The sequence below is a fragment of the Oncorhynchus gorbuscha genome, linkage group LG17, assembly GCF_021184085.1.
Source record: "Oncorhynchus gorbuscha isolate QuinsamMale2020 ecotype Even-year linkage group LG17, OgorEven_v1.0, whole genome shotgun sequence".
NCBI lineage: Eukaryota > Metazoa > Chordata > Actinopteri > Salmoniformes > Salmonidae > Oncorhynchus > Oncorhynchus gorbuscha.
In genome coordinates this window covers 1,558,902-1,703,080 of record NC_060189.1, presented here as the reverse complement: position 1 = coordinate 1,703,080, position 144,179 = coordinate 1,558,902, and the positions used below count along the sequence as shown (strand labels likewise).

The 144,179-nt window shown below is 44.4% G+C and overlaps 3 protein-coding genes across 4 annotated transcripts; 2 read left to right on the top strand and 1 right to left on the bottom strand.

Moving 5' to 3' along the window:
• The first annotated feature begins 25,517 nt into the window (after nt 1–25,517).
• On the top strand, nt 25,518–29,025 carry ccdc177 (coiled-coil domain containing 177). The gene has a single exon (XM_046309173.1). It carries the CDS (start codon nt 25,526–25,528, stop codon nt 28,232–28,234), a length of 2,709 nt encoding a protein of 902 aa, XP_046165129.1. The 5' UTR covers nt 25,518–25,525; the 3' UTR covers nt 28,235–29,025.
• A 22,147-nt stretch (nt 29,026–51,172) lies between these two features.
• Nucleotides 51,173–87,647, bottom strand: slc39a9 (solute carrier family 39 member 9). Of its 2 annotated transcripts, XM_046307848.1 has the most exons (8): nt 86,978–87,647; nt 84,088–84,196; nt 78,380–78,580; nt 77,542–77,610; nt 77,332–77,417; nt 73,533–73,667; nt 73,032–73,302; nt 51,173–51,972 (listed from the first exon to the last, which is right to left on the bottom strand). In XM_046307848.1, exons 1-7 carry the CDS (start codon nt 87,077–87,079, stop codon nt 73,066–73,068), a joined length of 939 nt encoding a protein of 312 aa, XP_046163804.1. In that variant the 5' UTR covers nt 87,080–87,647; the 3' UTR covers nt 51,173–51,972; nt 73,032–73,065. The 2 variants fall into 2 exon arrangements, with proteins under 2 accessions (XP_046163804.1, XP_046163802.1); XM_046307846.1 differs by lacking the exon at nt 51,173–51,972 and having other exon boundaries at nt 72,548–73,302.
• Nucleotides 87,648–104,124: 16,477 nt separating this feature from the next.
• On the top strand, nt 104,125–112,325 carry LOC124002271 (M1-specific T cell receptor beta chain-like). Its single transcript, XM_046309646.1, has 7 exons — nt 104,125–104,173; nt 104,254–104,552; nt 107,879–107,963; nt 109,893–110,243; nt 110,450–110,473; nt 110,662–110,768; nt 112,217–112,325. Exons 1-7 carry the CDS (start codon nt 104,125–104,127, stop codon nt 112,238–112,240), a joined length of 939 nt encoding a protein of 312 aa, XP_046165602.1. The 3' UTR covers nt 112,241–112,325.
• The last annotated feature ends 31,854 nt before the right edge of the window (nt 112,326–144,179 follow it).

The window sequence follows — 144,179 nt, the reverse complement described above, 5'->3', positions numbered from 1 at the left end:
TCTACTGGCTGTGCCTATGAGGGGGCCAGTCTTCTACTGGCTGTGCCGGTAGAGAGGAACCAGGCTATGAGGGGTGGCCAATCTTCTACTGGTGTGCCGGGAAGACCAGGAGGGACCCAGGCTATGAGGGGTGGCCAGTCTTCTACTGGCTGTGCCGGGTAGAGAGGAACCAGGCTATGAGGGGTGGCCAGTCTTCTACTGGCTGTGCCGGGTAGAGAGGAACCAGGCTATGAGGGGTGGCCAGTCTTCTACTGGCTGTGCCGGGTAGAGAGGAACCAGGCTATGAGGGGTGGCCAGTCTTCTACTGGCTGTGCCGGGTAGAGAGGAACCAGGCTATGAGGGGTGGCCAGTCTTCTACTGGCTGTGCCGGGTAGAGAGGAACCAGGCTATGAGGGGTGGCCAGTCTTCTACTGGCTGTGCCGGGTAGAGAGGAACCAGGCTATGAGGGGTGGCCAGTCTTCTACTGGCTGTGCCGGGTAGAGAGGAACCAGGCTATGAGGGGTGGCCAGTCTTCTACTGGCTGTGCCGTAGGTAGAGAGGAACCAGGCTATGAGGGGTGGCCAGTCTTCTACTGGCTGTGCCGGGTAGAGAGGAACCAGGCTATGAGGGGCTATGAGGGCCAGTGGCCAGTCTTCTACTGGCTGTGCCGGGTAGAGAGGAACCAGGCTATGAGGGGTGGCCAGTCTTCTACTGGCTGTGCCGGGTAGTCTTCTAGAGGAACCAGGCTATGAGGGGTGGCCAGTCTTCTACTGGCTGTGCCGGGTAGAGAGGAAGAGGAACCAGGCTATGAGGGGTGGCCAGTCTTCTACTGGCTGTGCCGGGTAGGAACCAGGCTATGAGGGGTGGCCAGTCTTCTACTGGCTGTGCCGGGTAGAGAGGAACCAGGCTATGAGGGGTGGCCAGTCTTCTACTGGCTGTGCCGGGTAGAGAGGAACCAGGCTATGAGGGGTGGCCAGTCTTCTACTGGCTGTGCCGGGTAGAGAGGAACCAGGCTATGAGGGGTGGCCAGTCTTCTACTGGCTGTGCCGGGTAGAGAGGAACCAGGCTATGAGGGGTGGCCAGTCTTCTACTGGCTGTGCCGGGTAGAGAGGAACCAGACTATGAGGGGTGGCCAGTCTTCTACTGGCTGTGCCGGGTAGGAACCAGGCTATGAGGGGTGGCCAGTCTTCTACTGGCTGTGCCGCGTAGAGAGGAACCAGGCTATGAGGGGTGGCCAGTCTTCTACTGGCTGTGCCGGGTAGGAACCAGGCTATGATGGGTGGCCAGTCTTCTACTGGCTGTGCCGGGTAGAGAGGAACCAGGTTATGAGGGGTGGCCAGTCTTCTACTGGCTGTGCCGGGTAGAGAGGAACCAGGCTATGAGGGGTGGCCAGTCTTCTACTGGCTGTGCCGGGTAGAGAGGAACCAGACTATGAGGGGTGGCCAGTCTTCTACTGGCTGTGCCGGGTAGGAACCAGGCTATGAGGGGTGGCCAGTCTTCTACTGGCTGTGCCGGGTAGAGAGGAACCAGGCTATGAGGGGTGGCCAGTCTTCTACTGGCTGTGCCGGGTAGAGAGGAACCAGGCTATGAGGGGTGGCCAGTCTTCTACTGGCTGTGCCGGGTAGAGAGGAACCAGGCTATGAGGGGTGGCCAGTCTTCTACTGGCTGTGCCGGGTAGAGAGGAACCAGGCTATGAGGGGTGGCCAGTCTTCTACTGGCTGTGCCGGGTAGAGAGGAACCAGGCTATGAGGGGTGGCCAGTCTTCTACTGGCTGTGCCGGGTAGGAACCAGGCTATGAGGGGTGGCCAGTCTTCTACTGGCTGTGCCGGGTAGGAACCAGGCTATGAGGGGTGGCCAGTCTTCTACTGGCTGTGCCGGGTAGGAACCAGGCTATGATGGGTGGCCAGTCTTCTACTGGCTGTGCCGGGTAGAGAGGAACCAGACTATGAGGGGTGGCCAGTCTTCTACTGGCTGTGCCGGGTAGGAACCAGGCTATGAGGGGTGTCCAGTCTTCTACTGGCTGTGCCGGGTAGAGAGGAACCAGGCTATGAGGGGTGGCCAGTCTTCTACTGGCTGTGCCGGGTAGAGAGGAACCAGGCTATGAGGGGTGGCCAGTCTTCTACTGGCTGTGCCGGGTAGAGAGGAACCAGGCTATGAGGGGTGGCCAGTCTTCTACTGGCTGTGCCGGGTAGAGAGGAACCAGGCTATGAGGGGTGGCCAGTCTTCTACTGGCTGTGCCGGGTAGAGAGGAACCAGGCTATGAGGGGTGGCCAGTCTTCTACTGGCTGTGCCGGGTAGGAACCAGGCTATGAGGGGTGGCCAGTCTTCTACTGGCTGTGCCGGGTAGAGAGGAACCAGGCTATGAGGGGTGGCCAGTCTTCTACTGGCTGTGCCGGGTAGGAACCAGGCTATGATGGGTGGCCAGTCTTCTACTGGCTGTGCCGGGTAGAGAGGAACCAGGTTATGAGGGGTGGCCAGTCTTCTACTGGCTGTGCCGGGTAGAGAGGAACCAGACTATGAGGGGTGGCCAGTCTTCTACTGGCTGTGCCGGGTAGAGAGGAACCAGGCTATGAGGGGTGGCCAGTCTTCTACTGGCTGTGCCGGGTGCCGGGCAGAGAGGAACCAGGCTATGAGGGGTGGCCAGTCTTCTACTGGCTGTGCCGGTAGGAACCAGGCTAGGGAGGAACCAGGCTATGAGGGGTGGCCAGTCTTCTACTGGCTGTGCCGGGTAGGAACCAGGCTATGAGGGGTGTCCAGTCTTCTACTGGCTGTGCCGGGTAGAGAGGAACCAGGCTATGAGGGGTGGCCAGTCTTCTACTGGCTGTGCCGGGTAGAGAGGAACCAGGCTATGAGGGGTGGCCAGTCTTCTACTGGCTGTGCCGGGTAGAGAGGAACCAGGCTATGAGGGGTGGCCAGTCTTCTACTGGCTGTGCCGGGTAGAGAGGAACCAGGCTATGAGGGGTGGCCAGTCTTCTACTGGCTGTGCCGGGAACCAGGAGAGGAACCAGGCTATGAGGGGTGGCCAGTCTTCTACTGGCTGTGCCGGGTAGGAACCAGGCTATGAGGGGTGGCCAGTCTTCTACTGGCTGTGCCGGGTAGAGGAACCAGGCTATGAGGGGTGGCCAGTCTTCTACTGGCTGTGCCTATGAGGGGGTAGAGGAACCAGGCTATGAGGGGTGGCCAGTCTTCTACTGGCTGTGCCGGGTAGAGAGGAACCAGGCTATGAGGGGTGGCCAGTCTTCTACTGGCTGTGCCGGGTAGGAACCAGGCTATGAGGGGTGGCCAGTCTTCTACTGGCTGTGCCGGGTAGAGAGGAACCAGGCTATGAGGGGTGGCCAGTCTTCTACTGGCTGTGCCGGGTAGAGAGGAACCAGACTATGAGGGGTGGCCAGTCTTCTACTGGCTGTGCCGGGTAGAGAGGAACCAGGCTATGAGGGGTGGCCAGTCTTCTACTGGCTGTGCCGGGTAGAGAGGAACCAGGCTATGAGGGGTGGCCAGTCTTCTACTGGCTGTGCCGGGTAGAGAGGAACCAGGCTATGAGGGGTGGCCAGTCTTCTACTGGCTGTGCCGGGTAGGAACCAGGCTATGAGGGGTGGCCAGTCTTCTACTGGCTGTGCCGGGTAGGAACCAGGCTATGAGGGGTGGCCAGTCTTCTACTGGCTGTGCCGGGTAGGAACCAGGCTATGAGGGGTGGCCAGTCTTCTACTGGCTGTGCCGGGTAGAGAGGAACCAGGCTATGAGGGGTGGCCAGTCTTCTACTGGCTGTGCCGGGTAGAGAGGAACCAGGCTATGAGGGGTGGCCAGTCTTCTACTGGCTGTGCCGGGTAGAGAGGAACCAGGCTATGAGGGGTGGCCAGTCTTCTACTGGCTGTGCCGGGTAGAGAGGAACCAGGCTATGAGGGGTGGCCAGTCTTCTACTGGCTGTGCCGGGTAGAGAGGAACCAGGCTATGAGGGGTGGCCAGTCTTCTACTGGCTGTGCCGGGTAGAGAGGAACCAGGCTATGAGGGGTGGCCAGTCTTCTACTGGCTGTGCCGGGTAGAGAGGAACCAGGCTATGAGGGGTGGCCAGTCTTCTACTGGCTGTGCCGGGTAGAGAGGAACCAGGCTATGAGGGGTGGCCAGTCTTCTACTGGCTGTGCCGGGTAGGAACCAGGCTATGAGGGGTGGCCAGTCTTCTACTGGCTGTGCCGGGTAGAGAGGAACCAGGCTATGAGGGGTGGCCAGTCTTCTACTGGCTGTGCCGGGTAGAGAGGAACCAGGCTATGAGGGGTGGCCAGTCTTCTACTGGCTGTGCCGGGTAGAGAGGAACCAGGCTATGAGGGGTGGCCAGTCTTCTACTGGCTGTGCCGGGTAGAGAGGAACCAGGCTATGAGGGGTGGCCAGTCTTCTACTGGCTGTGCCGGGTAGAGAGGAACCAGGCTATGAGGGGTGGCCAGTCTTCTACTGGCTGTGCCAGGGTAGAGAGGAACCAGGCTATGAGGGGTGGCCAGTCTTCTACTGGCTGTGCCGGGTAGAGAGGAACCAGGCTATGAGGGGTGGCCAGTCTTCTACTGGCTGTGCCGGGTAGAGAGGAACCAGGCTATGAGGGGTGGCCAGTCTTCTACTGGCTGTGCCGGGTAGGAACCAGGCTATGAGGGGTGGGTGGCCAGTCTTCACTGGCTGTGCCGGGTAGAGAGGAACCAGGCTATGAGGGTGGGGTGGCCAGTCTTCTACTGGCTGTGCCGGGTAGAGAGGAACCAGGCTATGAGGGGTGGCCAGTCTTCTACTGGCTGTGCCGGGTAGAGAGGAACCAGGCTATGAGGGGTGGCCAGTCTTCTACTGGCTGTGCCGGGTAGGAACCAGGCTATGAGGGGTGGCCAGTCTTCTACTGGCTGTGCCGGGTGGCCAGTCTTCTAGAGGAACCAGGCTATGAGGGGTGGCCAGTCTTCTACTGGCTGTGCCGGGTAGAGAGGAACCAGGCTATGAGGGGTGGCCAGTCTTCTACTGGCTGTGCCGGGTAGAGAGGAACCAGGCTATGAGGGGTGGCCAGTCTTCTACTGGCTGTGCCGGGTAGAGAGGAACCAGGCTATGAGGGGTGGCCAGTCTTCTACTGGCTGTGCCGGGTAGAGAGGAACCAGGCTATGAGGGGTGGCCAGTCCTCTACCGGTTGGAGATTATACACTTTTAGAAAGAAGGGTTCCAAAGGGGTTCCTCGGCTGTCCCCATAGAGATTTGGTTCCAGGTATAATTATTTATTTATGTTTCTTTAACCATTATTTAATTAGAACAAATGATTAATTACAATGACGGCCTACCGGGGAACAGTGGGTTAACTGCCTTGCTCAGGGTGCAGAATGGCCCATTTTTACCTTGTCAGCTCAGGGATTCAAACCCATTTTGGTTCCAGGTAAAACACTCTGGCGAAAGGGTCCTACATGGAACCCAATTGGGTTCTACCTAGAACCAAAAGGGTTCAACATGGAACCCAAGTGGGTTCTACCTAGAACCAAAAGGGTTCAACATGGAACCCAAGTGGGTTCTACATGGAACCAAAAGCGTTCTACATGGAACCCAATTGGGTTCTACCTAGAACCAAAAGCATTCTACATGCAACCAAAAAAGGGTTCTAATCAAATCAAATGTTATTTGTAACGTACACAAATTTAGCAGATGTTATTGCGGGTGTAGCGAAATGCTTGTGTTCCTAGCTCCAACAGTGCAGTAATATCTAACAATTTACAACAATACACACAAATCTAAAGTAAATGCATGGAGTTAAGAAATATATAAATATTAGGACGAGCAATGTTGGAGTGAAATTGACTACAAGACAGTTAAATAGAATACAGTGTAAACATATGAGATGAGTAAATGTAACGGCCTTCTTCCTGGGAAGGAGAGGAGGACCAAAATGCAGCGTGGTTAAAGTTTGTGGTTCTTTAATAAGAAAAACTATACATGAACAGAATACAAAAAAAGTACATGTGGAAAACCTGAAACAGTCCTAACTGGTGCAGAAAACACAAAGACAGGAAACAATCACCCACAAAATACCCAAAGAATATGGCTGCCTAAAAATGGTTCCCAATCAGAGACAACGATAGACAGCTGCCTCTAATTGAGAACCAATCTAAGCAACCATAGACATACAATTACCTAGAACGGACACAGCCCCATAAATTTACAAAACCCCTAGATAAGACAAAACACATAAATCCCCCATGTCAAACCATGACCTAACCAAAATAATAAAGAAAAGAAAGATAACTAAGGCCAGGGCGTGACAGTACACCCCCCCCAAAGGTGCGGACTCCCGGCGCACACCTAAATCAATAGGGGAGGGTCTGGGTGGGCGACTGTCCACGGTGGCGGCTCTGGCGCGGGACGTCGACCCCACTCCACCTTAGTCTTTGTCCGCTTTAGTCTCCTCCTAGGAATGGCGACCCTCGCCGCCGACCTAGGATTGGCGACCCTACTAAATGACCCCACTGGACTGAGGGGCAGCTCCGGACTGAGGGGTAGCTCAGGCCTGAGGGGTAGCTCAGGACTGAGAGGTAGCTCAGGACTGAGAGGTAGCTCAGGCTGGTTGATGGCTCTGGCAGCTTCTGGCTGACTGACGGCTCTGGCAGCTTCTGGCTGACTGACGGCTCTGGCGGATCCTGGCTGAATGGCGGCTCTGGCGGATCCTGGCTGAATGGCGGCTCTGGCGGATCCTGACTGAATGGCGGCTCTGGCTGCTCCTTGCAGACTGGCGGCTCTGGCGGCTCCTTGCAGACTGCCGGCTCTGGCGGGAGACTCTAGCAGCTCTGGACAGGCGGGAGACTCTGGCAGCTCTGGACAGGCGGGAGACTCTGGCAGCTCTGGACAGGCGGGTGACTCTGGCAGCTGTGGACAGGCGGGAGACTCTGGCAGCTCTGGAAAGGCGGGATACTCTAGCGGCACTGGAGAGGCGAGGCGCACTGTAGGCCTGGTACGTGGTGCCGGCGCTGGTGGTACTGGGCCGAGGACACACACCTCAGGGCGAGTGCGTGGAGGAGGAACAGGGAGTACTGGGCTCTGGACACACACAGGAAGCCTGGTGCGGGGAGCTGCCATAGGAAGCCTGGTGCGGGGAGCTGCCACATGAAGCCTGGTGCGGGGAGCTGCCACAGGAAGCCTGGTGCGTGGAGCTGCCACCGGAGGGCTGGTGTGTGGAGGTGGCACTGGATAGACCGGACCATGCAAGTTCCAAGCTGTTTAAAGGCACAGTCAACTTAGTGTATGTAAACTTCTGGAATTGTGATACAGTGAATTATAAGTGAAATACTGTCTGTAAACAATTGTTGGAAAAATGACTTGTGTCATGCACAAAGGAGATGTCCTAACCGACTTGACAAAGCTATAGTTAGTTAACAAGAATTTGTGGAGTGGTTGAAAAACAAGGTTTAATGACTCCAACCTAAGAGTATGTACACTTCCGACTTCAACTGTGTATAGGGCAGCGGCCTCTAAGGTGCAGGGTTGCGTAACCGGGTAGTTGTCAGCTAGTGATGGCTATTTAACAGTCTGATGGCCTTGAGATAGAAGCTGTTTTTCAGTCTCTCGGTCTAAGCTGTGATGCACCTGTACTGACCTCGCCTTTTGGATGATAGCGGGTTGAACAGGCAGTGGGCTCAGGTGGTTGTTGTCCTTGATGATCTTTATGGCCTTCCTGTAACATCGGGTGGTGTCCTGGAGGGCAGGTAGTTTGCCTGAAATGTCTGGGGTCAGTAAGTACGCCGTCTGGACAGGATCCTCTCGATTGTGCATCTGTACAAGATTTTGAGGGTTTTAGGTGACAAGACAAATTTTTTCAGCCTCCTGAGGTTGAAGAGGCACTGTTGAGCCTTCTTCACCACACTGTCTGTGTGGGTGGACCATTTCAGATCGTCGGTGATGTGTATGTCGAGGAACTTGAAGCTTTTCACCTTCTCCACTGCAGTCACGTCGATGTGGACAGGGGCAAGCTCGCTCTGCTGTTTCCTTCACGTTCAGCTTCTTCGTTTTATTGATGTTGAGGGAAGAGGTTATTTTCCTGGAACCACTCTGCCAGGGCCCTCGCCTCCTCCTTGTAGGCTTACCAACAATGACCTCCTCATCTTTGTTGGTAATCAGGCCTACAACTGTTGTATCGTCTGCAAACTTGGTGATTGAGTTGGAGGCGCGCGTGGCCACACAGTCATGGGTGAACAGGGAGTACAGGAGGGAGCTGAGAACACATGCTTGTAGGGCCCCAGTGTTGAGGATCAGTGAAGTGGAGGTGATGTTTCCTACCTTCACCACCTGGGGGCGACCTGTCAGGAAGTCTATAACCGAGTTGTTAATGATGAGCTTGGAGGGTACTTTGGTGTTGAATGCTGAGCTATAATCAATGAACAGCATTCTTCCATAGGTATTCCTCTTGTCCAGATGGGATAGGGCAGTGTGCAGTGCGATGGCGATATGCACATTGAAGTGAGTCTAGGGTGACAGGTAAGGTGGAGGTGATGTGATTCTTGAATAGTCTCTCAAAGCACTTCATGTTGACAGAAGTGAGTGCTACGGGGCGATAGTAATTTACTTCAGTTACCTTTGCTTTCTTAGGTACGGGAATAATGGTAGTAATCTTGCAGCATGTGGGGACAGCAGACTGGGATAGTGAAGATTGAATATGTCCGTAAATGTTATGCGGGTGAATGAGGACCCAAAAGCGACTTGGCGAAAACAGAGTCTTTATTCCAGTAAAGGAAATATGCAATACTCCTAGACAAATCGGAGCGGTAAACAAAGCATAAAAAACTAATTCCACTCGTAGTGACGAGGACAGACTGGAGACTCGACCATAAACTGTAGGTTGCCTCGGGAAGGCACCGACCGTAGCAGACTCAGACACCTGCTCACACGCAGCATCTGAGGGAAACACGACATGACAGGGCGAGATAAAGACACAGCACGGTGAACCATATACAAGGATCCGACAGGACAGAAACGGAAGACAAGGGGAGAAATAGGGACTCTAATCAGAGGGCAAGATACGGAACAGGTGTGAAAGGAATAGAAGATTGATTAGGGGAATAGGATCAGCTGGGAGCAGGAACGGAACGATAGAGAGAAGAGAGAGAGGGAGGGAGAGAGAAAAAAGGGAACGAACCTAAAAAGACCAGCAGGGGGAAAACGAACAGAAGGGAAAGCAAAATGACAAGACAATATAAGACAAAACATGACAGTACCCCCCACTCACTGAGTAGGCCACCCAAAACCGCTGGCTAGAAGCGCCTCCTGGCGCTCTCGAGGAGGCATAGATCACAAACGGTCCAGCCTCCTGGCGCTCTCGAGGAGGAACACTGGCGGCAACGGAGGAAATCATAGATCACAAACGGTCCAGCACGTCCCGAGAAAGAACCCAACTCCTCTCCTCAGGACCGTAACGGAAAACGATAAAAAGGGAAACTAGGGTACTACTAAAAAAAAAAAAAAAATGAGACACGGGTAGAGAACTGAAAGCTTTAGAGCAAACAGGACCAAACCGGCCAGGAGAGTAACAACTAGGGACAGACTGAGACACAGCAAGGGCAGGAACAAGACCAGGAGAGATGCGGTGGCAGGGAACAGACTGAGACCCAGCAAGACCAGGAGCAGAAGCAAAAAAAATTACCAGACTTATTCTGCGCGCAGTCCGAACAAGCAGCCACGAAACGGCGCGTGTCACGCTCCTGAGTAGGCCACCAAAACCGCTGGCGAATAGAAGCAAGCGCCCCGAACGCCGGGGTGGCCAGCTAACTTGGCAGAGTGAGCCCACTGAAGAACAGCCAGCGAGTAGAAACAGGAACGCAAAGAAGGTTACTAGGACAAGCGCGCGGCGACGCAGTGTGCGTGAGTGCTTGCTTAACCTGTCTCTCAATTCCCAGACAGTCAACCCGACAACACGCCCAACAGGAAGGATCCCTGACTGATTTGGGAACAGTAGAAGCCACAGAAGAACTAAAGAGACGGGATAAAGCATGAGGCTTGGTGTTCTTAGTACCCGAAATGGCAATAAGAAATAACGAACATCTGGAGAGAGAGGGGAGAAAGAGGTCAGAGCAAACGAGCGGTGTCGTTTGCTTAGAAAAACGGAACACCCAACGAGCATGACAGGAGGGAGGAGAAGGTGGCGCATTCAGTCGTTTGGCAGAACGGATGTAGGATGCCTCAAGGTTCCTTTGGTCAGTCCAAACGACTGGAGGATAGGGGAAAAGGAACGGTCGAATCCCTCCAACCACTGTCGCCATTTGCCTAGGGCTAAACGGATGGCGAGCAGTTCACGGTTAGCCACATCATAGTTACGTTCCGACGGTGACAGGCGATGAGAAAATACGCGCAAGGGTGGACCCCATCGTCAGTATCGGAGCGCTGGGACAGAATGGCTCCCACGCCCACCCCGACGCGTCAACCTCGACGATAAACTGTTTAGTGACGTCAGGTGCAACAAGGATAGGAGCGGATGCAAAACGCTTCTTGAGGAGATCAGAACAACAATCATACGACCGGTGAGGAGGAAGGGAGTTGGTTCTGGACCGACTGAAGACCGTGCGCAGACCATGATATTCCTCCGGCACTCCTGTCAAATCACCAGGTTCCTCCTGTGAAGAGGGAGCAGAACAAACAGGAGAAATAGCAGACATTAAACACTTCACATGACAAGAAACGTTCCAGGAAAGGATAGAATTACTAGACCAATCAAAAGAAGGATTATGACACACAAGCCAGGGATGACCCAAAACAACAGGTGTAAAAGGTGAACAAAAAATCAAAAAAGAAATGGTCTCACTATGGTTACCAGATACAGTGAGGGTTAAAGGTAGTGTTTCACATAATATACTGGGGAGAGGACTACCATCCAAGGCAAACATGACCGTGGGCTCCCTAACTGTCTGAGAGGAATGTCATGTTCCCGAGCCCAGGCTTCGTCCATAAAACAGCCCTCCGCCCCAGAGTCTATTAATGCACTGCAGGAAGCTGCCGATCCGGTCCAGCGTAGATGGACCGGTAAGGTAGTACAGGTACTTGACGGAGAGGACCGTCTAGTAGCGCTTATCAGTCGCCCTCCGCTTACTGATGAGCTCTGGCCTTTAACTGGACATGAAATGACAAAATGACCAGCGGAACCGCAATAGAGACAGAGGCGGTTGGTGATTCTCCGTTCCCTCTCCTTAGTCGAAATGCGAATACCCCCAGCTGCATGGGCTCAACACCTGAGTCAGTGGGGAAAGATGGTAGTGTCGGAGAGAGGGGAGACACAGTTAACGCGAGCTCTCTTCTATGAGCTCGGTGACGAAGATCTACCCGTCGTTCAATGCGAATAGCGAGTTCAATCAAAGAATCCACGCTGGATGGAACCTCCCGAGAGAGAATCTCATCCTTAACCTTAGCGTGAGCGTGGAGTCCCTCCAGAAAACGAGCGAGCAACGCCTGCTCGTTCCAGTTACTGGAGGCAGCAAGAGTGCGAAACTCTATAGAGTAATCCGTTATGGATCGATTACCTTGACATAGGGAAGACAGGGACCAGGAAGCTTCTTTCCCAAAAACTGAACGATCAAAAACCCTTATCATCTCCTCTTTAAAGTTCAGATAATTGTTAGTACACTCAGCGCTTGCCTCCCAGATAGCTGTGCCCCACTGCCGAGCCCGACCAGTAAGGAGTGATATGACGTAGGCAATCCGAGCTCTCTCTCTTGAGTATGTGTTGGGTTGGAGAGAGAACACTATATCACACTGGGTGAGAAAGGAGCGGCACTCAGTGGGCTGCCCAGAATAACATGGTGGGTTATTAACCCTAGGTTCCGGAGGCTCGGAAGACCCGGAAGTAGCTGGTGGCACGAGACGAAGACTCTGATACTGTCCTGAGAGGTCGGAGACCTGAGCGGCCAGGGTCTCAACGGCATGCCGAGCAGCAGACAATTCCTGCTCGTGTCTGCCGAGCATCGCTCCCTGGAACTCGAGAGTAGAGTAGAGAGAATCCATAGTCGCTGGGTCCATTCTTGGTCGGATCCTTCTGTTATGCGGGTGAATGAGGACCCAAAAGCGACTTGGCGAAAACAGAGTCTTTATTCCAGTAAAGGAAATATGCAATACTCCTAGACAAATCGGAGCGGTAAACAAAGCATAAAAAACTAATTCCACTCGTAGTGACGAGGACAGACTGGAGACTCGACCATAAACTGTAGGTTGCCTCGGGAAGGCACCGAACGTAGCAGACTCAGACACCTGCTCACACGCAGCATCTGAGGGAAACACGACACGACAGGGCGAGATAAAGACACAGCACGGTGAACCATATACAAGGATCCGACAGGACAGAAACGGAAGACAAGGGGAGAAATAGGGACTCTAATCAGAGGGCAAGATACGGAACAGGTGTGAAAGGAATAGAAGATTGATTAGGGGAATAGGATCAGCTGGGAGCAGGAACGGAACGATAGAGAGAAGAGAGAGAGGGAGGGAGAGAGAAAAAAGGGAACGAACCTAAAAAGACCAGCAGGGGGAAAACGAACAGAAGGGAAAGCAAAATGACAAGACAATATAAGACAAAACATGACAGTAAACACTTCAGCCAGCTGCTCTGCGCATGTGGCACCGGAATCCGTAAGGTCCCTTAGTCGAGCAGTGAATTTCAAACACAGATTTATTGAATATCCCTTTTAGCATGGTGAAGTTATTAATTACACATTGAATGGTGTATCAATAAACCCAGTCACTACAAAGATAAAGAAGTCCTTCCTAACTCAGTTGCCAGAGAGGAAGGAAACTGCTCAGGGATTTCACCAGGAGGCCAATTATGAATTTAAAACAGTTACAGAGTTTATTGGCTGTGATAGGAGACAACTGAGGATGGATCAACAACATTGTAGTTACTCCACAATACCAACCTAAATGACAGAGTTTAATGGCTGTGATCTGCTAAATGACTTAAATGTAAATGTAAATGTAATAGGAGAAAACGGAGGATTGATCAACAACATTGTAGTTACGCCTCAATACTAACCTAAATGACAGAGTTTAATGGCTGTGATGGGAGAAAACTGAGGATGGATCAACAACATTGTAGTTACTCCACAATACTAACCTAAATGACAGAGTGAAAAGAAGGAAGCCTGTACAGAAACAAAATATTCCAAAACATGCATCCTGTTTGTAATAAGGCACTAAAGTAATATTGTAAAAAATGTGTCAAAGCAATTCACTTTTTTTTTTTATCCTGAACACAAAGTGTTATGTTTGGGGCAAATCCATGTTTTCAAGCATAGTGGTTGTTATGTTATGGGTATGCTTGCAATCGTTAAGGACTGGGGAGTTTTTCCAGGATACAACATTCACAGAATGGGGGAAAAATCCTAGAGGCAAACCTGTTTCAAGCTGCTTTCTACCAGACACTGAGAGATTGATTTAGCTTTCAGCAGCGCAATAACCTTAAACGCAAGGCCAAATCTACACTGGAGAAGACAGTGAATGTTCCTGAGTGGCTAAGTTACAGTTTTGACTTAAATCTACGTGAAAACCTATGACAAGACCTAAAAATGGTTGTCTAGCTATGATCAACAACCAATTTGACAGAGCTTGAAGAATTTTGAAATTAATAATGGGCAAATGTTGCACAATTGATTGATTGATTTAATTTTAAAATACCAATAGGAAAAGGGCCCTCCAGCTGGTGAAAATCATCAAGGATAACACGATAAAGTTAACAACGTATTTCCATTGTGGTCCTTTTGAAGAGGGAAGAGGAGAGAGGGAATGGGAAAGAGGGAAGGGGGAAGGAGGAATAGGGAAGGAGGAATGGGGAAGATGGAATGGGGGGAAGGAGGAATGGGGAAGATGGAAGGGGGAAGGAGGAATGGGGAAGATGGAAGGGGGAAGGAGGAATGGGGAAGATGGAAGGGGGAAGGAGGAATGGTGAAGATGGAATGGGGGGGAAGGAGGAATGGGGAAGATGGAAGATGGAAGGAGGAATGGGGAAGATGGAAGGGGAAGGAGGAATGGGGAAGATGGAAGGGGAAGGAGGAATGGGGAAGATGGAAGGGGAAGGAGGAATGGGGAAGATGGAAGGAGGAATGGGAAGATGGAAGGGGGAAGGAGGAATGGGGAAGATGGAAGGGGGGGGAAGGAGGAATGGGGAAGATGGAAGGGGGAAGGAGGAATGGGGAAGGGGAAGGAGGAATGGGAAGATGGAAGGGGGAAGGAGGAATGGGGAAGATGGAAGGGGGGATGGAAGGAGGAATGGTGAAGATGGAAGGGGAATGGGGAAGATGGAAGGGGGAAGGAGGAATGAAGGGAAAGGAATGGAAGATGGAAGGGGGAAGGAGGAATGGTGAAGATGGAAGGGGGAAGGAGGAATGGGGAAGGGAAGGAGGAATGGGGAAGATGGAAGGGGGAAGGAGGAATGGGGAAGATGGAAGGGGGAAGGAGGAAGGAATGGTGAAGATGGAAGGGGGAAGGAGGAATGGGGAAGATGGAAGGGGGAAGGAGGAATGGGGAAGATGGAAGGGGGAAGGAGGAATGGGGAAGATGGAAGGGGGAAGGAGGAATGGAAGGGGGAAGGAGGGATGGAAGGGGAAGGAGGAAGGGGGAAGATGGAAAGGAAGGAATGGGAAGATGGGGGGAAGGAGGAATGGGGAAGATGGAAGGGGGAAGGAGGAATGGGGAAGAGGAATGGAAGATGGAAGGGGGAAGGAGGAATGGGGAAGATGGAAGGGGGAATGGTGAAGGAATGGGAAGATGGAAGGGGGAAGGAAGGAGGAATGGGGAAGATGGAAGGGGGAAGGAGGAATGGGGAAGATGGAAGGAAGGATGGGAAGATGGAAGGGGGAAGGAGGAATGTGGGAATGGAATGGAAGGAGGAATGGGGAAATGGATGGATGGAGGAGGGGAAGGAGGAATTGAAGGGAGGATGGAATTGGGAAGATGGAAGAGGGAAGGAGGAATGGGGAAGATGGAAGGAGGAATGGTGAAGATGGAAGGGGGAAGGAGGAATGGGGAAGATGGAAGGAGGAATGGTGAAGATGGAAGGAGGAATGGTGAAGATGGAAGGGGGAAGGAGGAATGGGGAAGATGGAAGGAGGAATGGGAAGATGGAAGGGGAAGGAGGAATGGTGAAGATGGAAGGGGGAAGGAGGAATGAAGATGGAAGATGGGAAGGGGAAGGAGGAATGGGAAGATGGAAGGGGGAAGGAGGAATGGTGAAGATGGAAGGGGGAAGGAGGAATGGGGAAGATGGAAGGGGAAGGAGGAATGGAAGGAGGAATGGGAAGATGGAAGGGGGAAGGAAGGAATGAATGGTGAAGATGGAAGGGGGAAGGAGGAATGGGAAGATGGAAGGGGGAAGGAGGAATGGTGAAGATGGAATGGTGGGGAAGGAGGAATGGGGAAGATGGAAGGGGGAAGATGGAAGGGGAAGGAGGAAGATGGGGAAGATGGAAGGGGGAAGGGAATGGTGAAGATGGAAGGGGGAAGGAGGAATGGGGAAGATGGAGATGGGGGAAGGAGGAATGGAAGATGGAAGGAGGAATGGTGAAGGGGGAAGGAGGAATGGGAAGATGGAAGGGGAAGGAGGAATGGTGAAGATGGAATGGAAGGGGAAGGAGGAATGGGGAAGATGGAAGGGGGAAGGAGGAATGGGGAAGATGGAAGGGGGAAGATGGAAGATGGAAGGGGGAAGGAGGAATGGGGAAGATGGAAGGGGGAAGGAGGAATGGGGAAGATGGAAGGGGGAAGGAGGAATGGGGGATGAAGATGGAAGAATGGGGAAGGAGGAATGGGGAAGATGGAAGGGGGAAGGAGGAATGGGGAAGATGGAAGGAGGAATGGTGAAGATGGAAGGGGGAAGGAGGAATGGGGAAGATGGAAGGAGGAATGGTGAAGATGGAAGGGGGAAGGAGGAATGGGGAAGATGGAAGGGGGAAGGAGGAATGGGGAAGGAATGGAATGGGGAAGATGGGGAAGGAGGAATGGGGAAGATGGAAGGGGGAAGGAGGAATGGGGAAGATGGAAGGGGAAGGGAAGAATGGGGAAGATGGAAGGGGAAGGAGGAATGGGAAGATGGAAGGGGAAGGAGGAATGGGGAAGATGGAAGGGGAAGAAGATGGAATGGGGAAGAATGAAGATGGGAAGAAGGGGAAGGAGGAATGGTGAAGATGGAAGGGGGAAGGAGGAATGGGGAAGATGGAAGGGGGAAGGAGGAATGGTGAAGATGGAAGGGGGAAGGAGGAATGGTGAAGATGGAAGGGGGAAGGAGGAATGGTGAAGATGGAAGGGGGAAGGAGGAATGGGGAAGATGGAAGGGGGAAGGAGGAATGAAGATGGAAGGGGGAAGAATGGAAGGGGGAAGGAGGAATGGGGAAGATGGAAGGAGGAATGGTGAAGATGGAAGGGGGAAGGGAGGAATGGGGAAGATGGAAGGGGGAAGGAGGAATGGGGAAGATGGAAGGGGAAGGAGGAATGGGGAAGATGGAAGGGGGAAGGAGGAGGAATGGAAGGAGGAATGGGAAGGGAAGGAGGAATGGATGGAAGGAGGAATGGGAAGATGGAAGGGGAATGGTGAAGGAATGGAAGGGGGAAGAGGAATGGGAAGGGGGAAGGAGGAATGGTGAGAGAAGGGGGAAGGAGGAATGGGGAAGATGGAAGGGGGAAGGAGGAATGGGAAGGGGAAGGAGGAATGGTGAAGATGGGGGAAGGAGGAATGGGGAAGATGGAAGGGGGAAGGAGGAATGGGGAAGATGGAAGGAGGAATGGTGAAGATGGAAGATGGAATGGGGAAGATGGAAGGGGGGGGAAGGAGGAATGGGGAAGATGGAAGGGGGAAGGAGGAATGGGGAAGATGGAAGGGGGAAGGAGGAATGGGGAAGATGGAAGGAAGATGGAAGGAGGAATGGTGAAGATGGAAGGGGGAAGGAGAATGGTGAAGATGGAAGGGGGAAGGAGGAATGGGGAAGATGGAAGGAGGAATGGGAAGATGGAAGGGGGAAGGAGGAATGGTGAAGATGGAATGGGGGGAAGGGAAGGAGGAATGGTGAAGATGGAATGGGGAAGGGAAGGAGGAATGGTGAAGATGGAAGGGGGAAGGAGGAATGGGGAAGATGGAAGGAAGGAGGAATGGGGAAGATGGAAGGAGGAATGGTGAAGGGAAGGAGGAATGGAAGGAAGATGGAAGGAGGAATGAAGATGGAAAGAATGGTGAAGATGGGAAGGAGGAATGAAGATGGAAGGGGGGAAGATGGAAGATGGAAGGGGGAAGGAGGAATGGGAAGATGGAAGGGGGAAGGGGAAGATGGAAGGAGGAATGGTGAAGATGGAAGGAGGAATGGAGGAAGATGGAAGGGGGAAGGAGGAATGGTGAAGAAGATGGAGATGGGGGGAATGAGGAAGATGGAATGGGGGGAAGGAGGAATGGGAAGATGGAAGGGGAATGGGGAAGATGGAATGAATGGGAAGATGGAAGGGGGAAGGAGGAATGGTGAAGATGGAATGGGGGGAAGGAGGAATGGGGAAGATGGAAGGGGGAAGGAGGAATGGTGAAGATGGAAGGGGGAAGGAGGAATGGGGAAGATGGAAGGGGAAGGAGGAATGGGGAAGATGGAAGGGGGAAGGAGGAATGGTGAAGATGGAAGGGGAAGGAGGAATGGGGAAGATGGAAGGGGGAAGGAGGAATGGGGAAGATGGAAGGGGGAAGGAGGAATGGGAAGATGGGGAAGATGGAAGGAGGAATGGTGAAGATGGAAGGGGGAAGGAGGAATGGGGAAGATGGAAGGGGGAAGGAGGAATGGGGAAGATGGAAGGGGGAAGGAAGGAATGAATGGGAAGATGGAAGGGGGAAGGAGGAATGGGGAAGATGGAAGGGGGAAGGAGGAATGGTGAAGATGGATGGAAGGGGAAGATGGAAGGGGAAGGAGGAATGGGGAAGATGGAAGGGGAAGGAGGAATGGGGAAGATGGAAGGGGGAAGATGGAAGATGGAAGGGGGAAGGAGGAATGGAAGGGGAAAGAATGGAAGGGGAAGGAGGAATGGGGAAGATGGAAGGGGGAAGGAGGAATGGGGAAGATGGATGGAAGGAATGGTGAAGATAGAAGATGGAAGGAGGAATGGGAAGATGGAAGGGGGAAGGAGGAATGGTGAAGATGGAAGGGGGAAGGAGGAATGAATGGGAAGATGGAAGGGGGAAGGAGGAATGGTGAAGATGGAATGGGGGGGAAGGAGGAATGGTGAAGATGGAAGGAATGGTGAAGATGGAAGGGGGAAGGAGGAATGGGGAAGATGGAAGGGGAAGGAGGAATGAAGATGGAAGATGGAAGGGGGAGGAATGGTGAAGATGGAAGGGGAAGGGGAAGATGGAAGATGGGGAAGGAGGAATGGGGAAGATGGAAGGGGGAAGGAGGAATGGGAAGATGGAAGGGGAAGGAGGAATGGGGAAGATGGAAGGGGGAAGGAGGAATGGGGAAGATGGAAGGGGGAAGGAAGGAATGGGGAAGATGGAAGGAGGAATGGTGAAGATGGGGGGAAGGAAGATGGGGGAATGGAATGGGGGGAAGGAGGAATGGGAAGATGGAAGGGGAAGGAGGAAGATGGGGGGAAGATGGAAGGGGGAAGGAGGAATGGGGAAGATGGAAGGGGGAAGGAGGAATGGGGAAGATGGAAGGGGGAAGGAGGAATGGGGAAGATGGAAGGGGGAAGGAAGGAAGATGGGGAAGATGGAAGATGGGGGAAGGAGGAATGGGGAAGATGGAAGGGGGAAGGAGGAAATGGGGAAGATGGAAGGGGAAGGAGGAAATGGGGAAGATGGAAGGGGAAGGAGGAATGGGAAGATGGAAGGGGAAGGAGGAAGATGAATGGGGAAGATGGAAGGAAGGAGGAATGGTGAAGATGGAAGGGGGAAGGAGGAATGGGGAAGATGGAAGGGGGAAGGAAGGGGGAAATGAAGGAAGGATGGAAGGGAAGGAAGGAGGAATGGGGAAGATGGAAGGGGGAAGGAGGAATGGGAAGATGGAAGGGGGAAGGAGGGGGAATGGGAAGATGGAAGGGGAAGGAGGAATGGGGAAGATGGAAGGGGGAAGGAGGAATGGTGAAGATGGAAGGGGAAGGAGGAATGGGAAGATGGAAGGGGGAAGGGGGAAGGAAGAGGGAAGGAATGAAGATGGAAGGGGAGGAATGGGGAAGATGGGAATGGGGAAGGAGGAATGGGGAAGGGGAAGGGGGAAGGAGGGAGGAATGGGGGATGGGGGATGGAAATGGGGGGAAGGAGGAATGGGGAAGATGGAAGGGGAAAGGAGGAATGAGGAAGAAGATGGGGGAAGGGGAATGGGGAATGGAAGGGGAAGAAGATGGAAGGGGAAGGAGGAATGGGAAGATGGGGAAGGGGGAAGAGGGAAGATGGAAGGGGGAAGGAGGAATGGGAAGATGGAAGGGGGAAGGAGGAATGGGGAAGATGGAAGGGGAAGGAGGAATGGGAAGATGGAAGGAGGAATGGTGAAGATGGAAGGGGGAAGGAGGAATGGTGAAGATGGAAGGGGGAAGGAGGAATGGTGAAGATGGAAGGGGGAAGGAGGAATGGTGAAGATGGAAGGAGGAATGGTGAAGATGGAAGGGGAAGGAGGAATGGGGAAGATGGAAGGGGGAAGGAGGAATGGTGAAGATGGAAGGGGGAAGGAGGAATGGGGAAGATGGAAGGAGGAATGGTGAAGATGGAAGGGGGAAGGAGGAATGGGGAAGATGGAAGGGGAAGGAGGAATGGTGAAGATGGAAGGGGAAGGAGGAATGGGGAAGATGGAAGATGGGGGGAAGGAGGAATGGTGAAGATGGAAGGGGAAGGAGGAATGGGAAGATGGAAGGAGGAGGAATGGGGAAATGGTGAAGATGAAGATGGAAGGGGAAGGAGGAATGGGGAAGATGGAAGGGGGAATGGTGAAGATGGAAGGGGGGGGATGGAAGGAGGAATGGTGAAGATGGAAGGGGGAAGGAGGAATGAATGGGAAGATGGAAGGGGGAAGGAGGAATGAATGGGAAGATGGAAGGGGGATGGGGAAGATGGAAGGGGAAGGAGGAGGAAGATGGAAGGGGGAAGGAGGAATGGGGAAGATGGAATGGGGGGAAGGAGGAATGGTGAAGATGGAAGGGGGAAGGAGGAATGGGGAAGATGGAAGGGGGAAGGAGGAAGGGGAGGGGGAAGATGGAAGGGGGAAGGAGGAATGGTGAAGATGGAAGGGGAAGGAGGAATGGGGAAGATGGAAGGGGGAAGGAGGAATGAAGATGGAAGGGGGAAGGAGGAATGGGGAAGATGGAATGGGGGGAAGGAGGAATGGGGAAGATGGAAGGGGGAAGGAGGAATGGGGAAGATGGAATGGGGAAGGGAAGGAGGAATGGGGAAGATGGAATGGGGGGAAGGAGGAATGGGGAAGATGGAAGGGGAAGGGGGAAGGAGGAATGGGGAAGATGGAAGGGGGAAGGAGGAATGGTGAAGATGGAAGGGGGAAGGAGGAATGGGGAAGATGGAAGGGAGGAATGGTGAAGATGGAAGGGGAAGGAAGGAGGAATGGTGAAGATGGAAGGGGAAGGAGGAAGGAATGGGGAAGATGGAAGGGAGGAATGGTGAAGATGGAAGGGGGAAGGGGAATGGGGAAGATGGAAGGGGAATGGTGATGGAAGGGAAGGGGGAGGAATGGGGAAGATGGAATGGAAGGGGAAGGAGGAATGGGAAGATGGAAGGGGGAAGGAGGAATGGGAAGATGGAAGGAAGGGAAGGGGGGAAGGGAAGGGGGAAGGAGGGGGAATGGAAGGGGAAGGGAATGGGGAAGATGGAAGGAGGAATGGGAAGATGGAAGGGGAAGGAGGAATGGTGAAGATGGAAGGGGGAAGAGGAAGAGGGAAGATGGAATGGGGGAAGGGGGAATGAGATGGAAGGGGAATGGGGAAGGGGGAAGGAGGAATGGGAAGATGGAAGGAGGGGAAGGGGGAAGATGGAAGGAGGGGGAAGATGGAAGGGGGAAGGAGGAATGGGGAAGATGGAAGGAGGAATGGTGAAGATGGAAGGGGGAAGGAGGAATGGGAAGATGGAAGGGGGAAGGAGGAATGAATGGGAAGATGGAAGGGGAAGGAGGAATGGGGAAGATGGAAGGGGGAAGGAGGAATGGTGAAGATGGAAGGGGGAAGGAGGAATGGGGAAGATGGAAGGGGGAATGGTGAAGATGGGAAGGAGGGGGAAGGAGGAATGGGGAAGATGGAAGGGGGAAGGAGGAATGGGGAAGATGGAAGGGGGAAGGAGGAATGGGGGATGAAGATGGAAGGGGGAAGGAGGAATGGAAGAAGATGGAAGGAGGAATGGTGAAATGGAAGGGGGAAGGAGGAATGGGGAAGATGGAAGGGGGAAGGAGGAATGGGGAAGATGGAAGGGGAAGGAGGAATGGGGAAGATGGAAGGGGGAAGGAGGAATGGGGAAGATGGAAGGGGGAAGGAGGAATGGGGAAGATGGAAGGGGGAAGATGGAAGGGGAAGGGAAGATGGAAGGGGGAAGGAGGAATGGGGAAGATGGAAGGGGGAAGGAGGAATGGGAAGATGGAAGGGGAAGGAGGAATGGGAAAGAGGGAAGGGGAAGGGGGAATAGGGAAGGAGGAATGGGGAAGGGGAAGGAGGAAGGAATGGGAAGGGGGAAGAGGGAATGGGGAATGGGGGGAAGAGGGAAGAGGGGAGGGAGAGAAGGGGGAAGGGGGAATGGGGAATGGGGAAGGGGGAAGGGGAAATGGGAAGAGGGAAGGGGGAAGAGGGAAGAGGGGAAGGGGAAGAGGGAAGAGGGAAGGGGAAGGGGAAGAGGGAAGGGGAAGGGGGAAAGGGGAAGAGGGAAGAGGGAAGGGGGAAGAGGGAAGAGGGGAAGAGGGAAGAGGAAGAGGGAAGAGGGAAGAGGGAAGAGGGAAGGGGGAAGGAAGAGGGAAGGGGAGGGGGAAGGGGGAAGAGGGAAGAGGGAAGGGGAAGAGGGAAGAGGGAAGGGGGAAGAGGGAAGAGGGAAGGGGGAAGAGGGAAAGGGAAGAGGGAAGGGGGAAGGGGGAAGGGGGAAGAGAGAAGTGGGAAGAGGGAAGAGGGAAGGGGGAAGAGGGAATGGGGAAGGGGGAATGGGGAATGGGAAGAGGGAAGGGGGAAGAGGGAAGAGCGAAGTGGGAGGCGAGGTTCGGCAGGTTATCAGTAATAGTAGCAGCAACAGACAATGACAGACAAAATGGTTGTTTGTTTGATAACATGAGATAATTAGTACAATTCCCTTTCCTAATAAACAACTACGGACAGGTACAGTACATTTCCCTTGTCTCACATACCCTTAATATATAAAGCAATCAATCCCTAATATATCACAATATGATAGACAACAGGTACCAAAAGGCAGACCATATGCTATCTCGGCCATTTCCTTCTCAGCCACAATCCAGGTGTGGAAAGCTCTTAGAGACTTACCCAGAAAGACTCACAGCTGTAATCACTGTCAAAGGTGCTTCTACAAACAATTGACTCAGGGGTGTGAATATTTATGCAAATAAGATTTGCATAAATGTCCCAAAATACTTTGTTCACTTTGTCATTATGGGGTATTGTGTGTAGATGGGTGATTTAATCCATTTTGAATTCAGGTTGTAACGTAACAAAATGTGGAATAAATCGAGGGGTATTAATTATTTCTGAAGGCACAAAATTACAGCGCTGTAAAGCTCATACAATGAGCTTACAGCATCCCCTAGTGGCTATATGCGTTCATTGCAGTCTTGGCCACCCCCACCGAGGCCCCCGGGCAGATATATACTGTCTATGGCAGATGGCTAGCTGCAGATGGATGAAATAACACAGAATTAGAACGTTGAACACAGCATCCTGTCTATTAATAGCTTGAATAATAAACATGTATTTTTTGGAAGCTTTCGGGATCTTTAATAAGGTAAGCGAGTTACTGAGTAACTACTGTTTTCGATTTGTTTTCTGCTAAAGCCTAGGAAATGTGACATTGTATAAAAATCCTAGTGGTCAATCGTTTACAATTATAGGCTTCATATGGCCTAGATAGGCCTTAGGTATATTGCTGCAAAATAGATAAGAAATGCAATACTGCTATATTTTGGAAATAATCTAAAATTATAATCCAATATTATTCTATTGTTGCAGTAATATAATATTGTCGTTTTATAATGTAAGATGAGCAGACAAAGGGAGAAGGGGAGATTGTATTGCAGTGCCATTGCACAATATATTTTTATCATATTGTCAACCACCAGCAGCAGGCGGGGGCTGTAGTACCGGATGAAGAGATGAGATGGAGGGATGGAGAGATGAGATGGAGGGATGGAGAGATGAGATGGAGGGATGGAGAGATGAGATGGAGGGGTGGAGAGATGAGATGGAGGGATGGAGAGATGAGATGGAGGGATGGAGAGATGAGATGGAGGGATGGAGCGATGCGGGATAGAACAGAACAGCAGGTGAAGACTGAGCACGCCAGCCTAGCACAGAGACTAAAACCGACCCCACAGAACATAGCCTAGCTATTTGCGGTTTAAAAAAATATAATAATAATAATTATTATTATTATTATTATAATAGAAGCTGCAGATAAATGTAAACACGGAGAGTTGAAAGACATGCATCGACTCGTGTCATCAAGAACGGCCCTGTGTAACAGAGGGAGAAAGACGGCGTCTGTGTCGCGTCGCTCAGAGGTCGCGGTGACGTCTGTGATCTTCCATCGCTGGGTCTGTCAGCGCACAGAGTAATTCCTCCGTCACCTGGTAGTATGCAGGGTGTGGAGGGGACTAAAAACGCACTCATTTGGAACTAGATAGCATCGGTTTAGGAAACAATCGTTAAAGTGGCAGGTTAGTGACGGTTTTGTTTCAGTCAGTTGGTTATAGCCTATACATATTAATGATCATTGTTTTAATCTGGGGGGGGGGGGGGACTATCTCGGTTTGGGGTGAGATGTGTCATCTGTGTTGATTATCTGTTGATGCGATGTGACAGGAGTTGTTTTGGTAGACGTAGGCCTACAGACATAGCCTAATATATCAGCTTTAACATGGTAATACACTATGTTTGATGTGTGTAGGCCTATGAATGACTTATTAATAAGTAATAAAATAGTATTATTTTAAATATCTTTAATTTAAAAAAACATATATATATATATATATATACTGCTCTATTCTATTCTCTGTAATGCACATTTAATTGGAATGTGGAAAAAATTGCCTGTAATGAGGGGTCCGTCTGTTAGGCTGTGTGTTCGCCCTGAGTAGCATATGCGCGTGGCAGCAGGCATCCTGTGCTTGTTCATAGCCATGTAAAAGAATTCATATCAATGAATAGGTTCCTCCGTCATCGTAGGATAATGCCATTACTTCTTGTTTTTGTCGGTTAATGAAAGTCCCCTGAAGATAGAAGGGCCTCAACAGGAACATAATCAGCGAATGTGAATCATGTGTGAATGTCTACAGCAGAAGCATCGTCTGTCGCAAGTCAAATATGTGCTAGATATTCCCTCACCCACACAGACAGACATACAGACAGATTAAGCCCTGGACAGAGTAGGACAGAGATTGCCTGATATAATCCCGCTGCTTAAATTTCTGTCTTCTATTCACCCCATTCCTCTACATTAATTCCCTCCTCCCCTCCTCCCTCTCTTGTTCTAATATTAGCCAGCTATGGTTGACCCGTCTGAGCCAGAGGACCAGACCAAGGGGAAACAGATGGATGCTTTGCCGGTGGCCTCTCCACCCACCAGACTACCAGACCAGGCCTCTCCACCCACCAGACTACCAGACCAGGCCTCTGCACCCACCAGACTACCAGACCAGGCCTCTCCACCCACCAGACTACCAGACCAGGCCTCTGCACCCACCAGACTACCAGACCAGGCCTCTCCACCCACCAGACTACCAGACCAGGCCTCTGCACCCACCAGACTACCAGACCAGGCCTCTCCACCCACCAGACTACCAGACCAGGCCTCTCCACCCACCAGACTACCAGACCAGGCCTCTGCACCCACCAGACTACCAGACCAGGCCTCTCCACCCACCAGACTACCAGACCAGGCCTCTGCACCCACCAGACTACCAGACCAGGCCTCTCCACCCACCAGACTACCAGACCAGGCCTCTCCACCCACCAGACTACCAGACCAGGCCTCTGCACCCACCAGACTACCAGACCAGGCCTCTGCACCCACCAAACTACCAGACCAGGCCTCTCCACCCACCAGACTACCAGACCAGGCCTCTCCACCCACCAGACTACCAGACCAGGCCTCTCCACCCACCAGACTACCAGACCAGGCCTCTGCACCCACCAGACTACCAGATCAGGCCTCTCCACCCTCCAGACTACCAGATCAGGCCTCTCCACCCACCAGACTACCAGACCAGGCCTCTCCACCCACCAGACTACCAGACCAGGCCTCTCCACCCACCAGACTACCAGACCAGGCTGATGGGAAAGCAACAGAGGAGAGCGAGGATGGGGTGGCAATGATGCAGAGACCACACCCATACACTCTACTGGGCTGGGGGAGAGGATGGTAGCTCCTCCCCCTGTTGCACAGGAGGCCAGTCCTCCCAGTCCAAACACCCAGCCCCAGCTTCAGGGCCCTCAGGACAGGCAGCTTCATTCTCCAAGCCCTCCAGACTTCCAGCCTCCCAGTCCACACACCCAGCTCCAGCTTCAGGGCCCTCCAGACTTCCAGCCTCCCAGTCCAAACACCCAGCCCCAGCTTCAGGGCCCTCCGGAGAGGCAGCTTCAGCTTCCTCACCTTGCCCCTCCAGACTTCCAGCCTTCCACTCCACATACCCAGCTACAGAGCCCTCAGGTCAGTCTGGAGGCAGCAACCCCCCTGTCGAACAGCAGCCAAGCTCTGAACCCTCTACCTCAAGACCTCCAGCCTCCAAGCAGCGACCCAGAGCCCAGAGAACCATGCCCCAAGCTGCACCTGGACCTATATAACTTCGACACCCCGGTGGCAGAGGGAAGCCGTTATGTCCTGACCAGCCCCCGCTCCTTGGAGGCCTGCGCCCGCTGCGGGGTCAAACCCGTGGAGATCTTGTCGCGCCCGTTGTCAGACTTCGCCCGTGAGGCCCCGGGACGGTCCATGCGCGTGGCGACGGGCATGTTTGAGGTGTATGAGAAGGACAGGCACGCCAAGCTGAGAGCATGCCGGGAGGAGAGAGAGAGGATCATACGGGAAGATAAGAGGAGAATCCTTCAGGCTGCATCATCAACAGAGGAACAGCACAGAGCACCAGTCACATCCAGCTTAACGCCGCTATCTAAACCAGGCCCTGTGGCCTCTAGTCCTACTAAATCTAAACCTTCCCCCAGTAGTATAGGACAGGCCTCTAGAGCTGCTTCTACAACACCAGGTCCAAGCATTAATAAAACTAGTACAAATCTTCTAGCTAAAAGTAGCTCTCTGCAGTCTTCTAAGACCAGCTCATTCAGCTCTGCGTCCTCATCATCTAGAGGTCTGGACTGTGGTTTTGGTTCAGCTAAACATCCTAAGTCCTCAGAACTAACCAAGGCACCCCGCCCTGTCTCAGGTCCACCTCCAGTGGTCAGAAAGATCCCCAGCAGCAGCAGCACCACCACCACTCCGAAAGCCTCCAACACCTTCCCCAGATCAGCCTCCAAACCTTCCTCTTTCCCCAGAACAACCACCTCCATGACATCCACCATCTTCAAGAGTTCCGTGCAGAGCCCAGTCACCCCGACTACAGCAGCTCTCAATGGCATCACAGGGGGTCTCGGAGGGCCGTTCCCTCACCACAACGGCCACCCTGTGTCCACTCCAAAGGGCAGAGGGAAGAGCCACTCCCTTGAGTCCCTACAAAGAAGGATGGATACAATCTCCACCTCTACCACCACCTCCACCACCACCTGCACCTCCTCTGGAGAGGAGTCCGGCGCCTCCTCCTCCTACAGCTGGGATGGACCCAGAGACCCCTGGGCCAAGTCCTCCTCCCCCCGTGCCCGCACCCTGGCCACCTTCAACTCCTTGATGGGGAGGAGCCTTAGCCTTGGGGACCTCAGCCACTCCCTCCAGACCACCCAGAAGGTGGAGCGTATCGTTAAGGAGGTGCGGCGGCGGGGGCTGAAGGCGGTTCCAGAGCGGGACAGGAAGATCGCTGCTCTGATGCTGGCTCGGTACCAGGAGGAGGACATCATGAGCCAGACGCGCTACGTGGCTCACCTGCAGTGGGACAGCGAGAAGCGCCTGGGGGACCTACAGCGGGAACAGGAGGACCGGGAGAAGCAACGGGCGGTGCTGCAGTGCCAGCGGGCGTGGCAGTCGCAGGTGTCCCACCGCCAGCGTCGGCTCAGCCAGCAGGAGAGAGAGTCGTCGGCCGCTAAGCTGCGTCAGGTGGCGGAGAGCGAGGAGCGGTGGAGGGAGCTGGCAGAGCTACAAGAACGCAATAGGCAGCAGAGGCTCCAGCAGGCTGCCAGGGAGGAGAAACAGAAGAAGGAACAGCAGGAGCAGAACCTCAAGGCTCTAGAGGAGGACAGGGCTGCAGTGCTGGAGCAGGAGCAGCTACTCCTCAAGGAGAAACTTACCATTGCTGAGCTGAAGAAACAGGAGAAGGAGCACCAGGCCCACGAGGAGCGCCGGGGACTGAACCGGGCCGAGAGGAGGCGCCACGCAGCCCTGATCAGGGAGATCGCCCGGAGAGAGGAGGAGGAGCGGGAGGATGCACGGAAGGCTGCTGAGGAGAAGCTGAGCCGTTCCCTGGAGAACTATGAACAGATCGTAGAGAGGAGAGACAAAGAGCTGAAGGAGAAGGCTAAGAGGGAGGAGCAGCAGATTCAGAAGGCAAGGAGGTCTGCGGAGAAGAGGGAGAAACAGCAGCAACAGCAGGTGGAGGCCCGGGCCAAGGAAGCAGAGAGACGGGCCCAGCAGGCAGCTCTGGTGGCAGAGGAGAGGGCCAAGGAGAAATCCCAGAGAGCAGTACAGAGCAGGCAGGAGAAGGAGAGACTACAACGACTCAACAGACAGCGTGTGGAAGGGGAAGAGCTAGCCAGGAGGATGGAGCTCCTCCAGTCCATCGAGAGGAAGCTGGAGAAGAGTGAGCAGATCTTCAGGGAGAAGAGAGCCGTGCTGGAGAGCGCTCGCTCTACCGCCCGCGCCTCCTTCCACGTACGGGACCGGGTCAGGGAGGAGACCAACATGAGGACCTTTGATAAGATGGATCTAGAGGCCCAGTTCCAGTTCAAAGCCAGCCTGGATGACAAGTGATGAGGCACACCGTCATGCTACTGGTGAACTACTGGTTACTGGTAACTACTGGTTACTGGTAACTACTTGTTACTACTAGTTAATACCCTGGACTACTGGTAACTACTGGTTACTACCCGGGACTACTGGTAACTACTGGTTACTACTAGTTAATACCCTGGACTACTGGTAACTACTGGTTACTACCCATGACTACTGGTTCCTGGTAACTACTGACTACCCTGGACTACTGATTCCTGGTAACTACTGGTTACTACCCTGGACTACTGGTAACTACTGGTTACTACCCTGGACTACTGGTTCCTGGTAACTACTGACTACTCTAGACTACTGGTAACTACTGGTTACTACCCTGGACTACTGGTAACTACTGGTTACTACCCGGGACTACTGGTAACTACTGGTTACTACCCATGACTACTGGTTCCTGGTAACTACTGACTACCCTGGACTACTGGTTCCTGGTAACTACTGACTACCCTGGACTACTGGTAACTACTGGTTACTACCCGGGACAACTGGTTCCTGGTAACTACTGACTACCCTGGACTACTGGTATCTACTGGTTACTACCCGGGACTACTGGTTCCTGGTAACTACTGACTACCCTGGACTACTGGTAACTACTGACTAGCCTGGACTACTGGTAACTACTGGTTACTACCCGGGACTACTGGTAACTACTGGTTACTACCCTGGACTACTGGTTCCTGGTAACTACTGGTTACTACCCAGGACTACTGGTTCCTGGTAACTACTGACTACCCTGTACTACTGGTTCCTGGTAACTACTGGTTACTACCCTGGACTACTGGTAACTACTGACTACTCTAGACTACTGGTAACTACTGGTTACTACCCTGGACTACTGGTAACTACTGGTTACTACCCGGGACTACTGGTTCCTGGTAACTACTGACTACCCTGGACTACTGGTAACTACTGGTTACTACCCTGGACTACTGGTAACTATTGGTTACTACCCTGGACTACACCAACCAGAAAGGACTTCTCTTAAATCTGACAAATACATTTTTACTCATATACTTTAATCTTTCTAGATTAGTACTAGCTGTCGTTATGGGTTTGCCCAACACTAAGTTAATGACTAGCTGTAAAACAACAACTTTACTACATGATAGATTGTACAGGCTGTGTAGAAATAGTTTGGTTAACAATTATTGTGCTATAGTGGTTCTGGTTTAATGGTGAGACTAAGAACTAGTGTTTTTGAAACCTCTGTTACCTACAGTGTTGCAGTTGGTTACTACCCAGGACTACTGGTTCCTGGTAACTACTGACTACCCTCGACTACTGGTAACTACTGGTTACTACCCGGGACTACTGGTTCCTGGTAACTACTGACTACCCTGGACTACTGGTAACTACTGGTTACTACCCGGGACTACTGGTTCCTGGTAACTACTGACTACCCTGGACTACTGGTAACTACTGGTTACTACCCGGGACTACTGGTTCCTGGTAACTACTGACTACCCTTGACTAATGGTAACTACTGGTTACTACCCGGGACTACTGGTTCCTGGTAACTACTGACTAACCTGGACTACTGGTAACTACTGGTTACTACCCGGGACTACTGGTTAGTGGTAACTACTGACTACCCTGGACTACTGGTAACTACTGGTTACTACCCATGACTACTGATTCCTGGTAACTACTGACTACCCTGGACTACTGGTTCCTGGTAACTACTGACTACCCTGGACTACTGGTAACTACTGGTTACTACCCGGGACAACTGGTTCCTGGTAACTACTGACTACCCTTGACTACTGGTATCTACTGGTTACTAGTTACTGCTGTTAACTACTGGTTACTACCCTGGATTACTGGTTACTACTGGTTACCATGTGCTTGGCTATAGCCAGGGTTGGACAGGTTACTTTGTAAATGTAATTCGTTACAGTTGCTAGCTACCTGTGCAAAATCAACTTTTGGATTACCCAAACTCAGTAACGTAATCTGATTCTTTTTTAAATTTTCCCTTAAGGCATTAGAAGAGGTCTAAAAGGATCCATCCAACACATTTGGTGTGTCATCATAGTGCTCTCTGATTGGTGGTCATCATTTGGTGTGTCATCGTAGTGCTCTCTGATTGGTGGTCATCATTTGGTGTGTCATCATAGTGCTCTCTGATTGGTGGTCATCATTTGGTGTGTCATCATAGTGCTCTCTGATTGGTGGTCATCATTTGGTGTGTCATCATAATGGTGTCTGATTGGTGGTCATCATTTGGTGTGTCATCATAGTGCTCTCTGATTGGTGGTCATCATTTGGTGTGTCATCATAATGGTGTCTGATTGGTGGTCATCATTTGGTGTGTCATCATAGTGCTCTCTGATTGGTGGTCATCATTTGGTGTGTCATCATAATGGTGTCTGATTGGTGGTCATCATTTGGTGTGTCATCATAGTGCTCTCTGATTGGTGGTCATCATTTGGTGTGTCATCATAGTGCTCTCTGATTGGTGGTCATCATTTGGTGTGTCATCATAATGGTGTCTGATTGGTGTTCATCATTTGGTGTGTCATCATAGTGCTCTCTGATTGGTGGTCATCATTTCTCTGATTGTGTCATCATAATGGTGTCTGATTGGTGGTCATCATTTGGTGTGTCATCATAGTGCTCTCTGATTGGTGGTCATCATTTGGTGTGTCATCATAATGGTGTCTGATTGGTGGTCATCATTTGGTGTGTCATCATAGTGCTCTCTGATTGGTGGTCATCATTTGGTGTGTCATCATAGTGCTCTCTGATTGGTGGTCATCATTTGGTGTGTCATCATAATGGTGTCTGATTGGTGGTCATCATTTGGTGTGTCATCATAGTGCTCTCTGATTGGTGGTCATCATTTGGTGTGTCATCATAGTGCTCTCTGATTGGTGGTCATCATTTGGTGTGTCATCATAGTGCTCTCTGATTGGTGGTCATCATTTGGTGTGTCATCATAATGGTGTCTGATTGGTGGTCATCATTTGGTGTGTCATCATAATGGTGTCTGATTGGTGGTCATCATTTGGTGTGTCATCATAGTGCTCTCTGATTGGTGGTCATCATTTGGTGTGTCATCATAGTGCTCTCTGATTGGTGGTCATCATTTGGTGTGTCATCATAATGGTGTCTGATTGGTGGTCATCATTTGGTGTGTCATCATAATGGTGTCTGATTGGTGGTCATCATTTGGTGTGTCATCATAGTGCTCTCTGATTGGTGGTCATCATTTGGTGTGTCATCATAATGGTGTCTGATTGGTCATCATTTGGTGTGTCATCATAGTGCTCTCTGATTGGTGGTCATCATTTGGTGTCATCATAGTGCTCTCTGACTGCTTATAGCCTCCTAACTAGCTTCAATGCTGCACAGCTTTAAAACATGTGTCTCTCATGAGGAATGGTGTTTCCTGTCCTATGATGACCCTTTCCTCTTTACACCTCACCCATTTATTTGGTGAAATCAGAAGCATTCCTTTGTATTGTTTAGACATATTATCTCAAATCCAAAAGTACACTTTATAATATGCAAATCAATGAAGAAGAAAAATAAATAAAATAAAATAGTGTATGCAGGTTGACTTGGACAAAGATCTGCTCTTGGGGATTCTAAACCAACAGTTTGGGACATAATATTCCAATTTGTAAGTCGCTCTGGATAAGAGCGTCTGCTAAATGACTTAAATGTAAATGTAAATGATAGTATATTATGTGGATCAGAGTGTTCCACCTAGTAACACAGCCCCCTCCATGATCCCTCTTTATCAGATCTACCCAACTGAGAGCTGTGCTATTGGAATGAAAAGAACCATTGTTGCCCCGGGAAGCACAACTCCATGACAACTAGCCACATTGGCTGCTTTTAACGGAGCCCTTCTCTTTCTGTAGGGGGAGAGAGAATCAGATTGAAAGGGGAAAGGGAAGCACAAGTGAGTGGTCTGAGAGCCCTAAAGCAGACCAGGGACTCTTTTGTGTGTTGTGATGCAGATGGAGAAAACTGTGTGTTGTACACTCTTAGAAAAAAAGGTGCTATCTAGAATCTACAAGGGTTCTTCGGCTGTCCCCATAGGAGAACCCTTTGAAGAACCCTGTTTGGGTTCCATGTAGAACCCTTTCCAGAGAGGGTTCGACATGGAATCAAAAGAGTTTTACCCGGAACCGAAAAGGGTTCTCCTATGGGGACAGCCGAATAACCCGTTTGGAAGTCGTTTTTCTAAGTGTGAAGTGTGTCTACACCTCATCAGCAGACTGTCTGTACTGTGCTGTTTCTGAGCCCTTGGCTGTACTCTCCTCCTGTCTTCACCGTGCGGCCGAGCCGACCGACCAACCGCTGACGAAGCAGCTGTGGCAGAGCAACGTGACATCACTCAGAGTGATGTCAGCTCAACACAACCCAGCCAGCTGCTGATGAGGCATCAGAGAGATCCCTGATTCTACTGCAGTATAGAATCTACCTGGCCCCTGATTCTACTGTAGAATATAATCTACCTGGCCCCTGATTCTACTGTAGTATAGAATCTACCTGGCCCCTGATTCTACTGCAGTATAGAATCTACCTGGCCCCTGATTCTACTGTAGTATAGAATCTACCTGGCCCCTGATTCTACCTGGCCCCTGATTCTACAGTATAGAATCTACCTGGCCCCTGATTCTACTGTAGTATATAATCTACCTGGCCCCTGATTCTACTGTAGTATAGAATCTACCTGGCCCCTGATTCTACTGTAGATTCTATAGAATCTACCTGGCCCCTGATTCTACTGCAGTATAGAATCTACCTGGCCCCTGATTCTACTGTAGTATATAATCTACCTGGCCCCTGATTCTACTGTAGTATAGAATCTACCTGGCCCCTGATTCTACTGTAGTATAGAATCTACCTGGCCCCTGATTCTACTGCAGTATAGAATCTACCTGGCCCCTGATTCTACTGTAGTATATAATCTACCTGGCCCCTGATTCTACTGTAGTATATAATCTACCTGGCCCCTGATTCTACTGTAGTATATAATCTACCTGGCCCCTGATTCTACTGTAGTATATAATCTTCCTGGCCCCTGATTCTACTGTAGTATATAATCTACCTGGCCCCTGATTCTACTGTAGAATATAATCTACCTGGCCCCTGATTTTACTGTAGAATATAATCTACCTGGCCCCTGATTCTACTGTAGAATATAATCTACCTGGCCCCTGATTTTACTGTAGAATATAATCTACCTGGCCCCTGATTCTACTGTAGAATATAATCTACCTGGCCCCTGATTCTACTGTAGAATATAATCTACCTGGAACCTGATTTACCGTAGAGGTGTTCTATAGTATAGAGACCGGTATGTTCTATAAACACTCCTGGACTGTCCTCCAGGATCCTATGCCTGTTTCTCCTCATGTCATATAACAGGAAACATCAGAGCCTTGGTTGTGCAGTGGAGTATAGAATATAATCTATACCTTCCTAGTTTTGCTGCAGAGGTTTTCTATACCCTCCTAGACACTCTCTCCTGTTCCATCCCCTCTGCTGCTATTATGGATTCTATACCCTCCTGGTTCTGCAGTGGAGGACATTATATACCCCCCATGGTTCTGCAGTGGAGGACATTATATACCCTCCTGGTTCTGCAGAGGACATTCTATACATTACATTACATTTAAGTCATTTACCCTCCTGGTTCTGGACTATAATGGAGGACATTATATACCCTCCTGGTTCTACAGTGGGGGACATTCTATACCCCCCATGGTTCTGCAGTGGAGGACATTATATACCCTCCTGGTTCTACAGTGGAGGACATTCTATACCCTCCTGGTTCTGCAGTGGAGGACATTCTATATCCTCCTGGTTCTACAGTGGAGGACATTCTATAACCCCTATGGTTCTGCAGTGGAGGACATTCTATACCCTCCTCTATACCCTCCTGGTTCTGCAGTGGAGGGCATTCTGTACCCCCCCTGGTTCTGCAGTGGAGGACAATCTAGACCCTCTTGGTTCTACAGTGGAGGACATTCTATACCCTTCTGGTTCTGCAGTGGAGGACATTCTATACCCCCCATGGTTCTGCAGTGGAGGACATTATATACCCTCCTGGTTCTACAGTGGAGGACATTCTATACCCTCCTGGTTCTGCAGTGGAGGACATTCTATACCCTCCTGGTTCTACAGTGGAGGACATTCTATACCCCCCATGGTTCTGCAGTGGAGGACATTCTATACCCTCCTGGTTCTGCAGTGGAGGACATTCTATACCCCCCCTGGTTCTGCAGTGGAGGACAATCTAGACCCTCTTGGTTCTGCAGTGGAGGACATTCTATACCCCCCTTGGTTCTGCAGTGGAGGACAATCTAGACCCTCTTGGTTCTGCAGTGGAGGACATTCTATACCCCCCCCCTGGTTCTGCAGTGGAGGACAATCTAGACCCTCTTGGTTCTACAGTGGAGGACATTCTATACCCTCCTGGTTCTGCAGTGGAGGACATTCTATACCCTCCTGGTTCTGCAGTGGAGGACATTCTATACCCCCCATGGTTCTGCAGTGGAGGACATTATATACCCTCCTGGTTCTACAGTGGAGACATTCTATACCCTCCTGGTTCTGCAGTGGAGGACATTCTATACCCTCCTGGATCTACAGTGGAGGACATTCTATACCCCCCATGGTGACTTAAATGTAATGTAATGTAATGTTCTGCAGTGGAGGACATTCTATACCCTCCTGGTTCTGCAGTGGAGGACATTCTATACCCCCCCCCCTGGTTCTGCAGTGGAGGACAATCTAGACCCTCTTGGTTCTGCAGTGGAGGACATTCTATACCCCCCTGGTTCTGCAGTGGAGGACAATCTAGACCCTCTTGGTTCTACAGTGGAGGACATTCTATACCCTCCTGGTTCTGCAGTGGAGGACATTCTATACCCCCCATGGTTCTGCAGTGGAGGACATTCTATACCCCCCATGGTTCTGCAGTGGAGGACCCCCATGGTTCTGCAGTGGAGGACATTCTATACCCCCCATGGTTCTGCAGTGGAGGACATTCTATAACCCCCATGGTTCTGCAGTGGAGGACATTCTATACCCCCATGGTTCTGCAGTGGAGGACATTCTATACCCTCCTGGTTCTGCATTGGAGGACATTCTATACCCCCCTGGTTCTGCAGTGAAGGACATTCTATACCCCCCATGGTTCTGCAGTGGAGGACATTCTATACCATAGAGATTAGATATCGCTATGTTTTATACCCTCCTAGATCCTCCTCCTGTCTCTCCTCAAGTCTCTGCTCCAGTCTCTCCTCCTGGACCTTCCTCGTGTCACGTGACTTAACAGGAAAGTGCTGTGTTCTAGCCAGAGACCTTCTATCCCCAGCAACCATCCAGTTTGCCTCTCTGTGTGAAGTTTAACAGGTATGTACAAGCTTTTTACGATGTTATCCAATTAAGTGTTGGTTTTACTTGTCATATGTATCGTGTTCAGTATTTGTGTTATTCCTCCTTACTACATCCGTGACCAAACACACGCAACACACACACACACACACACACACACACATGCACAACCCGCCATCGTAGCCAACAAGCTTTAGAGGCCAGTGTCTCTCTGATTAAAGCAGAAAGAGAAATACACACGGCGGTGATTTGGCCTCCGATGTAAGAGTTACCATGGTAACAGCACCAGGGGATGGGGCGGAGCTGAGGGGTGGCAGAAGTTAGAGCTGAGACAGAGAGGGCAGGGGTACGTGGGAACGTGAGGGACTGTCTGTGTTGGTGCTGGTTGGAGAAGGGGAGGGGTGCTGGTTGGAGAAGGGGAGGGGCTGTCAGTGTTGGTGCTAATTGGAGAAGGGGAGGGGCTGTCAGTGTTGGTGCTAATTGGAGAAGGGGAGGGGCTGTCAGTGTTGGTGCTAATTGGAGAAGGGGAGGGGATGTCATAAGGTGAATGCACCAATTTGTAAGTCGCTCTGGATAAGAGCGTCTGCTAAATGACTTAAATGTAAATGTAAATGTTGGTGCTAATTGGAGAAGGGGAGGGGCTGTCAGTGTTGGTGCTGGTTGGAGAAGGGGAGGGGCTGTCAGTGTTGGTGCTGGTTGGAGAAGGGGAGGGGCTGTCAGTGTTGGTGCTGGTTGGAGAAGGGGAGGGGCTGTCAGTGTTGGTGCTGGTTGGAGAAAGGGAGGGGCTGTCAGTGTTGGTGCTGGTTGGAGAAGGGGAGGGGCTGTCAGTGTTGGTGCTAATTGGAGAAGGGGAGGGGCTGTCAGTGTTGGTGCTAATTGGAGAAGGGTAGGGGCTGTCAGTGTTGGTGCTGGTTGGAGAAGGGGAGGGGTGATAGTTGGAGAAGGGGAGGGGTGCTAGTTGGAGAAGGGGAGGGGTGCTGGTTGGAGAAGGGGAGGGGCTGTCAGTGTTGGTGCTGGTTGGAGAAGGGGAGGGGTGCTAGTTGGAGAAGGGGAGGGGTGCTGGTTGGAGAAGGGGAGGGGCTGTCAGTGTTGGTGCTGGTTGGAGAAGGGGAGGGGCTGTCAGTGTTGGTGCTGGTTGGAGAAGGGGAGGGGCTGTCAGTGTTGGTGCTGGTTGGAGAAGGGAGGGGTACTGGCAGGCTGGAGAGAGGAGGGAGAGGAGGGGAATGGTGCTGGCAGGAGAAGAGGCGGTTGAAGGGGAGGGGAAGAGAAGGAGAGGGAGCTGGCAGGCTGGAAAGAAGGGGGGAGAAGAGGAGGGGAGGGCTGCTGACAGGCTGCAGGCTGGAGAGAAGGGGGGGGGGGGGGCAAACGCCTCCAGCTTTTCATTCCTGCACACAGCAGAAAGTGTCTCTCAACTGACTTACAGTTGCAGATTTCTCTCATCTAGAAAGTAGATTCCTAAAGGACATTTATTGGAGACATAATAACATTGACGACTGTGTGGAACAGGGAGGGACATTACTGCAGAGCTTTCTGCTCATTCCCGAACAGGGTTCAGTGTGGGAAAGGAATCCCTTAAAGGAAAACTGGTATTTGTTCATTATTCGATCATACCTGCCAGATTGCTATATTTTGAAAGTTACATATCTTGAAAACTTGATTGCTGATAAGCAAAACATGTTGGGACTGTGTCAACAATAGACTAATGAAACAAACACAAAAATACCTAGTCAGTTTGCCTCTGCCTCTCTCGGTCTCTCTGTCTCTGTCTCTGTCTCTCTCTCTCTGTCTCTCTGTCTCTCTCTCTCTCTGTCTCTCTCTCGCTCTCTGCACAGATTCTCCCTCCCTCTGCACAGATTCCTCCCTCCCTCTGCACAGATCCTCTCTCTCTCTCTCTCCATCTGCACAGATCCCTCTCTCTCTCCATCTGCACAGATCTCTCTCTCTCTCCATCTGCACAGATCTCTCTCTCTCTCCATCTGCACAGATCTCTCTCTCTCTCTCTCTGCACATATCTCTCTCTCTCTCTCTCTCTCTGCACAGATTCCTCCCTCCCTCTGCACAGATTCCTCCCTCCCTCTGCACAGATCCCTCTCTCTCTCCATCTGCACAGATCCCTCTCTTTCTCCATCTGCACAGATCTCTCTCTCTCCCTCTGCACAGATCTCTCTCTCTCTCTCCCTCTGCACAGATCTCTCTCTCCCTCTGCACAGATCCCTCTCTCTCTCCATCTGCACAGATCCCTCTCTCTCTCCATCTGCACAGATCTCTCTCTCTCTCCATCTGCACAGATCTCTCTCTCTCTCTCCATCTGCACAGATCCCTCTCTCTCCATCTGCACAGATCCTCTCTCTCTCCATCTGCACAGATCCCTCCCTCTCTCTCCATCTGCTCAGATATCTCTCTCTCTCTCCATTTCCTCTCTCTCTCCATCTGCACAGATCCCTCCCTCTCTCTCCATCTGCTCAGATATCTCTCTCTCTCTCCATCTGCACAGATCCCTCTCTCTCCCTTCCTCTCTCTCTCCATCTGCACAGATCCCTCTCTCTTAGACTGGCACCTGTCCAGTATTATTTTTGCTTTTAACAGACTAGAAAATCTGCCAACATCCATCTAGATTCTAAATGATGAGATGAAATATAAAGGCTGAAATATATTAGAGCTGTTCCCTGTCGCATTAGTCCGGTCTGGCAGAGAGGAGTATGTTAGGCCTACTATACTGACTGCAGACCTCTGCCTGCATCTCCTCTGCCTGTACCCTATTCCCTATTTAGTGCACTACTTTTGACCATGGGCTTTGGTTAAAAGTAGTGTACTAAATAGGGAATAGGGTGCCATTTGGGATGTAAATTGTGTGTGTCCTTCAGCTAGCCAGAGGGGAGGTGAACTGGAGTCAGCTGGCAGAATTACAAACATGGGCTTTTTATCTGCCTGTAAGGAAAAATATACAGTGGGGCAAAAAAGTATTTAGTCAGCCACCAATTGTGCAAGTTCTCCCACTTAAAAAGATGAGAGAGGCCTGTAATTTTCATCATAGGTCCACTTCAACTGACAGACAAAATGAGAAGAAAAAAATCCAGAAAATCACATTGTAGGATTTTTTATTTATTTATTTGCAAATTATGGTGGAAAATAAGTATTTAAAGGGAACATCTTTATCTTAACTTCAATATTAAATGTCATAATGGATTATATATGTTATATGTGTTATATAGTGTTATATGTGTTATATAGTGTTTTATAGTGTTATATAGTGTTATATGTGTTATATAGTGTTATATAGTGTTATATGTTTTATATAGTGTTATATGTTTTATATAGTGTTATATGTGTTATATAGTGTTATATGTGTTATATAGTGTTGTGTGTTATATAGTGTTATATGTGTTATATAGTGTTATATGTGTTATATAGTGTTATATGTGTTATATAGTGTTATATAGTGTTATATGTGTTATATAGTGTTTTATATGTGTTATATAGTGTTATGTTTTATATAGTGTTATCTGTGTTATATAGTGTTATATAGTGTTATGTGTTATATAGTGTTATATAGAGTTATATAGTGTTATATAGAGTTATATGTGTTATATAGTGTAATATAGAGTTATATAGTGTTATGTGTGTTATATAGAGTTATATAGTGTTATGTGCGTTATATAGAGTTATATGGTGTTATATGGTGTTGTGTTATATAGAGTTATATAGTGTTATATAGTGTTATGTGTGTTATATAGTGTAATATATGTTATATAGTGTTATATGTGTTATATAGTGTTATATGTGTTATATAGTGTAATATATGTTATATAGTGTTATATGTGTTATATAGTGTTATATGTGTTATATAGTGTTGTGTGTTATATAGAGTTATATATTGTTATGTGCGTTATATAGTGTAATATATGTTATATAGTGTTATATGTGTTATATAGTGTTATATAGTGTTATATGTGTTATATAGTGTTATATGTGTTATATAGTGTTGTGTGTTATATAGAGTTATATAGTGTTATGTGTGTTATATAGTGTAATATATGTTATATAGTGTTATATGTGTTATATAGTGTTATATAGTGTTATATGTGTTATATAGTGTTGTGTGTTATATAGAGTTATATATTGTTATGTGCGTTATATAGTTATATGGTGTTATATAGTGTTATATAGTGTAATATATGTTATATAGTGTTATATAGTGTAATATATGTTATATAGTGTTATATGTGTTATATAGTGTTATATAGTGTTATATGTGTTATATAGTGTTATATAGTGTTATATGTGTTATGTGCGTTATAACATATAGTGTTATATAAGTGTTATATACACTATATAACATATATGTTATATAGTGTTATATAGTGTTATATAGTGTTATATAGTGTTATGTGTGTTATGTGTGTTGTATAGTGTTGTATAGTGTTGTATAGTGTTGTATGTGTTGTATGTGTTGTAAAGTGTTGTATAGTGTTGTATAGTGTTATATGTGTTATATGTGTTATATAGTGTTATATAGTGTTATATAGTGTTATATAGAGTTATATGTGTTATATAGTGTAATATAGAGTTATATAGAGTTATATAGTGTAATATAGAGTTATATAGAGTTATATAGTGTAATATAGAGTTATATAGTGTTATATAGTGTAATATAGAGTTATATAGAGTTATATAGTGTTATATGTGTTATATAGTGTAATATAGAGTTATATAGTGTTATGTGTGTTATATGTGTTATATGTGTTATATGTGTTGTATAGTGTTATATAGAGTTATATGTGTTATATAGAGTTATATAGTGTTGTGTGTTATATAGTGTTATAGGTGTTATATAGTGTTATATAGTGTTATATAGTGTTATATAGTGTTATATAGAGTTATATGTGTTATATAGAGTTATATAGTGTTGTGTGTTATATAGAGTTATATAGTGTTATGTGTGTTATATAGAGTTATATGGTGTTATATGGTGTTATATAGTGTTATATAGTGTAATATAGTGTTATATGTGTTATATAGTGTTATATGTGTTATATAGTGTTATATGTTTTATATAGAGTTATATACTGTTATGTGCGTTATATAGAGTTATATGGTGTTATATAGTGTTATATAGTGTAATATATGTTATATAGTGTTATATGTGTTATATAGTGTTACATAGTGTTATATGTGTTATATAGTGTTGTGTGTTATATAGTGTTATATAGAGTTATATAGTATTATGTGCGTTATATAGAGTTATATGGTGTTATGTGTCATATAGTGTTATATAGAGTTATATAGTGTTATATAGTGTTATGTTTTATATGTGTTATATGTGTTATATAGTGTTATGTGTGTTATATAGTGTTATGTGTGTTATATAGTGTTATATAGTGTTATGTGGTGTTATATGCGTTATACAGTGTTATATGTGTTATATAGTGTTATATGTGTTATAGTGTTGTGTGTTATATAGTGTTATATAGTGTTGTGTGTGTTATATAGTGTTATATAGTGTTATATAGAGTTATATAGTGTTATATGCGTTATGTGTGTTATATAGAGTTATATGGTGTTATATGGTGTTATATAGTGTTATATAGTGTAATTATATATGTGTTATATAGTGTTATATGTGTTATATAGTGTTATATGTGTTATATAGTGTTATATACTGTGTGCTTTATATAGAGTTATATGGTGTTATATAGTGTTATATAGTGTAATATATGTTATATAGTGTTATATGTGTTATATAGTGTTACATAGTGTTATATGTGTTATATAGTGTTGTGTGTTATATAGTGTTATATAGAGTTATATAGTATTATGTGCGTTATATAGAGTTATATGGTGTTATGTGTTATATAGTGTTATATAGAGTTATATAGTGTTATATAGTGTTATATAGTGTTATGTTTTATATGTGTTATATGTGTTATATAGTGTTATGTGTGTTATATAGTGTTATGTGTGTTATATAGTGTTATATAGTGTTGTGTGTTATATAGTGTTATATAGTGTTATATAGTGTTATATAGTGTTATATAGTGTTATATAGTGTTATGTGCGTTATATAGAGTTATATGGTGTTATGTGTTATATAGTGTTATATAGAGTTATATGGTGTTGTGTTATATAGTGTTATATAGAGTTATATGGTGTTATATAGTGTTATATAGAGTTATATGGTGTTATATGTTATATGTGTTATATAGTGTTATATGCGTTATACAGTGTTATATGTGTTATATAGTGTTATATGTGTTATAGTGTTGTGTGTTATATAGTGTTATATAGTGTTGTGTGTGTTATATAGTGTTATATAGTGTTATATAGTGTTATATAGTGTAATATAGTGTTATATAGTGTAATATAGTGTTATATAGTGTTATATGGTGTTATATAGTGTTATATAGTGTCATATATGTTATATAGTGTTATATGTGTTATATAGAGTTATATAGTGTTATATGTGTTATATGTGTTATATAGAGTTATATAGTGTTATATAGTGTTATATGTGTTATATAGTGTTATATAGTGTCATATATGTTATAGTGTTATATAGTGTTATATAGAGTTATATAGTGTTATATAGAGTTATATAGTGTTATATGTGTTATATGTGTTATATAGTGTTATATAGTGTTATATAGTGTTATATAGTGTTATAGGTGTTATATAGTGTTATATAGTGTTATATGTGTTATATAGTGTTATATAGTGGTATATGTGTTATATAGTGTTATATAGTGTTATGTGTGTTATATAGTGTTATATAGTGTTATGTGCGTTATATAGAGTTATATGGTGTTATATGGTGTTATATGTTATATGTGTTATATAGTGTTATATGCGTTATACAGTGTTATATGTGTTATATAGTGTTATATGTGTTATAGTGTTGTGTGTTATATAGTGTTATATAGTGTTGTGTGTGTTATATAGTGTTATATAGTGTTATATAGTGTTATATAGAGTTATATGGTGTTATATGGTGTTATGTGTTATATAGTGTAATATAGAGTTATATAGAGTTATATAGTGTTATATGTGTTATATAGTGTAATATAGAGTTATATAGTGTTATGTGTGTTATATGTGTTATATGTGTTATATGTGTTGTATAGTGTTATATGTGTTATATAGTGTTATATAGAGTTATATGTGTTATATAGAGTTATATAGTGTTGTGTGTTATATAGAGTTATATAGTGTTATGTGTGTTATATAGAGTTATATGGTGTTATATGGTGTTATATAGTGTTATATAGTGTAATATAGTGTTATATGTGTTATATAGTGTTATATGTGTTATATAGTGTTATATGTTTTATATAGAGTTATATACTGTTATGTGCGTTATATAGAGTTATATGGTGTTATATAGTGTTATATAGTGTTATATAGTTATAGTGTATAGTTATATAGTGTTGTGTGTTATATAGAGTTATATAGTGTTATGTGTGTTATATAGAGTTATATGGTGTTATATGGTGTTATATAGTGTTATATAGTGTAATATAGTGTTATATGTGTTATATAGTGTTATATGTGTTATATAGTGTTACATAGTGTTATATGTGTTATATAGTGTTGTGTGTTATATAGTGTTATATAGAGTTATATAGTATTGTGCGTTATATAGAGTTATATGGTGTTATGTGTCATATAGTGTTATATAGAGTTATATAGTGTTATATAGTGTTATGTTTTATATGTGTTATATGTGTTATATAGTGTTATGTGTGTTATATAGTGTTATGTGTGTTATATAGTGTTATATAGTGTTATGTGTGTTATATAGTGTTATATAGTGTTATATAGTGTTATATAGTGTTATGTGCGTTATATAGAGTTATATGGTGTTATGTGTTATATAGTGTTATATAGAGTTATATGGTGTTATGTGTTATATAGTGTTATATAGTGTTATGTGTTATATAGTGTTATATAGAGTTATATGGTGTTATATGCGTTATACAGTGTTATATGTGTTATATAGTGTTATATGTGTTATATGTTATATAGTGTTATATGTGTTATATGTTATATAGTGTTATATAGTGTTGTGTGTGTTATATAGTGTTATATAGTGTTATATAGAGTTATATAGTGTTATATGCGTTATGTGTGTTATATAGAGTTATATGGTGTTATATGGTGTTATATAGTGTTATATAGTGTAATATAGTGTTATATGTGTTATATAGTGTTATATGTGTTATATAGTGTTATATGTTTTATATAGAGTTATATACTGTTATGTGCGTTATATAGAGTTATATGGTGTTATATAGTGTTATATAGTGTAATATATGTTATATAGTGTTATATGTGTTATATAGTGTTACATAGTGTTATATGTGTTATATAGTGTTGTGTGTTATATAGTGTTATATAGAGTTATATAGTATTATGTGCGTTATATAGAGTTATATGGTGTTATGTGTTATATAGTGTTATGTTTTATATGTGTTATATAGTGTTATGTGTGTTATATAGTGTTATGTGTGTTATATAGTGTTATATAGTGTTATGTGTGTTATATAGTGTTATATAGTGTTATATAGTGTTATATAGTGTTATGTGCGTTATATAGAGTTATATGGTGTTATGTGTTATATAGTGTTATATAGAGTTATATGGTGTTATGTGTTATATAGTGTTATATAGTGTTATGTGTTATATAGTGTTATATAGAGTTATATGGTGTTATATGCGTTATACAGTGTTATATGTGTTATATAGTGTTATATGTGTTATAGTGTTGTGTGTTATATAGTGTTATATAGTGTTGTGTGTGTTATATAGTGTTATATAGTGTTATATAGAGTTATATAGTGTTATATGCGTTATGTGTGTTATATAGAGTTATATGGTGTTATATGGTGTTATATAGTGTTATATAGTGTAATATAGTGTTATATGTGTTATATAGTGTTATATGTGTTATATAGTGTTATATGTTTTATATAGAGTTATATACTGTTATGTGCGTTATATAGAGTTATATGGTGTTATATAGTGTTATATAGTGTAATATATGTTATATAGTGTTATATGTGTTATATAGTGTTACATAGTGTTATATGTGTTATATAGTGTTGTGTGTTATATAGTGTTATATAGAGTTATATAGTATTATGTGCGTTATATAGAGTTATATGGTGTTATGTGTTATATAGTGTTATATAGAGTTATATAGTGTTATATAGTGTTATATAGTGTTATGTTTTATATGTGTTATATGTGTTATATAGTGTTATGTGTGTTATATAGTGTTATGTGTGTTATATAGTGTTATATAGTGTTGTGTGTTATATAGTGTTATATAGTGTTATATAGTGTTATATAGTGTTATATAGTGTTATGTGCGTTATATAGAGTTATATGGTGTTATGTGTTATATAGTGTTATATAGAGTTATATGGTGTTGTGTTATATAGTGTTATGTGTTATATAGTGTTATATAGAGTTATATGGTGTTATATGTTATATGTGTTATATAGTGTTATATGCGTTATACAGTGTTATATGTGTTATATAGTGTTATATGTGTTATAGTGTTGTGTGTTATATAGTGTTATATAGTGTTGTGTGTGTTATATAGTGTTATATAGTGTTATATAGAGTTATATAGTGTTATATGCGTTATACAGTGTTATATGTGTTATATAGTGTTATATGTGTTATAGTGTTGTGTGTTATATAGTGTTATATAGTGTTGTGTGTGTTATATAGTGTTATATAGTGTTATATAGTGTTATATAGTGTTATATAGTGTAATATAGTGTTATATAGTGTTATATGGTGTTATATAGTGTTATATAGTGTCATATATGTTATATAGTGTTATATGTGTTATATAGAGTTATATAGTGTTATATGTGTTATATAGTGTTATATGTGTTATATAGTGTTATATAGTGTTATATGTGTTATATAGTGTTATATAGTGTCATATATGTTATAGTGTTATATAGTGTTATATAGAGTTATATAGTGTTATATAGAGTTATATAGTGTTATATGTGTTATATAGTGTTATATAGTGTTATATAGTGTTATATAGTGTTATAGGTGTTATATAGTGTTATATAGTGTTATATGTGTTATATAGTGTTATATAGTGGTATATGTGTTATATAGTGTTATATAGTGTTATGTGTGTTATATAGTGTTATGTGCATTATATAGAGTTATATGGTGTTATATGGTGTTATATGTTATATGTGTTATATAGTGTTATATGCGTTATACAGTGTTATATGTGTTATATAGTGTTATATGTGTTATAGTGTTGTGTGTTATATAGTGTTATATAGTGTTGTGTGTGTTATATAGTGTTATATAGTGTTATATAGTGTTATATAGAGTTATATGGTGTTATATGGTGTTATGTGTTATATAGTGTTATATAGAGTTATATGGTGTTATATGTTATATGTGTTATATAGTGTTATATGCGTTATACAGTGTTATATGTGTTATAGTGTTGTGTGTTATATAGTGTTATATAGTGTTATATAGAGTTATATAGTGTTATATAGTGTTATATGTGTTATATAGTGTTATATAGTGTCATATATGTGTTATATAGAGTTATATGTGTTATAGTGTTGTGTGTTATATAGTGTTATATAGTGTTGTGTGTGTTATATAGTGTTATATAGTGTTATATAGTGTTATATAGAGTTATATGGTGTTATATGGTGTTATATGTTATATGTGTTATATAGTGTTATATGCGTTATACAGTGTTATATAGTGTTATATGTGTTATAGTGTTGTGTGTTATATAGTGTTATATAGTGTTGTGTGTGTTATATAGTGTTATATAGTGTTATATAGTGTTATATAGAGTTATATGGTGTTATATGGTGTTATGTGTTATATAGTGTTATATAGAGTTATATGGTGTTATATGTTATATGTGTTATATAGTGTTATATGCGTTATACAGTGTTATATGTGTTATAGTGTTGTGTGTTATATAGTGTTATATAGTGTTATATAGAGTTATATAGTGTTATATAGTGTTATATGTGTTATATAGTGTTATATGTGTTATATAGAGTTATATAGTGTTATATGTGTTATATGTGTTATATAGTGTTATATAGTGTCATATATGTGTTATATAGAGTTATATAGTGTTATATAGTGTTATATGTGTTATATAGAGTTATATAGTGTTATATGTGTTATATGTGTTATATGTGTTATATAGTGTTATATAGAGTTATATAGTGTTATATAGTGTTATATGTGTTATATGTGTTATATGTGTTATATGTGTTATATAGTGTTATATAGTGTTATATAGTGTTATATAGTGGTATATGTGTTATATAGTGTTATATAGTGTTATATAGTGTTATATAGTGTTATATAGTGGTATATGTGTTATATAGTGTTATAGTGTTATGTGTGTTATATAGTGTTATATGTTATATAGTGTTATATGGTGTTATATGTGTTATATAGTGTTGTGTGTTATATAGTGTTATATAGTGTTATATGTGTTATATAGTGTTATATGTGTTATATAGTGTTATGTGTGTTATATAGTGTTATATTGTGTTATATAGTGTTATATGTGTTATATAGTGTTATATGGTGTTATATGTGTTATATAGTGTTATATAGTGTTATATGTGTTATATAGCGTTATATATGTTATATAGTGTTATATGTTATATAGTGTAATAGGTGTTATATAGTGTTATATAGTGTTATGTGTGTTATATAGTGTTATATGTGTTATATAGCGTTATATATGTTATATAGTGTTGTGTTATATAGTGTTATATATGTTATAGTGTTGTGTTGTGTTATATAGAGTTATATAGTGTTATATGGTGTTATGTGGTGTTATATAGTGTTATATAGTGTTATATAGTGTTATATAGTGTTATATAGTGTTATATGGTGTTATATGGTGTTATATGGTGTTATATGGTGTTATATGGTGTTATATAGTGTTATATAGTGTTATATAGTGTAATATAGTGTTAGTGTTATATGTGTTATATAGTGTTATATGTTGCAGATCATTGCAAGGATGGAAAGGGCGATGACGTTCTCCACCTACCTAGTGCCCCACCTCCACCTACCACACCCTACAGAACACATCTATTGCCAAAAGAACCTACTAGTCTATGTCCTTCAGAACACTACAGGCAATAGAACTCTGCCTCCTGCCATGATGCCCTGGAGAACTGTCCTGAATGTCCTACAGAACACCGACCTACAGAACACCGACCTACAGAACACCGACCTACAGAACACCGACCTACAGAACACCGACCTGCAGAACACCGACCTGCAGAACACCGACCTACAGAACACCGACTTACAGAACACCGACGTACAGAACACTGTCCTACAGAACACCGTCCTACAGAACACTGTCCTACAGAACACTGTCCTACAGAACACTGTCCTACAGAACACTGTCCTACAGAACACTGTCCTACAGAACACCGTCCTACAGAACACCGTCCTACAGAACACTGTCCTACAGAACACTGACTTACAGAACACTGTCCTACAGAACACCAGTCCTAGAACAGACTCCTACCGTCCTACAGAACACCGTCCTACAGAACACCGTCCTACAGAACACCGTCCTACAGAACACCGTCCTACAGAACACTGTCCTACAGAACACTGTCCTACAGAACACCGTCCTACAGAACACCGTCCTACAGAACACCGTCCTACAGAACACACAGAACACCGTCCTACAGAACACAGACTTACAGAACACCGACTTACAGAACACCGTCCTACAGAACACCGTCCTACAGAACACCGACCTACAGAACACCGACCTACAGAACACCGACTTACAGAACTCTGACTTACAGAACACTGACTTACAGAACACTGACCTACAGAACACTGTCTTACAGAACACTGTCTTACAGAACACTGACCTACAGAACACTGACCTACAGATCACTGACCTACAGAACACTGACCTACAGAACGCCGACCTACAGAACGCCGACCTACAGAACGCCGTCCTACAGAACGCCGACCTACAGAACGCCGACCTACAGAACGCCGTCCTACAGAACGCCGACCTACAGAACGCCGACCTACAGAACGCCGACCTACAGAACGCCGACCTACAGAACGCCGACCTACAGAACGCCGTCCTACAGAACACCGACCTACAGATACAGAACACCGACCTACAGAACGCCGACCTACAGAACGCCGTCCTACAGAACGCCGACCTACAGAACACCGACCTACAGAACACCGACCTACAGAACACCGTCCTACAGAACGCCGACCTACAGAACGCCGTCCTACAGAACGCCGACCTACAGAACACCGTCCTACAGAACACTGACCTACAGAACACCGACCTACAGAACGCCGTCCTACAGAACACCGTCCTACAGAACACTGACCTACAGAACACCGACCTACAGAACACCGTCCTACAGAACGCTGACCTACAGAACGCTGACCCACAGGGCTATCCTCAATGGGCTCTTAAAGGGCTTCAGTGTATTGAACCAGAACAAGGCCTAGGTTGAACATTATTACCACAGGTTCAAAGTGATGTTATGTTTCCCTAAAACATGAGGGCTTATTTTCCACCGTTGGTACATGTCATGTGTTAAGTTATACACTGCATTCAGAAAGTATTCAGAACCAGTAACTAGTTACAGCCTTATTCTAAAATGGATTCAATAAAAACGTTCCTCGTCAATCTACACACAATAACCCATAGTGACATCACAATACCCCATAATGACATCACAATACCCCATAATGACATCACAATACCCCATATTGACATCACAATATCCCATATTGACATCACAATACCCCATAATGACATCACAATACCCCATAATGACAAAGCGAAAAACAGACATACCCTTATTTGCATAAGTATTCAGACCCTTTGCTATGAGACTTGAATTTGAGCTCAGGTGCATCCGGTTTCCATTGATCATCCTTAAGATGTTTCTACAACTTCCTTGGAGTCCATCTGTGGTCAATTTAATTGATTGGACAGGATTTCGAAAGGCACACCTGTCTATATAAAGGTACCACAGTTAACAGTGCATGTCAGAGCAAAAACCAAACCATGAGGTCGAAGGAATTATCCGTAGAGCTCCGAGACAGGATTGTGTCGAGGCACAAATCTGGGGAAGGGTACCAAAACATTTCTGCAGCATTGAAGGTCCCCAAGGACACAGTGGCCTCCATCATTCTTAAATGGAAGAAATTTGGAACCACCAAGACTCTTCATAGAACTGGTCGCCTGGCCGAACTGAGCAGTCGTTGGAGAAGGGCCTTGGTCAAGGAGGTGACCAAGAACCTGATGGTCACTCTAACAGAGCTCCAGAGTTCCTCTGTGGAGATGGGAGGACCTTCCAGAAGGACAACCATCTCTGCAGCACTCGACAAATCAGGCCTTTATGATAGAGTGGCCAGATGGAAGCCACTCCTCAGTAAAAGGCACATGACAGCCCACTTGGAGTTTGCCAAAAGGCACCTAAAGACTCTCAGGCCATGAGAAACAAGATTCTCTGGTCTGGTGAAACCAAGATTGAACTCTTTGGCCTGAATGTCAAGCATCACGTCTGGAAGAAAACTGGCACCATCCCTACAGTGAAGCATGGTGGTGGCACCATCCCTACAGTGAAGCATGGTGGTGGCACCATCCCTACAGTGAAGCATGGTGGTGGCAGTATCCCCCTGAGTAAAAAGTCTGAATACTTATGTAAATGTTATATTTCAGTTTTTTTATTTGTATAAACTTGCTAACATTTCTAAAAAACCTGTTTTTTGCTTCGTCATTATGGTGCATTGTGTGCAGATTGATGGGCTGAATTTTGGAGGGATTTAATTCACTTTAGAATAAGGTGGTAACGTCACAAAATGTGGATAAAGACAAGTTGAATACTCTGTATATATTCATTTGTATAATTTACAGTGAGATGCTTGTTTAGCAATGAGTGTGATGAGTGTTTCTTACCTTGTGTTTCTGGTCGAGAACAGAATATACCCATGTAGCATTGAACCTATTCCTGTCCCAAATCTGTTTGTGTTGTCTTGTCAAATCCTATGGTCATTGTCAAGCAATACAGCACAAAACAGATCTGTGACCAGGCTTAGTTAGAAACTGGTTTCATATTATAATTATATTAGATACAAATCTATCTCTGTCAGTTTTACCTTCAAAATGTATTCAAAGCTTTTTTTATAAAGTTGGCTATGTAAATACAAATCAACAATGAAAGACGAGAATAAATCAATCCCAACGTGGTTTCCAAGTCGACTTGCATTGTGTGTGTGTGTTGGCTATATGGGTGATTCACAATTGCATTTCTATTTTCAAGAGTACATCTTTGGTGTAGAGGTCAGGTCAAACTGCCTGTACTGTATGTAGCTAGTTTGTTTATGTCACAGTGGTTAAAAAGCTGCTCACATCCTATTGGCTCAATAACTATATACATTATTTTTTCCAGATGTCCTTGAATCATTAATAGAGGACAGTATATAGATGGCTTGTATGACATATACATTAAAACATATATTTATTTTTATTAAATAAAATACTTTTCATGTTTACAAACTAATTTAAAATGAAAACCTGAAACGTCTTAAGTCAGTAAGTATTCAACCCCTTTGTTATGGCAACGAGAGCCTGTAGTCGGATGCGTCTGTGAAACAGGTGGCCAGGTGTCCGTTAACAGGCTGGAAACAGGTGGCCAGGTGTCCCTTTAACAGGCTGGAAACAGGTGGCCAGGTGTCCCTTTAACAGGCTGGAAACAGGTGGCCAGGTGTCCCTTTAACAGGCTGGAAACAGGTGGTCAGGTGTCCGTTAACAGGTGGCCAGGTGTCCGTTAACAGGCTGGAAACAGGTGGTCAGGTGTCCGTTAACAGGCTGGAAACAGGTGGCCAGGTGTCCGTTAACAGGTGGCCAGGTGTCCCTTTAACAGGCTGGAAACAGGTGGCCAGGTGTCCGTTAACAGGCTGGAAACAGGTGGCCAGGTGTCCGTTAACAGGCTGGAAACAGGTGGCCAGGTGTCCGTTAACAGGCTGGAAACAGGTGGCCAGGTGTCCCGTTAACATGCTGGAAAACAGGTGGCCAGGTGTCCGTTAACAGGCTGGAAACAGGTGGCCAGGTGTCCCGTTAACAGGCTGGAAAACAGGTGGCCAGGTGTCCGTTAACAGGCTGGAAAACAGGTGGCCAGGTGTCCCGTTAACAGGCTGGAAAACAGGTGGCCAGGTGTCCCGTTAACAGGCTGGAAACAGGTGGCCAGGTGTCCGTTAACAGGCTGGAAACAGGTGGCCAGGTGCAGCTCAGCGTGACACACCTGAAGAAGGAGTGAGAACATCAGACGCCGGAGACGGTAGGTGCACATGTCTTGTTAAAAAAATAATGTTCTACCAACTTCATGTTGCTGAACATACTGGTCCCCATTCCAAATGGCTGTACTTGGTTAGGAAGCTAGTGCCTTCAGAAGCTATTCTCACCCACTGGTCTTCACACAGTACCCCATAAAGTGGAATTATTTCTACAAATTATTAAAAATAAAAAGTTGAAATGTCTTGAGTCAATAAGTATTCAACCCCTTTCTTATCAAATCAAATCAAATTTATTTATATAGCCCTTCGTACATCAGCTGATATCTCAAAGTGCTGTACAGAAACCCAGCCTAAAACCCCAAACAGCAAACAATGCAGGTGTAAAAGCACGGTGGCTAGGAAAAACTCCCTAGAAAGGCCAAAACCTAGGAAGAAACCTAAATGACCAGATGGAAGGCAGGGAAACTGGAGCAGCAGCACAGTCAGGTGGGGTGGCCAGTCCTCTTCTGGCTGTGCCGGGTAGATGTGGGGTGGATTATAACAGAACATGACCAAGATGTTCAAATGTTCATAAATGACCAGCATGGTCAAATAATAATAAGGCAGAACAGTTGAAACTGGAGCAGCAGCACAGTCAGGTGGACTGGGGACAGCAAGGAGCCATCATGTCAGGTAGTCCTGGGGCACGGTCCTAGGGCTCAGGTCCTCCGAGAGAGAGAAAGAAAGAGAGAATTAGAGAGAGCATATGTGGGGTGGCCAGTCCTCTTCTGGCTGTGCCGGGTGGAGCTTATAACAGAACGTGGCCAAGATGTTCAAATGTTCATAAATGACCAGCATGGTTGAATAATAGTAAGGCAGAACAGTTGAAACTGGAGCAGGAGCATGGCCAGGTGGACTGGGGACAGCAAGGAGTCCTCATGTCAGGTAGTCCTGGGACATGGTCCTAGGGCCCAGGCCAGTTGAAACTGGAGCAGCAGCATGGCCAGGTGGACTGGGGACAGCAAGGAGTCATCATGTCAGGTAGTCCTGGGGCATGGTCCTAGGGCTCAGGTCCTCCGAGTGAGAGAAAGAAAGAGAGAAGGAGAGAATTAGAGAACGCACACTTAGATTCACACAGGACACCTGAATAGGACAGGAGAAGTACTCCAGATAAACAAACTGACCCTAGCCCCCCGACACATAAACTACTGCAGCATAAATACTGGAGGCTGAGACAGGAGGGGTCAGGAGACACTGTGGCCCCATCCGAGGACACCCCCGGACAGGGCCAAACAGGAAGGATATAACCCCACCCACTTTGCCAAAGCACAGCCCCCACACCACTAGAGGGAAATCTTCAACCACCAACTTACCATCCTGAGACAAGGCCGAGTATAGCCCACAAAGATCTCCGACATGTTATAGCAAGCCTAAACAAGGTCAGGAGTAATCATTTGCTTTAGGGCTAGGCATCCCGCTAGCGAGACAACTTCCGGTGAAACTGGAGGGCCAATTCAATGAAATATTCATAACAATTATGGATATTAAACACGTAGGTACATATAAGTGTTTTATATCGACTGAAAGCTTAAATTCTTGTTCATCTAACTGCACTGTCCGATTTATAGTAGCTATTACAGCGAAAACATGCCATGTGATTGTTGGAGGACAGTTCCCCACATCAAAATATATTTTCCACTGGCACAGGTGTCATAAATTCACAAATAGGGATTAAATATTCACTTACTTTTTGAAAATCTTCCTCTGATTTGTCATCCAATGGGTCCCAGCTATAACATGTAGTGTTGTTTTGTTAGATAAAATTGGCGCCAACGATTTGATTAAACATGCAGAGAAAGGAATCCAAAAATCTACCCCTAAACTTTGTTTCAACAAGTCAAAATAGATTTCTATTCACTCCTCAGATACCCTCAAATGTAATCAAACTATAATATTTCTTACGGAAAGTAGTATGTTCAATAGGAAACCGAATTTAGCAGGTGCTTCCTGTCTTCATGGCATGTGCAAACACGAATTTCCAAGACTGTGTCCCTGTACTACAACTGACATTTCCTATTCGTTTTTGAAGTTATAAGCCTGCAACAGACTGCTGACACCCTGTGGAAGCCATAGGAATTGCACCCAGGGAGCTAATTTTCAATATGACCTTTCTCTTGTATTTCTAAGAGGATGGTCTCAAAAAAAAAACCATTCCGGTTGTTTTTTCTTTGGAGGTTCTCCTATATCTATTGTGTTATATTGTCCTACATTATTTGAACATTTCTACAAACTTCAAAGTGTTTTTTTCCCTATGGTACCAATTATATGCATATCCTGGCTTCAGGGCCTGAGCAACAGGCAGTTTACTTTGGGCACGTGATTCAGGCGGAAATTGAGAAAAAGGGGCCTAGCTCTGAGTCACATAAAAGGTTGCATGAACTCACTCTGTGTGCAATAATAGTGTTTGACATGATTTCTGAGTGACTACCTCATCTCTGTACCCCACACATACAATTATCTTACGGTCCTTCAGTCGAGCAGTGAATTTCAAACACAGTTTCAAACACAGATTCAACCACAAAGTCCAGGGAGGTTTTCCAATGCCTCGCAAAGAAGGCCACCTACTGGTAGATGGGTAACAAAAAAAGCAGACATTGAATATCCATTTGAGCATGGTGAAGATATTAATTACACTTTGATCGGTATATCAATACACCCAGTCACTACAAAGATACAGGTGTCCTTCCTAACTCAGTTGCCGGAGAGGAAGGAAACTGCTCAGGGATTTCAAATAAAATTTTATTTGTCATATACACATGGTTAGCAGATGTTAATGCGAAATGCTTGTGCTTCTAGTTCCGACAATGCAGTAATAACCAACGAGTAATCTAACCTAACAATTCCACAACTACGGTCTTATACACACAAGTGTAAAGGGAATATGTTCATAAAGATATATGAATGAGTGATGGTACAGAACGGCATAGGCAAGATGCAGTAGATCACATATGTCAGAGTCAAGGCCCGCGGGCCACATCCGGCCCGCGAGAAGGTTTTTTACGGCCCCTGGGATGATCTTGATTTATTATTAGAACCGGCCCGCAGACCGCAGCAAGCCGGCAGCCCGCAGATCTTTTACACGCACCAATACTACATTTCCCACAATGCAACGGTGACGCACCGAGCAGTAGGCTGCTTCATTTCAATATTTATTGGCACAGCAGTTGTCAGCATCACAGTAAAATTAACTTTCAGATACCCATCAAAAATGGCAAAACGGAAGGTGGACACTGAGAACCGGGGGTTTCAAACAAGGTGGGAGTCGGAGTATTTGTTCACGGAGGTAGCTGGAAAACCTGTGTGTCTTCTGTGTGGAGAAAGTGTGGCGGTACTGAAAGAGTATAATCTGAGACGACATTATGAAACGAAACACGCGGACAAAAACAAGAATATGGACATGGAACAAAGGCTACAAAAGGCAGAGGAATTAAAACGAGGCCTCAAATCTCAACAGGCTCTGTTCAAAAAAGCCAAATCACAAGGCCAGGCTGCTGTCAAGGCCAGTCTTATTTTGGCAGAAGAGATCGCTAAATCAGCCCGGCCATTTACGGAGGGGGATTTCATCAAAAACTGCATGATTAAAGTTTGTGACGAAGTTTGCCCAGAAAAAAGGCAACTCTTTTTAAATGTGAGTCTGAGCAGAAACACCATTGCCGAGAGAGTAGACCAGTTGTCCATCAATCTAAAAGAGCAGCTTGTGAAAAAGGGAAAAGATTTCATTGCATATTCCTTGGCTGTGGATGAGAGCACCGACATTTCTGACATTGCCCAGTTGTCAATTTTCATCCGCGGAGTGGACTCCAGCCTAAGCGTGACAGAGGAGTTTTTGGCTTTACGTCCTATGCATGGCACAACTACGGGGCATGATTTGTATGAAGAGGTGTCAAGATGTGTAAATGAGATGGAGCTGCCTTGGGAAAAACTTGTGGGTTTGACAACCGACGGAGCACCTGCGATGTGTGGACACAGGAGCGGACTGGTGCGAAGATACGGGAAAAGATGCAAGAGGAAAACGCGACAGGTGAGCTGACAGCTTATCATTGTATCATACACCAGGAAGCGTTGTGCGGTAAAGCCTTGAAAATGGAGCATGTAATGAGCATCATCACGCGCACAGTTAACTTTATCAGAGCCAAAGGTTTGAATCACCGCCAGTTCAAGGCATTTCTGACGGAGTTAGAAACGGAGCATGGTGATTTGCCTTATCACACAGAGGTGCGATGGCTAAGCCAGGGAAAGGTGCTTCAAAGATGTTTCGAGCTTCGTGAGGAGATTTGTCTGTTCTTGGACAGCAAAGGGAAAGACAACACAACTCCGAGACGAAATGTTTCTGTGTGAAATGGCTTTTCTGTGTGACATTACGAGTCATCTGAATGCAATGAACTTGCAGCTGCAGGGTCGGGATCGTGTCATCTCTGATATGTACAGTACAGTGAAGGCATTTAAAACCAAACTGACTCTGTGGGAGACGCAGATGCGGAAAGAAAATTTGAGCCACTTTCCCAGCTGCCAGACCATGAAAGAGAAGCTCTCTACCAGTGCGTTCCCGAGCGCACAGTTGGCTGATAAAATAGGTATGCTTGCCGCTGACTTGACGCCGATTTGCTGACTTTGAAGCACAAAAAAGCAGGTTGGAACTGCTCGGTAACCCATTTGCTGTTGACGTGGAAAGCTCACCACCAAACCTCCAAATGGAGTTGATTGACCTCCAATGCAATGATGCACTGAGGGCAAAATATGCGGCAGTGGGTGCTGCGGAGTTCGCCCGTTTCCTCCCGACACAATGCCCCAGCTGCGCATCCAGGCTGCTCAAACGTTGTCTATGTTTGGCAGCACATACCTGTGTGAACAACTGTTTTCTTTGATGAACTTGAACAAAACATCACACAGAAGTCGACTTACTGCTGAACACCTCCACTCAATTCTGAGGATTTCCTCAGCTCAGAGCCTTACCCCGAACATTGATGAACTTGTGGAAAAGATGGGACACCACCAAGTATCACCCTCAACCTCAAACAAGTGAACATTACTGTGCAATCACATATTTAGAGTTTTTACTCAGTTCAAGTTTAAAAGTTAAAGTTTAATATTTGTTTTCACTGCATGTTACTTCTCCTTAAACAAAGTGTTGTTTTTGATTAATAGATTTTTGCACTTTATTTTATTGTATTTCAATCCAATTATATTTTTAAAATATTTCAGTTGAGTGGATGATAGAAAATTGCTATTATTGTTTTTTTCTTTGAAGTAAATTTAGCCCACTTTTGCTAAAATAGAAAATATAGGCTACTGATGGTGCCTTGAATACCGGTTTCTTTCATTTAATGTTAATGTTATGGGGATTTTTATATAAAGGAAATTTGTCTTTTGTGTCTGTTGAAAATTAAAGATTACTGACAGAGCCATAAGAAAATATTGCTTTATTTATCTGATCATATTGGAATATATTTGTTAGGTTTTCAGTAGGTTCAATTAGGTTCACTAGACTATATGCGTCATTTAAAAAAATTCAATGAACATTCGAACAGTCCAGCCCTCGGCTTGTAGCTAAATTTTTTATTTGGCCCTCCGTCCATTTGACTTTGACACCCCTGCAGTAGATGGTATAGAGTACAGTATATACATATGAGATGACTAATGTAGGGTATGTAAACATTATATTAAGTGACACGGTTTAAAGTGGCTAGTGATACATTTTTGTGTAAATTTCCATCAATTTCCATTAATAAAGTGGCTGGAGTTGAGTCAGTATGTTGGCAGCAGCCACTCAATGTTAGTGGTGGCTGTTAAACAGTCTGATGGCCTTGAGATAGAAGCTGTTTTTCAGTCTCTCGGTCCCTGCTTTGATGAACCTGTACTGACTTCGCCTTCTGGAGGATAGCGGGGTGAACAGGCAGTGGCTCGGCTGGTTGTTGTCCTTGATGATCTTTATGGCCTTCCTGTAACATCGGGTGGTGTAGGTGTCCTGGAGGGCAGGTAGTTTGCCCCCGGTGATGTATTGTGCAGACCTCACTACCCTCTGGAGAGCCTTACGGTTGTGGGCGGAGCAGTTGCCGTACCAGACGGTGATACAGCCCGACAGGATGCTCTCGATTGCGCATGTAGAAGTTTGTGAGTGCTTTTGGTGACAAGCCGAATTTCTTCAGCCTCCTGAGGTTGAAGAGGCGCTGCTGTGCCTCCTTCCTGAAGTCCACAATCATCTCCTTTCTTTTGTTGATGTTGAGTGTGAGGTTATTTTCCTGACACCACACTCCGAGGGCCCTCACCTCCTCCCTGTAGGCCGTCTCGTCTTTGTTGGTAATCAAGCCTACCACTGTAGTGTCGTCCGCAAACTTGATGATTGAGTTGGAGGCGTGCATGGCCACGCAGTCGTGGGTGAACAGGGAGTACAGGAGAGGGCTCAGAACACACCCTTGTGGGGCTCCAGTGTTGAGGATCAGCGGGGTGGAGATGTTGTTACCTTCCCTCACCACCTGGGGCGGCCCGTCAGGAAGTCCAGTACCCAGTTGCACAGGGCGGGGTCGAGACCCAGGGTCTCGAGCTCGATTACGAGTTTGGAGGGTACTTTGGTGTGAAATGCTGAGCTGTAGTCGATGAACAGCATTTTCACGTAGGTATTCCTCTTGTCCAGATGGGTTAGGGCCGTGTCCAGTGTGGTTGCGATTGCGTCGTCTGTGGACCTATTGGTGTGGTAAGCAAATTGGAGTGGGTCTAGGGTATCAGGTAGGGTGGAGGTGATATGGTCCTTGACTAGCCTCTCTAAGCACTTCGTGATGACGGAAGTGAGTGCTACGGGGCGGTAGTGAGTGCTAATGGTCGTTTTTCTTGTGTTCTCATAATATTAGTTAAATTACTATGTAACTATGTAAAACTCAATTCAAAGATATAAGTTACAACTTATAATAAAATGTTATTTATATTTAGACTCAAACCTTTTATGACCCGGTCCTTCCTATTCCCGCTGCCCTGCAAGGCCAGAAACCACGGTAGCACTGTAGCCTATGCTGCCCAGGCCAACAGAATGAGAGCGAGCCTCACACACCCCCTCTGTGGGTAAAGGTGAGTAGAGCACCTCCAAGTATTATTGGAAGGCGTTCCAATGGCAAACCCCATTAAAAAAGGGTTCTGAACGGTCATTATGAAAAGTACTTTTTTCCCTCTCATGGCGAACTACCAGGAAGTTCGTTTTGACCGACGGCTCTTTGAAAAGAGGTCCTACGTCAAGACACTTGGATGCGGCGTTCCAGTAAAATCATCTCATGCTAATTTTGCATGAATGATATTAGAGGAGGCAGGTAGCCTAGTGGTTAGAGGAGGCAGGTAGCCTAGTGGTTAGAGGAGGCAGGTAGCCTAGTGGTTAGAGGAGGCAGGTAGCCTAGTGGTTAGAGGAGGCAGGTAGCCTAGTGGTTAGAGGAGGCAGGGCAGCCTAGTGGTTAGAGTGTAGAGGCAGCAGGGTAGCCTAGTGGTTAGAGTGTAGAGGGGGCAGGGTAGCCTAGTGGTTAGAGTGTAGAGGAGGCAGCGTAGCCTAGTGGTTAGAGTGTAGAGGAGGCAGCGTAGCCTAGTGGTTAGAGTGTAGAGGAGGTAGGGTAGCCTAGTGGTTAGAGTGTAGAGGAGGCAGCGTAGCCTAGTGGTTAGAGTGTAGAGGCGGTAGGGTAGCCTAGTGGTTAGAGTGTAGAGGAGGTAGGGTAGCCTAGTGGTTAGAGTGTAGAGGCAGCAGGGTAGCCGAGTGGTTAGAGTGTAGAGGCAGCAGGGTAGCCTAGTGGTTAGAGTGTAGAGTTGGCAGCAGGGTAGCCTAGTGGTTAGAGTGTAGAGGCGGCAGCGTAGCCTAGTGCTTAGAGTGTAGAGGCAGCAGGGTAGCCTAGTGGTTAGAGTGTAGAGGCAGCAGGGTAGCCTAGTGGTTAGAGCGTAGAGGCGGCAGGGTAGCCTAGTGGTTAGAGCGTAGAGGCGGCAGGGTAGCCTAGTGGTTAGAGTGTAGAGGTGGCAGGGTAACCTAGTGGTTAGAGTGTAGAGGTGGTAGGTAGCCTAGTGGTTAAAGTGTAGAGGCAGCAGGGTAGCCTAGTGGTTAGAGCGTAGAGGCAGCAGGGTAGCCTAGTGGTTAGAGCGTAGAGGCAGCAGGGTAGCCTAGTGGTTAGAGTGTAGAGGCAGCAGGGTAGCCTAGTGGTTAGAGCGTAGAGGCGGCAGGGTAGCCTAGTGGTCAGAGTGTAGAGGTGGCAGGGTAGCCTAGTGGTTAGAGTGTAGAGGCGGCAGGGTAGTCTAGTGGTTAGAGTGTAGAGGTAGGGTGGCCTAGTGGTTAGAGTGTAGAGGAGGCAGGGTAGCCTAGTGGTTAGAGCGTAGAGGCGGCAGGGTAGCCTAGTGGTTAGAGTGTAGAGGCGGCAGGGTAGCCTAGTGGTTAGAGCGTAGAGGCGGCAGGGTAGAGTGGTTAGAGCGTTGGACTAATAACCGGAAGGTTGCAAGTTCAAATCCCTGAGCTGACAAGGTACAACTCTGTCGTTCTGCCCCTGAACAAGGCAGTTAACCCACTGTTCCCAGGCCGTCATTGAAAATAAGAATTTGTTCTTAACTGACTTGCCTAGTTAAATAAAGGTAAAATAAAAAATATTGAAATGTTAGTATACAGCTCCTCCCATTCGGCGTGTCTCTCGTGATGCGGTCAATGTAGAAGAAACAGTCATTGCTCACACTTTTATATTCCTTCTTTGATCTGGTTTCTTTCAAATATCATCACATTTCATGACAAGCATGACCTTTTAAGTGCACTACCTACACCGGGGCCCATAGGGTTCTGGTCTAAAGTAGTGCACTATACAGAGAATAGGTTGTCATTTGGGATGCACTGAGAGACCGTTATTTTATTGTGGAAAAAGTTATGTACAGCATCAACACATACATGTCAGTGGAGGCTGCTGAGGAGATGACGGCTCATAACAATGTCTGGAACGGAGCAGATGGAATGGTATTAACCACATGGAAACCATGGAAACCACGTATTTGATCCCATTCCACTAATTCCGCTCCAGTCATTACCACAAAACCCGTCCAAACCCAACTGAGGTGCCACCATCTTCCTGTGATACATGTACATACATCATAAATACATACGAGCTCTGCTGGGTAGGCACGGTTACAGTGACACCTACAAACCCCAGCCAATCAGAAATGAGGAGAGCAGCAGCCAGCCTCCACATCAACCAATAGAAACAGCTCCCGTCACCGGGGCGTGTGATAATACGCAGGTCTATGACATCAGATGACTTCCTTCTGAAGCCAGCGCTAAAATCCTTAGGAATACAGACACATTGTTAAAGCCAGGAGTCTGTTTCTGTCCCAAATGGAACCCAATTCCCTTCATAGTGCACTACGACCCATCGGGCTCTGGTCAAAAGGGTGCCATTTGGGTCGTAGCCTGTAGTTAATTCCATCTTGATATGAGAACCAAAGAGCCATCACATAAGTACTGTGAGCCATTTGTTCATGGAGGGTAAACCTACCACGAAAACAAAGATAAATCCCCCATGAAAACAACAAGCAGGTAAATCCCCCACGAAAACAAAGATAAATCCCCCATGATAACAACAAGCAGGTAAATCCCCCATCAAAAGAACAAGCAGGTAAATCCCCCATGAAAACAACAAGCAGGTAAATACCCCATGAAAACAACAAGCAGGTAAATGAAAACCATGAAAAGAACCATCATGAAAACAACAAGCAGGTAAATCCCCCATGAAAAGAACAAGCAGGTAAATCCCCCATGAAAACAAAGATAAATCCCCCATGAAAAGAACAAACAGGTAAATCCCCCATGAAAACAAGCAGGTAAATCCCCCATGAAAACAACAAGCAGGTAAATACCCCATGAAAACAACAAGCAGGTAAATCCCCCATGAAAACAACAAGCAGGTAAATCCCCCATGAAAACAACAAGCAGGTAAATCCCCCATGAAAACAACAAGCAGGGAAATCCCCCATGAAAACAACCCCCATGAAAACAACAAGCAGGTAAATCCCCCATGAAAACAAGCAGGTAAATCCCCCATGAAAACAAGCAGGTAAATACCCCATGAAAACAAGCAGGTAAATCCCCCATGAAAAGAACAAGCAGGTAAATCCCCCATGACAACAACAAGCAGGTAAATCCCCCATGACAACAACAAGCAGGTAAATCCCCCATGACAACAACAAGCAGGTAAATCCCCCATGACAACAACAAGCAGGTAAATCCCCCATGACAACAACAAGCAGGTAAATCCCCCATGAAAACAAGCAGGTAAATCCCCCATGAAAACAAGCAGGTAAATCCCCCATGAAAACAAGCAGGTAAATCCCCCATGATAACAACAAACAGGTAAATCCCCCATGAAAACAAGCAGGTAAATCCCCCATGAAAACAAGCAGGTAAATCCCCCATGAAAACAAGCAGGTAAATCCCCCATGAAAACAAGCAGGTAAATCCCCCATGAAAACAAGCAGGTAAATCCCCCATGATAACAAAATCAGACTTAAAAGCAGGATATTTAGCGGAGGTCCTTTCCCAATGTAAGCAGCAAAGTGTGCATCCCAAATGGAACCATATTCCCTATATAGTGCACTACTTTAGACCAGGGCCCTATTCCCTATATAGTGCACTACTTTAGACCAGAGCCCTATTCCCTATATAGTACACTACTTTAGACCAGGGACCCTATTCCCTATGTAGTGCACTACTTTAGACCAGGGACCCTATTCCCTATATAGTGGCACTAATTTAGACCAGAGCCCTATTCCCTATATAGTGCACTACTTTAGACCAGGGACCCTATTCCCTATATAGTGCACTACTTTAGACCAGGACCCTATTCCCTATATAGAGCACTACTTTAGACCAGAGCCCTATTCCCTATATAGTGCACTACTTTAGACCAGGACCCTAATCCCTATATAGAGCACTACTTTAGACCATAGCCCTATTCCCTATATAGTACACTACTTTAGACCAGGGACCCTATTCCCTATATAGTGCACTACTTTAGACCAGGACCCTATTCCCTATATAGAGCACTACTTTAGACCAGAGCCCTATTCCCATAGCCTTTAGACCAGGACCCTATTCCCTATATAGAGCACTACTTTAGACCATAGTACACTACTTTAGACCAGGGACCCTATTCCCTATATAGTACACTACTTTAGACCAGGGACCCTATTCCCTATGTAGTGCACTACTTTAGACCAGGGACCCTATTCCCTATATAGTGCACTACTTTAGACCAGGGACCCTATTCCCTATATAGTGCACTACTTTGGGCCGGGTCAGAAGATGTCCACCATAGGGACTAGGGAGGCATTTGGGAGAAATCCAATGCCCCCCTCCTGGCAGAGCAGGGACCAACTCTCTGGACGTACAGCAGGAACATGATTATTGCTCTTAAAGGGATACTACGGGGGTAAAAAAACAAAGTTATTCATAGTAACTGAGATTTTATAAAATAGATCATTTTTTCTGATAGTCATAAGAAATGAGATTCTATCCACCTCCTCGTGTTAGAGATTCTATCCACCTCCTCGTGTTAGAGATTCTATCCACCTCCTCGTGTTAGAGATTCTATCCACCTCCTCGTGTTAGAGATTCTATCCACCTCCTCGTGTTAGAGATTCTATCCACCTCCTCGTGTTAGAGATTCTATCCACCTCCTCGTGTTAGAGATTCTATCCACCTCCTCGTGTTAGAGATTCTATCCATCTCCTCGTGTTAGAGATTCTATCCATCTCCTCGTGTTAGAGATTCTATCCATCTCCTCGTGTTAGAGATTCTATCCACCTCCTCGTGTTAGAGATTCTATCCACCTCCTCGTGTTAGAGATTCTAGATTCCCCCAGACATCATTGCACGCGCGATCATGTTCTATGATTTTTACCACGATGCCCCTGGGGTGACCAGCGGCGCTGTTTCAAACAAATGCAGATCTTTAACGGCTGAAGATAAATGAAAGCAATCCGAGAGAAGAAAAAAAACGAAACACATCTACGTCTTAACTGCTGTTTTGTCCAAATGAAATGATTTAACTTTTTACAGATGGAACATTGTCAGAATGACGAGGGAATAGCAGCCGTTTTACGAGCTCCTGTGTGTATTTATTTTTACGCTGATCATACCTTTGTTTGTACCTACATTTTCCCACCTTCATTTCCTACGGCCGAGAAGAGCTTCTGGACATCAGAACAGCCATGATTTGGATGAGCATTTCTGCCTCAGTGATTCAGGCCGCGATACGGCTCATCCCGGACCAGGCCCAAATCCCAGACACTCAAAAAAAGGAAGAGGCGACGCTATGGAGGCCGGGGATACCTGACGAGACCATGTAGGCGAGTGGATAAACCAGCTTCCCTCCACCGTTCACTGGAGAATAAACTGGACAAGCTCCATTCGAGATCAACATGATCTGAAGAACTGTAATATCCAATGTTTCTCCGAGTCGTGGCTGAACAAGGACATGGTTAATATTATTAGTGGTTTTCCTATTCATCTGATAGAAGGGTAGCGTCGGGCAAACTCAATGGGGGTGGTGTGTGACTCTGTCAACAACAGCTGGTGAACGATCTCTAATATTAAGGAAGTCTTGAGGTTCTGCTCTTCTGAGTTAGAATACCTCATGATAAACTGTAGAACTTTACCCAGAGACGTTTCATCTATATTTCTTGTAGTTGTCTATTTACGACCAAAAACTGACGCTGGCACTTACGAGCGATAACGAGCGACGGGCCATAAGCAAAAAAAGAAAATGCTCACCCAGAGGTGGTGCTCCTCGTGATTTTAATTCAGGAAATCTCAAATCTGTTTTTACCTCATTTCTACCAGCATGTCATCTGTGCAACTAGAAGCACAAAAACTCCAGATCACCTTTACTCCGCACAGAGATGTGTACAAAGCTCGCCCTCGCCCTCCATTTGGCAAATCTGACCATAAATCTATCCTTCTTATTCCTGCTTACAAGCGAAAACTCAAACTGGAAGCTCAAACAGGAAGTGGTCCGAGGAAGCGGACGCTAGTTAGTTAGCCGTTTCGCTAGCACAGACTGAGGAGTTTACTACATAAGTCAGTCATCGACGATGTCGTCCCCACAGTGACCGTACGTACATATCCCAACCAGAAGCCATGGATTACAGGTAACATCTGCACTGAGCTAAAGGCTAGAGCTACCTCTTTCAAGGAGCAGGACACTAATCCAGACGCTTATAAGAAACCCCACTACATCCTCCGACGAACCATCAAACAGGCAAAGCGTTAATACAGGACTAAGATTGAATCCTACTACACCGGCTCTGATGCTCGTTGGATGTGGCAGGGCTTAAAAACTATCACGGATTACAAAAGGGAAACCGAGCCGCGAGCTGACCCATGACGCGTGCCTACCAGACAAGCGAAATGCCTTCTATGCTCGCTTCGAGGTAAGCAACACTGAACCATACATGAGAGAACCAGCTGTTCCAGATGACTGCGTGATCATGTCCTGCGTAGCTGACGAAAGACCTTTAAACAAGTTAACATTTACAAGGATGCACAGATTACCAAGATGCGTGCTGAGAGCACGCGCTGACCAGCAGGCAAGTGTCTTCACTGAAATTTTCAACCTCCCCCTGACCCCGTCTGTAATACTTATGTTGCAAGCAGACCACCATAGTCCCTGTGCCCAAGAACGCTAAGGTAAACTGTCTTAATGACTATCACCCCATAGCACTCACACCTGTAGTCATGAAATTCTTTGAAAGGCTGGTCATGGCTCACATCAACACCATCATCGGACCCCGGACCAACTCCAATTCACATATCACTCCAACAGATCCACAGATCTCACTGCCCTGTCCCATGTGGACAAAAGGAACACCTACGTGAGAATGCTGTTCATTGACTACAGCTCAGCGTTCAACACCATAGTGCCCTCAAAGCTCATCACTAAGCTAAGGACCCTGGGACTAAACACCTCCCTCTGCAACTGGATCTTGGACTTCCTGCTGGACCGCCCCCAGGTGGTGAGAGGAGACAACAACACATCCGCCACACTGACCTTCAACATGGGGGCCCCTCAGGGGTGCATGCTCAGTCCCCTCCTGTACTCCCTCCCTGTTCACACGACTGCGTGGCCATGTACGACTTCAACATCATTATTACATTTGCTGACAACACAACGGTGGTACGATGATGAGACAGCCTATAGGGAGGAGGTCAGAGACCTGGTGGTAGGCCTGATCACCGACGATGATGAGACAGACTATATGGAGGAGGTCAGAGACCTGGTGGTAGGCCTGATCACCGACGATGATGAGACAGCCTATAGGGAGGAGGGAGGAGACCTGATCACCGACGATGATGAGACAGCCTATATAGGGAGGAGGTCAGAAACTGGTGGTAGGGCTAATCACCGACGATGATGAGACAGCCTATAGGGAGGAGGTGGCAGTGTGGTGCAAGGACAACAAACTCTCCCTCAACCACGTCAGCAAGACAAAAGAGCGGATCTTGGACTACAGGAAACGGAGGGGCGAACATGCCCCCATTCACATCGATGGTCGAGAACTTTAGGTTCTCTGTGTCCACATCACTAAGGACCTATCATGGTCCAAACACATAAACACAGTCATGACGAGTGCACGAAAATGCCTCTTACGCCTCAGGAGGCTGAAAAGATTTGGCACGGGCCCTCAGATCCTCAAAAAGTTCCCGCACCCATGAGAGCATCTTGACTGGCAGCATCGCCTCTTGGTATGGCAACTGCTTGGCATCCGACCATAAGGCGCTACAGAGGGTAGTGCGAATCGCCGGGGTCGAGCACCCTGCCACCCAGGACCTGAAGTGTCAGAGGAAGGCCCTAAAAAATTGTCAAAGACTCCAGTCATCCAAGTCTGTTCTCTCTGCTACCGGGTGACAAGTGGAACCAGAGCGCAGAAGTCTGGGACCAGAAGGCTCCTTAACAGCTTCTACCCCCAAGCCATAAAACTGCCAAACAGTTAATCAAATGGCCGTCCAGGCTATTTACCCTCTATCCTTGGCACTGGATCTCTTGTACTGGCTCTATGCTGGACTCGACCCACACAGTCACACATACTACACACATACTACACACATACTACACACACACACACACTCACAACATACGCTCTCATACACACACACAACACATACGCTCTCACACACACACAACATACGCTCACACACACACAACATACGCTCTCACACACACACACACACACGCTCACACGCTCTCACACACACACACGCTCTCACACACACAGCATACGCTCTCACACACACACACAACATACGCTCACACACACACACAACATACGCTCTCACACACACACACCACATACGCTCTCACACACACACACACCACATACGCTCTCACACACACACACCACATACGCTCTCACACACACACACACAACATACGCTCTCACACACACACACACACAGCATACGCTCTCACACACACACACACACACACACACACAGCATACGCTCTCACACACACACACACACACACAACATACGCTCTCACACACACACACACACACACACGCTCTCACAGCATACGCTCTCACACACACACACACAGCATACGCTCTCACACACACACACAACATACGCTCTCACACACACACAACATACGCTCTCACACACACACACAACATACGCTCTCACACACACACACAACATACGCTCTCACACACACACACCACATACGCTCTCACACACACACACACATACGCTCTCACACACACACACACACAACATACGCTCTCACACACACACAACATACGCTCTCACACACACACACACACACAGCATACGCTCTCACACACACACACACACAGCATACGCTCTCACACACACACACACACACACACACACAACATACGCTCTCACACACACACACAACATACGCTCTCACACACACACAACATACGCTCTCTCACACACACAACATACGCTCTCTCACACACACAACATACGCTCTCACACACACAACATACGCTCTCACACACACAACATACGCTCTCACACACACAACATACGCTCTCACACACACAACATACGCTCTCACACACACAACATACGCTCTCACACACACAACATACGCTCTCACACACACAACATACGCTCTCACACACACAACATACGCTCACACACACAACATACGCTCTCACACACACAACATACACACACACACACAACACACGCTCTCACACACACATACACACACACACACACACACACACACACACACACACACACACACACACACACACACACACACACACACACACACACACACACACAACATACACTCTCACACACACACAACGCTCTCACACACACACACACACACACACACAACATACGCTCTCACACACACACACACAACATACGCTCTCACACACACACACGCATACACACACACACACACACACACACACAACATACGCTCTCACACACACACACAGCATACGCTCACACACACACACAGCATACTCTCACACACACACACACACACACACAACACGCTCTCACACACACACACACACACACACACACAACATACGCTCTCACACACACACACACACACACACACACACGCTCTCACACACACACACACACACACAACATACGCTCTCACACACACAACATACGCTCTCACACACACACACACAACATACGCTCTCTCACACACACAAACACAGCATACGCTCTCTCACACACACAACATACGCTCTCTCACACACACACACAAACACACACACACACACACACACACAACATACGCTCTCTCACACACACACACACACACACACACAACATACGCTCTCACACACACACACACACACACACAACATACGCTCTCACACACACACACACACACACAACATACGCTCTCACACACACACACACACACACACACACACACACACACACACACACACACACACACACACACACACAACGCTCTCACACACACACACACACACACACACACAACATACGCTCTCACACACACACACACACACATACGCTCTCACACACACACAGCATACGCTCTCACACACACACACACACACACACACACAACATACGCTCTCACACACACACACACACACACACACACGCTCTCACACACACACACACACACACAACATACGCTCTCACACACACACACACACACACACACACGCTCTCACACACACACACACACACACACAACATACGCTCTCACACACACACACACACACACACACGCTCTCACACACACACACACACACACACACACACACATACGCTCTCACACACACACACACACACACACGCTCTCACACACACACACACACACACACAACATACGCTCTCACACACACACACACAACATACGCTCTCACACACACACACACAACATACGCTCTCACACACACACACACAACATACGCTCTCACACACACACACACAACATACGCTCTCACACACACACACAACATACGCTCTCTCACACACACAAACACAGCATACGCTCTCTCACACACACAACATACGCTCTCTCACACACACACACAAACACAACACACACACACACACACACAACATACGCTCTCTCACACACACACACACACAACATACGCTCTAACACATACGCTGCTGCTATTGTTTATTATCTATCCTAGTCACTTCACCCCTAAATACATGTACAGTTGAAGTTGGAAGTTTAACATACACTTAGGTTGGAGTCATAAAACTTGTTTTTCAACCACAAATTTCTTGTTAACAAACTATAGTTTTGTCAAGTCGGTTAGGACATCTACTTTGTGCATGACACAAGTCATTTGTTTAGACAGATGATTTCACTTATAATTCACTGTATCACAAATCAAGTGGGTCAGAAGTTTACATACACTAAATTAACTGTGCCTTTAAACAGCTTGGAAAATTCCAGAAAATGATGTCATGGCTTTAGAAGCTTCTGATAGGCTAATTGACATAATTTGAGCCAATTGGGGGTGTACCTGTGGATGTATTTCAAGGCCAACCTTCAAACTCAGTGCCTCTTTGCTTGACATCATGGGAAAATCAAAAGAAATCAGCCAAGATCTCAGAAAACAATTTGTAAACCTCCACAAGTCTGGTTCATCCTTGGGAGAAATTTCCAAACGCCTGAAGGTACCACGTTCATCTGTACAAACAATAGTACGCAAGTATAAACACCATGGGACCACGCAGCCATCATACCGCTCAGGAAGGAGACACTTTCTGTCTCCTAGAGATTAACGTATTTTGGTGCAAAAAGTGCAAATCAATACCAGAACAACAGCAAAGGACCTTGTGAAGATGCTGGAGGAAACAGGTACAAAAGTATCAATATCCACAGTAAAACGAGTCCTATATCGACACAACCTGAAAGGCAGCTCAGCAAGGAAGATGGTCCTCTGGTCTGATGAAATAAAAATATAACTCTTTGACCATAATGACCATCGTTATGTTTGGAGGAAAAAGGGTGAGGCTTGCAAGCCGAAGAACACCATCCCAACCGTGAAGCACCATGTTGTGGGGTTGCTTTGCTGCAGGAGGGACTGGCGCACTAAACAAAATAGATGGCATCATGAGGAAGGAAAAGTATGTGAATATATTGAAGCAACATCTCAAGACATCAGTCAGGAAGTTAAAGCTTGGTCTCAAATGGGTCCAGATGGAGAAAGACCCCAAACAGACTTCCAAAGTTGTGGCAAAATGGCTTAAGGACAACAAAGTCAAGGTATTGGAGTGGCCATCACAAAGCCCTGACCTCAATCCTATAGAAAATGTGTGGGCAGAACTGAAAAAGCGTGTGTGAGCACACGGGCGGCAGGGTAGCTTAGTGGTTAGAGCGTTGGACTAGTAACCGGAAGGTTGCAGGTTCAAACCCCCGAGCTGACAAGGTACAAATCTGTCATTCTTAACTGACTTGTTTAGTTAAATAAAGATCAAATTAAAAACCTGACTGAGTTACACCAGCTCTGTCAGGAGGAATGGGCCAAAATGCACCCAACTTATTGTGGGAAGCTTGTGGAAGGCTACCCGAAACGTTTGACCCAAGTTCAGCAATATAAAGTCAATGCTACCAAATACTAATTGAGTGTATGTAAACTTCTGACTCACTGGGAATGTGATGAAAGAAATAAAAGCTGAAATAAATCATTCCCTCTACTATTATTCTGACATTTCACATTCATAAAATAAACCGGTGATCCTAACTGACCTAAGACAGAGAGTTTTTACGAGGATTAAATGTCAGGAATTTAAAAAAACTTCTTACTTTGCTATTCTTTCTTACTTTTTAACTCTGTATTGTTGGTTAAAGGCTTGTAAGTCAGCATTTCACTGTAAAGTCTACACCTGTTGTATGAGGCACATGTGACTAATAACATATGATAGGTTAAAACAAAGTGGTCCAGACAAAACTGTCTGTCTGTCTGCTGGTCTGTCTGCTGGTCTGTCTGCTGGTCTGTCTGCTGGTCTGTCTGCTGGTCTGCCTGCTGTCTGTCTGCCTGCCTGTCTGCCTGCGGTCTGTCTGCCTGCCGGTCTGTCTGCCTGCCGGTCTGTCTGCCTGCCGGTCTGTCTGCCTGCCGGTCTGTCTGCCTGCCGGTCTGTCTGCCTGCCGGTCTGTCTGCCTGCCTGTCTGTCTGTCTGTCTGTCTGCCGGTCTGTCTGTCTGTCTGTCTGTCTGCCGGTCTGTCTGTCTGCCGGTCTGTCTGTCTGCCGGTCTGTCTGTCTGCCGGTCTGTCTGTCTGCCGGTCTGTCTGTCTGCTGGTCCTGTCTCCCTACACTCCACAATGCTGGTCCCTCAGTTCAGAGGTCATTATAATGCGTCTCTCTGACTACTCATACACTGTACAAAGACTACTCACATATTGTATGGAGACAAAATGGCTACTAGTCTATTTGACCACCACCACCACCACCACCACCACCACCGTCAAAAAGACTAGTATCCATTTTGTCTCCATACAATCATCGCTCAGGAGTGAAGTTTCCCCTAGGTACAGCTTCGACCTTAACCATTAGTGGGGGGGGGGGGGGGGGACAAACACACAAAACTGACCAGAGATCAGGATATAGTGGCAACCTCACTCTACTCCACAATCACGTCTCCACTTCCTGTACCAGGGAAGCAGGTCCAGGGGGGTAAACGACCAAAGTAAATGTGAAAGAAAGAACGGCTGTGATAGGTTTAGATGTTTCAGTGTCTCGTTTAGAGGCCGATCCTGTGGCAAGCGTTCCTTTATGTGACTGAAGCTAGACAGTCATTAACTTTCAGTTAACAAAAGGTTAGGGGTCTGTGGAAATCAGTCTCATAGACACATTTCTCTCAGACGTCTCATATTACTAGTAGAGCAGATATATATAAGTAACCATTAGGTAAGATCAAAAGTCATAGAAATGTAACTACTTACATGTAAAACTTCTAAATACTTAACCCGATTCCCACTAGCAAGAACATAAATAACTATCACATTTCACATCTTACAGTAAGAGAGTAAAGTTATTCAAAGTGTGTCTGAAAACCAGCGAGTTTATTTTTTTTTAAATCACTGATTTAAAAAACAACTTAACTTTTACTGCAAGATGTCACAATATTTAAGTTTTTAAGTTTATTACAGCCCAAGTCGTCAAACAAATATCCCGTCAATACGAGTTCAGGAGTCAGTCGACAGTTCGTTTGAAACAGGACACGACCACGACCCAAACTCTCTTGCTTATCTCTGTACAGTCTACCTAGAGCTCAAAATCAAATCAAATATATAATATCATTTTTAAACATTTAAACAAGTACAAGTCTGTTGTCAACTTCTCGTAGAAAAAGTGGGAAAGTTGTTGTTATTAATGACATCGTCATCCCTGTGTCTTCCAGGGTTTTAAATGGTTTTGATCCAAGTCGTTGTCCCACTCCAACCAATCAGCAGTCAAAGAACAGATACATAAGACACAAGAGAGAGATCTGTTTGGCTGCTTTCCCTCTAGACCCTCCTCCTTCCTACCCGTTCTCTCTTCTCCTCCTCTGGGTGTGTGTCTCTAGTGCTGGTGTCCCACAGACAGCACCAGTGGTATCAGACAGCCCAGAACCAGAGCCCCAACCTCCACCTTGCTCAGTCCCTTCGCCGTTTCCTTCCCCGGTGTGGGGGAGTGGCTGTGTCCGGTCCCGCCCACCTCGGGAAGGACATGTACCGTGGCAACGTACAGGAAGGTCCCGGCAGAGAACAACATGGCCACGCCCGTGGCGTTCACATCTGACAGTGCCTCTTTACTGGACTAGAGAGGTCGACGAGACCAGGAAGAAAGAAAAGAGGAATTAGAATGAGCCTCGATTTTCACGACTGGAGCATAAAGTGAAATACATATTTGAAAAGCCATAGAGGGAGAACAACATTAGGAAGGAATACTCAGGGCTTCATTTCATTCTATGGGATGGGGACAGTAGTACTGAGAGGACAAAATAGCATTCTGGGCTCATTCATGCCCCCCCTCCCCCTCCAACTGACCTGGCTGAGTCCTACAAAGGTAACCATGGCGAGGACAGGTGCTGCCAGGGCGAAGACCAGCAGGTGTTTACGGATCCGGTTCCTCTCTAGACCAGCATGCATCAGGAAAGAGACCAGGCCAAAGGCTGCTGGGGCCTGGGGGTTTGGGTGGGGAGAGGAAGACAGGGTTCAAAAACACTGCTGGGGCCTAGAGGGGGGGGGCAGACAGTTTAACATACAGACCAATGACAACTGAACTTTATAAGAGCATTGATTGGTTACTTTCTAATTGTTACCTCATAGTTGTTTATTTTTGTCTGTTTTGTTCATCTTTTATTTTTAAACTGAAAGTCATTTGGTTTGTTTAGAATGTTGTCAGTGTGGCTTCGTGAGGAAGGAGGCTATTCTGTTAAGCAGCACAGTGTGTCAATGTGCCCCGCATTGACTCTGTACCGGTACCACCTGTATATAGCCTCCACATTGACTCTGTACCGGTGCCCCCTGTATATAGCCTCCACATTGACTCTGTACCGGTAGCACCTGTATATAGCCTCCACATTGACTCTGTACCGGTGCCCCCTGTATATAGCCTCCACATTGACTCTGTACCGGTGCCCCCTGTATATAGCCTCCACATTGACTCTGTACCGGTGCCCCCTGTATATAGCCTCCACATTGACTCTGTACCGGTGCCCCCTGTATATAGCCTCCACATTGACTCTGTACCGGTGCCCCCTGTATATAGCCTCCACATTGACTCTGTACCGGTGCCCCCTGTATATAGCCTCCACATTGACTCTGTACCGGTACCACCTGTATATAGCCTCCACATTGACTCTGTACCGGTGCCCCCTGTATATAGCCTCCACATTGACTCTGTACCGGTGCCCCCTGTATATAGCCTCCACATTGACTCTGTACCGGTAGCACCTGTATATAGCCTCCACATTGACTCTGTACCGGTGCCCCCTGTATATAGCCTCCACATTGACTCTGTACCGGTACACCCTGTATATAGCCTCCACATTGACTCTGTACCGGTAACCCCTGTATATAGCCTCCACATTGACTCTGTACCGGTGCCCCCTGTATATAGCCTCCACATTGACTCTGTACCTGTATATAGTCCACATTGACCCTGTATATAGCCTCCACATTGACTCTGTACCATAACACCCTGTATATAGCCTCCACATTGACTCTGTACCGGTGCCCCCTGTATATAGCCTCCACATTGACTCTGTACCAGTACCACCTGTATATAGCCTCCACATTGACTCTGTACCAGTACCACCTGTATATAGCCTCCACATTGACTCTGTACCGGTGCCCCCTGTATATAGCCTCCACATTGACTCTGTACCAGTACCCCCTGTATATAGCCTCCACATTGACTCTGTACCGTAACACCCTGTATATAGCCTCCACATTGACTCTGTACCGTAATACCCTGTATATAGCCTCCACATTGACTCTGTACCGTAAAACCCTGTATATAGCCTCCACATTGACTCTGTACCGGTACCCCTGTATATAGCCTCCACATTGACTCTGTACCGGTGCCCCCTGTATATAGCCTCCACATTGACTCTGTACCGGTGCCCCCTGTATATAGCCTCCACATTGACTCTGTACCGTAATACCCTGTATATAGCCTCCACATTGACTCTGTACCGGTACCCCCTGTATAAAACCTCCACATTGACTCTGTACCGTAATACCCTGTATATAGCCTCCACATTGACTCTGTACCGTAATACCCTGTATATAGCCTCCACATTGACTCTGTACCGTAATACCCTGTATATAGCCTCCACATTGACTCTGTACCGTAAAACCCTGTATATAGCCTCCACATTGACTCTGTACCGGTACCCCCTGTATATAGCCTCCACATTGACTCTGTACCGGTGCCCCCTGTATATAGCCTCCACATTGACTCTGTACCGGTGCCCCCTGTATATAGCCTCCACATTGACTCTGTACCGGTGCCCCTGTATATAGCCTCCACATTGACTCTGTACCGGTACCACCTGTATATAGCCTCCACATTGACTCTGTACCGGTGCCCCCTGTATATAGCCTCCACATTGACTCTGTACCGGTGCCCCTGTATATAGCCTCCACATTGACTCTGTACCGGTAGCACCTGTATATAGCCTCCACATTGACTCTGTACCGGTGCCCCTGTATATAGCCTCCACATTGACTCTGTACCGGTAACACCCTGTATATAGCCTCCACATTGACTCTGTACCGGTGCCCCCTGTATATAGCCTCCACATTGACTCTGTACCGGTGCCCCCTGTATATAGCCTCCACATTGACTCTGTACCGGTGCCCCCTGTATATAGCCTCCACATTGACTCTGTACCATAACACCCTGTATATAGCCTCCACATTGACTCTGTACCGGTGCCCCCTGTATATAGCCTCCACATTGACTCTGTACCAGTACCCCCTGTATATAGCCTCCACATTGACTCTGTACCGTAACACCCTGTATATAGCCTCCACATTGACTCTGTACCGTAATACCCTGTATATAGCCTCCACATTGACTCTGTACCGTAAAACCCTGTATATAGCCTCCACATTGACTCTGTACCGGTACCCCTGTATATAGCCTCCACATTGACTCTGTACCGGTACCCCCTGTATATAGCCTCCACATTGACTCTGTACCGGTGCCCCCTGTATATAGCCTCCACATTGACTCTGTACCGGTGCCCCCTGTATATAGCCTCCACATTGACTCTGTACCGTAGTACCCTGTATATAGCCTCCACATAGACTCTGTACCGGTACCCCCTGTATATAACCTCCACATTGACTCTGTACCGTAATACCCTGTATATAGTCTCCACATTGACTCTGTACCGTAATACCCTGTATATAGCCTCCACATTGACTCTGTACCGTAATACCCTGTATATAGCCTCCACATTGACTCTGTACTGTAATACCCTGTATATAGCCTCCACATTGACTCTGTACCGTAACACCCTGTATATAGCCTCCACATTGACTCTGTACCACAACACCCTGTATATAGCCTCCACATTGACTCTGTAATACCCTGTATATAGCCTCCACATTGACTCTGTACCGTAATACCCTGTATATAGCCTCCACATTGACTCTGTACCGTAACACCCTGTATATAGCCTCCACATTGACTCTGTACCGTAATACCCTGTATATAGTCTCCACATTGACTCTGTACCGTAACACCCATATAGCCTCCACATTGACTCTGAGTACCCCTGTATATAGCCTCCACATTGACTCTGTACCGTAATACCCTGTATATAGCCTCCACATTGACTCTGTACCGTAATACCCTGTATATAGCCTCCACATTGACTCTGTACTGGTACCCCCTGTATATAGCCTCCACATTGACTCTGTACCGTAATACCCTGTATATAGTCTCCACATTGACTCTGTACCGTAACACCCTGTATATAGCCTCCACATTGACTCTGTACCGGTACCCCCTGTATATAGCCTCCACATTGACTCTGTACCGTAATACCCTGTATATAGCCTCCACATTGACTCTGTACCGTAATACCCTGTATATAGCCTCCACATTGACTCTGTACTGGTACCCCCTGTATATAGCCTCCACATTGACTCTGTACCGTAATACCCTGTATATAGCCTCCACATTGACTCTGTACCGTAATACCCTGTATATAGCCCGGCTATTCTGTTAAGCAACACAGTGACCATCTGTTACAAACACACAAACTGTTTGAAACAAAAAAACATGGACTAAGAAGATGAACGGTCTGTTATCGTTTTCCACTTTCACCTTGTGAAGCATGATGGCCACAAAGACAATGAGCTGAACACTGGTCTGAGAGGTGGAAGCTGCTGCGCCGAGAGCCACGCCATCCGCTGGAACAGAAATGTTTTTATCACTACAAAATACTCCGTCAAAACAACAACCCACCAACAAGCCTTCTCTCTTCTTCCTAAAAAACATGTTGGTCTGAAACACTGGGTAATGAAGCCATCTTACCTGCTGCATGGACCACTAGTCCCAAGGTGGTGGAGATCTTGGAGCTGGCAACCCTCGCAGACTCTGGATCTGAACACACATCAAATCAGACAGACCACACCATGGACAAATCAGACAGACCACACCACTAACAAATCAGACAGACCACTCCATGGACAAATCAGACAGACCGCACCACGGACAAATCAGACAGACCACTCCACGGACAAATCAGACAGACCACTCCACGGACAAATCAGACAGACCACTCCACGGACAAATCAGACAGACCACTCCACGGACAAATCAGACAGACCACTCCACGGACAAATCAGACAGACCACTCCACGGACAAATCAGACAGACCACACCACGGACAAATCAGACAGACCACACCACGGACAAATCAGACAGAAAGCTCCATGGACAAATCAGACAGAAAGCTCCATGGACAAATCAGACAGACCACACCACTAACAAATCAGACAGACCACTCCATGGACAAATCAGACAGAAAGCTCCATGGACAAATCGTGCTCTGATAAAGTAGAACCTCGAGGGCCCGGTTTCCCGGACTGATTAATCCTAGAACTGGGCTGAAAATAACTTTCAATGGTGATTCCCCACTGAACTTGCTTTAGTCCAGGACCACTCGACTTAATCTGTGTCCGGGAAGCAGGCCTTGAGAGTGGTGAGCTCCACCCATGCTCTCTGTCTCTCTGTCTCTCTGTCTCTCTGTCTCTCTGTCTCTCTGTCTCTCTGTCTCTCTGTCTCTCTGTCTGTCTGTCTGTCTGTCTGTCTGTCTGTCTGTCTGTCTGTCTGTCTGTCTGTCTGTCTGTCTGTGTCCATCCAGACTGACCGTCAGCACTGCTGTGTACGTGGGCGCTTCCGATCTGGTCGACCAGCAGCATGAAGACGAACCCCAGGACCAGAGAAACCCCGATGTAGGCATGGAGGTGATCGTGGCTGTGCTCCCTACTGACCCCCAGAGCTGCATCCACACCTTCCTTGGGCTGGGAGACCTCCACCCCCTCCACCTGGCCAGGGGCGTGGTGCACACCTACACAGAGAGAGAGAGAGAGAGAGAGAGAGAGAGAGAGAGAGAGAGAGAGAGAGAGAGAGACTGAGACCCTAACCCATACAGTAGATTCAGAGACCCTAACCCATACAGTAGAGACAGAGACGCTAACCCATACAGTAGAGAGAGACGCTAACCCATACAGTAGAGACAGAGACGCTAACCCATACAGTAGAGAGAGACGCTAACCCATACAGTAGAGAGAGACGCTAACCCATACAGTAGAGACAGAGACCCTAACCCATACAGTAGAGACAGAGACCCTAACCCATACAGTAGACAGAGACCCTAACCCATACAGTAGAGACAGAGACACTAACCCATACAGTAGAGAAGAGAAAGAGACCCTAACCCATACAGTAGAGACAGAGACCGTAACCAATACAGTAGAGACAGAGACCCTAACCCATACAGTAGAGACAGAGACCCTAACCCATACAGTAGAGACAGAGACCCTAACCCATACAGTAGAGACAGAGACCCTAACCCATACAGTAGAAACAGAGACCCTAACCCACACAGTAGAAACAGAGACCCTAACCCATACAGTAGAGGCAGAGACCCTAACCCATAGAGTAGATTCAGAGACCCTAACCAATATAGTAGAGACAGAGTCCCAAACCCATACAGTAGAGACATGGACAGAGACCCTAACCAATACAGTAGTGAAGAGAAAGAGACCCTAACCCATACAGTAGAGACAGAGACCGTAACCCACAGAGTAGATTCAGAGACCCTAACCCATACAGTAGAGACAGAGACCCTAACCGATACAGTAGAGACCCTAACCCATAGAGTAGAGACAGAGACCCTAACCGATACAGTAGAGACAGAACCTAACCCATACAGTAGAGACAGAGACCCTAACCCATACAGTAGAGAAGAGAAAGAGACCCTAACCCATACAGTAGAGAAGAGAAAGAGACCCTAACCCATACAGTAGCTTTAGAGAGGCCTTAACCCATACAGTAGAGACAGAGACCCTAACCCATACAGTAGCTTTAGAGAGACCCTAACCCATACAGTAGAGACAGAGACCCTAACCCATACAGTAGAGACAGAGACCCTAACCCATACAGTAGAGAAGAGAAAGAGACCCTAACCCAAACAGTAGAGACATAGACCTTAACCCATAGAGTAGATTCAGAGACCCTAACCCATACAGTAGAGGCAGAGACCCTAACCCATACAGTAGAGACAGAGACCCTAACCCATACAGTAGAGACAGAGACCCTAACCCATACAGTAGAGACAGAGACCCTAACCCATACAGTAGAGACAGAGACCCTAACCCATACAGTAGAGACAGAGACCCTAACCCATACAGTAGAGACAGAGACCCTAACCCATACAGTAGAGACAGAGACCCTAACCCATACAGTAGAGACAGAGACCCTAACCCATACAGTAGAGACAGAGACCCTAACCCATACAGTAGAGACAGAGACCCTAACCCATACAGTAGAGACAGAGACCGTAACCCATAGAGTAGACAGAGACCCTAACCCATACAGTAGAGACAGAGACCGTAACCCATAGAGTAGACAGAGACCCTAACCCATACAGCAGAGACAGAGACCGTAACCCATAGAGTAGACAGAGACCCTAACCCATACAGTAGAGACAGAGACCCTAACCCATACAGTAGAGACAGAGACCCTAACCCATACAGTAGAGAAGAGAAAGAGACCCTAACCCAAACAGTAGAGACAGAGACCCTAATCCATACAGTAGAGACAGAGACCCTAACCCATACAGTAGAGACAGAGACCCTAACCCATACAGTAGAGACAGAGACCCTAACCTATACAGTAAAGGCAGAGACCCTAATCCATACAGCAGAGACAGAGACCCTAATCCATACAGTAGAGACAGAGACCGTAACCCATACAGTAGAGACAGAGACCGTAACCCATACAGTAGAGACAGAGACCCTAACCCATACAGTAGAGACAGAGACCCTAACCTATACAGTAAAGGCAGAGACCCTAACCCATACAGTAGAGACAGAGACCCTAACCCATACAGTAGAGACAGAGACCTAACCCATACAGCAGAGACCCTAACCCATACAGCAGAGACAGAGACCCTAATCCATACAGCAGAGACAGAGACCCTAACCATACAGTAGAGACAGAGACCGTAACCCATAGAGTAGACAGAGACCCTAACCCATACAGTAGAGACAGAGACCGTAACCCATAGAGTAGACAGAGACCCTAACCCATACAGTAGAGCCAGAGACTGTAACCCATAGAGTAGACAGAGACCCTAACCCATACAGTAGAGACAGAGACCGTAACCCATAGAGTAGAGACAGAGACCCTAATCCATAGAGTAGAGACAGAGACCCTAATCCATAGAGTAGACAGAGACCCTAACCCATACAGTAGAGACAGAGACCCTAACCCATACAGTAGAGACAGAGACCCTAACCCATACAGTAGAGACAGAGACCCTAACCCATACAGTAGAGACAGAGACCCTAACCCATATAGCAGAGACAGAGACCCTAACCCATACAGTAGAGACAGAGACCCTAACCCATATAGTAGAGACAGAGACCCTAACCCATACAGCAGAGACAGAGACCCTAACCCATACAGTAGAGACAGAGACCCTAACCTATACAGTAGCTTCAGAGCATCGCTATGTACAGACACACATCACTGTTACCTACTTGGGCTTGCTAGCATCGCTACGTACAGACACACATCACTGTTCCCTACTTGGGCTTGCTAGCATCGCTACGTACAGACACACATCACTGTTCCCTACTTGGGCTTGCTAGCATCGCTACGTACAGACACACATCACTGTTCCCTACTTGGGCTTGCTAGCATTGCTACGTACAGACACACATCACTGTTCCCTACTTGGGCTTGCTAGCATCGCTACGTACAGACACACATCACTGTTCCCTACTTGGGCTTGCTAGCATCGCTACGTACAGACACACATCACTGTTCCCTACTTGGGCTTGCTAGCATCGCTACGTACAGACACACATCACTGTTACCTACTTGGGCTTGCTAGCATCGCTACGTACAGACACACATCACTGTTCCCTACTTGGGCTTGCTAGCATCGCTACGTACAGACACACATCACTGTTCCCTACTTGGGCTTGCTAGCATCGCTACGTACAGACACACATCACTGTTACCTACTTGGGCTTGCTAGCATAGCTACGTACAGACACACATCACTGTTCCCTACTTGGGCTTGCTAGCATCGCTACGTACAGACACACATCACTGTTACCTACTTGGGCTTGCTAGCATCGCTACGTACAGACACACATCACTGTTCCCTACTTGGGCTTGCTAGCATCGCTACGTACAGACACACATCACTGTTTCCTACTTGGGCTTGCTAGCATCGCTACGTACAGACACACATCACTGTTCCCTACTTGGGCTTGCTAGCATCGCTACATACAGACACACATCACTGTTACCTACTTGGGCTTGCTAGCATCGCTACGTACAGACACACATCACTGTTCCCTACTTGGGCTTGCTAGCATCGCTACGTACAGACACACATCACTGTTCCCTACTTGGGCTTGCTAGCATCGCTACGTACAGACACACATCACTGTTCCCTACTTGGGCTTGCTAGCATCGCTACGTACAGACACACATCACTGTTACCTACTTGGGCTTGCTAGCATAGCTACGTACAGACACACATCACTGTTCCCTACTTGGGCTTGCTAGCATCGCTACGTACAGACACACATCACTGTTACCTACTTGGGCTTGCTAGCATCGCTACGTACAGACACACATCACTGTTCCCTACTTGGGCTTGCTAGCATCGCTACGTACAGACACACATCACTGTTCCCTACTTGGGCTTGCTAGCATCGCTACGTACAGACACACATCACTGTTCCCTACTTGGGCTTGCTAGCATCGCTACATACAGACACACATCACTGTTCCCTACTTGGGCTTGCTAGCATCGCTACGTACAGACACACATCACTGTTCCCTACTTGGGCTTGCTAGCATCGCTACGTACAGACACACATCACTGTTCCCTACTTGGGCTTGCTAGCATCGCTACGTACAGACACACATCACTGTTCCCTACTTGGGCTTGCTAGCATCGCTACGTACAGACACACATCACTGTTCCCTACTTGGGCTTGCTAGCATCGCTACGTACAGACACACATCACTGTTCCCTACTTGGGCTTGCTAGCATCGCTACGTACAGACAGACCCAGTCAGACAAAAGAAGAACAGACCCTCTCACCAAAGAGTGTTTTATAACTAACCCAAGATAGACTACAGACTGTCGTGTCCAATCGGAACAAATGAGTCATATTGGGCTGAACAAGCAACCTGGGCAGAGCCAAGCACGAGCTAGCGAGATCCTATTGGCGCGTTCTAGCGTGCATTTGCATATATCCATTAGGGAACGCCTACTCTGAAGTGTGCGTATGCAGTAACAAAAATGTGCCTTTGACTCCTAAACAACGGAATTTTAAAAAACTTTGGCAAAGGGTAAAGTCCACAAAACTTAGTCCAGTCTGTTCGCAATTTCTAGTTTTGGGAACATTATTTGAGGTCAAATACACAAAACTTACTCCAGTCTTTTCGTAACAATTTCTAGTTTTGGGAACAGAATACTGTATTGAGATTAAATGTTTCATCAATGAGAAAATTGTCAGAATGTCAGTTTACCTCCTCCCACTGCCAGCCACGGTGCTTCCTCTCACCACCATATTTGGTAGTACCACCTCCTCCCACTGCCAGCCACGGTGCTTCCTCTCACCACCATATTTGGTAGTACCACCTCCTCCCACTGCCAGCCACGGTGCTTCCTCTCACCACCATATTTGGTAGTACCACCTCCTCCCACTGCCAGCCACGGTGCTTCCTCTCACCACCATATTTGGTAGTACCACCTCCTCCCACTGCCAGCCACGGTGCTTCCTCTCACCACCATATTTGGTAGTACCACCTCCTCCCACTGCCAGCCACGGTGCTTCCTCTCACCACCATATTTGGTAGTACCACCTCCTCCCACTGCCAGCCACGGGGCTTCCTCTCACCACCATATTTGGTAGTACCACCTCCTCCCACTGCCAGCCACGGTGCTTCCTCTCACCACCATATTTGGTAGTACCACCTCCTCCCACTGCCAGCCATGGGGCTTCCTCTCACCACCATATTTGGTAGTACCACCTCCTCCCACTGCCAGCCACGGGGCTTCCTCTCACCACCATATTTGGTAGTACCATCTCCTCCCACTGCCAGCCACGGGGCTTCCTCTCACCACCATATTTGGTAGTGAGTGGAAAAGCCAAGCGGATGCTTCAGATTCATACATCCGGTGAAATATCTGTCTCATTGTTTCGATCTGTGCTCAGCTTTACATAGTGCACTACTTTTGACTAGAACCCCATAGGACCTGGTCAAAAGTAGTGCACTATGAAAGGGAATATAGAGTGCCATTTGGGACCCGAATCTCACCCTCCAGGACCTCCTCGTACAGGGCATGGACCCCCTCGGGGATGATGACAGCCAGGGCAGTACCACACAGCAGCCCTGCTCCCAGGACCGTCACCAGCTTCAGCTTCTCCTGAGGGACAAGACAGAGAGGACAGTGGGTTCAGCAGCATTACAGAACAACTAGGACAGAGGGAACAACTAGGACAGAGGGAACAACTAGGACAGAGGGAACAACTAGGACAGAGGGAACAACTAGGACAGAGGGAACAACTAGGACAGAGGGAACAACTAGGACAGAGGGAACAACTAGGACAGAGGGTTCAGCAGGATTACAGAACAACTAGGACAGAGGGAACAACTAGGACAGAGGGTTCAGCAGCATTACAGAACAACAAGGACAGGGGGAACAACTAGGACAGGGGAACAACTAGGACAGAGGGAACAACTAGGACAGGAGAAACAACTAGGACAGAGGGAACAACTAGGACAGAGGGAACAACTAGGACAGGTGGAACAACTAGGACAGGGGGAACAACTAGGACAGAGGGAACAACTAGGACAGAGGGAACAACTAGGACAGAGGGAACAACTAGGACAGAGGGAACAACTAGGACAGAGGGAACAACTAGGACAGAGGGAACAACTAGGACAGAGGGAACAACTAGGACAGAGGGAACAACTAGGACAGAGGGAACAACTAGGACAGGGGGAACAACTAGGACAGATGGTTCAGCAGCATTACAGAACAACTAGGACAGAGGGTTCAGCAGCATTACAGAACAACAAGGACAGAGGGAACAACTAGGACAGGGGGAACAACTAGGACAGAGGGAACAACTAGGACAGAGGGAACAACTAGGACAGAGGAACAACTAGGACAGGGGGAACAACTAGGACAGAGGGAACAACTAGGACAGAGGGAACAACTAGGACAGAGGGAACAACTAGGACAGAGGGAACAACTAGGACAGAGGGAACAACTAGGACAGGGGGAACAACTAGGACAGATGGTTCAGCAGCATTACAGAACAACTAGGACAGAGGGTTCAGCAGCATTACAGAACAACAAGGACAGAGGGAACAACTAGGACAGGGGGAACAACTAGGACAGGGGGAACAACTAGAACAGATGGTTCAGCAGCATTACAGAACAACTAGGACAGGGGGAACAACTAGGACAGAGGGAACAACTAGGACAGAGGGAACAACTAGGACAGAGGGAACAACTAGGACAGATGGTTCAGCAGCATTACAGAACAACTAGGACAGGGGGACCAACTAGGACAGAGGGAACAACTAGGACAGAGGGAACAACTAGGACAGAGGGAACAACTAGGACAGAGGGAACAACTAGGACAGAGGGAACAACTAGGACAGGGGGAACAACTAGGACAGGGGGAACAACTAGGACAGATGGTTCAGCAGCATTACAGAACAACTAGGACAGGGGGAACAACTAGGACAGAGGGAACAACTAGGACAGGGGGAACAACTCGGACAGGGGGAACAACTCGGACAGGGGGAACAACTCGGACAGGGGGAACAACTCGGACAGGGGGAACAACTAGGACAGAGGGAACAACTAGGACAGAGGGAACAACTAGGACAGAGGGAACAACTAGGACAGAGGGAACAACTAGGACAGAGGGAACAACTAGGACAGAGGGAACAACTAGGACAGGGGGAACAACTAGGACAGAGGGTTCATCAGCATTACAGAACAACTAGGACAGAGGGTTCAGCAGGATTACAGAACAACTAGGACAGAGGGAACAACTAGGACAGAGGGAACAACTAGGACAGAGGGTTCATCAGCATTACAGAACAACTAGGACAGAGGGTTCAGCAGGATTACAGAACAACTAGGACAGAGGGTTCAGCAGGATTACAGAACAACTAGGACAGAGGGTTCATCAGCATTACAGAACAACTAGGACAGAGGGTTCAGCAGGATTACAGAACAACTAGGACAGAGGGTTCATCAGCATTACAGAACAACTAGGACAGAGGGTTCAGCAGGATTACAGAACAACTAGGACAGAGGGTTCATCAGCATTACAGAACAACTAGGACAGAGGGTTCAGCAGGATTACAGAACAACTAGGACAGAGGGAACAACTAGGACAGAGGGAACAACTAGGACAGAGGGAACAACTAGGACAGAGGGAACAACTAGGACAGAGGGAACAACTAGGACAGAGGGAACAACTAGGACAGAGGGAACAACTAGGACAGAGGGTTCAGCAGGATTACAGAACAACTAGGACAGAGGGAACAACTAGGACAGAGGGAACAACTAGGACAGAGGGTTCAGCAGCATTACAGAACAACTAGGACAGGGGGAACAACTAGGACAGAGGGAACAACTAGGACAGAGGGAACAACTAGGACAGAGGGAACAACTAGGACAGAGGGAACAACTAGGACAGAGGGAACAACTAGGACAGAGGGAACAACTAGGACAGAGGGAACAACTAGGACAGATGGTTCAGCAGCATTACAGAACAACTAGGACAGGGGGAACAACTAGGACAGAGGGAACAACTAGGACAGGGGGAACAACTAGGACAGGGGGAACAACTAGGACAGATTGTTCAGCAAGATTACAGAACAACCCGGGCAAGGATCAATCATGGCAGGGATCAATATCCTAACCATGAACTTTGGCCTCACATAATCAGTTACCTCACATCACTGAATATGTCAAATGGTATGTTTAAATTAGAATACATTACAATTGACTAGTTTGGCTAAGAAACACTGATACTGCTGTTTTTAAACTAATGGTGCATTGATGTGCACTGTGATCTCAGTAATTAGCTAAGGACTCCAGCTGTTGACTCCCATTTTAACTAAAAGTAACGTTCTTCGTTTCTAAACCATGTGTTTCGTAGTTGGAATTACTACTCACCTCTGAGAAGTTGACAGCCAGAGGAATGGTTCCAGCCACATAACACCCCACCAACATGGCCAGGGAAAGCAGGCTGATCGAAGTGAAGTCGTCCATAGACATGGTTACAGATTTGATAACAAAAAGGGTGTTGTTGCTGTTCAGCTTGCTTGCTAGACACAACTTGTGGTTCGTGTTGACTCTCTAGCTCGCTAGACAAATACAACTCCCGGACGTCGCAATTCCAGCTCGAGCTTTCCGTACCGAGGTCTAAACAGACATGTCAGTCTAAATCATTTCGAGTGACTTTCAGAGGACGTGGAAAGGCTACGAGTTATTGGTCTATATTGAACGCGGTTTTGTTATGCAAACATGTACATCTAGAGAACTACCTAACGAGTATGATCCTTACTTTGCAGATATGTAAACACCGTCGGCGGGCAGCGTTAGCCGCGCGGACAATCTTCTCGCATGAGTCTTATTGTCTACAGCAGGCACGTTGTAATTCATAGCGTGTTGACCACATCGTACTCTCTCCAACGTTGCTATTTGTTATAACCATTTCATCAAAACTAGCTACCTGCAGTAAGCTATTATTATTATTATTTATATATATCTATAGCTTGCTTGAAATGTTTTGCCAACAAGCCAGCATCTCCATTGCGGATGAAATGTAGCACTTCCGGGTAACGCTTACGTCACCGTCCGTGCAACAAAAAACCATGCCACGTACGCGTTTACGACATATATTCATTCTGTGTTTACTTTTCTCTTCACTGACTGTGGACCGATACGTCAGATGTTACATAAGCCAATCTATTTACATGTATAAAAAGTATAACCGTTTTAGCTGGTTGTGGTTCATCTTTTCTTGGAACTTAATGATGACAAATGTCTTCTTCATTTTCATCTTCTTTGGGATTGGGTTGACGGATCGTATCCGATTTTTTGAGGTGCAAAGCACAGCCACGTATTGTCCTGGAGGTGAGGCCAGTTATGGCTGAGTGAACGGATTTAGACAAACACAATGAGAGGAATGGGAGATTAGATATAGGCAATAGTTTTTAAATGGGTCTGTGGTGTTCTCAGTGTTAATAGTGAAGTCACCAAAAATTGTGAGGATTATCTGCCATGACTGCGCTGTAAATGCATCATTCTTGAGCCATGTTTCAGTCAGGCCAATCACATCAGGTTTACGATCAGTGATTAGTTCATTGACTATGACTGCCTTGGTAGTGAGGGATCTGACATTAAATTGTTCTATTTTGAGATGTGAGGTATTATCACAGTGTTTTTCAATAACGACAGAACTGGGGGAGATCTTTATTCCAGTGAGATTGCTGAAGCGAACACCGCCATGTTTACATTCAGAAAGTATTCAGACCCCTTCCCTTTTCCCACATGTTGTTACAGTCCAGCCTTATTCTACAATGGATTTAATGAATGTTTGTCCTAATCAATCTACACACAATACCCCATAATGATGTCACAATACCCCATAATGACATCACAATACCCCATAATGACATCACAATACCCCATGATGACATCACAATACCCCGTAATGACAAAGCGAAAACAGGTTTTTAGAACACAAAATAGCTTATTTACATAGGTATTCAGACCCTTTGCTGTGAGACTCGAAACTGAGTTCAGGTGCATCCTGTTTCCATTGATCATCCTTGAGATGTTTCTACAACTTGATTGGAGTCCACCTGAGGTACATTCAGTTGATTGGAAATGATTTGGAAAGGCACACACCTGTCTATATAAGGTCCCACAGTTGACAGTGCATGTCAGAGTAAAAACCAAGCCATGAGGTTGAAGGAATTGTCCGTAGAGCTCCGGGACAGGATTGTCTCAAGGCACAGATCTGGGGACGGGTACCAAAACATTTCTGCAGCATTGAAGGACCCCAAGAACACAGTGTCCTCCATCATTCTTAAATGGAAGAAGTTTGGAACCACCAAGACTCTTCCTAGAACTGGCCGCCCGGCCAAACTGAGCAGTCGGGGGAGAAGGGCCTTGGTCAGGGTGGTGACCAAGAACCTAATGGTCACTCTGACAGAGTTCCTATGTGGAGATGGGAGGACCTTCCTGAAAGACAACCATCTCAGCAGCATTCCACCAATCAGGCCTTTATGGTAGAGTGGCCAGACGGAAGCCACTCCCAGTAAAAGGTATGACAGCCCTCTTGGAGTTTGCCAAAAGGCACGTAAAGGACTCACACCATGAGAAACAATATTCTCTGGTCTGATGAAACCAAGAATGAACTCTTTGGCCTGAATTCCTAGCGTTACGTCTTGAGGAAACCTGGCACCATCCCTACAGTGAAGCATGGTGGTGGCAGCATCATGCTGTGAGGAGGTTTTTTTAGAGGCAGGGTCAGGGAGACTTAGTCAGGATCGAGGGAAAGATGAACGGAGCAAAGTACAGTGAGATCCTTGATGAAAACAAGCTAGTGAATGTATCCACATAATTTTGATAAGCTGCTCTAGTGGTGTCCACTTACCTTTGTAAATATAGTGTATGTTGCGCATTGGTGACCTCTGACTGTTTCATCATAACATAGTTAGTGATGATGTAATGGGTTGAAAACAAAATAACTAAAAACAGACACCCCTTTATTATATATTTTTTATAACCAATTTGTTTATGTATTTGTCTTAATCTAAATTGTGTGTATATATATATATATATATATATATATATATATATATATATATATATATATATATATATGGTCCTTCTGTAGCTCAGTTGGTAGAGCATGGTGCTTGTAACGCCAGGGTAGTGGGTTCGATCCCTGGGACCACCCATACGTAGAATGTATGCACACATGACTGTAAGTCGCTTTGGATAAAAGCGTCTGCTAAATGGCATATATTATATTATATTATATATATATATCACTACATGCTTCAGCAGTAGTGAGGCCATAAAGCCAATAGATGGCGCTGTTGCACTGTGGTAGTTGGAGAAACAACAAGTTCTGTCCAATCGCACGCACCATTCTTCAGAATAAAGAAAGTGCCCGAATTGTGTCCGTTCTTTTTACAATTACAGGCCACCTCAGCTACAGACTGAGGCCGGTAACACTGAGATGGATGGACAATATCCCTATACCATCTGCCTTATACCATGATCCTTTACGTCGGTAGACCTGTCCCCTGGTGTGGTAAATTACACACGATCGCTGGATGCTTATTTTTAAGTGGAATATTGCGGGTAATGAAGTCGCCAATGACAAGGGTTTTCAATTTTCCAGCGCTAATGATGGGAGGCTTCTGCGGCTCAGACCCCGTAACCGTAGAGGAACAACTAGTGGGGGAAACCAGTTGAACGTTTATATCGGCTGAATGAGCTACACCGGTTGACCATGCGATGGCATTTCTTTCCAGAAGCCTAGTCCGGCTGCAGGGACTGATCATTATTTACTGGGGGCACAGACGTTGTTTCATCCTTTTCTACACTTAAGTTGCCCTTGCCTAACTATTACGTCTGAAGTCGAGCTTGCTACTCGGTTATCCTCACCTGTATATTATTACAACAGCAACTGTAAAGCGGCTGGCAAAATGGTACTTAGACTTTTCGTCCGGACGAGGTCCTGCCAGATAGTGTCTATATTTACTACTACCTGGTCTATATATACTACTACCTGGTCTATATATACCTTGTCTATATATACTACTACCTGGTCTATATATACTACTACCTGGTCTATATATACTGCTACCTGGTCTATATATACCTGGTCTATATATACTACTACTGTAACGTCGTTCTTCGTTTGTGGAAAGAGAGTCGGACCGAAATGCAGCGTGGTGGTTACTCATGACTTTAATAGAAAAAGTGACACATGAAATAACGATACAAAATACAAAACAACAAACGTAATGTGAAACCTAATTACAGCCTATCTGGTGAAACTACACAGAGACAGGAACAATCACCCACGAAATACAAAGCGAAACCAGGCTACCTAAATACGGTTCCCCATCAGAGACAACGAGAATCACCTGACTCTGATTGAGAACCGCCTCAGGCAGCCAAGCCCATACGACACCCCTACTCAGCCGCAATCCCAAATACTACAAACCCCAATACGAAAATACAACAACATAAACCCATGTCACACCCTGGCCTGACCAAATATATAACGAAAACACAAAATACAATGACCAAGGCGTGACAACTACCTGGTCTATATATACTACTACCTGCTCTATATATACTACTACCTGCTCTATATATACTACTACCTGGTCTATATATACTACTACCTGGTCTATATATACTACTACCTGCTCTATATATACTACTACCTGGTCTATATATACTACTACCTGGTCTATATATACTACTACCTGGTCTATATATACTACTACTTGGTCTATATATACTACTACCTGCTCTATATATACTACTACCTGGTCTATATATACTACTACCTGGTCTATATATCCTACTACCTGGTCTATATATACTACTACCTGGTCTATATATACTACTACCTGGTCTATATATACTACTACCTGGTCTATATATACTACTACCTGGTCTATATATCCTACTACCTGCTCTATATATACTACTACCTGCTCTATATATACTACTACCTGCTCTATATATACTACTACCTGCTCTATATATACTACTACCTGGTCTATATATACTACTACCTGGTCTATATATACTACTACCTGGTCTATATATACTACTACCTGGTCTATATATACTACTACCTGGTCTATATATACTACTACCTGCTCTATATATACTACTACCTGGTCTATATATACTACTACCTGCTCTATATATACTACTACCTGGTCTATATATACTACTACCTGATGTGACACTGGGTTGAAGCATTATATCATGTTTGCACTCCCGTGTAGAGTTCAACTCAGGTGTGGAGTTGTTAAGGTCAGGGTTACAGGAAGGCCTACTGCTGTCTCTTGGTTTGAGGTTGAGTTATGTATGCAGCAGCACACAGCATCACATTCTCCTCTCTTCTCAGCGTCTCCAAATGGCATTCTGTTTGTTTACTGGTGTCACCAGAACATTCTATTAGTCTACTGGTGTCACCAGAGCATTCTATTAGTCTACTGGTGTCACCAGAACATTCTATTAGTCTACTGGTGTCACCAGAACATTCTATTAGTCTACTGGTGTCACCAGAACATTCTATTAGTCTACTGGTGTCACCAGAACATTCTATTAGTCTACTGGTGTCACCAGAACATTCTATTAGTCTACTGGTGTCACCAGAACATTCTATTAGTCTACTGGTGTAACCAGAACATTATATTAGTCTACTGGTGTCACCAGAACATTCTACTAGTCTACTGGTGTCACCAGAACATTCTATTATTCTACTGGTGTCACCAGAACATTCTATTAGTCTACTGGTGTAACCAGAACATTCTACTAGTCTACTGGTGTCACCAGAACATTCTATTATTCTACTGGTGTAACCAGAACATTCTACTAGTCTACTGGTGTCACCAGAACATTCTATTATTCTACTGGTGTAACCAGAACATTCTACTAGTCTACTGGTGTCACCAGAACATTCTATTATTCTACTGGTGTAACCAGAACATTCTACTAGTCTACTGGTGTAACCAGAACATTCTATTAGTCTACTGGTGTCACCAGAACATTCTATTAGTCTACTGGTGTAACCAGAACATTATATTAGTCTACTGGTGTCACCAGAACATTCTATTAGTCTACTGGTGTAACCAGAACATTATATTATTCTACTGGTGTAACCAGAACATTCTACTAGTCTACTGGTGTCACCAGAACATTCTATTATTCTACTGGTGTCACCAGAACATTCTACTAGTCTACTGGTGTCACCAGAACATTCTATTATTCTACTGGTGTCACCAGAACATTATATTAGTCTACTGGTGTAACCAGAACATTCTATTAGTCTACTGGTGTCACCAGAACATTCTATTATTCTACTGGTGTCACCAGAACATTATATTAGTCTACTGGTGTAACCAGAACATTCTACTAGTCTACTGGTGTCACCAGAACATTCTACTAGTCTACTGGTGTCACCAGAACATTCTATTATTCTACTGGTGTCACCAGAGCATTCTATTAGTCTACTGGTGTCACCAGAACATTCTACTAGTCTACTGGTGTCACCAGAACATTATATTATTCTACTGGTGTCACCAGAACATTCTATTATTCTACTGGTGTAACCAGAACATTCTATTAGTCTACTGGTGTCACAGAACATTCTATTAGTCTACTGGTGTCACCAGAACATTCTATTATTCTACTGGTGTAACCAGAACATTCTACTAGTCTACTGGTGTCACCAGAACATTCTATTATTCTACTGGTGTAACCAGAACATTCTACTAGTCTACTGGTGTCACCAGAACATTCTATTATTCTACTGGTGTAACCAGAACATTCTACTAGTCTACTGGTGTCACCAGAACATTCTATTATTCTACTGGTGTAACCAGAACATTCTACTAGTCTACTGGTGTCACCAGAACATTCTATTAGTCTACTGGTGTCACCAGAACATTCTATTATTCTACTGGTGTCACCAGAACATTCTATTAGTCTACTGGTGTAACCAGAACATTATATTAGTCTACTGGTGTCACCAGAACATTATATTAGTCTACTGGTGTAACCAGAACATTATATTAGTCTACTGGTGTCAGCAGAATGGGAATGGGAATGGGAATCACATGGATGTGTTGAGCTGTAACTCCACCTACAATAAATACATGATATCATACCATAACTTCATGGGTGAAAATTATCCAGCATTGATATGTTCTTGGTTCATTACTGACTGTAGGTGAACATTCAACAGGACAAACTATGGATCTTCTGAATGGGTCCAGACAGCTCTACACAACCAAAGTCTACTGAGGTACTGTGTCTGCTGACTCCCCATGGATGTGTTGAGCTGAAACTCCACCGACAGGAAATACATGATATCATACCATAACTTGGCATGGTCTCCTGAACGTGCCATTAGAGGGAACCTCTCCCTCCTAATAGGCCAGCTGGTGAGTCGGTTACAGTGGGACGTTGACGCAGCCGAGGATTCTGACAGCATATCAGGGAGGAGCTTTTAGTAGAGCAGAGAAGGAGATCTGTGTAAACTAAGCAGCACGGTAATACCCAGCACTGCTATCTGCAGTTAGCTCTCTGATGTTTTTCTATTTTTTAGAAGATATGAGGGGGGGTCTGACATGACCCCCGCTTTAGGATCATCTGGCAGAACGCTATAAGAAACTATAAGACATTGAATGTAATAATTATGATAAAATAATTGTATTGAACTTCAGAAAAACAGGATATATCTGCTCTGATATATCTATCATGATGGGGTAGACCTAGAGACTGGAGCTGCTCTGATATATATATCATGATGGGGTAGACCTAGAGACTGGAGCTGCTCTGATATATATATCATGATGGGGTAGACCTAGAGACTGGAGCTGCTCTGATATATATATCATGATGGGGTAGACCTAGAGACTGGAGCTGCTCTGATATATATATCATGATGGGGTAGACCTAGAGACTGGAGCTGCTCTGATATATCTATCATGATGGGGTAGATCTAGAGACTGGAGCTGCTCTGATATATCTATCATGATGGGGTAGATCTAGAGACTGGAGCTGCTCTGATATATATATCATGATGGGGTAGACCTAGAGACTGGAGCTGCTCTGATATCTATCATGATGGGGTAGACCTAGAGACTAACGCTGCTCTGATATATATATCATGATGGGGTAGACCTAGAGACTGGAGCTGCTCTGATATATATATATCATGATGGGGTGGATCTAGAGACTGGAGCTGCTCTGATATATTAATCATGATGGGGTAGACCTAGAGACTGGAGCTGCTGACTGGAGCTGCTCACTCTCTCATTCTCTCTCTCTCACTCTCTCATTCTCTCACTCTCTCACTCTCTCTCTCTCTCTGTCTCTCTCTCTCTCTCACTCTCACTGTCTCTCTCTCCTCTCTCACTGTCTCTCTCTCCTCTCTCTCACTCTCTTTCTCTCACTGTCTCTCACTCTCTCACTCTCTCTCCTCTCTCACTGTCTCTCACTCTCTCTCTCACTCTCTCGCTCTCTCTCTCTCTCTCTCTCTCTCTCGCTCTCTCTCTCTCGCTCTCTCTCTCGCTCTCACTGTTTCACTCTCTTTCTCTCACTCTCTCATTCTCTCTCTCGCTCTCTCACTGTCTCTCTCTCCTCTCTCTCTCTCACGGTCTCTCTCTCCTCTCTCTCACGGTCTCTCTCTCCTCTCTCTACATTTACATACATTTAAGTCATTTAGCAGACGCTCTTATCCAGAGCGACTTACAAATTGGTGCATTCACCTTATGACATCCAGTGGAACAGTCACTTTACGATAGTGCATCTAAATCTTAAAGGGGGGGGGGAAATACTTATCCTATCCTAGGTATTCCTTAAAGAGGTGGGGTTTCAGGTGTCTCCGGAAGGTGGTGATTGACTCCGCTGTCCTGGCGTCGTGAGGGAGTTTGTTCCACCATTGGGGGGCCAGAGCAGCGAACAGTTTTGACTCTCTCACTCTCTCACTGTCTCCCTCTCACTCTCTCACTGTCTCCCTCTCTCTCTCACTGTCTCCCTCTCTGTCTCACTCTCACTCTCTCACTGTCTCACTCTCACTCTCTCACTCTCTCATTCTCTCTCTCTCTCTCTCTCTCTCTCTCTCTCTCTCTCTCTCTCTCACTGTCTCTCTCCTCTCTCTCTCTCTCACTGTCTCTCTCCCCTCTCTCTCTCTCACTGTCTCTCTCCTCTCTCTCTCTCTCACTGTCTCTCTCCTCTCTCTCACTCTCTCTCTCTCTCACTATCTCTCTCTCACTCTCTCACTGTCTCACTCTCTCACTGTCTCTCTCTCCTCTCTCTCTCACTGTCTCTCACTCTCTCTCTCTCACTGTCTCTCACTCTCTCTCTCTCTCACTGTCTCTCTCTCCTCTCTCTCTCACTGTCTCTCTCTCCTCTCTCTCCTCTCTCTCTCTCACTCTCTCGCGCTCTCTCGCGCTCTCTCTCGCGCTCTCTCTCTCACTCTCTCGCTCTCTCTCGCGCTCTCTCTCACGCTCTCTCTCTCACTCTCTCGCTCTCTCTCTGTCTCTCTCCCTGTCTCTCTCTCCTCTCTCGCTGTCTCTCTCTCTCGCTGTCTCTCTCTCTCGCAATGTCTCTCTCCCCAGGTGTGTCTCTCAGTAAAGTAGTGTACCAGTCTCCTTCTACACTGCTGCTAGAGCCTAATGCATCTGTCTCTGTCTCTCTCCCCAGGTGTCTCTCTCAGTAAAGTAGTGTACCAGTCTCCTCTACACTGCTGGTAGAGCCTAATGCGTCTGTCTCTGTCCCACTCAGCTGCAGTCATAAAATCCCTAACTATGACACTATCCTCTGGTACCAGCGTCCTGTGGGAGGCTCTGAAACTCATAGCATATGTAAACTATACAGGTCAGACTGTTGAACCCTCATATGAAGGTTATGTTGACGTGAAAGGTGATGGAAGGAACGAAGCCTTCCTTCATCTCCTCAAACTGAGACAAGTTGAAGACAGTGTATTTCTGTGCTGCTAGTTATACACAGTGGTTACAGAGACACAGTCTACTCTACAAAAACCTCTACCTATCAGACCAATCTGGTACTGTATCAAAACACCTGCATTAAACCACATGAACTAACAAACCTCTGTGTAGATACTGTCAACACCTACATTAAACCACATGAACTAACAGACCTCTGTTCAGAGAGAGATGAGGGGAGAGGAAGATAGAGAGAAGGAGGGGAAGTTAGAAAGAGAGAGCGAGAAGGAGGGAAAGAGAAAGGGAGACTGAGAAAGAGGGATAGACAGACCGAGGTTGGGCAGAGATGATGTACCCTTGTCTGTCTCAGTGCTTTACACTGATGATCTGCTCTTTTCTCTCTGTAGTGCAGACAGACTGTCACCATGATCCTCACTGTCTCTTTGGGATCACATTGTCTCACAGGTAAGACCATGGTAATACATTGTCTCACAGGTAAGACCATGGTAATATATTGTCTCACAGGTAAGACCATGGTAATATATTGTCTCACAGGTAAGACCATGGTAATATATTGTCTCACAGGTAAGACCATGGTAATATATTGTCTGACAGGTAAGACCATGGTAATATATTGTCTCACAGGTAAGACCATGGTAATACATTGTCTCACAGGTAAGACCATGGTAATATATTGTCTCACAGGTAAGACCATGGTAATATATTGTCTCACAGGTAAGACCATGGTAATATATTGTCTCACAGGTAAGACCATGGTAATACATTGTCTCACAGGTAAGACCATGGTAATATATTGTCTCACAGGTAAGACCATGGTAATATATTGTCTCACAGGTAAGACCATGGTAATATATTGTCTCACAGGTAAGACCATGGTAATATATTGTCTCACAGGTAAGACCATGGTAATATATTGTCTCACAGGTAAGACCATGGTAATATATTGTCTCACAGTAAGTAAGACCATGGTAATATATTGTCTCACAGGTAAGACCATGGTAATATATTGTCTCACAGGTAAGACCATTGTAATATATTGTCTCACAGGTAAGACCATTGTAATATATTGTCTCACAGGTAAGACCATGGTAATATATTGTCTCACAGGTAAGACCATGGTAATATATTGTCTCACAGGTAAGACCATGGTAATATATTGTCTCACAGGTAAGACCATGGTAATATATTGTCTCACGGGTAAGACCATGGTAATATATTGTCTCACAGGTAAGACCATGGTAATATATTGTCTCACAGGAAAGACCATTGTAATATATTGTCTCACAGGTAAGACCATGGTAATATATTGTCTCACAGGTAAGACCATGGTAATATATTGTCTCACAGGTAAGACCATGGTAATATATTGTCTCACAGGTAAGACCATGGTAATATATTGTCTCACAGGTAAGACCATGGTAATATATTGTCTCACGGGTAAGACCATGGTAATATATTGTCTCACAGGTAAGACCATGGTAATATATTGTCTCACAGGAAAGACCATGGTAATATATTGTCTCACAGGTAAGACCATGGTAATATATTGTCTCACAGGTAAGACCATGGTAATATATTGTCTCACAGGTAAGACCATGGTAATATATTGTCTCACAGGTAAGACCATGGTAATATATTGTCTCACAGGTAAGACCATGGTAATATATTGTCTCACAGGTAAGACCATGGTAATATATTGTCTGACAGGTAAGACCATGGTAATATATTGTCTCACAGGTAAGACCATGGTAATATATTGTCTGACAGGTAAGACCATGGTAATACATTGTCTCACAGGTAAGACCATGGTAATACATTGTCTCACAGGTAAGACCATGGTAATATATTGTCTCACAGGTAAGACCATGGTAATATATTGTCTCACAGGTAAGACCATGGTAATATATTGTCTCACAGGTAAGACCATGGTAATTATATTGAGGTACCAGACATTTCATTGTCATGGAGGGCATTTCTGTGTTTGCTAACAATTGTGTCCAATCAGACCTCCCTGGATGTGACTAAGATACTCCCTCCACCACTCAGTCCTCCCTGGATGTGACTAAGATACTCCCTCCACCACTCAGTCCTCCCTGGCTATGACTAAGATACTCCCTCCTCCCTCCACCACTCAGTCCTCCCTGGCAATGACTAAGATACTCCCTCCTCCCTCCACCACTCAGTCCTCCCTGGATGTGACTAAGATACTCCCTCCACCACTCAGTCCTCCCTGGCTATGACTAAGATACTCCCTCCTCCCTCCACCACTCAGTCCTCCCTGGATGTGACTAAGATACTCCCTCCACCACTCAGTCCTCCCTGGACGTGACAAAGATACTCCCTCCACCACTCAGTCCTCCCTGGATGTGACTAAGATACTCCCTCCTCCCTCCACCACTCAGTCCTCCCTGGATGTGACTAAGATACTCCCTCCTCCCTCCACCACTCAGTCCTCCCTGGATGTGACTAAGATACTCCCTCCTCCCTCCACCACTCAGTCCTCCCTGGATGTGACTAAGATACTCCCTCCTCCACCACTCAGTCCTCCCTGGATGTGACTAAAATACTCCCTCCACCACTCAGTCCTCCCTGGATGTGACTAAAATACTCCCTCCTCCCTCCACCACTCAGTCCTCCCTGGATGTGACTAAGATACTCCCTCCACCACTCAGTCCTCCCTGGATGTGACTAAGATACTCCCTCCTCCCTCCACCACTCAGTCCTCCCTGGATGTGACTAAAATACTCCCTCCACCACTCAGTCCTCCCTGGATGTGACTAAAATACTCCCTCCACCACTCAGTCCTCCCTGGATGTGGCTAAGATACTCCCTCCTCCCTCCACCACTCAGACCTCCCTGGATGTGACTAAGATACTCCCTCCACCACTCAGTCCTCCCTGGATGTGACTAAGATACTCCCTCCACCGCTCAGTCCTCCCTGGATGTGGCTAAGATACTCCCTCCACCACTCAGTCCTCCCTGGATGTGACTAAGATACTCCCTCCTCCCTCCACCACTCAGACCTCCCTGGATGTGACTAAAATACTCCCTCCTCCCTCCACCACTCAGTCCTCCCTAGATGTGACTAAGATACTCCCTCCACCACTCAGTCCTCCCTGGATGTGACTAAGATACTCCCTCCTCCCTCCACCACTCAGACCTCCCTGGATGTGACTAAGATACTCCCTCCACCACTCAGTCCTCCCTGGATGTGACTAAGATACTCCCTCCACCACTCAGTCCTCCCTGGATGTGACTAAGATACTCCCTCCACCACTCAGTCCTCCCTGGATGTGACTAAGATACTCCCTCCACCACTCAGTCCTCCCTGGATGTGACTAAGATACTCCCTCCACCGCTCAGTCCTCCCTGGATGTGACTAAGATACTCCCTCCACCACTCAGTCCTCCCTGGATGTGACTAAGATACTCCCTCCACCACTCAGTCCTCCCTGGATGTGACTAAGATACTCCCTCCACCACTCAGTCATCCCTGGATGTGACTAAGATACTCCCTCCTCCCTCCACCACTCAGTCCTCCCTGGATGTGACTAAGATACTCCCTCCTCCCTCCACCACTCAGTCCTCCCTGGATGTGACTAATATACTCCCTCCACCACTCAGTCCTCCCTGGATATGACTAAGATACTCCCTCCTCCCTCCACCACTCAGACCACCCTGGATGTGACTAAAATACTCCCTCCTCCCTCCACCACTCAGTCCTCCCTGGATGTGACTAAAATACTCCCTCCACCACTCAGACCTCCCTGGATGTGACTAAAATACTCCCTCCACCACTCAGTCCTCCCTGGATATGACTAAGATACTCCCTCCTCCCTCCACCACTCAGTCCTCCCTGGATATGACTAAGATACTCCCTCCTCCCTCCACCGCTCAGTCCTCCCTGGATATGACTAAGATACTCCCTCCACCACTCAGTCCTCCCTGGATGTGACTAAGATACTCCCTCCACCACTCAGTCCTCCCTGGATGTGACTAAGATACTCCCTCCTCCCTCCACCACTCAGACCTCCCTGGATGTGACTAAGATACTCCCTCCTCCCTCCACCACTCAGTCCTCCCTGGATGTGACTAAGATACTCCCTCCACCACTCAGTCCACCCTGGATATGACTAAGATACTCCCTCCACCACTCAGTCCTCCCTGGATATGACTAAGATACTCCCTCCACCACTCAGTCCTCCCTGGATGTGACTAAGATACTCCCTCCACCGCTCAGACCTCCCTGGATGTGACTAAGATACTCCCTCCACCACTCAGACCTCCCTGGATGTGACTAAGATACTCCCTCCACCACTCAGTCCTCCCTGGATGTGACTAAGATACTCCCTCCACCACTCAGTCCTCCCTGGATGTGACTAAGATACTCCCTCCACCACTCAGTCCTCCCTGGATGTGACTAAGATACTCCCTCCACCACTGTCCTCCCTGGATGTGACTAAGATACTCCCTCCACCACTCAGTCCTCCCTGGATGTGACTAAGATACTCCCTCCACCACTCAGTCCTCCCTGGATGTGACTAAGATACTCCCTCCACCACTCAGTCCTCCCTGGATGTGACTAAGATACTCCCTCCACCACTCAGACCTCCCTGGATGTGACTAAGATACTCCCTCCACCACTCAGTCCTCCCTGGATGTGACTAAGATACTCCCTCCTCCCTCCACCACTCAGTCCTCCCTGGATGTGACTAAGATACTCCCTCCACCACTCAGTCCTCCCTGGATGTGACTAAGATACTCCCTCCACCACTCAGTCCTCCCTGGATGTGACTAAGATACTCCCTCCACCACTCAGTCCTCCCTGGATGTGACTAAGATACTCCCTCCACCACTCAGTCCTCCCTGGATGTGACTAAGATACTCCCTCCAGTGTATTTCTGTACTGCCAGACAGGACAGTGTATTTCTGTACTGCCAGACTGGACAGTGTATTTCTGTACTGCCAGACAGGATATTGCATCAGGTCCTATCTCAGCCATACAAACCCAACTCTGAGATATATAGTCACACCTCACACCTCCTACAGTGTTCTGAACCACAGCCTCAATGCTGAACATCCTCAATGCTAAACATCCTCAATACTAAACATGTGTAATGCAAAAAATCCTCAACGCCAAACATCCCCAATACTAAAACATCCTCACTGCTAAACATCCTCAACGCTAAACATCCTCACTGCTGAACATCCCCAATACTAAAACATCCTCAATGCTAAACATCCTCACTGCTGAACATCCCCAATACTAAAACATCCTCAATGCTAAACATCCTCACTGCTAAACATCCTCAATGCAAAACATCCCCAACACTAAAACATCCTCACTGCTAAACATCCTCACTGCTAAACATCCTCACTGCTAAACATCCCCAATACTAAACATCCTCAATGCTAAACATCCTCAATGCTAAACATCCTCACTGCAAAACATCCTCACTACTGAACATTTGCAATGCTAAACATCCTCACTGCTAAACATCATCAATACTGAACATTTGCAATGCTAAACATCCTCAATGCTAAACATCGTCAATACTAAGCATCCTAAACATCCTCCATGGTAAACATCCTCAAAAATGTGTAATAATATTTTGTTTATTTTCTTCAAAATACAGACTAACTTCTGCTCCTGTATCAATAACTTCTGTTACTGTATCAATAACTTCTGTTCCTGTATCAATAACTTCTGTTCCCGTATCAATAGCTTCTGCTCCTGTATCAATAACTTATGTTACTGTATCAATAACTTCTGTCCCTGTATCAATAACTTATGTTACTGTATCAATAACTACTGCTTCTGTATCAATAACTTCTGCTCCTGTATCAATAACTTCTGTTCAAATATCAATAACTTCTGTTACTGTATCAATAACTTATGTTACTGTATCAATAACATCTGTTCCTGTATCAATAACTTCTGCTCCTGTATCAATATCTTCTGCTCCTGTATCAATAACTTCTGCTCCTGTATCAATAACTTCTGCTCTTGTATCAATAACTTCTGTTACTGTATCAATAACTTATGTTACTGTATCAATAACTTTTGTTCCTGTATCAATAACCTCTGTTCCTATATCAATAACTTATGTTCCTGTATCAATAACTTCTGCTCCTGTATCAATAACTTCTGTTACTGTATTAATAACTTATGTTCCTGTGTCAATAACTTATGTTACTGTATCAATAACTTTTGTTACTGTATCAATAACTTTTGTTCCTGTATCAATAACGTCTGTTCCTGTATCAATAACGTCTGTTCCTGTATCAATAACTTCTGCTCCTGTATCAATAAATTCTGTTCCTATATCAATAACTTCTGCTCCTGTATCAATAACTTCTGCTCCTGTATCAATAACTTCTGCTCCTGTATCAATAACTTCTGCTCCTGTATCAATAACTTTTGCTCCTGTATCAATAACTTCTGTTCCTGTATCAATAACTTATGTTCCTGTATCAATAACTTATGTTCCTGTATCAATAACTTCTGCTCCTGTATCAATAACTTCTGTTACTGTATTAATAACTTATGTTCCTGTGTCAAAAACCTATATTACTGTATCAATAACTTCTGTTACTGTATCAATAACTTTGTTACTGTATCAATAACTTATGTTCCTGTATCAATAACTTCTGCCCCTGTATCAATAACTTCTGTTACTGTATCAATAACTTCTGTCCCTGTATCAATAACTTCTGTTACTGTATCAATAACTACTGCTTCTGTATCAATAACTACTGCTCCTGTATCAATAACTTCTGTTCAAATATCAATAACTTCTGTTCCTGTATCAATAACTTCTGTTACTGTATCAATAACTTCTGCTCCTGTATCAATAACTTCTGCTCCTGTATCAATAACTTCTGCTCCTGTATCAATAACTTATGTTCCTGTATCAATAACTTATGTTCCTGTATCAATAACTTCTGCTCCTGTAACAATAACTTCTGTTACTGTATCAATAACTTCTGTTACTGTATCAATAACTTCTGCTCCTGTATCAAAAACTTCTGTTACTGTATCAAAAACTTCTGTTACAGTAACAATAACTTCTGTCCCTGTATCAATAACTTCTGTTCCTGTATCAATAACTTCCAGCTGATCCAGCAGAATGCAGTAATGTCACACTGTACTGTAGGTAGACACGTCAACTATAAGCTCCTCCCTCCTCAGAACAAAGACTCACTAAACCCCTCCCCTCCTTCTCTGCTCCCCTCTCCTTCTCTCCTCCCCTCCTCCTTCTCTCCCTCCCCCTCCCCTCCTTCTCTCCTCCCCTCTCCTCCCCTCCTCATCCCTCCCCTCCTTCCCCTCTCACCTCCTTCTCTCCTCCACACACCCACACCCCCTCCCCTCCTCATCCCTCCCCTCCTTCTCTCCTCATCCCTCCCTCCTTCTCCCCTCCTTCTCTCCTCCTTCTCTCCTCCCCTCCTTCTCTCCTCCCTCCTTCTTCTCCCCTCCCCTCCTTCTCTCCTCCCCTCTCCTCCTGGGGAATTACCATTGAGTTCCTACCTCAGCCTTTTCATTTGTCTTCGTATCTATCCGCACTAAAAAGTCACCATGTTCAAAATATTTACCACGTTCCTCGTTTGTCTCTCCTTCCTCTCAGGTAAGTGTCACAGAGATATGTTATATCCACTGTGGCGTCTCTGTAATGTCCTCTTGACTGTGTTCTCCTCCCCTCTGTAGAGGAGGTGGTGTTCTCCTCCTCTCTCCTCATCCGCCAGACTCCTCAACACCTCCTGAGGAGGACAACTGAACACAGAGAGGCACACCTGGACTGTCACCACGGCGACAACGACTACCCGTACATGCTGTGGTACCAACAGAAGGACAAGGGAGGACAGAAGACCATGGAACTCATTGGAACTCTACACTATACAAACCCAACTCTTGAGAAGAACTATGAAACACGGTTCAACTTAACAGGTCATTCCAAGGCCAAAGCCAGTGCCGTGTATTACTGTGCAGCCAGTCAGCACAGTGCTGCAAATTCATTCCCTCACTAACCAAAAACTACTGGTCGTATCAACATGACACACCTGCACAACGTTAACTCTAACTGTCTCTGGTGAACAATGAATGTGTGGTTGTATATTTAGCTGGGTGGGTAGAGAAGGCAGTCCATACACAACGCAGTCTGTTGTGTCTACACAGTCTACCTCAACATGGGTTATAAGTTAGCTTATACTGAATATCACAGCAGCAGTATGTAACGGGGTTCTTCCGTCGAAGGAGAGGCGGAGCGTGGTTGAAGTTCATGGTTTTTTCATAAGAAAAACTATACATGAACAGAATACAAAACAATAAATGTGAAAACCCGAAACCAGTCCCGTGTGGTACAAACACTGACACAGGAGACAATCAATCACCCACAAAACCCAACACCAAACAGGCTACCTAAATATGGTTCCCAATCAGAGACAATGACTAACACCTGCCTCTGATTGAGAACCATATCAGGCCAAAACACTTAGAAACAGACAAACTAGACACACAACATAGAATGCCCACTCAGATCACACCCTGACCAAACAAAACATAGAAACATACAAAGCAAACTATGGTCAGGGTGTGACAATGTAACAGTCTAGTAATCAGAGGCTACCTCTGGTACATGTAACTGTGGAGGAATCAGAGGCTACCTCTGGTACATGTAACTGTGGAGTAATCAGAGGCTACCTCTGGTACATGTAACTGTGGAGGAATCAGAGGCTACCTCTGGTACATGTAACTGTGGAGGAATCAGAGGCTACCTCTGGTACATGTAACTGTGGGGGAATCAGAGGCTACCTCTGGTACATGTAACTGTAACTGTGGGGGAATCAGAGGCTACCTCTGGTACATGTAACTGTGGGGGAATCAGAGGCTACCTCTGGTACATGTAACTGTGGAGGAATCAGAGGCTACCTCTGGTACATGTAACTGTGGAGGAATCAGAGGCTACCTCTGGTACATGTAACTGTGGAGGAATCAGAGGCTACCTCTGGTACATGTAACTGTGGAGGAATCAGAGGCTACCTCTGGTACATGTAACTGTGGGGGAATCAGAGGCTACCTCTGGTACATGTAACTGTGGGGGAATCAGAGGCTACCTCTGGTACATGTAACTGTGGGGGAATCAGAAGCTACCTCTGGTACATGTAACTGTGGGGGAATCAGAGGCTACCTCTGGTACATGTAACTGTGGAGGAATCAGAGGCTACCTCTGGTACTGAACATCTTATTATTGATGTCTTCATCAAAACTATGAAATAACACATATGGAATCATGTAGTAACCAAAATAGTGTTAAAAAAATCAAGATTCTTCAAAGTAGCCTTTACCTTGGTGACAGCTTTGCACACTCTCTAGAGTTGTTGTCCTCGAACCTGCAGGCCAAGTTAGTGGTTCTACACTTTCAAAGATAGATATAACAAACAGTATATGGGTGTTTCTCTGACTGTCTGACTGTCACCCAGGTGTCCCTGGTATATAGGTCTACCCTTGTATCAAATTATACTATTTGACTAAAAAGGAGAAGTTTCTTAGAGTTGACCTTCCATTGACCTCTGGAGGGTCAGATTACACAGAAATCAACCCAGGAGTCTAAACTATCCTAGATTATACACTGACCTCTGGAGGGTAAATGTCAGATTACACAAAAATGAAACCAGGAGTCTAAACTATCCTAGATTATACACTGACCTCTGGAGGGTAAATGTCAGATTACACAGAAATCAACCCTGAAGAGGGAGGGGGGGGCGTTTTAGAGACTTAGTGCTGTTGACAGAAATAGAAAGAGTCCGTTTGGAACAGGAACCCCCATATCAACACACCTGCTGCTAAAGACTGATACTGAGCAGGAGAGATGGGTAGAGAGATAGAGAGAGAGACCGGGTGGGGGGAAGGAGGGGAGAGGAAGACGAGAGAATGAGAGAGAGACCGAGTGGGGGGAAGGAGGGAAGAGGAAGACGAGAGAATGAGAGAGAATTAGTGTTTTTGTGCGATGCTTTAACACTGTGGGGACAGGGGGCCACGGTGATATATTCACATAGAGACGCCATACAAAATCTCCTCCCATTCACTTCCATACAAAAACCTCCTCCCATTCACTTCCATACAAAAACCTTCTCTCGTTCATTTCCATACAAAAACAACCTCCCATTCACTTCCATACAAAAACAACCTCCTCCCATTCACTTCCATACAAAAACAACCTCCTTCCATTCACTTCCATACAAAAACCTCCTCTCGTTCATTTCCATACAAAAACAACCTCCTACCATTGACTTCCATACAAAAACCTCCTCCCATTCACTTCCATACAGGATAGGTCTGGGGGCAATTCACACACATTGAGGAGACTGTTAAGGAGCCTGGAGAGATGCTTCTCAAGAGATCAATAATACTGAACAGGATTTTCTTCGTAACATCAAGTTAAATTCATTAGATATTGGAGTTTGTTTGATTCCTGCTTGACAACAAAACGTATTCTAAACCAACTAGGTGATGGTGTTTTAAAGTCCCCATGGATATATATATCTATATAGAGAGAGATCTGAGGTAGTATCTGTTCTCTGTATCTCTGAGTATCTCTGTTCATTTTCCCTAGAGGGTGAATGACAGAGAGATCTGAGGTAGTATCTGTATCTCTGTATCTCTGAGTATCTCTGTTCATTTTCCCTAGAGGGTGAATGACAGAGAGATCTGAGGTAGTATCTGTTCTCTGTATCTCTGAGTATCTCTGTTCATTTTCCCTAGAGGGTGAATGACAGAGAGATCTGAGGTAGTATCTGTTCTCTGTATCTCTGAGTATCTCTGTTCATTTTCCCTAGAGGGTGAATGACAGAGAGATCTGAGGTAGTATCTGTTCTCTGTATCTCTGAGTATCTCTGTTCATTTTCCCTAGAGGGTGAATGACAGAGAGATCTGAGGTATTTTTGGAATAGGAGAGTAGCGATGTGACACTGGAAGTGTGCCCTACTTTGGAAATGGAACAAAGCTCACTGTTTTAGGTAAGTTATTAACTTCTTAAAGATTCATAATATGTATGTACATATGTAACCCTGAAGGTGTTTCGTTGCCAATAAGAGTCTCCTAAAGTGGTCAATCTGAAATAAAGGGTTGATGTGAAAACGCTGTGACTTTAAACCAACCAGCCTTCTTTGGCAAAGGAACCAAACTCACTGTTTTAGGTAAATACTTCCTACTTTCTTATCGAGAAATGTATGATTTTCTATTTTCTTTCTTCATAAAAACATGAATAATTGACAAAAAGCAAGCATTCTTAAAGTATTTCTGATGCCAAAAGCATAGAACAAGGCAGTAGTAGTTGGTCCATTACTGCTCAGTATGTCCACACTGTGACAACTATAATCCTGCATTGTTTGGAGCAGGAACCAAACTGACTGTTCTGGGTAAGAGAATATTCACCATGATGGAAGTAATGGGACTCTATGTTGTGGTGTAGTAGCATAGTGATGTGAAGATTCAGTATATTAAATTAGTTCATACTAGTGTTACTCCACTCAATGCTTTTTGATGTTAAGCCTGTACACTGTGCCAACTATGAGGCACATTTCGGTTCAGGCACCAAATTAACAGTTCTCGGTAAGTCATCCGTACACGATGTTTGCCTTTATGTGTCGTCTGAGTTAGACAACGTAATTGTGAGAAGAGAGATGTGATATCCTAGTAAATTATAGTATGTTTGCCTCATCTATGTGTTCTAAACTGGTAAGAACAGGGTGTTGGTTGGTATTATGAGAATAGATTTATCAAAGGTCGTGATCGGGGATGGAAAGTTCTAGAAAACAGCACAGCTAGAGACTAAATCTATACTAGAGCAGTGTTCCACTGTACTGTGTTAATGGTGCCAGGCTCAGCACGTCTATATATCTATATTAGAGCAGTGTTGCTCAGCACGTCTATACTGTATATCTATAGTAGAGCAGTATTCCACTGTACTGTGTTAATGGTGCCGGGCTCAGCACATCTATATATCTATACTAGAGCAGTGTTGCTCAGCATGTCTATATATCTATATTAGAGCAGTATTCCACTGTACTGTGTTAATGGTGCCAGGCTCAGCACGTCTATACTGTATATCTATATTAGAGCAGTGTTCCACTGTACTGTGTTCATGGTGCTGGCCAGGTTGACTTCAGCGGAGGAACCCGCTTAACTGTTCTAGACAAAACACCAAAATAAAAATAATCAAATTAACCAAATGACTGTTGAAGATGGAAACCACTTATATTTCATTAGAAAAATAGTCACAATAATGTATTTGGTTATAATTTAGATGATACCCGTGGCTGAGTTACTGTGAAGAGTATTTGAATGTACTTCTAACAGAGTAACAAAGGTTGAGAATGTCCAGAGTCCTTGTCAGAACTAGAGACTTTAGGATACAGCCTTGTCGCTCTGCACTCGTACTCGGGAAGCATACTTTGGAGCCGGCACCACACTCACCGTTTTAGGAAAGAAAATATACTACCAAATGTTACAAACTAGCATGGAGAAAACATGTACAATATTCTGCAATATAAAAACAGTTACACTTTAAACTAAAATGTTATTTTAATGTAACTGGATCACAGTAAAAACATCAGTTATCTTCCTCTAACATCTTACACAACAAGGTATCAGACCCAGGATTGAGGTATGAAGTGGTCTGGTTCTATGCCCAGACCCAGGATTGAGGTAGAAAGAGGTCTGGTTCTATGCCCAGACCCAGGATTGAGGTAGAAAGAGGTCTGGTTCTATGCCCAGACCCAGGATTGAGGTAGAAAGAGGTCTGGTTCTATGCCCAGACCCAGGATTGAGGTAGAAAGTGGTCTGGTTCTATGCCCAGACCCAGGATTGAGGTATAAAGTGGTCTGGTTCTATGCCCAGACCCAGGATTGAGGTATAAAGTAGTCTGGTTCTATGCCCAGACCCAGTATTGAGGTATGAAGTGGTCTGGCTCTATGCCCAGACCCAGTCTACATCTCTCATGGTATTGAGGTATAAAGTGGTCTGGTTCTATGCCCAGACCCAGTCTACATCTCTCATGGTATTGAGGTATAAAGTGCTTATCCTGCCTACTTTGGAGAGGGAACCATGCTAACAGTTCTGGGTAAGGACGCTGCCAAAATACTGTAATAATGGTATATTATAGCTTTCATGTTCGACCTGTTTTGCCAATGACTTTGGCAGCTGGGTTGCAAAGAGGTTCACTCTGAGATGCTGAATGAAATGTTGTGTTATTATGGGCTTGTCTGGACACAGAATCAAGTTCAGGTCTGAGTGGACAACAAATAGAGTCATTGAAGGTTAAAGCTTCTCCTATTTCCTCCCTGCAGAGCCAGACATCCCTGTCACTCCACCCAAAGTCAAAGTCCTTCCACCCTCCACTAAGGAGTGTGAAGATAGAAACAAGAAGAAGAAGAAGACGTTGGTGTGTGTGGCCACCGACTTCTACCCCGACCACGTCACTGTGTTCTGGAAGTTAAATGGAGGCGCCAACATCACCGATGGAGTGGGGACCGACAACACTGCCTTGAGGGATGAAAACAGACGCTACAGTATCACCAGCAGACTGAGAGTCCCAGCCAAGACATGGAACACGGCCTCTAACAGATTCACCTGCGCCGTCCGCTTCTTCAATGGGACCGATAATATATATGTTGCAGATCACATTAACGGAGAAGGAGGTATGGTCAAATTATGAACTAAAACCCTGTCCTTGTTTATGAGAAGAAACGGGTTTTATTGAACGACAATAGTATGCGTCTCTGTATTTGTCATTCTCTAGTAAAATAGTAAGTAAACTAGTGAGCTTCTCTACATCATTATGTAGAACTAGGATGTACATTAGCCTGTGTCATGTGAAACACTGCTTTGTTTCTTCCATGTCAAGGTGGTGATGGAGGGATGACGACCGGTAAATGTGTCCATTCTATACTGAACTACTTATTGTTCATGCCAAATACATGGAATACATATAACCTATAGTTTACATAATACTGTTTACAATACTATCATATTTAGTCATGCCTAATCTGCGGAACAATATTAACCTGACAGCATCTTAGTCAAGGTCATTTCAATGTCTTATTGTCCTTATTGTAGAGTACTACGTGAAGAGCACCCAGACTGCCAAGCTGGCCTACAGCATCTTCATCGCTAAGAGTACCTTCTACGGCCTGGTCGTCGTGGCTCTGATTTGGAAGTTTCAGGTGAGTTCACTGCTACTATGATGAGGGACGTCACACAGCCTTCTCTCTCTTCTTCAATCTATGTCTTGTGCCAGCTAGCCTGGTCGCAGTTCTGTTTGTGCTGTTATGGTCGGCATGACAACGACATACTGTAGGAGTTGGCAGGAAAGCACAAACAGATCTGGGACCAGGCTAGCTTTGTGCTAATAAAGGATCTAAGATGGCAACATACTGTCTTTATCCTGTATCTCTGTGTCTGTGTTCCCATACAGACACCATACTGTCTTTATCCTGTATCTCTGTGTTTCCATACAGACACCATACTGTCTTTATCCTGTATCTCTGTGTTTCCATACAGACACCATACTGTCTTTATCCTGTATCTCTGTGTTCCCATACAGACACCATACTGTCTTTATCCTGTATCTATGTGTTCCCATACAGACACCATACAGACACCACACTGTCTTTATCCTGTATCTCTGTGTTCCCATACAGACACCATACTGTCTTTATCCTGTATCTCTGTGTTCCCATACAGACACCATACAGACACCACACTGTCTTTATCCTGTATCTCTGTGTTCCCATACAGACACCATACTGTCTTTATCCTGTATCTCTGTGTTACCATACAGACACCATACAGACACCATACTGTCTTTATCCTGTATCTCTGTGTTCCCATACAGACACCATACAGACACCATACAGACACCATACTGTCTTTATCCTGTATCTCTGTGTTCCCATACAGACACCATACTGTCTTTATCCTGTATCTCTGTGTTCCCATACAGACACCATACTGTCTTTATCCTGTATCTCTGTGTTCCCATACAGACACCATACTGTCTTTATCCTGTATCTCTGTGTTCCCATACAGACACCATACAGACACCACACTGTCTTTATCCTGTATCTCTGTGTTCCCATACAGACACCATACTGTCTTTATCCTGTATCTCTGTGTTCCCATACAGACACCATACAGACACCATACAGACACCATACTGTCTTTATCCTGTATCTCTGTGTTCCCATACAGACACCATACAGACACCATACAGACACCATACTGTCTTTATCCTGTATCTCTGTGTTCCCATACAGACACCATACTGTCTTTATCCTGTATCTCTGTGTTCCCATACAGACACCATACTGTCTTTATCCTGTATCTCTGTGTTCCCATACAGACACCATACTGTCTTTATCCTGTATCTCTGTGTTCCCATACAGACACCACACTGTCTTTATCCTGTATCTATGTGTTCCCATACAGACACCATACTGTCTTTATCCTGTATCTCTGTGTTCCCCATACAGACACCATACTGTCTTTATCCTGTATCTCTGTGTTCCCATACAGACACCATACAGACACCATACTGTCTTTATCCTGTACCTCTGTGTTCCCATACAGACACCATACTGTCTTTATCCTGTACCTCTGTGTTCCCATACAGCGCTCCTCAGATAAACAGATGTAATTGATCCCTGACCGAGACCAGGCCAACCGTGGAAGCTGAACTCGGTGGACTGGAGGGAGACATGTGTGGCATAAGGCTCTGGTGAAAAGTAGTGCACTTTAAATTAGTGCACTATAAAGTAGTGCACTATAAAGTAGTGCACTATAAAGGGAATAGGATGCCATTTGGGACGAAGAACAAACCCATTTCTATCATGTGATTACAATGTACAGTGTGCTGTCTATTATCGGTCACATACTAAATAATGTGAGGATGTATTTTATCTGTCACTTACTAGACAATGTGAGGATGTATTTTATCTATCACTTACTAGACAATGTGAGGATGTATTTTATCTGTCACTTACTAGACAATGTGAGGATGTATTTTATCTGTCACTTACTAGACAATGTGAGGATGTATTTTATCTGTCACTTACTAGACATTGTGAGGATGTATTTTATCTGTCACTTACTAGACAATGTGAGGATGTATTTTATCTGTCACTTACTAGACAATGTGAGGATGTATTTTATCTATCACTTACTAGACAATGTGAGGATGTATTTTATCTGTCACTTACTAGACAATGTGAGGATGTATTTTATCTGTCACTTACTAGACAATGTGAGGATGTATTTTATCTATCACTTACTAGACAATGTGAGGATGTATTTTATCTGTCACTTACTAGACAATGTGAGGATGTATTTTATCTGTCACTTACTAGACAATGTGAGGATGTATTTTATCTGTCACTTACTAGACAATGTGAGGATGTATTTTATCTGTCACTTACTAGATAATGTGAGGATGTATTTTATCTATCACTTACTAGACAATGTGAGGATGTATTTTATCTGTCACTTACTAGACAATGTGAGGATGTATTTTATCTGTCACTTACTAGACAATGTGAGGATGTATTTTATCTGTCACTTACTAGACAATGTGAGGATGTATTTTATCTATCACTTACTAGACAATGTGAGGATGTATTTTATCTATCACTTACTAGACAATGTGAGGATGTATTTTATCTATCACTTACTAGACAATGTGAGGATGTATTTTATCTGTCACTTACTAGACAATGTGAGGATGTATTTTATCTATCACTTACTAGACAATGTGAGGATGTATTTTATCTGTCACTTACTAGACAATGTGAGGATGTATTTTATCTATCACTTACTAGACAATGTGAGGATGTATTTTATCTATCACTTACTAGACAATGTGAGGATGTATTTTATCTATCACTTACTAGACAATGTGAGGATGTATTTTATCTGTCACTTACTAGACAATGTGAGGATGTATTTTATCTGTCACTTACTAGACAATGTGAGGATGTATTTTATCTGTCACTTACTAGACAATGTGAGGATGTATTTTATCTGTCACTTACTAGACAATGTGAGGATGTATTTTATCTATCACTTACTAGACAATGTGAGGATGTATTTTATCTGTCACTTACTAGACAATGTGAGGATGTATTTTATCTGTCACTTACTAGACAATGTGAGGATGTATTTTATCTGTCACTTACTAGACAATGTGAGGATGTATTTTATCTGTCACTTACTAGACAATGTGAGGATGTATTTTATCTGTCACTTACTAGACAATGTGAGGATGTATTTTATCTGTCACTTACTAGACAATGTGAGGATGTATTTTATCTGTCACTTACTAGACAATGTGAGGATGTATTTTATCTGTCACTTACTAGACAATGTGAGGATGTATTTTATCACTTACTAGACAATGTGAGGATGTATTTTATCTGTCACTTACTAGACAATGTGAGGATGTATTTTATCTGTCACTTACTAGACAATGTGAGGATGTATTTTATCTGTCACTTACTAGACAATGTGAGGATGTATTTTATCTGTCACTTACTAGACAATGTGAGGATGTATTTTATCTATCACTTACTAGACAATGTGAGGATGTATTTTATCTGTCACTTACTAGACAATGTGAGGATGTATTTTATCTGTCACTTACTAGACAATGTGAGGATGTATTTTATCTGTCACTTACTAGACAATGTGAGGATGTATTTTATCGTCCCCAATAAACAGAATCTTTATTCATGTATTCACTGAGTGTACAAAACATTAAGAACACCTTCCTCATCCTCCCCCTTGAATTCGTCGGGGACATGGACTCTACAAGGTGTCTAAAGCGTTCCACAGGGATGCTGGCCCATGTTGACTCCACAAGGTGTCTAAAGTGTTCCACAGGGATACTGGCCCATGTTGACTCCACAAGGTGTCTAAAGTGTTCCACAGGGATACTGGCCCCATGTTGACTCCACAAGGTGTCTAAAGCGTTCCACAGGGATGCTGGCCCATGTTGACTCCACAAGGTGTCGAAAGCGTTCCACAGGGATGCTGGCCCATGTTGACTCCACAAGGTGTCTAAAGTGTTCCACAGGGATGCTGGCCCATGTTGACTCCACAAGGTGTCTAAAGTGTTCCACAGGGATGCTGGCCCATGTTGACTCCACAAGGTGTCTAAAGTGTTCCACAGGGATGCTGGCCCATGTTGACTCCACAAGGTGTCGAAAGTGTTCCACAGGGATACTGGCCCATGTTGACTCCAATGCTTCCCACAGTTGTGTCAAGTTGGCTGGATGTCCTTTGGGTGGTGGACCATTCTTGATACACAAGGGAAACTGTTGAGTGTGAAAAACCCAGCAGCGTTGCAGTTCTTGACAGAACCAGTGTGCCTGGCACCTACTACCATACCCCGTTCAAAGACACTTAAATATTTTGTCTTACCCATTCACCCTCTGAAGGACACACATACACAATCCATGTCTCTATTGTCTCAAGGCATAACAATTTAACCCGTCTCCTCGCCTTCATCTACACTAACGGGATTTAACAAGTGGGATCATAGCTTTCACCTGGATTCACCTGGCCAATGTATATCATGGAAAGAGCAGGTGTTCATAATGTTTTGCTCACTCAGTGTATATGAGTTAATTCAGGAAGTGTGACAAAAAAATATTCCATGAACTTACAAAACCAACATTTATGTTAATTTATGTATTATTATTGTTGCAGGAATTACTGCATAGTGTGTACAATATAAATATATGTTGCTTTCCAATTTCAATGTTTTGCTGATGAACAACACATTCAATAATGTGCAACTTGAGGCGTCCGGGTTTGGCCCCGGTAGGTTTGGCCCCGGTAGGTTTGGCCCCGGTAGGTTTGGCCCCGGTAGGTTTGGCCCCGGTAGGTTTGGCCCCGGTAGGTTTGGCCCCGGTAGGTTTGGCCCCGGTAGGCCGACATTATAAATAAGAATAGAGGCGTCCTGGTTTGGCCCCGGTAGGTTTGGCCCCGGTAGGTTTGGCCCCGGTAGGTTTGGCCCTGGTAGGCCGACATTATAAAAAAGAATAGAGGCCGGGTTTGGCCCCAGTAGGCCGACATTATAAATAGGAATAGAGGCCTGGTTTGGCCCCGGTAGGCCGACATTATAAATAAGAATTTGGTATTTAACTGACTTGCCTCGTTAAATAAAGATTAAATAAAAAATATATATAATTAGTCTGTTCAAGTGTCATTTTATCAGTCAGTTGTTACTATATTATATTATTGTTACTATATTACTCACTTGTTACTATATACTCACTTGTTACTATATACTATACTCACTTGTTACTATATACTATACTCACTTGTTACTATATTACTCACTTGTTACTATATTACTCACTTGTTACTATATACTATACTCACTTGTTACTATATACTATACTCACTTGTTACTATATTACTCACTTGTTACTATATACTCACGTGTTACTATATTACTCACTTGTTACTATATACTATACTCACTTGTTACTATATACTATACTCACTTGTTACTATATACTATACCCACTTGTTACTATATTACTCACTTGTTACTATATACTCACTTGTTACTATATACTCACTTGTTACTATATTACTCACTTGTTACTATATACTATACTCACTTGTTACTATATACTATACTCACTTGTTACTATATTACTCACTTGTTACTATATTACTCACTTGTTACTATATACTATACTCACGTGTTACTATATACTATACTCACTTGTTACTATATACTATACTCACTTGTTACTATATACTATACTCACTTGTTACTATATTACTCACTTGTTACTATATACTCACTTGTTACTATATTACTCACTTGTTACTATATTACTCACTTGTTACTATATACTCACTTGTTACTATATACTCACTTGTTACTATATACTCACTTGTTACTATATACTATACTCACTTGTTACTATATACTCACTTGTTACTATATTACTCACTTGTTACTATATACTCACTTGTTACTATATACTCACTTGTTACTATATTACTCACTTGTTACTATATACTATACTCACTTGTTACTATATACTATACTCACTTGTTACTATATACTATACTCACTTGTTACTATATACTCACTTGTTACTATATACTCACTTGTTACTATATACTCACTTGTTACTATATTACTCACTTGTTACTATATACTATACTCACTTGTTACTATATACTCACTTGTTACTATATTACTCACTTGTTACTATATACTCACTTGTTACTATATACTCACTTGTTACTATATTACTCACTTGTTACTATATACTATACTCACTTGTTACTATATACTATACTCACTTGTTACTATATACTCACTTGTTACTATATTACTCACTTGTTACTATATACTCACTTGTTACTATATACTCACTTGTTACTATATACTCACTTGTTACTATATTACTCACTTGTTACTATATTACTCACTTGTTACTATATACTATACTCACTTGTTACTATATTACTCACTTGTTACTATATACTATACTCACTTGTTACTATATACTATACTCACTTGTTACTATATTACTCACTTGTTACTATATTACTCACTTGTTACTATATACTATACTCACTTGTTACTATATACTATACTCACTAGTTACTATATACTATACTCACTAGTTACTATATACTCACTTGTTACTATATACTATACTCACTTGTTACTATATACTATACTCACTAGTTACTATATTACTCACTTGTTACTATATACTATACTCACTTGTTACTATATACTATACTCACTAGTTACTATATTACTCACTTGTTACTATATACTATACTCACTTGTTACTATATACTATACTCACTAGTTACTATATACTCACTTGTTACTATATACTCACTTGTTACTATATTACTCACTTGTTACTATATACTCACTTGTTACTATATACTCACTTGTTACTATATTACTCACTTGTTACTCAATAATAAAGTTGGTAATGTGACTATTTGACTGACTCTTATTTCCACCTAAGAGAAGTTGGTAATGTGACTATTTGACTGACTCTTATTTCCACCTAAGAGAAGTTGGTAATGTGACTATTTGACTGACTCTTATTTCCACCTAAGAGAAGTTGGTAATGTGACTATTTGACTGACTCTTATTTCCATCTAAGAGAAGTTGGTCATGTTGAAGCCTTTGAATGATTCATTACGACTGACTTCCCTCAAAGAGCTCATTTCATGACTCAACACCCAGTCATTATCAGGCTCTTTAATACACATGCTGGCATGTAGTCCTGTTTCCAGTCCCTCCCAGCATGTGGGTGATGACTGAACATGATACACTGTTTGTGACATTACCCAGATACAGGAAATAACACCTGAAATAAGGTCAAGACATGGTAGATATATAACTTCACCTGATGTAACGGTCCTCTTCTGATGAGGAATAGGAAGGATCGGACCAATGAGCAGCGTGGTAAATGTTCATGTTATATTTATTAGAACAGAAACGCTAAACAAAATAACAAAGAGAGTGAAACGAAAACAATACAGTTCTGTAGCGGGAAAACACAGACACAGAAAACAACTACCCACAAACCATATTCAGGACAACAACTACCCACAACTAACAGGGGGAAACAGGCTGCCTAAGTATGGTTCTCAATCAGAGACAACGATCGACAGCTGCCTCTCTGATTGGGAACCATACCAGGCCAAACACAGAAATACAAAGCATAGAACACACAACATAGAATGCCCACCCCAACTCATGCCCTGACCAAACTAAAACAGAGACATAAACAAGGAGCTAAGGTCAGGACGTGACACATGGTAGACATGGTAGATAGATTCTGTCTCTTTGGAGCAGAAACTCTCTACAATTTTTAATTTTGATTCAACTGTTTCTTTTCATTGAGGGAGTATATTGTTTATGTCTGTATCACGCCTGATTTCTGATAAACACCCCGCTTCCTGCTTTCCTGCCCACACAGACAGGAAGTTTTCCTGCTTTCCTGACCTCCCCACTCAGGTGGAACAGTTAAACAGGAAGTTTCCGTGACACTCTGCAGCGCTGCAGTGCATCATGGTCTCAGACCTCCCGACACTCAGGTGGAACAGTTAAACATCGCCTTCAGAAAGTATTCCGTGACACTCTGCAGCGCATCATGGTCTCAGACCACCCAGTTAAACACTCAGGTGGAACAGTTAAACATCACCTTCAGAAAGTATTCCGAGTTATTTTGTTGTTACAGTCTGAATTAAAAACATTTTTATTCAAAATGAATTAAATATAAACACATTTACCCGTCTACAAGCAATACCCCATAATGACAAATCAAAAAACAGGTTTTTAGAAATGTTAGCAAATTTATAAAAGATTAAAAAACAGAAATATCACATTTAGATAAGTATTCAGGCCCTTTACTCAATACCTTGTTGAACTACCTTTGGCAGTGAGGCTACAAGCTTGGCACACCTGTATTTGGGGAGTTTCTCCCATTTTTCTCTGCAGATCCTCTCAAGCTCTGTCAGGTTGGATGGGGAGCGTCGCTGCACAGCTATTTTCAGGTCTCTCTAGATGTTCGATCAGGTTCAAGTCCGGGCTCTGGCTGAGCCACTCAAATCAAATGTATTTGTAACATACACATGGTTAGCAGATGTTAATGCGAGGGTAGCAAAATGCTTGTGCTTCTAGTTCCGACAATGCAGTAATATCTAACAAGTAATCTAACAATTCCCTAACAACTACCGAATACACACAATTCTAAAGGGGTGAATGAGAATATGTACCTGTAAATATAGGGATGAGCGATGGCCGAGCAGCATAGACAGGATGCAGTAGATGGCAGAGCAGCATAGACAGGATGCAGTAGATGGCCGAGCAGCATAGACAGGATGCAGTAGATGGCCGAGCAGCATAGACAGGATGCAGTAGATGGCCGAGCAGCATAGACAGGATGCAGTAGATGGCCGAGCAGCATAGACAGGATGCAGTAGATGGCCGAGCAGCATAGACAGGATGCAGTAGATGGCCGAGCAGCATAGACAGGATGCAGTAGATGGCCGAGCAGCATAGACAGGATGCAGTAGATGGCCGAGCTGCATAGACAGGATGCAGTAGATGGCCGAGCAGCATAGACAGGATGCAGTAGATGGCCGAGCAGCATAGACAGGATGCAGTAGATGGCCGAGCAGCATAGACAGGATGCAGTAGATGGCCGAGCAGCATAGACAGGATGCAGTAGATGGCCGAGCAGCATAGACAGGATGCAGTAGATGGTATAGAGTACAGTATATGCATGTAAGATGAGTAATGTAAGATATGTAAACATTATTAAAGTGGCATTGGTTTATAGTGACTAGTGATCCATTTATTAAAGTGTCCAGTGATTGGGTCTCAATGTAGGCAGCAGCCTCTCTGAGTTAGTGGTGGCTGTTTAACAGTCTGATGGCCTTGAGATAGAAGCTGTTCTTCAGTCTCTCGGTCCCTGCTTTGATGCACCTGTACTGACCTCGCCTTCTGGATGATAGCAGGGTGAACAGGTAGAGGCTCGGGTGGTTGTTGTCCTTGATGATCTTTATGGCCTTCCTGTAACATCGGGTGGTGTAGGTGTCCTGGAGGGCAGGTAGTTTGCCCCCCGGTGGTGCGTTGTGCAGACCGCACCACCCTCTGGAGAGCCTTGCTCAAGGACATTTAGAGGCTTGTCCCAAAGCCACTCCTGCGTTGTCTTGGCTGTGTGCTTAGGGTTGTTGTCCTGTTAGAAGGTGAACCTTCACCCCAGTCTGAGGTCCTGAGCGCTATGGAGCAGGTTTTGATTAAGGATCTCTCTGTACTTTGCTCCGTTAATCTTTCCCCACAGCATGATGCTGCCACCACCATGCTTCACCGTAGGGATGGTGCAAGGTTTCCTCCAGACGTGACGCTTGGCATTCAGGCCAAAGAGTTCAATCTTGGCTTCATCAGACCAGAGAATCTATTTTCTCATTGTCTTAGAGTCCTTTTAGTGCCTTTTGGCAAACTACAAGTGGGCTGTCATGTGCCTTTTACTGAGGAGTGGCTTCCATCTGGCCACTCTACAATAAAGGGCTGATTGGTAGAGTGCTGCAGAGATGGTTGTCCTTCTGGAAGTTTCTCCCATCTCCACAGAGGATCTCTAGAGCTCTGTCAGAGTGACCATTGGGTTCTTGGTAACCTCCCTGACCAAGGCCCTTCTCCCCCAATTGATCAGTTTGGCTGGGTAGCCAGCTATAGGAAGGGTCTTGGTGGGTTCAAACTTCTTCTATTTAAGAATGATGGAGGCCACTATGTTCTTGGGAACCTTCAATGCTACAGAAATGTTTTGGTACCCTTCCCCAGATCTGTGCCTCGACACAATCCTGTCTCGTAGAGCTACATCCTTCAACCTCATGGCTTGGTTTTTCCTCTGGCATGCACTTTCAACTGTGGGACCTTATATAGACAGGTGTGTGCCTTTCAAAATCATGTCCAATCAAAATAATTTACCACAGGTGGACACCAATCAAGTTACAGAAACATCTCAAGGATGATCAATGAAAACAGGACGCACCTGAGCTCAATTTCGAGTCTCATAGCGAACGGTCTGAATACTTATGTAAATAAGGTATTTCTATTTTTATTTTTTTATACATTTGCTAAAATTTTGAAAAGCCTGTTTTCGCAATGATGAGGGGAAAAAAATACATGTCATCCATTTGAGAATAAAGATGTAATGTAACAAAATGTGGAAAAAGTCAAGGAGGCTGAATACTTTCCGAATGCTCTGTACATACCATGAATTAAGACTGACACTTCAGTGCTGTGGTCGGTTTGTATTACCTTATGAACTAAATTAAAGTATAGTGGTTGGTGGGGGTCAACTTGGGTCAACAAGGAGGCTGAATACTTTCCGAATGCTCTGTACATACCATGAATTAAGACTGACACTTCAGTGCTGTGGTCGGTTTGTATTACCTTATGAACTAAATTAAAGTATAGTGGTTGGTGGGGGTCAACTTGGGGAGAGTTGGTCCACTGAGATGAGGGGTGAGTGGAGGCCCCACGCAAACCTCAGAGAAGTATCTGTTACCCTCCCAGTCACCCCATCTCAGACACCCCATCCCAGTCACCCCATCCCAGTCACACCCCATCCCAGTCACCCCATCCCAGTCACCCCATCCCAGTCACAACATCCCAGTCACACCATCCCAGACACCCCAGAGAAGTATCTGATACCCTCCCAGTCACCCCACCCCAGTCACCCCATCCCAGTCACCCCATCCCAGTCACCTCAAAGAAGTGTCTGATACCCTCCCAGTTACCCCACCCCCGTCACCCCACCCAAGTCACCCCATCCCAGTCACCCCATCCCAGTCACCCCATCCCAGTCACCTCAGAGAAGTGTCTGTTACCCTCCCAGTCACCCCATCCCAGACACATCAGAGAAGTTTCTGATACCCTCCCAGTCACCCCATCCCAGTCACTCCATCCCAGACACCCCATCCCAGTCACCCCATCCCAGACACCTCAGAGAAGTGTCTGTTAACCTCCCAGTCACCCCATCCCAGTCTCCCCATCCCAGTCACACCATCCCAGACACCCCATCCCAGACACCTCAGAGAAGTATCTGATACCCTCCCAGTCACCCCATCTCAGACACCCCATCCCAGTCACCCCATCCCAGTCACACCATCCCAGTCACCCCATCCCAGACACCTCAGAGAAGTCTCTGATACCCTCCCAGTCACCCCATCCCAGTCACCCCATCCCAGTCACCTCAGAGAAGTGTCTGATACCCTCCCAGTCACACCATCCCAGTCACCCCATCCCAGACACCTCAGAGAAGTATCTGACACCCTCCCAGTCACCCCATCCCAGTCACCCCATCCCAGTCACCCCATCTCAGACACCTCAGAGAAGAGTCTGATACCCTCCCAGTCACCCCGCCCCAGTCACACCATCCCAGTCACCCCATCCCAGACACCTCAGAGAAGTGTCTGATACCCTCACAGTCACCCCATCCCAGTCACCTCAGAGAAGTGTCTGGTACCCTCCCAGTCACCCCACCCTAGTCACCCCATCCCAGACACCTCAGAGAAGTGTCTGTTACCCTCCCAGTCACCCCATCCCAGTCACCCCATCCTAGTCACCCCATCCCAGTCACCCTATCCTGGGTCCTTCTGTAGCTCAGTTGGTAGAGCATGGCGCTTGTAATGCCAGGGTAGTGGGTTCGATCCCCGGGACCACCCATACGTAGAATGTATGCACACATGACTGTAAGTCGCTTTGGATAAAAGCGTCTGCTAAATGGCATATATTATTATTATTATATATTAGACACCTCAGAGAAGTGTCTGTTACCCTCCTAGTCACCCCATCCCAGACACCTCAGAGAAGTGTCTGTTACCCTCCCAGTCACCCCATCCCAGTCACCCCATCCCGGTCACCTAAAAGAAGTATCTGATACCCTCCCAGTCACCCCACCCCAGTCACCCCATCCCAGACACCTCAGAGAAGTGTCTGTTACCCTCCCAGTCACCCCATCCCAGTCACCTAAGAGAAGTATCTGATACCCTCCCAGTCACCCCATCCCAGACACCTCAGAGAAGTGTATGTTACCCTCCCAGTCACCCCACCCCAGTCACCCCATCCCAGTCACCTCAGAGAAATGTATGTTACCCTCCCAGTCACCCCATCCCAGTCACCCCATCCCAGTCACCCCATCCCAGACACCTCAGAGAAGTGTCTGTTACCCTCCCAGTCACCCCATCCCAGTCACCCCAGCCCAGATACCTCAGAGAAGTGTCTGTAACCCTTCCAGTCACCCCATCCCAGTCACCTCAGGGAAGTATCTGTTACCCTCCCAGTCACCCCATTCCAGTCACCTCAGGGAACTATCCGATACCCTCCCAGTCACCCCATCACAGTCACCTCAGGGAAGTATCTGATACCCTCCCAGTCACCCCATCCCAGACACCACAGAGAAGTGTCTGTTACCCTCCCAGTCACCCCATCCCAGTCACCCCATCCCAGTCACCTCAGAGAAGTGTCTGATACCCTCCCAGTCACCCCATCCCAGTCACCCCATCCCAGACACCTCAGAGAAGTGTATGTTACCCTCCCAGTCACCACATCCCAGCCACCCCATCCCAGACACCCCATCCCAGTCACCCCATCCCAGACACCCCATCCCAGATCCCACCCCATCCCAGTCACCCCATCCCAGTCACCTCAGAGAAGTGTCTGTTACCCTCCCAGTCACCCCACCCCAGACACCTCAGAGAAGTATCTGATACCCTCCCAGTCACCCCACCCCAGTCACCCCATCCCAGACACCTCAGAGAAGTGTCTGTTACCCTCCCAGTCACCCCATCCCAGTCACCCCATCCCAGTCACCCCATCCCAGTCACCCCATCCCAGACACCTCAGAGAAGTGTCTGTTACCCTCCCAGTCACCCCATCCCAGTCACCCCATCCCAGACACCTCAGAGAAGTGTCTGTTACCCTCCCAGTCACCCCATCCCAGTCACCCCATCCCAGTCACCCCATCCCAGACACCTCAGAGAAGTGTCTGTTACCCTCCCAGTCACCCCATCCCAGTCACCCCATCCCAGACACCTCAGGGAAGTGTCTGTTACCCTCCCAGTCACCCCATCCCAGTCACCCCATCCCAGACACCTCAGGGAAGTATCTGATACCCTCCCAGTCACCCCATCCCAGACACCTCAGGGAAGTATCTGATACCCTCCCAGTCACCCCATCCCAGTCACCTCCGGGAAGTGTCTGATACCATCCCAGTCACCCCATCCCAGTCACCTCAGGGAAGTATCTGTTACCCTCCCAGTCACCCCATCCCAGTCACCTCAGAGAAGTGTCTGTTACCCTCCCAGTCACCCCACCCCAGACACCTCAGAGAAGTATCTGATACCCTCCCAGTCACCCCACCCCAGTCACCCCATCCCAGACACCTCAGAGAAGTGTCTGTTACCCTCCCAGTCACCCCATCCCAGTCACCCCATCCCAGTCACCCCATCCCAGACACCTCAGAGAAGTGTCTGTTACCCTCCCAGTCACCCCATCCCAGTCACCCCATCCCAGACACCTCATAGAAGTGTCTGTTACCCTCCCAGTCACCCCATCCCAGTCACCCCATCCCAGTCACCCCATCCCAGTCACCCCATCCCAGACACCTCAGAGAAGTGTCTGTTACCCTCCCAGTCACCCCATCCCAGTCACCCCATCCCAGACACCTCAGGGAAGTGTCTGTTACCCTCCCAGTCACCCCATCCCAGTCACCCCATCCCAGACACCTCAGGGAAGTATCTGATACCCTCCCAGTCACCCCATCCCAGACACCTCAGGGAAGTATCTGATACCCTCCCAGTCACCCCATCCCAGTCACCTCCGGGAAGTGTCTGATACCATCCCAGTCACCCCATCCCAGTCACCTCAGGGAAGTATCTGTTACCCTCCCAGTCACCCCATCCCAGTCACCTCAGGGAAGTATCTGATACCCTCCCAGTCACCCCATCCCAGTCACCTCAGGGAAGTATCTGATACCCTCCCAGTCACCCCATCCCAGTCACCTCAGGGAAGTATCTGATACCCTCCCAGTCACCCCATCCCAGTCACCTCAGGGAAGTGTCTGTTACCCTCCCAGTCACCACATCCCAATCCCTCAGATAAAGCCCCTCTCTATTCTCACCAATAACCACCATTAAATCTTAGTTATTATGAGGAATAATACAGATTCCTAATCTGTCCAGAACTCTTTTTCATTTTACAATGGATTTGCAATTCACACAAATATTGAATACATTTACATTGTAGAATAATGAAGTCCTTCTTTCTCCCTCTCCCAAACTAAATCCATCCCTCTCCACCAGCCCCTCCCAGTTCTCCCCCTTTACCTCTACCAAGCCAAGCTTATCCCAAACTAAATCCATCCCTCTCCACCAGCCCCTCCCAGTTCTCCCCCGTTACCTCTACCAAGCCAAGCTTATCCCAACCTCCCATCTTTACTCAACCAAGCCAAGCTTATCCCAACCTCCAATCCTTACTCAACCATGCCAAGCTTATCCCAACCTCCCATCTTTACTCAACCAAGCCAAGCTTATTCCAACCTCCCATCCTTACTCAACCATGCCAACCTTATCACCACCTTCCAGCCCTATCTGCCCTCAGAACAGCACACAATTGTCTCCAGGCTTAAAAATATTTATTTAACCCGTCTCCTCCCCTTCATCTACACTGACTGAAGTAGGTTTAACATCAATCAGGGATCCTTTCATTCACCCGGATTCCACTGGTCAGTCCATGGAAAGAGCAGGTGTTCATAATGTTTTGTCCACCCAGTGTATGTTCTTAAAGAATAACTTAATAATTATTCAAGAGAGAGAGAGAGAGAGAGAGAGAGAGAGAGAGAGAGAGAGAGAGAGAGAGAGAGAGAGAGAGAGAGAGAGAGAGAGAGAGAGAGAGAGAGAGAGAGAGAGAGAGAGAGAGAGAGAGAGAGAGAGAGAGAGAGAGAGAGAGAGAGAGAGAGAGAGAGAGAGAGAGAGAGAGAGAGAGAGAGAGAGAGAGGGAGAGAGAGAGAGAGAGAGAGAGAGAGAGAGAGAGAGAGAGAGAGAGAGAGAGAGAGAGAGAGAGAGAGAGAGAGAGAGAGAGAGAGAGAGAGAGAGAGAGAGAGAGAGAGAGAGAGAGAGAGAGAGAGAGAGAGAGAGACAGTGAGAGAAACAGCCAATGAGAGGATGTGGTGAGAGACAGAGAGCTGAGGAGAGGATGTGAGAGAGAGAGACAGAGAAACAGCCCTGAGGAGTGCTGAAACACAGGAAACACAGGGTATGATGAGAAACAACGAACGTGTACCCTTCCTTCTCACCACAACCCAAACCACCCCTCTGCTCTGCTCAGGTTTCTGCAAACATAACCGTTTGACGCGGGAGAATGTTCCATTTCTATCTGTGTCACACATGTTGTCACAGTCACATACACAGCTGTTCCTGTTGAATCTGGTGCAAAGAAATGACAAGTAGTGTAGCCTATCTAGTTTAGTATAGTGCCCAATGCACATACTGTGCAGTATCTCACCTGGGTCATGTCTCTATGTTCTATGAATGTAGTTGTACATTATATACAGCTCCCTATACTGTTCTGAAATCAAAGAGTTTCTGAGACTCACGTCTCCAGTAATGTTACTGTGAGTCCCTGGGAATATAGTGTACATATACAGACCAGACAGACCAGACAGACCAGACAGACCAGACAGTACCAGACAGACAAGACAGTACTAGCCAGACCAGATAGTACTCCACAGGCTAGACAGACCAGACAGTACCAGACAGACCAGGCAGACCAGACAGACCAGACAGACCAGACAGTACTAGACAGACCAGACAGACCAGGCAGACCAGACAAACCAGACAGACAAGACAGACCAGACAGACCAGACAAACCAGACAGACAAGACAGACCAGACAGTACTAGACAGACTAGACAGACTAGCCAGACCAGACAGTACTAGACAGACCAGGCAGACCAGACAGACCAGACAGACCAGACAGTACCAGACAGTACCAGACAGACCAGACAGACCAGACAGTACTAGACAGACCAGACAGACCAGACAGACCAGACAGACCAGACAGTACCAGACAGACCAGACAGTACAAGACAGTACCAGACAGTACTAGACAGACCAGACAGACAAGACAGTACCAGACAGACTAGACAGTACCAGACAGACCAGACAGACTAGACAGTACTAGACAGACTAGACAGTACCAGACAGACAAGACAGACCAGACAGACAAGACAGACCAGACAGACAAGACAGACAGTACCAGACAGACCAGACAGTACCAGGCAGACCAGACAGACCAGACAGACCAGACAGACCAGACAGACTAGACAGACCAGACAGACTAGACAGTACTAGACAGACTAGACAGACCAGACAGACTAGACAGTACTAGACAGACTAGACAGTACTAGACAGACTAGACAGACCAGACAGACTAGACAGTACTAGACAGACTAGACAGTACTAGACAGACCAGACAGTTCTAGACAGACCAGACAGTACTAGACAGACTAGACAGACTAGACATTACTAGACAGACTAGACAGACCAGACAGTACTAGACAGACCAGACAGACCAGACAGTACTAGACAGACCAGACAGTACCAGACAGACCAAACAGACTAGACAGACCAGACAGACCAGACAGTACTAGACAGACTAGACAGTACCAGACAGACCAGACAGACCAGACAGACCAGACAGACTAGACAGACCAGACAGACCAGACAGTACCAGACATACCAGACAGACCAGACAGACCAGACAGACCAGACAGACTAGACAGACCAGACAGACCAGACAGTACTAGACAGACTAGACAGTACCAGACAGACCAGACAGACCAGACAGACTAGACAGACTAGACAGACCAGACAGACCAGACAGTACCAGACATACCAGACAGACCAGACAGACCAGACAGACCAGACAGACCAGCCAGACCAGACAGACCAGACAGACTAGACAGACCAGACAGTACCAGACAGACCAGACAGACCAGACAGTACTAGACAGACACACTGACTCCTGCACTATCTGGTATGGTATTATAGCTAATCTCCTTTTGCCAAGAGGCTCAGAGAAAATTCTACTCAAGAGCTCATGGATTGCTGAAAAAAAACCTTGACAATCTCAACTTTTTTTCCCCACACAAATATTTGTCTTAATTAATATAAACAAAATGTTAAGTATGTATTTTGATAGATCAAAGTATCAGCTATCACACCATGTTATCTCTTAGGGTTTAGCAAATACTTCCATAGTTTAAGTATATGTTGTAGAACAGTGATTGAAATATTTGTTTATAATATTGATAAAACAAAATATTGACTTCAAACTGTGCTGGAGTTGACAGACATATTTTTGAAAATCCCCAATAAAACCATTTTATCTTTCATCACTCTGACGGAGTTTACGTTTTGCAGTGTTGACAAAAATGGCATTTAGTCTTCTAGTGGTATAAACAGTAGACATTTGGTCTTCTAGTGGTATAAACAGTAGACATTTGGTCTTCTAGTGGTATAAACTGTAGACATTTAGTCTTCCTTCAAGTGGTATAAACAGTAGACATTTAGTCTTCTAGTGGTATAAACAGTAGACATTTAGTCTTCCTTCAAGTGGTATAAACAGTAGGCATTTAGTCTTCCTTCAAGTGGTATAAACAGTAGACATTTAGTCTTCCTTCTAGTGGTATAAACAGTAGACATTTAGTCTTCTAGTGGTATAAACAGTAGACATTTAGTCTTCCTTCTAGTGGTATAAACAGTAGACATTTAGTCTTCCTTCTAGTGGTATAAACAGTAGACATTTAGTCTTCCTTCAAGTAGTATAAACAGTAGACATTTAGTCTTCTAGTGGTATACACAGTAGACATTTAGTCTTCCTTCTAGTGGTATAAACAGTAGACATTTAGTCTTCCTTCAGTGGTATTAGACATTTAGTCTTCTAGTGGTATAAACAGTCTTCCTTCTAGTGGTATAAACAGTAGACATTTAGTCTTCCTTCAAGTGGTATAAACAGTAGACATTTAGTCTTCCTTCAAGTGGTATAAACAGTAGACATTTGGTCTTCTAGTGGTATAAACAGTAGACATTTGGTCTTCTAGTGGTATAAACTGTAGACATTTAGTCTTCCTTCAAGTGGTATAAACAGTAGACATTTAGTCTTCTAGTGGTATAAACAGTAGACATTTAGTCTTCCTTCAAGTGGTATAAACAGTAGGCATTTAGTCTTCCTTCAAGTGGTATAAACAGTAGACATTTAGTCTTCCTTCTAGTGGTATAAACAGTAGACATTTAGTCTTCTAGTGGTATAAACAGTAGACATTTAGTCTTCCTTCTAGTGGTATAAACAGTAGACATTTAGTCTTCCTTCTAGTGGTATAAACAGTAGACATTTAGTCTTCCTTCAAGTGGTATAAACAGTAGACATTTAGTCTTCTAGTGGTATACACAGTAGACATTTAGTCTTCCTTCTAGTGGTATAAACAGTAGACATTTAGTCTTCCTTCTAGTGGTATAAACAGTAGACATTTAGTCTTCCTTCAAGTGGTATAAACAGTAGACATTTAGTCTTCCTTCAAGTGGTATAAACAGTAGACATTTGGTCTTCTAGTGGTATAAACAGTAGACATTTGGTCTTCTAGTGGTATAAACTGTAGACATTTAGTCTTCCTTCAAGTGGTATAAACAGTAGACATTTAGTCTTCTAGTGGTATAAACAGTAGACATTTAGTCTTCCTTCAAGTGGTATAAACAGTAGACATTTAGTCTTCCTTAGACAGTGGTATAAACAGTAGACATTTAGTCTTCCTTCTAGTGGTATAAACAGTAGACATTTAGTCTTCTAGTGGTATAAACAGTAGACATTTAGTCTTCCTTCTAGTGGTATAAACAGTAGACATTTAGTCTTCCTTCTAGTGGTATAAACAGTAGACATTTAGTCTTCCTTCAAGTGGTATAAACAGTAGACATTTAGTCTTCTAGTGGTATAAACAGTAGACATTTAGTCTTCCTTCTAGTGGTATAAACAGTAGACATTTAGTCTTCCTTCTAGTGGTATAAACAGTAGACATTTAGTCTTCCTTCAAGTGGTATAAACAGTAGACATTTAGTCTTCCTTCAAGTGGTATAAACAGTAGACATTTAGTCTTCCTTCAAGTGGTATAAACAGTAGACATTTAGTCTTCCTTCAAGTGGTATAAACAGTAGACATTTAGTCTTTAGTCTTCCTTCTAGTGGTATAAACAGTAGACATTTAGTCTTCCTTCTAGTGGTATAAACAGTAGACATTTAGTCTTCTAGTGGTATAAACAGTAGACATTTAGTCTTCCTTCTAGTGGTATAAACAGTAGACATTTAGTCTTCTTCATTTAGTCTTCTAGTGGTATAAACAGTAGACATTTAGTCTTCCTTCAAGTGGTATAAACAGTAGACATTTAGTCTTCTAGTGGTATAAACAGTAGACATTTAGTCTTCCTTCTAGTGGTATAAACAGTAGACATTTAGTCTTCCTTCTAGTGGTATAAACAGTAGACATTTAGTCTTCCTTCAAGTGGTATAAACAGTAGACATTTAGTCTTCTAGTGGTATACACAGTAGACATTTAGTCTTCCTTCTAGTGGTATAAACAGTAGACATTTAGTCTTCCTTCTAGTGGTATAAACAGTAGACATTTAGTCTTCCTTCAAGTGGTATAAACAGTAGACATTTAGTCTTCCTTCAAGTGGTATAAACAGTAGACATTTAGTCTTCTAGTGGTATAAACAGTAGACATTTAGTCTTCTAGTGGTATAAACAGTAGACATTTAGTCTTCCTTCAAGTGGTATAAACAGTAGACATTTAGTCTTCTAGTGGTATAAACAGTAGACATTTAGTCTTCCTTCAAGTGGTATAAACAGTAGGCATTTAGTCTTCCTTCAAGTGGTATAAACAGTAGACATTTAGTCTTCCTTCTAGTGGTATAAACAGTAGACATTTAGTCTTCTAGTGGTATAAACAGTAGACATTTAGTCTTCTAGTGGTATAAACAGTAGACATTTAGTCTTCTAGTGGTATAAACAGTAGACATTTAGTCTTCCTTCTAGTGGTATAAACAGTAGACATTTAGTCTTCCTTCAAGTGGTATAAACAGTAGACATTTAGTCTTCTAGTGGTATACACAGTAGACATTTAGTCTTCCTTCTAGTGGTATAAACAGTAGACATTTAGTCTTCCTTCTAGTGGTATAAACAGTAGACATTTAGTCTTCCTTCAAGTGGTATAAACAGTAGACATTTAGTCTTCCTTCAAGTGGTATAAACAGTAGACATTTAGTCTTCCTTCAAGTGGTATAAACAGTAGGCAATTAGTCTTCCTTCAAGTGGTATAAACAGTAGACATTTAGTCTTCCTTCTAGTGGTATAAACAGTAGACATTTAGTCTTCTAGTGGTATAAACAGTAGACATTTAGTCTTCCTTCTAGTGGTATAAACAGTAGACATTTAGTCTTCCTTCTAGTGGTATAAACAGTAGACATTTAGTCTTCCTTCAAGTGGTATAAACAGTAGACATTTAGTCTTCTAGTGGTATACACAGTAGACATTTAGTCTTCCTTCTAGTGGTATAAACAGTAGACATTTAGTCTTCCTTCTAGTGGTATAAACAGTAGACATTTAGTCTTCCTTCAAGTGGTATAAACAGTAGACATTTAGTCTTCCTTCAAGTGGTATAAACAGTAGACATTTAGTCTTCCTTCAAGTGGTATAAACAGTAGACATTTAGTCTTCCTTCAAGTGGTATAAACAGTAGACATTTAGTCTTCCTTCAAGTGGTATAAACAGTAGACATTTAGTCTTCCTTAGTGGTATAAACAGTAGGCATTTAGTCTTCCTTCAAGTGGTATAAACAGTAGACATTTAGTCTTCCTTCAAGTGGTATAAACAGTAGACATTTAGTCTTCTAGTGGTATAAACAGTAGACATTTAGTCTTCTAGTGGTATAAACAGTAGACATTTAGTCTTCTAGTGGTATAAACAGTAGACATTTAGTCTTCTAGTGGTATAAACAGTAGACATTTAGTCTTCCTTCTAGTGGTATAAACAGTAGACATTTAGTCTTCCTTCTAGTGGTATAAACAGTAGACATTTAGTCTTCCTTCTAGTGGTATAAACAGTAGACATTTAGTCTTCTAGTGGTATAAACAGTAGACATTTAGTCTTCCTTCTAGTGGTATAAACAGTAGACATTTAGTCTTCAGTAGACTTCTAGTGGTATAAACAGTAGACATTTAGTCTTCCTTCAAGTGGTATAAACAGTAGACATTTAGTCTTCCTTCAAGTGGTATAAACAGTAGACATTTGGTCTTCTAGTGGTATAAACAGTAGACATTTGGTCTTCTAGTGGTATAAACTGTAGACATTTAGTCTTCCTTCAAGTGGTATAAACAGTAGACATTTAGTCTTCTAGTGGTATAAACAGTAGACATTTAGTCTTCCTTCAAGTGGTATAAACAGTAGGACATTTAGTCTTCCTTCAAGTGGTATAAACAGTAGACATTTAGTCTTCCTTCTAGTGGTATAAACAGTAGACATTTAGTCTTCTAGTGGTATAAACAGTAGACATTTAGTCTTCCTTCTAGTGGTATAAACAGTAGACATTTAGTCTTCCTTCTAGTGGTATAAACAGTAGACATTTAGTCTTCCTTCAAGTGGTATAAACAGTAGACATTTAGTCTTCCTTCAAGTGGTATAAACAGTAGACATTTAGTCTTCCTTCAAGTGGTATAAACAGTAGACATTTAGTCTTCCTTCTAGTGGTATAAACAGTAGACATTTAGTCTTCTAGTGGTATAAACAGTAGACATTTAGTCTTCTAGTGGTATAAACAGTAGACATTTAGTCTTCCTTCTAGTGGTATAAACAGTAGACATTTAGTCTTCCTTCAAGTGGTATAAACAGTAGACATTTAGTCTTCTAGTGGTATACACAGTAGACATTTAGTCTTCCTTCTAGTGGTATAAACAGTAGACATTTAGTCTTCCTTCTAGTGGTATAAACAGTAGACATTTAGTCTTCCTTCAAGTGGTATAAACAGTAGACATTTAGTCTTCTAGTGGTATACACAGTAGACATTTAGTCTTCCTTCAAGTGGTATAAACAGTAGACATTTAGTCTTCTAGTGGTATAAACAGTAGACATTTAGTCTTCCTTCAAGTGGTATAAACAGTAGGCATTTAGTCTTCCTTCAAGTGGTATAAACAGTAGACATTTAGTCTTCCTAGTGGTATCAGTAGACATTTTCTAGTGGTATAAACAGTAGACATTTAGTCTTCCTTCTAGTGGTATAAACAGTAGACATTTAGTCTTCCTTCTAGTGGTATAAACAGTAGACATTTAGTCTTCCTTCTAGTGGTATAAACAGTAGACATTTAGTCTTCCTTCAAGTGGTATAAACAGTAGACATTTAGTCTTCTAGTGGTATACACAGTAGACATTTAGTCTTCCTTCTAGTGGTATAAACAGTAGACATTTAGTCTTCCTTCTAGTGGTATAAACAGTAGACATTTAGTCTTCCTTCAAGTGGTATAAACAGTAGACATTTAGTCTTCCTTCAAGTGGTATAAACAGTAGACATTTAGTCTTCCTTCAAGTGGTATAAACAGTAGGCATTTAGTCTTCCTTCAAGTGGTATAAACAGTAGACATTTAGTCTTCCTTCTAGTGGTATAAACAGTAGACATTTAGTCTTCTAGTGGTATAAACAGTAGACATTTAGTCTTCCTTCTAGTGGTATAAACAGTAGACATTTAGTCTTCCTTCTAGTGGTATAAACAGTAGACATTTAGTCTTCCTTAGTGGTATAAACAGTAGACATTTAGTCTTCTAGTGGTATAAACAGTAGACAAGTGGTATAAACAGTAGACATTTAGTCTTCCTTCAAGTGGTATAAACAGTAGACATTTAGTCTTCCTTCAAGTGGTATAAACAGTAGACATTTATTTAGTGGTATTAGACATTTAGTCTTCAAGTGGTATAAACAGTAGACATTTAGTCTTCCTTCAAGTGGTATAAACAGTAGGCATTTAGTCTTCCTTCAAGTGGTATAAACAGTAGACATTTAGTCTTCCTTCAAGTGGTATAAACAGTAGACATTTAGTCTTCTAGTGGTATAAACAGTAGACATTTAGTCTTCTAGTGGTATAAACAGTAGACATTTAGTCTTCTAGTGGTATAAACAGTAGACATTTAGTCTTCTAGTGGTATAAACAGTAGACATTTAGTCTTCTAGTGGTATAAACAGTAGACATTTAGTCTTCTAGTGGTATAAACAGTAGACATTTAGACATTTAGTCTTCTAGTGGTATAAACAGTAGACATTTAGTCTTCTAGTGGTATACACAGTAGACATTTAGTCTTCTAGTGGTATAAACAGTAGACATTTAGTCTTCTAGTGGTATAAACAGTAGACATTTAGTCTTCTAGTGGTATAAACAGTAGACATTTAGTCTTCCTTCAAGTGGTATAAACAGTAGACATTTAGTCTTCTAGTGGTATAAACAGTAGACATTTAGTCTTCTAGTGGTATAAACAGTAGACATTTAGTCTTCTAGTGGTATAAACAGTAGACATTTAGTCTTCTAGTGGTATAAACAGTAGACATTTAGTCTTCTAGTGGTATAAACAGTAGACATTTAGTCTTCCTTCTAGTGGTATAAACAGTAGACATTTGGTCTTCCTTCTAGTGGTATAAACAGTAGACATTTAGTCTTCTAGTGGTATAAACAGTAGACATTTAGTCTTCTAGTGGTATACACAGTAGACATTTAGTCTTCTAGTGGTATAAACAGTAGACATTTGGTCTTCCTTCTAGTGGTATAAACAGTAGACATTTAGTCTTCTAGTGGTATAAACAGTAGGCATTTGGTCTTCCTTCTAGTGGTATAAACAGTAGACATTTAGTCTTCTAGTGGTATAAACAGTAGACATTTAGTCTTCTAGTGGTATACACAGTAGACATTTAGTCTTCTAGTGGTATAAACAGTAGACATTTAGTCTTCTAGTGGTATAAACAGTAGACATTTAGTCTTCTAGTGGTATAAACAGTAGACATTTAGTCTTCCTTCAAGTGGTATAAACAGTAGACATTTAGTCTTCTAGTGGTATAAACAGTAGACATTTAGTCTTCTAGTGGTATAAACAGTAGACATTTAGTCTTCTAGTGGTATAAACAGTAGACATTTAGTCTTCCTTCAAGTGGTATAAACAGTAGACATTTAGTCTTCTAGTGGTATAAACAGTAGACATTTAGTCTTCTAGTGGTATAAACAGTAGACATTTAGTCTTCTAGTGGTATAAACAGTAGACATTTAGTCTCCCTTCTAGTGGTATAAACAGTAGACATTTGGTCTTCCTTCTAGTGGTATAAACAGTAGACATTTAGTCTTCTAGTGGTATAAACAGTAGACATTTAGTCTCCCTTCAAGTGGTATAAACAGTAGACATTTAGTCTTCTAGTGGTATAAACAGTAGACATTTAGTCTTCTAGTGGTATAAACAGTAGACATTTAGTCTTCTAGTGGTATACACAGTAGACATTTAGTCTTCTAGTGGTATAAACAGTAGACATTTAGTCTTCTAGTGGTATAAACTGTAGACATTTAGTCTTCTAGTGGTATAAACAGTAGACATTTAGTCTCCCTTCAAGTGGTATACACAGTAGACATTTAGTCTTCTAGTGGTATAAACAGTAGACATTTAGTCTTCCTTCTAGTGGTATAAACAGTAGACATTTAGTCTTCTAGTGGTATACACAGTAGACATTTAGTCTTCTAGTGGTATAAACAGTAGACATTTAGTCTTCTAGTGGTATAAACTGTAGACATTTAGTCTTCTAGTGGTATAAACAGTAGACATTTAGTCTCCCTTCTAGTGGTATAAACAGTAGACATTTAGTCTTCTAGTGGTATAAACAGTAGACATGTAGTCTTCTAGTGGTATAAACAGTAGACATTTAGTCTTCTAGTGGTATAAACAGTAGACATTTAGTCTTCTAGTGGTATAAACAGTAGGCATTTAGTCTTCTAGTGGTATAAACAGTAGGCATTTACTCTTCTAGTGGTATACACAGTAGACATTTAGTCTTCTAGTGGTATAAACAGTAGACATTTAGTCTTCTAGTGGTATAAACAGTAGACATTTAGTCTTCTAGTGGTATAAACAGTAGACATTTAGTCTTCTAGTGGTATAAACAGTAGACATTTGGTCTTCTAGTGGTATAAACAGTAGACATTTAGTCTTCTAGTGGTATAAACAGTAGACATTTAGTCTTCTAGTGGTATAAACAGTAGACATTTAGTCTTCTAGTGGTATAAACAGTAGGCATTTAGTCTTCTAGTGGTATAAACAGTAGACATTTAGTCTTCTAGTGGTATAAACAGTAGGCATTTAGTCTTCTAGTGGTATAAACAGTAGACATTTAGTCTTCCTTCTAGTGGTATAAACAGTAGACATTTGGTCTTCCTTCAAGTGGTATAAACAGTAGGCATTTGGTCTTCTAGTGGTATAAACAGTAGACATTTAGTCTTCTAGTGGTATAAACAGTAGACATTTAGTCTTCTAGTGGTATAAACAGTAGACATTTAGTCTTCTAGTGGTATAAACAGTAGACATTTAGTCTTCTAGTGGTATAAACAGTAGACATTTAGTCTTCTAGTGGTATAAACAGTAGACATTTAGTCTTCTAGTGGTATAAACAGTAGACATTTAGTCTTCTAGTGGTATAAACAGTAGGCATTTAGTCTTCTAGTGGTATAAACAGTAGACATTTAGTCTTCTAGTGGTATAAACAGTAGGCATTTAGTCTTCTAGTGGTATAAACAGTAGACATTTAGTCTTCTAGTGGTATAAACAGTAGGCATTTAGTCTTCTAGTGGTATAAACAGTAGACATTTAGTCTTCTAGTGGTATAAACAGTAGACATTTAGTCTTCTAGTGGTATAAACAGTAGGCATTTAGTCTTCCTTCTAGTGGTATAAACAGTAGACATTTAGTCTTCTAGTGGTATAAACAGTAGACATTTAGTCTTCTAGTGGTATAAACAGTAGACATTTAGTCTTCCTTCATGTGGTATAAACAGTAGGCATTTAGTCTTCTAGTGGTATAAACAGTAGGCATTTAGTCTTCTAGTGGTATAAACAGTAGGCATTTGGTCTTCCTTCTAGTGGTATAAACAGTAGGCATTTGGTCTTCCTTCAAGTGGTATAAACAGTAGACATTTAGTCTTCCTTCAAGTGGTATACACAGTAGACATTTAGTCTTCTAGTGGTATAAACAGTAGACATTTAGTCTTCTAGTGGTATAAACAGTAGACATTTAGTCTTCCTTCTAGTGGTATAAACAGTGGACATTTAGTCTTCCTTCTAGTGGTATAAACAGTGGACATTTAGTCTTCCTTCTAGTGGTATAAACAGTAGACATTTAGTCTTCTAGTGGTATAAACAGTAGACATTTAGTCTTCTAGTGGTATAAACAGTAGACATTTGGTCTTCCTTCTAGTGGTATAAACAGTAGACATTTGGTCTTCCTTCTAGTGGTATAAACAGTAGACATTTAGTCTTCTAGTGGTATACACAGTAGACATTTAGTCTTCTAGTGGTATAAACAGTAGACATTTACTCTTCTAGTGGTATACACAGTAGACATTTGGTCTTCCTTCTAGTGGTATAAACAGTAGACATTTAGTCTTCTAGTGGTATAAACAGTAGACATTTAGTCTTCTAGTGGTATACACAGTAGACATTTAGTCTTCTAGTGGTATAAACAGTAGGCATTTAGTCTTCTAGTGGTATAAACAGTAGGCATTTGGTCTTCCTTCTAGTGGTATAAACAGTAGGCATTTGGTCTTCCTTCAAGTGGTATAAACAGTAGACATTTAGTCTTCCTTCAAGTGGTATAAACAGTAGACATTTAGTCTTCTAGTGGTATAAACAGTAGACATTTAGTCTTCTAGTGGTATAAACAGTAGACATTTAGTCTTCTAGTGGTATAAACAGTAGACATTTAGTCTTCCTTCTAGTGGTATAAACAGTGGACATTTAGTCTTCCTTCTAGTGGTATAAACAGTGGACATTTAGTCTTCCTTCTAGTGGTATAAACAGTAGACATTTAGTCTTCTAGTGGTATAAACAGTAGACATTTAGTCTTCCTTCTAGTGGTATAAACAGTAGACATTTAGTCTTCTAGTGGTATAAACAGTAGACATTTAGTCTTCTAGTGGTATAAACAGTAGGCATTTAGTCTTCTAGTGGTATAAACAGTAGACATTTAGTCTTCTAGTGGTATAAACAGTAGACATTTAGTCTTCTAGTGGTATAAACAGTAGACATTTAGTCTTCTAGTGGTATAAACAGTAGACATTTAGTCTTCTAGTGGTATAAACAGTAGACATTTAGTCTTCTAGTGGTATAAACAGTAGACATTTAGTCTTCTAGTGGTATAAACAGTAGACATTTAGTCTTCTAGTGGTATAAACAGTAGACATTTAGTCTTCTAGTGGTATAAACAGTAGACATTTGGTCTTCTAGTGGTATAAACAGTAGACATTTGGTCTTCTAGTGGTATAAACAGTAGGCATTTGGTCTTCCTTCAAGTGGTATAAACAGTAGACATTTAGTCTTCTAGTGGTATAAACAGTAGACATTTAGTCTTCTAGTGGTATAAACAGTAGACATTTAGTCTTCCTTCTAGTGGTATAAACAGTAGACATTTAGTCTTCTAGTGGTATAAACAGTAGACATTTAGTCTTCTAGTGGTATAAACAGTAGGCATTTAGTCTTCTAGTGGTATAGTCTTCTAGTGGTATAAACAGTAGACATTTAGTCTTCTAGTGGTATAAACAGTAGACATTTAGTCTTCTAGTGGTATAAACAGTAGACATTTAGTCTTCTAGTGGTATAAACAGTAGACATTTAGTCTTCTAGTGGTATAAACAGTAGACATTTAGTCTTCTAGTGGTATAAACAGTAGACATTTAGTCTTCTAGTGGTATAAACAGTAGACATTTAGTCTTCTAGTGGTATAAACAGTAGACATTTAGTCTTCTAGTGGTATAAACAGTAGACATTTGGTCTTCTAGTGGTATAAACAGTAGACATTTGGTCTTCTAGTGGTATAAACAGTAGGCATTTGGTCTTCCTTCAAGTGGTATAAACAGTGGACATTTAGTCTTCCTTCTAGTGGTATAAACAGTAGACATTTAGTCTTCTAGTGGTATAAACAGTAGACATTTAGTCTTCTAGTGGTTCCATTTTCTAGTGGTATAAACAGTAGACATTTAGTCTTCTAGTGGTATAAACAGTAGACAGTAGTGGACATTTAGTCTTCTAGTGGTATAAACAGTAGACATTTAGTCTTCTAGTGGTATAAACAGTAGACATTTAGTCTTCTAGTGGTATAAACAGTAGACATTTAGTCTTCTAGTGGTATAAACAGTAGACATTTAGTCTTCTAGTGGTATAAACAGTAGACATTTAGTCTTCTAGTGGTATAAACAGTAGACATTTAGTCTTCTAGTGGTATAAACAGTAGACATTTAGTCTTCTAGTGGTATAAACAGTAGACATTTAGTCTTCTAGTGGTATAAACAGTAGACATTTAGTCTTCTAGTGGTATAAACAGTAGACATTTGGTCTTCTAGTGGTATAAACAGTAGACATTTGGTCTTCTAGTGGTATAAACAGTAGGCATTTGGTCTTCCTTCAAGTGGTATAAACAGTAGACATTTAGTCTTCTAGTGGTATAAACAGTAGACATTTAGTCTTCTAGTGGTATAAACAGTAGACATTTGGTCTTCTAGTGGTATAAACAGTAGACATTTAGTCTTCTAGTGGTATAAACAGTAGACATTTAGTCTTCTAGTGGTATAAACAGTAGACATTTAGTCTTCTAGTGGTATAAACAGTAGACATTTAGTCTTCTAGTGGTATAAACAGTAGACATTTAGTCTTCTAGTGGTATAAACAGTAGACATTTAGTCTTCTAGTGGTATAAACAGTAGGCATTTAGTCTTCTAGTGGTATACACAGTAGACATTTAGTCTTCTAGTGGTATACACAGTAGGCATTTAGTCTTCAAGTGGTATAAACAGTAGACATTTAGTCTTCTAGTGGAATACACAGTAGACATTTAGTCTTCCTTCTAGTGGTATAAACAGTAGACATTTGGTCTTCCTTCTAGTGGTATAAACAGTAGACATTTAGTCTTCTAGTGGTATACACAGTAGACATTTAGTCTTCTAGTGGTATAAACAGTAGACATTTAGTCTTCCTTCAAGTGGTATAAACAGTAGACATTTAGTCTTCTAGACATTTAGTCTTCTAGTGGTATAAACAGTAGACATTTAGTCTTCTAGTGGTATAAACAGTAGACATTTAGTCTTCTAGTGGTATAAACAGTAGACATTTAGTCTTCTAGTGGTATACACAGTAGACATTTAGTCTATAAACAGTAGACCTTCAAGTGGTATAAACAGTAGACATTTAGTCTTCTAGTGGTATAAACAGTAGACATTTAGTCTTCCTTCAAGTGGTATAAACAGTAGACATTTAGTCTTCCTTCAAGTGGTATAAACAGTAGACATTTAGTCTTCTAGTGGTATAAACAGTAGACATTTAGTCTTCTAGTGGTATAAACAGTAGACATTTAGTCTTCTAGTGGTATAAACAGTAGACATTTAGTCTTCTAGTGGTATAAACAGTAGACATTTAGTCTTCTAGTGGTATAAACAGTAGACATTTAGTCTTCTAGTGGTATAAACAGTAGACATTTAGTCTTCTAGTGGTATACACAGTAGACATTTAGTCTTCTAGTGGTATACACAGTAGGCATTTAGTCTTCAAGTGGTATAAACAGTAGACATTTAGTCTTCTAGTGGAATACACAGTAGACATTTAGTCTTCCTTCTAGTGGTATAAACAGTAGACATTTGGTCTTCCTTCTAGTGGTATAAACAGTAGACATTTAGTCTTCTAGTGGTATACACAGTAGACATTTAGTCTTCTAGTGGTATAAACAGTAGACATTTAGTCTTCCTTCAAGTGGTATAAACAGTAGACATTTAGTCTTCTAGTGGTATAAACAGTAGACATTTAGTCTTCTAGTGGTATAAACAGTAGACATTTAGTCTTCTAGTGGTATAAACAGTAGACATTTAGTCTTCTAGTGGTATAAACAGTAGACATTTAGTCTCCCTTCAAGTGGTATAAACAGTAGACATTTAGTCTTCTAGTGGTATAAACAGTAGACATTTAGTCTTCCTTCAAGTGGTATAAACAGTAGACATTTAGTCTTCCTTCAAGTGGTATAAACAGTAGACATTTAGTCTTCTAGTGGTATAAACAGTAGACATTTAGTCTTCTAGTGGTATAAACAGTAGGCATTTAGTCTTCTAGTGGTATACACAGTAGACATTTAGTCTTCTAGTGGTATACACAGTAGACATTTAGTCTTCAAGTGGTATAAACAGTAGACATTTAGTCTTCCTTCTAGTGGTATAAACAGTAGACATTTAGTCTTCCTTCAAGTGGTATAAACAGTAGACATTTAGTCTTCTAGTGGTATAAACAGTAGACATTTGGTCTTCCTTCTAGTGGTATAAACAGTAGACATTTAGTCTTCTAGTGGTATAAACAGTAGACATTTAGTCTTCTAGTGGTATACACAGTAGACATTTAGTCTTCTAGTGGTATAAACAGTAGACATTTGGTCTTCCTTCTAGTGGTATAAACAGTAGACATTTAGTCTTCTAGTGGTATAAACAGTAGACATTTAGTATTCTAGTGGTATACACAGTAGACATTTAGTCTTCTAGTGGTATAAACAGTAGACATTTAGTCTTCTAGTGGTATAAACAGTAGACATTTAGTCTTCTAGTGGTATACACAGTAGACATTTAGTCTTCTAGTGGTATAAACAGTAGACATTTAGTCTTCTAGTGGTATAAACAGTAGACATTTAGTCTTCTAGTGGTATAAACAGTAGGCATTTGGTCTTCCTTCAAGTGGTATAAACAGTAGACATTTAGTCTTCTAGTGGTATAAACAGTAGACATTTAGTCTTCTAGTGGTATACACAGTAGACATTTAGTCTTCTAGTGGTATAAACAGTAGACATTTAGTCTTCCTTCAAGTGGTATAAACAGTAGACATTTAGTCTTCTAGTGGTATAAACAGTAGACATTTAGTCTTCTAGTGGTATACACAGTAGACATTTAGTCTTCTAGTGGTATAAACAGTAGACATTTAGTCTCCCTTCTAGTGGTATAAACAGTAGACATTTGGTCTTCCTTCTAGTGGTATAAACAGTAGACATTTAGTCTTCTAGTGGTATAAACAGTAGACATTTAGTCTCCCTTCAAGTGGTATACACAGTAGACATTTAGTCTTCTAGTGGTATAAACAGTAGACATTTAGTCTTCCTTCTAGTGGTATAAACAGTAGACATTTAGTCTTCTAGTGGTATACACAGTAGACATTTAGTCTTCTAGTGGTATAAACAGTAGACATTTAGTCTTCTAGTGGTATAAACTGTAGACATTTAGTCTTCTAGTGGTATAAACAGTAGACATTTAGTCTCCCTTCAAGTGGTATAAACAGTAGACATTTAGTCTTCTAGTGGTATAAACAGTAGACATTTAGTCTTCCTTCAAGTGGTATAAACAGTAGACATTTAGTCTTCTAGTGGTATAAACAGTAGACATTTAGTCTTCTAGTGGTATAAACTGTAGACATTTAGTCTTCTAGTGGTATACACAGTAGACATTTGGTCTTCTAGTGGTATACACAGTAGACATTTAGTCTTCTAGTGGTATAAACAGTAGACATTTAGTCTTCTAGTCGTATAAACAGTAGACATTTAGTCTTCTAGTGGTATAAACAGTAGACATTTAGTCTTCTAGTGGTATAAACAGTAGACATTTAGTCTTCCTTCAAGTGGTATAAACAGTAGACATTTAGTCTTATAGTGGTATAAACAGTAGGCATTTGGTCTTCCTTCAAGTGGTATAAACAGGAGACATTTAGTCTTCTAGTGGTATACACAGTAGACATTTAGTCTTCTAGTGGTATAAACAGTAGACATTTAGTCTTCCTTCAAGTGGTATAAAAGGTAGACATTTAGTCTTCTAGTGGTATAAACAGTAGACATTTAGTCTTCTAGTGGTATAAACTGTAGACATTTAGTCTCCCTTCAAGTGGTATAAACAGTAGACATTTAGTCTTCTAGTGGTATAAACAGTAGACATTTAGTCTTCTAGTGGTATAAACTGTAGACATTTAGTCTTCTAGTGGTATAAACTGTAGACATTTAGTCTTCTAGTGGTATAAACAGTAGACATTTAGTCTTCTAGTGGTATACACAGTAGACATTTGGTCTTCTAGTGGTATACACAGTAGACATTTAGTCTTCTAGTGGTATAAACAGTAGACATTTAGTCTTCTAGTGGTATAAACAGTAGACATTTGGTCTTCTAGTGGTATAAACAGTAGACATTTAGTCTTCTAGTGGTATACACAGTAGACATTTAGTCTTCTAGTGGTATAAACAGTAGACATTTAGTCTTCTAGTGGTATAAACAGTAGACATTTAGTCTTCTAGTGGTATAAACAGTAGACATTTAGTCTTCTAGTGGTATAAACAGTAGACATTTAGTCTTCTAGTGGTATAAACAGTAGACATTTGGTCTTCTAGTGGTATAAACAGTAGACATTTAGTCTCCCTTCAAGTGGTATAAACAGTAGACATTTAGTCTTCTAGTGGTATAAACAGTAGACATTTAGTCTTCCTTCAAGTGGTATAAACAGTAGACATTTAGTCTTCTAGTGGTATAAACAGTAGACATTTAGTCTTCTAGTGGTATAAACTGTAGACATTTAGTCTTCTAGTGGTATACACAGTAGACATTTGGTCTTCTAGTGGTATACACAGTAGACATTTAGTCTTCTAGTGGTATAAACAGTAGACATTTAGTCTTCTAGTGGTA

Coding starts and splice junctions, on each gene's coding strand:
- ccdc177 (XM_046309173.1), top strand. CDS start 25,526: ATGGTAGCTCCTCCCCCTGTTGCACAGGAGGCCAGTCCTCCCAGTCCA.
- slc39a9 (XM_046307848.1), bottom strand. CDS start 87,079: ATGTCTATGGACGACTTCACTTCGATCAGCCTGCTTTCCCTGGCCATG. Junction 84,197..86,977: donor TGGCTGTCAACTTCTCAGAG/GTGAGTAGTAAT, acceptor CTTGTCCCTCAG/GAGAAGCTGAAGCTGGTGAC. Junction 78,581..84,087: donor GTACGAGGAGGTCCTGGAGG/GTGAGATTCGGG, acceptor CTCTCTGTGTAG/GTGTGCACCACGCCCCTGGC.
- LOC124002271 (XM_046309646.1), top strand. CDS start 104,125: ATGTTCAAAATATTTACCACGTTCCTCGTTTGTCTCTCCTTCCTCTCA. Junction 104,553..107,878: donor CAGCCAGTCAGCACAGTGCT/GCAAATTCATTC, acceptor AGGCAGTAGTAG/TTGGTCCATTACTGCTCAGT. Junction 110,769..112,216: donor CTCTGATTTGGAAGTTTCAG/GTGAGTTCACTG, acceptor GTTCCCATACAG/CGCTCCTCAGATAAACAGAT.